The 144,179-nt window shown below is 43.6% G+C and overlaps 1 protein-coding gene and 1 long non-coding RNA gene across 3 annotated transcripts; both read right to left on the bottom strand.

Moving 5' to 3' along the window:
* Positions 1-28,393: 28,393 nt before the first annotated feature.
* Positions 28,394-34,814, bottom strand: LOC131812763 (uncharacterized). Its single transcript, XR_009346472.1, has 2 exons — positions 29,512-34,814; positions 28,394-29,290 (listed from the first exon to the last, which is right to left on the bottom strand). It is a non-coding gene; the product is annotated as an uncharacterized LOC131812763 (long non-coding RNA).
* Positions 34,815-36,235: 1,421 nt separating this feature from the next.
* On the bottom strand, positions 36,236-126,605 carry CEMIP2 (cell migration inducing hyaluronidase 2). Of its 2 annotated transcripts, none has more exons than XM_059143196.1 (24): positions 126,507-126,605; positions 106,206-106,548; positions 101,353-101,493; positions 99,961-100,522; positions 94,962-95,131; positions 89,854-90,042; positions 87,710-87,879; positions 85,707-85,916; positions 85,186-85,391; positions 84,970-85,039; positions 81,888-82,016; positions 79,225-79,313; positions 74,387-74,518; positions 73,037-73,072; positions 71,740-71,895; positions 68,971-69,148; positions 66,285-66,500; positions 62,869-63,077; positions 59,387-59,569; positions 56,834-57,053; positions 46,112-46,210; positions 41,736-41,890; positions 38,640-38,743; positions 36,236-38,309 (listed from the first exon to the last, which is right to left on the bottom strand). In XM_059143196.1, exons 2-24 carry the CDS (start codon positions 106,534-106,536, stop codon positions 38,113-38,115), a joined length of 4,152 nt encoding a protein of 1,383 aa, XP_058999179.1. In that variant the 5' UTR covers positions 106,537-106,548; positions 126,507-126,605; the 3' UTR covers positions 36,236-38,112. The 2 variants fall into 2 exon arrangements, with proteins under 2 accessions (XP_058999179.1, XP_058999180.1); XM_059143197.1 differs by lacking the exon at positions 126,507-126,605 and adding an exon at positions 125,411-125,552.
* Between the last annotated feature and the right edge of the window lie 17,574 nt (positions 126,606-144,179).

The following is a 144,179-nucleotide window of genomic DNA, read 5'->3' as shown; positions in this document are numbered from 1 at the left end:
TCTCCATCTCCTCCACACCCCCAATCTCCAGCTTCTACAGCTCTCAAGGACAGGGCCCAGGTCTTATGCTGGCACCCAGGCTGGTTTCTGGCACATCCTACCTGTCCCATCAATAAATGTCCATTCAACTAAACTGGAATCATGGGAGGAAAGGTATTCAATAAGAGGAAATAATCAACTTTATGAACTACTTCCAAGAAGCCAAGTCAAAACACTGAACTCACCCAGAGACCGTGAACTGACAATGCTCTTGGCAAGAGAAGTTAGTGAACTAAGGCAGAAACCAGACCACCATGGAAGTGGATGGAGACAGTGGAGAAAGCACCAGCAGCTTTCTCTTGTGAGGAATTTGATGGTGAAGGGTTGTGTCACTGCATGTAATAGCAGGTCAGAAAAGGATTTTCACCCTAATGGCTCTTCGTTTAGTGACAAAGTTTTCAGAAATCAGTTGTCAAAGGAGGAATAAATAGGTGTACTAGAAATGGGAAGTTCACAGAAAATCAAGGGGGATTTTTTTTTTTAAAGTTGGAAGATAGTGAAGCACAATTGTAGACCAAAGGGAAATGAAAACACATCAAGAGGGAATAAAGACACAGGAGCCGCAGCGCCTGGGTGGCTCAGTAGATTAAAGCTTCTGCCTTCAGCTCAGGTCATGATCCCAGGGTCCTGGGATCGAGCCCCGCATCGGGCTCTCTGCTTGGCCGGGAGCCAGCTTCCCTTCCTCTCTCTCTGCCGGTCTCTCTGCCTGCTTGTGACCTCTGTCTGTCAAATAAATAAATAAAATCTTTTAAAAAAAAAATTATTTAAGACACAGGAGCCAGAGGCACCATGGATAAACATATTCTGAAAAAGTAAAACGAGAGGAGATCCAGAACACAGGTCACTGAACAGATATAGAAGGCAGGCCACAGTTCTCACAGAAATGGAGGGGAATGAAAGGAATAAAGGCTTTGGATTCAGATCCATGGGTCAGGAAACAGAGCAGGAGCAGCTCAGGTGGGAATGTCTACTGACCTCCACTTTCCTGATTAAATGCCAGACGGTGCCCTCTGCTGAGTGTGGGGCATGGCCGGGGAGCGTCAGGAGACCGGGGAAGGTGTGTGTAGTTGTGGACAAACACGAAGGTGCTAAGTGGAAATGTGCAGGAAGGTTACTGTGCGGTGTGAAGAGACAGCCGGCTCGCTGCTAACAGCCTGCTGCTGCCCCTGCAGGCCCCCGAGGCAGGACTGCCACACGTTTGCACAGCATCTGTGTGAACCGAAGGCGAGAGCTGGGGCAGGAGGATGGAGAAGGACTGCTGGGAGGCATTGGTTTATAAGAATTATGTTTATGGAGGACGGAACACATTTTTCATATATTTTCATCATATTCTGTACATACAGCAGTGTTTTGAATGTTGAAATTGTTTATAGAAGTGTCAACAATTTGCTTTTTGCACTCTGCTTTTCATTTTTGGGATTTACCACATTAATACATGTAACTGGAAAATTAGATTTAGTGTTACAGTTTTAAGTGAATGTTAGAAAGAGTAATTAGGGACGCCTGGGTGGCTCAGTTGGTTGGACGACTGCCTTCGGCTCAGGTCATGATCCCAGAGTCCTGGGATCAAGTCCCGCTTCAGGCTCCCAGCTCCACGGGGAGTCTGCTTCTCCCTCTGACCTTCTCGCTCATGCTCTCTCTCACTCTCTCTCAAATAAATAAATAAAATCTTTAAAAAAAAAAAAAAAGACTAATTAATTTTACTTCAAAAAAATCCTTTTGCAGACAGCAAGGTTTCAATTATGCTTTCTTAATTTTTTTTTAAGATGTTATTTATTTTGAGAGAGAGAGCGAGAACATGAGGGTAAGGGCAGAGACACAAACAGAGGGAGAGAGAGAATCTCAGATGCCACACTGAGCACGGAGCCTGACATGGGGCTCAATCCCAGGACCCTGAGATCATGACCTGAGCTGAAATCAAGAGTCGGACACTGAACTGACTGAGCTACCCTGGTGCCCCTACGCTTTCTTAATTTTAATGAACTTTTTAAAATATACTTGTTGTACTAAGTGAAACAAGAACAGAATAACACTTTATTTCTTTAAATAAAAAATACACTTATCTATTATAAATTCTCTGACAAATGTAAAATAAACAGACATTGTTTCAAGTTCACAAGTCAACCCTCTTTGGACAAGAACTATTAAACAAACTTCTGCACACATTATACAAAGTTCTTTGTTCTGTTTAATAAACAAACTTAGAGATAATTTTATGATAACATATAAAAAGAAGCATAGATTAATTTTAAAATTGTCGTTACTGGAATGGAAATCTTCTCTAACTTTCTGCATTATCTTTCTAATCTAAACAAACAGTGGCTAACCCAGCGTTTTGGGTTCACAAAAGCCCTTATGCCAAAGACTTCATGGAAATTTCTTATTTATCACTGAAATCTCAAACTACATTTTTTTTTAAAGATTTATTTATTTGACAAAGAGAGAGGGAATACAAGCAGGGGGAGTGGGAGAGGGAGAAGCAGGTTTCCCACTGAGCAGAGAACCCGTCTCGATCCCAGGACCCTGGGATCATGACCTGAGCCAAAGGCAGACGCTTAACAACTGAGCCACCCAGGCACCCCACAAACTACATGTTTTGATGATAATTTTAGCTAAGGCTATTTCCAAATAGTTGGGGTCAATAATGTTGTCTAGTAAATAACATTAAGGAACTTACAGATAGAATTTATCTCCACATGCTACCAATTCATTTTAATTATTTGAGTTCCATTTTATGGAGATCTGACATTTTTATCCACTTGCTGGTGAAAGAGTTAGGTTATTTTCAGTTCTTCATTATCACAAGCAATGCCGCAAGAACATTCACACCCACACCTCTGTGTATACATGCAAGAGTTCTAAAAGAATCCTAGAAAGCAGAATTGCTGGATCCCAGAGAATATGCATATTTAGTTGGCTATGACATTAGTTGGCTATGGCATGAGGACCATATCCTTACGAGGTTGTATCAGATTGTTCACAAAGGAATCATACCAGTGCATCCACTCACCAGCTGGGTGGGAGACTTCTGTCTTGTTTCTCCACATTCCCACTCACATTTATTATTACAATTATCAGGCTTTTAAGTGTTCACGGATCTGCTGGGTAACAACCCATGTTTTTTTTTTTTTTTTTTTTTTTTTTTATAAACATATATTTTTTATATACATATATTTTTATCCCCAGGTCTGTGAATCACCAGGTTTACACACTTCACAGCACTCACCAAATCACATACCCTCCCCAATGTCCATAATCCCACCCCCTTCTCCCCAACCCCCTCCCCCCGGCAACCCTCAGTTTGTTTTGTGAGATTAAGAGTCACTTATGGTTTGTCTCCCTCCCAATCCCATCTTGTTTCATTTATTCTTCTACCCACTTAAGCCTCCATGTTGCATCACCACTTCCTCATATCAGGGAGATCATATGATAGTTGTCTTTCTCTGCTTGACTTATTTCGCTAAGCATGATACGCTCTAGTTCCATCCATGTTGTTGCAAATGGCAAGATTTCATTTCTTTTGATGGCTGCATAGTATTCCATTGTGTATATATACCACATCTTCTTGATCCATTCATCTGTTGATGGACATCTAGGTTCTTTCCATAGTTTGGCTATTGTGGACATTGCTGCTATAAACATTCGGGTGCATGTGTCCCTTTGGATCACTACATTTGTATCTTTAGGGTAAATACCCAATAGTGCAATTGCTGGGTCATAGGGCAGTTCTATTTTCAACATTTTGAGGAACCTCCATGCTGTTTTCCAGAGTGGCTGCACCAGCTTGCATTCCCACCAACAGTGTAGGAGGGTTCCCCTTTCTCCGCATCCTCGCCAGCATCTGTCATTTCCTGACTTGTTGATTTTAGCCATTCTGACTGGTGTGAGGTGATATCTCATTGTGGTTTTGATTTGTATTTCCCTGATGCCGAGTGATATGGAGCACTTTTTCATGTGTCTGTTGGCCATCTGGATGTCTTCTTTGCAGAAATGTCTGTTCATGTCTTCTGCCCATTTCTTGATTGGATTATTTGTTCTTTGGGTGTTGAGTTTGCTAAGTTCTTTATAGATTCTGGACACTAGTCCTTTATCTGATATGTCGTTTGCAAATATCTTCTCCCATTCTGTCAGTTGTCTTTTGATTTTGTTAACTGTTTCCTTTGCTGTGCAAAAGCTTTTGATCTTGATGAAATCCCAGTAGTTCATTTTTTCCCTTGCTTCCCTTGCCTTTTGCGTTGTTCCTAGGAAGATGTTGCTGCGGCAGAGGTCGAAGAGGTTGCTGCCCGTGTTCTCCTCAAGGATTTTGATGGATTCCTTTCGTACATTGAGGTCCTTCATCCATTTTGAGTCTATTTTTGTGTGTGGTGTAAGGAAATGGTCCAATTTCATTTTTCTGCATGTGGCTGTCCAATTTTCCCAGCACCATTTATTGAAAAGGCTGGTTTTTTTCCATTGGACATTCTTTCCTGCTTTGTCGAAGATTAGTTGACCATAGAGTTGAGGGTCTATTTCTGGGCTCTCTATTCTGTTCCATTGATCTATGTGTCTGTTTTTGTGCCAGTACCATGCTGTCTTGATGATGACAGCTTTGTAATAGAGCTTGAAGTCCGGAATTGTGATGCCACCAACGTTGGCTTTCTTTTTCAATATCCCTTTGGCTATTCGAGGTCTTTTCTGGTTCCATATAAATTTTAGAATTATTTGTTCCATTTCTTTGAAAAAGATGGATGGTACTTTGATAGGAATTGCATTAAATGTGTAGATTGCTTTAGGTAGCATAGACATTTTCACAATATTTATTCTTCCAATCCAGGAGCATGGAACATTTTTCCATTTCTTTGTGTCTTCCTCAATTTCTTTCATGAGTACTTTATAGTTTTCTGAGTATAGATTCTGTGTCTCTTTGGTTAGGTTTATTCCTAGGTATCTTATGGTTTTGGATGCAATTGTAAATGGGATTGACTCCTTAATATCTCTTTCTTCTGTCTTGCTGTTGGTGTAGAGAAATGCAACTGATTTCTGTGCATTGATTTTATATCCTGACACTTTACTGAATTCCTGTATAAGTTCTAGCAGTTTTGGAGTGGAGTCTTTTGGGTTTTCCACATATAGTATCCTATCATCTGCGAAGAGTGATAATTTGACTTCTTCTTTGCCGATTTGGATGCCTTTAATTTCCTTTTGTTGTCTGATTGCTGAGGCTAGGACCTCTAGTACGATGTTGAATAGCAGTGGTGATAATGGACATCCCTGCCGTGTTCCTGACCTTAGTGGAAAAGCTTTCAGTTTTTCTCCATTGAGAATGATATTTGCGGTGGGTTTTTCATAGATGGCTTTGATGATATTGAGGTATGTGCCCTCTATCCCTACACTTTGAAGAGTTTTGATCAGGAAGGGATGTTGTACTTTGTCAAATGCTTTTTCAGCATCTATTGAGAGTATCATATGGTTCTTGTTCTTACTTTTATTGATGTGTTGTATCACATTGACTGATTTGCGGATGTTGAACCAACCTTGCAGCCCTGGAATAAATCCCACTTGGTCGTGGTGAATAATCTTTTTAATGTACTGTTGAATCCGATTGGCTAGTATTTTGTTGAGTATTTTCGCATCTGTGTTCATCAAGGATATCGGTCTATAGCTCTCTTTTTTGGTGGGATCCTTGTCTGGTTTTGGGATCAAGGTGATGCTGGCCTCATAAAATGAGTTTGGAAGTTTTCCTTCCATTTCTATTTTTTGGAACAGTTTCAGGAGAATAGGAATTAGTTCTTCTTTAAATGTTTGGTAGAATTCCCCCGGGAAGCCGTCTGGCCCTGGGCTTTTGTTTGTTTGGAGATTTTTAATGACTGTTTCAATCTCCTTACTGGTTATGGGTCTGTTCAGGCTTTCTATTTCTTCATGGTTCAGTTGTGGTAGTTTATATGTTTCTAGGAATGCATCCATTTCTTCCAGATTGTCAAATTTATTGCCGTAGAGTTGCTCATAGTATGTTCTTATAATAGTTTGTATTTCCTTGGTGTTAGTTGTGATCTCTCCTCTTTCATTCATGATTTTATTTATTTGGGTCCTTTCTCTTTTCTTTTTGATAAGTCGGGCCAGGGGTTTATCAATTTTATTAATTCTTTCAAAGAACCAGCTCCTAGTTTCGTTGATTTGTTCTATTGTTTTTTTGGTTTCTATTTCATTGATTTCTGCTCTGATCTTTATGATTTCTCTTCTCCTGCTGGGCTTAGGGTTTCTTTCTTGTTCCTTCTCCAGCTCCTTTAGGTGTAGGGTTAGGTTGTGTACCTGAGACCTTTCTTGTTTCTTGAGAAAGGCTTGTACCGCTATATATTTTCCTCTCAGGACTGCCTTTGTTGTGTCCCACAGATTTTGAACCGTTGTATTTTCATTATCATTTGTTTCCATGATTTTTTTCAATTCTTCTTTAATTTCCCGGTTGACCCATTCATTCTTTAGAAGGATACTGTTTAGTCTCCATGTATTTGGGTTCTTTCCAAACTTCCTTTTGTGGTTGAGTTCTAGCTTTAGAGCATTGTGGTCTGAAAATATGCAGGGAATGATCCCAATCTTTTGATACCGGTTGAGTCCTGATTTAGGACCGAGGATGTGATCTATTCTGGAGAATGTACCATGTGCACTAGAGAAGAATGTGTATTCTGTTGCTTTGGGATGAAATATTCTGAATATATCTGTGATGTCCATCTGGTCCAGTGTGTCATTTAAGGCCTTTATTTCCTTGCTGATCTTTTGCTTGGATGACCTGTCCATTTCAGTGAGGGGAATATTAAAGTCCCCTACTATTATTGTATTGTTGTTTATGTGTTTCTTTGATTTTGTTATTAATTGGTTTATATAGTTGGCTGCTCCCACGTTGGGGGCATAGATATTTAAAATTGTTAAATCTTCTTGTTGGACAGACCCTTTGAGTATGATATAGTGTCCTTCCTCATCTCTTATTACAGTCTTTGGCTTAAAATCTAATTGATCTGATATAAGGATTGCCACTCCTGCTTTCTTCTGATGTCCATTAGCATGGTAAATTCTTTTCCACCCCCTCACTTTAAATCTGGAGGTGTCTTCGGGCTTAAAATGTGTTTCTTGGAGGCAACATATAGATGGGTTTTGTTTTTTTATCCATTCTGATACCCTGTGTCTTTTGACAGGGGCATTTAGCCCATTCACATTCAGGGTAACTATTGAGAGATATGAATTTAGTGCCATTGTATTGCCTGTAAGGTGACTGTTACTGTATATGGTCTCTGTTCCTTTCTGATCTACCACTTGTAGGCTCTCTCTTTGCTTAGAGGACCCCTTTCAATATTTCCTGTAGAGCTGGTTTGGTATTTGCAAATTCTTTCAGTTGTTGTTTGTCCTGGAAGCTTTTAATCTCTCCTTCTATTTTCAATGATAGCCTAGCTGGATATAGTATTCTTGGCTGCATGTTTTTCTCGTTTAGTGCTCTGAAAATATCATGCCAGCTCTTTCTGGCCTGCCAGGTCTCTGTGGATAAGTCAGCTGCCAATCTAATATTTTTACCATTGTATGTTACAGACTTCTTTTCCCGGGCTGCTTTCAGGATTTTCTCTTTGTCATTGAGACTTGTAAATTTTACTATTATGTGACGGGGTGTGGGCCTATTCTTATTTATTTTGAGGGGCATTCTCTGAACCTCCTGAATTTTGATGCTTGTTCCCTTTGCCATATTGGGGAAATTCTCCCCAATAATTCTCTCCAGTATACCTTCTGCTCCCCTCTCACTTTCTTCTTCTTCTGGAATCCCAATTATTCTAATGTTGTTTCGTCTTATGGTGTCACTTATTTCTCGAATTCTCCCCTCGTGGTCCAGTAGCTGTTTGTCCCTCTTTTGATCAGCTTCTTTATTCTCTGTCATTTGGTCTTCTATATCACTAATTCTTTCTTCTGCCTCATTTATCCTAGCAGTGAGAGCCTCCATTTTTGATTGCACCTCATTAATAGCTTTTTTGATTTCAACTTGGTTAGATTTTAGTTCTTTTATTTCTCCAGAAAGGGCTTTTATATCTCTCGAGAGGGTTTCTCTAATATCTTCCATGCCTTTTTCGAGCCCGGCTAGAACCTTGAGAATTGTCATTCTGAACTCTAGATCTGACATATTACCGATGTCTGTATTGATTAGGTCCCTAGCCTTCGGTACTGCCTCTTGTTCTTTTTTTTGTGGTGAATTTTTACGTCTTGTCATTTTGTCCAGATAAGAGTAAATGAAGGGGCAAGTAAAATACTAAAAGGGTGGCAACAACCCCAGGAAAATATGCTTTAGCCAAATTAGAAGAGATCCAAAATCGTGAGTGGGGAGAAAGGGGATAAAAAGAGGTTCAAAAAGGAAGAAAGAAAAAAGAAAAAAAAAAAAAAAAAAAAAAAAAAAAAAAGAATTTTTTTTTAAAAAAGAAAACACCTAAGAAAAATGTAAAAAAATATATATATATATTAGATAAACTAGTAAAAAATCGTTAAAAAAGAAAAAGGTAACAGTTAAAAAAAAAAAAAAATTTTACCCGAAGGCGAGAAAAAAAAAAAAAAAAATGAAAAAGAAAAAATTAAATTAACTGCAAGACTAAAAAAAATCACAGGAAAAAAGCCATGAGTTCCGTGCTTGGCTTTCTCCTCCTCTGGAATTCTGCTGCTCTCCTTGGTATTGAAACCGCACTCCTTGGTAGGTGAGCTTGGTCTCGGCTGGATTTCTTGTTGATCTTCTGGGGGAGGGGCCTGTTGTAGTGATTTTCAAGTGTCTTTGCCCCAGGCGGAATTACACCGCCCTTACCCGGGGCCGGGGTGAGTAATCCGCTCGGGTTTGCTTTCAGGAGCTTTTGTTCCCTGAGCGCTTTCCGTAGAGTTCCAGAGGACGGGACGGCCCGGAGGAGCCGAGAGCCCAGGGCCCCACTCCTCAGTGCGCCCTCAGAGAACAGCGCCCAGTTACTCCCGTCTGCCTGACCTCCGGCCGCGCTCCGAGCTCACCGAGCCTGCGACCGGTTCAAGGTAACACGGAGCTGCGAGCTTACTGTCGGCTCTGTCTCTGTAGCCGGCTTTCCCGTTCCAATACCCGCAAGCTCTGCGACACTCAGACACCCCCGATCCTTCTGTGACCCTGCGGGACCTGAGGCCACGCTGACCCCGCGTGGGCTTCGCCCCGGTTTAGCCTCTGGAGCGATGTCCCTCCGCGGAACAGACTTTTAAAAGTCCTGATTTTGTGCGCGGTTGCTCCGCCGCTTGCCGGGAGCCGGCCCCTCCCCCCGGGGTCTATCTTCCCGTCGCTTTGGATTCACTTCTCCGCCGGTCCTACCTTTCAGAAAGTGGTTGTTTTTCTGTTTCCAGAATTGCTGTTCTTCTTCTCTTCGATCTGCCGATGGATTTTCAGGTGTTTGCAATCTTTAGATAAGCTATCTAGCTGATCTCCGGCTAGCTGAAGCAGTCTCAGCTTGCTACTTCTCCGCCATCTTGACTCCTCCCCCCAACAACCCATGTTTTAATTTGCATCTCTTTGGTCGCTAATGAGACAAAACACTTTCCTGGGCTTGTTGGTCATGCCAGTTTCATTTTATGTGAATTGCTTAATTATAGCATTTGCAATTTTTCTCAAGGTTTTGGCCTTTCTTTACAGTTTGGCAAGGGTTCTTAATACATTCTACACACAAATAACTTCTCAGTTTGATGTGTTGCGAAAATTGTCTTCCAGTCTATAGATTGTCTCCATTTTCTTCCTCATTATGTTTTCTTCTTTCTTGCCTTCTGTTGTACTTATAACATTTTTATATACATTTTTTTCCCCTCCTTTGTGGTTTTAAAGCTATACATTATTTCTATGCTTTCCAAGGTTACTCAGTTTTGCTAACCTACAGAGTTAGCTACAATATATTTCTCCTGAAGTCTGGAGGAGTGGTTCTCAAAGTATAGACCCAGACCAGTAGTATCAGTATCACCTGGTAATTGTTAGAAATGCAAGTTCTCAGGTCCCACCACAGACCTGAGGAATGGGAAACTCCAGGTGGGGCCCACAACCTGTGTGTACCAAGTGATTCTAAACAACCAAAGTCCTCTTTTCCTACCCAATCAAAGACCTCAACCCCCATTTCCACCTATCCTGCTTCCTTGGTATTCTTATGTAGAATTTTGAGTGTGCATGTCTGTGTGAATAGTGTCAATCGTTAATTAAAATAATAACGTATTATTTTCTGGTTTTCTGTACCCCAATTCTTAGATATCTGTTAATAGCTCTTTCACTGAGAATGTTAAGCAGCAAGTTTTCCTAATGCTTTTTGAAACTGTATGGTCCTCATTTTTGAGTCGTACTTTATTTGGATTTAGAATTCAATTTTTGCACTTGCTATCAGCAAACTGAAAGTGATACTTTGTTATAATCTGGCATTGGCTATAGGTAAGAAGTCTGTTGTTCATCTAATAGGTATTTATTAGCAGGTATTCTTCTCTCTCAGTTTTTAAGACTTCTCTCTCCATGCCTGGAGTTCCACCATATTACTGTTTTGTATCTACGTCTACATCTATTTTCATTTAACCACTTCATCATCCTTTGTCTTCATTTACATGTGAGGGTTTGTGACTTTAACTCTGAAAAATCCTCAATTTGAATAGTGCTTCTCACCTTCCTTTCCTTTCTTCTGAACTTCCTGTTGGATGTAGGCTTCTCAGTCAATCTCCCATGCCCTTCCCCTATTTCTCCATATGTTTTTTTCCTCTTCTCTGTGTACTGCATTCTTGGCAAAGTTCTGACACAATTATCGAGAGCACAGTATCTTCCTTCATGTGTCAGCCTAATGCTGATGCCACATACCTTGTGCTTTATCTCAGTCTCTGTTTTTCATGCACAAGATACCTAAGTGGCTCTCTTTCATATATGCTTCTTAATTTCATTTCTGCTTACCTTTGGTTAATTCTTGCTCTTGTTATGGAAGTTCTTATTTCATTGACCACTCTGAAGATCCTCAAAACATGTATTTAAAGTCTTTTTCATATTTCTCTATTGTTTTCATTTACCTAAAGTTTGTCTCCAGTGGTTGGCAGTCATAGGCTAGATTTCTTCATATGTTCTGGAATTTGCACCTTAAATTCTCTTTGGTGAAATCTCTTTCCTTCCCCTCTAGCCAGCCTCCCACTTCTAGTGGTGGGTCTGTAACTGCCTCTGGCCCTCCATCCCCTTGATGGCACTGCAGATAAGGAGCTGCCACTGTTTGGGGCTTTCCTCATTTTGGGGTTGTGAACTTGTACAGTGTCCTTCTTTCCTGGACACCAAGTTTCATAGAAGTAGCAGCCCTAAGGAGAGTTCCAGTCTCCTTTCTTAACTAGGGGAGCCTCACTCCAGGCCCTAGTTTCCAGAAGCTCCTATCTACTTTCAGACATACAACCCAGCAGGTTCCAACCCCAGCTCCAACCATAGCTTTGTCTTTTGTTGTATTTCTGGTCTGGGAAAATGTTATTCTTTCTTGTTAATGTATTTATTACTTTCATCTTCTCTTTTTATATAGTTACACGTTTGGAGCAAAGATGGAGCTTCAAAAATTAATTTATAACGTCTCCTTGACACCCAAGGTCTGACAAAGAATCTGCTTTATTGTGTTTTTAGGACCCAGGAAGGTGTACAGAATGCTGTAGATTTCCAGTTTCCAGTCTGGCATGTGAAGAGCTGGGAAGCTATCATTCCCTCCTAACAATGAGTTAAAAGCCAAATAAACTGAAAATCAATGACTTAAAATAGAGAATCCCAGCTTACCAGAGCAGAAACCTCCATTGCAACCAATACCAGGGGAGGAAACCTCAAAGTAATTGACAAACTACTGGAGGCTCAATGCAGACAAGTAGACAGTGATGGAGAAAAATCCTCTCAAGCTTCCAGCAGGGGAAAATCATCCATTTTGAAATACACTAAAGAATTCCCTTCTTCTTGGTAGTAAGACCTGCTCTCAAGAGGGCCTAACCCATTTCTGAGAAGGGAACTATCCAACTAGAGCCCATTCCTCTCCTACCGCACCTAAGTGGGAAGGGCAGGGGAGGCAGAAGCCCGTGTGAACTTGCCAGCGTGGAGGCACGGGCTCACCAAAAGACCGAGACCTAATCTCAGGACTATCAAACACTTCCCCATGCCCCACATCTCACCTCACCATCATATTACTAAGGTCTATTTACTAGAGGGTTTTGGAGTTTGTTTGTTTTTTATGCACTAAATCATGTCTGGCTTTTAACAAAAAATCACAGAACATGCTAAAGCAAAAAAAGTTTGAAGAGACACAACAACCATCAGAACCAGACTCAGATATGCCAGGAATGAGAACTATTATTAGGTCTATTATTACAAGATGGGAATTTGAAACCACTGTGATTAATATGCCCGGGGCTCTCATGGAAAAAACTAAGAACATACAAGAACAGATGGGTAATCAGAGAGATGGAAATTCTAAAAAAGAATAAAAAAGAAATGCTAGCCACTGTAACAGAAATGAAAAACGCCTTCATTATTTGACAGAGAGAGAGAGAGATCATAAGTAAGCAGAGAGGCAGGCTGAGAGAGAGGGGGAAGCAGTCTCCCTGCTGAGCAGAGAGCCCGATGTGGGGCTCGATCCCAGGACTCTGAGATAATGACCTGAGCTGAAGGCAGAGGCTTAACCCCCTGAGCCACCCAGGTGCCCCTGAAAAACGCCTTCAAAGCTTGTCTGTACACCAGATACGACTGAGGAAAGAATCTCTAGGTCTGTGCAAATGTCAATAGGAACTACAAAATCTGAAAAACAAAAAGAACAAGGACTGAAAAAAACAAACAGAATATTGAAGGGCTGTGAAACAATGATAAAAAGTGTCACATAAGTGTGATGGGAATACCAGACACAGAATAATGTAATCAAGTTTTCTTCTGTATGACCAATTAAATTTCATCTTCCAAGCAGTTCTCCTGTAAGATAAGACAAGAACTCTCCCTTTAACTCGCTGCGAATTTCCTCATCACTAGATCATAAGCCACACAAGAAAAGCATCTGAAGTAGTATTTCAGGCAGAGCAGGGGTAGGTGTAGAAACCATACAGGCCATCAGCATAATGTAGTTTGAGTAAGGTCTAAACCAGTGCTGGCAAATGCTGGCACAGATATATGGCTGATCTAGGGAAGGAGTTGCTGTTTTCCTCCCACAGTCCCTTGGCAGTACCTCATGACCCTTCTCAATGCAACACATTGGAGTCGCCTCCAATTTACCGGAGCTAGCATACAAAATCAATTCTGTTATCCATATTTCCTAAGCTGTGCCTGAGGCAGCTTCCTCCTATAAAACATTAACTGGTAAAAATAATAATAATTATTATTATATCAAATGAATTTGAAAATACTGAATCAAAACTACACACTTGGGTTTTGTTTTTTTTTTTAAAGATTTTATTCACTTATGTGACAGAGAGAGAGGCAGCAAGAGAGGGAACACAAGCAGGGGGATTAGGGGAGGGAGAAGCAGGCTTCCCGCTATGTTGGGAGCCCGATGCATGGCTTGATCCCAAGACCCAAGCCAAAGGCAGATGCTTAACTGACTGAGCACCCAGACACCCGTATACAGTTGTTTTCGACTGCCAAACTGCACAAAGTATATTATTCGTTTATATTTTCTGAACTTCCTAAACCAGGAAGGAGTAGCTCATAGAATGAGTGTTCCCTGGAACAGACTTTGACACAATTGGTTCTAGAAGCATTCATGAATCCATCATTTAGGGGAAAATAGAGAAGTCTGGGGGCACCTGGGTGGCTCAATGGGTTAAAGCCTCTGCCTTCAGCTCAGGTCATGATCCCAAGGTCCTGGGATCGAGCCCTGCATTGGGCTCTCTGCTCAGCAGGGAGCCTGCTTCCCTTCCTGTCTCTGCCTGCCTCTCTGCCTACTTGTGATCTGTCAAGTAAATAAATAAATCTTTAAAAAAAAAAAAAAAATAGAGAAGTCTGGAGGTAGAGCAGCAGTTAGCAAATTTTCTCCATAAAAGGCCAGTTAGTCAATATGTGGGGTTTTACAGGCCAGAAGGTCTCTGTCACAACTACTAACTTCTGCTATAGTAGCAAAAAGCAGCCATAGTCAACATTGGATATAGCTATGTTCCAATAAAACTTTATTTAGGAAAAGAGGTCTGTGAACTATAGTCGGCCAGCTTGCTATAGAGCATGATGATACTTTGACACAAAAAAAATTCTGTTATTCAACAATGCTGAGCACCTACCATGTGTGTTCTGGTTCCACACAGATGAATCCATGTGTTGGGGGAGACCATAGTATTTCGGGAACAGACCCATACAAAGCCACAAGAACATCATAGTTTACATTTACAGGCAGTTTTTCACTTGGCTTGTTTTGAAACTGGTATTTTTAGGGGTGCCTCAGTGGCTCAGTAGCTTAAGAATCTGCCTTCAGCTCAGGTCATGATCCTAGGGCACTGGGATCAAGCCCCACATCGGGCTCCCTACTCAGTGGGGAGTCTGCTTCTCCCTCTCCCTCTGCCCATCCTACCATCCCCACCCCAACTCATGCTCTCTCACTCTCAAATAATAAAATCTTTTAAAAAAATAATAAAATTGGTATTTTTTTTACCATCATTTCACAAAAATTGTCACCGAGATGCAAACTTCATCTGCTGACTTTGCTGGCAAAGGCAGCTAGAAATGGAAGGTAGATGGCCACACCTCTACTATGGCATTTATAGGTCACGTCCACTTTCTTTGTCAACTTAACAGTGCCTCCAATTTATATTCAACCACAATAAAAACACTGGGAAAAATCAACTAATTAGTTTTCCCCTTAAGCAATGGAAATAAATCCAAGCCAGGGTGTCCTGTTCCAGGCGGAATCGAGTCTGCATCTCATCCAACAAACTAGTCCTCTCATGGAACTCAAAACCTGGCCTGTGGGAAGGAAAGATAGAGAAACCCTCTGTTCTTTTTCAATATTTTGTTTTGAAATCCTGATGGAACAGTTTTATTTAAGTCCAACTAGCCTTTATCCTACAAAACTTTCCAAACAAAGACTCCACAATTTGGTTATTTTCCAGGTTCTTTTGATTCTGGTAAATCAAGCTAACCCCAGGCATGTTTGGGCTTTGTTCAAATCACCACCGGCCTCCGTTTACATGCCTGTTCCGGGTGCCAGCTGTTTAGACCACGAGATTCAGATATCTGCTGCCCGCAGTTACACCACGTCCTTCCCTAGGAAAAGAGAACTCCCCGTCGATTCAAGCATTTGGCATCTCCCAACTACAGAAACAGGGAAGAGGAAGCGACTTATAATGAAAGGGGATATTGGTGCCCACGATTACTTTCTCAAGCTCTGTTCCCATATCCTTTCTAATTGTAACCTTTCTGAATAAGCACTAGGAGTTAGCCTGTTTCAGACAAAAGAAAACCACTGAAGTCCCCGTAACACTATATACCAAGTGACTATTGTGAAACAATTAGCATTGCGGCCAGACATAGGGCTCTGATTTTAAAAGTGCTGCGTTTCCTTGAAATTCCGTAGGCTTGGCTGCCCTGCTGGCCACAGACAGAGCCACTGGAATGTTTCATACACCAAATGTTGCTTTCAGCCCAAGTCATTTGTTTCTCTTTCTAGAATTCCTATGGAAAATTTCCTATGAAACAGACGTGAGAGGCAGAGTGAATAAAGAGCTTTCCTTTGAACAACTGTCTTTCACTCCTCCTCCCCCCCAAACCACATGAAAGAATTTAAAAAAAAAAAAAAAATTGCTCTCAGACTGCACAAGACAATTTGGGCCTCATAAGAGCTTATAAAAGCTAAAGAAAGTGGGGGCCATTCTTCAATGTGTTTAAATGAATGGTCCACATGAAAGCAAATTCCTGAAATTCTCCTTCGCCTGGCATCATTCAAGATAGCTCATTCCCAAACAAAAGTCTTAGGCCTACATCTGCCAGCGGGGGACTGTCACCACTCATAAACAGCTGTAGATTGCACTCACCCCAGAGCTCTAAAGAAGGGGAATCGGGCATTTGTCATTTCTTCAGAACAAACCAAACTTGATTCAACAGGGCACAAAAACAAACCAGAGCAAAATGAAATGACAAGAAGTAGGTTATGATGGTTGGAAGGCAGAACACAGAGACAGGGGACAGAGGAGAGGGTTTGAGCTTGGGAATGTGCAACAGAGAGTCAAAAAGACCTGAGCAGCACTGAGAACCCTGGCTTCCGTTAAATTAATCAACTAAGGAAGCCGTAGATTGAGGGGGCTCTAATGCCACAGCAGCTTACTGAAGCCAACCAAAATCTTGGCCTACACAGACCGTGCCTGACTTACTATTGTTTATGATTTTCCTACTTTAGGATGGTGCAAAAGCAACATATATTCAGCAGAAAATGTACTTCGAATTTCAAATCTGGGTCTTTTCCCAGCTTAGCAATAAGCAGTACCATTCCCTCTTCTGAGCTGGGCAGGGGCAGTGAGCCACAGCCCCTAGTTAGCCCCACAATCACCAGGGAACATGAGGAATGGGCTTATAGCCGTTCTCTGCCCACTTGGCCATTCTGGTTTTCATTTTCAGTGCAGTATTCAATACATTACATAAGATATTCAAAACTTGGCTATAAAATTGGCTTCGTGTGAGCGGATTTTGCCCAACTGGGAGCTGATGTGTTTCCAGCAGGCTAGGCTAAGCCACGGGGTTCCTTAGGTGAGGCGCACTAAATGCATTCTCAACTTAAGACGTTTTCAACTTACAGAGGGTTTATGGGGATGTCACCCCATCTGATGCGACAGACGCTCTGTCTCTCCCTCATGGTTACAAAACCGAAACGTCAATCAAAGCCACTAGGTTTTGGATGGTAGCCCATCAGTAATTTCCTTACTTTGTTTCCACCTTTTCTCCCGAAGAAACTCTCCCCACCTGCTGTGGGTACAGCGTTCCCAGCCACTCACAGGTCGTGGCTCAAATAAATTCTTAAAATTTTGCATGTGCCTCAGTTTATCTCTTGACAGTTCTGACGTCAGAGCAGGGAACTGAAGGAGACCCTCCCCCACCCTCTCCAAGCACAGCCCCCCCACTCCCCCATCCCCCCACCCACGCCACCACGTGTCCCGGGAGCAGAGAGCAAGCCGGCCACCCACCTGTCCAAGTCCTTCAGCTCCCTGCCGTCCCCGCTGGCTCTGGCGGTCGCCTTCCCAACCCAGCTTCACGGATCCTGCGAGGAGCTTTCGGAGCCCCCCTTCCCCTCCCCGAGCATTTCTTTTCCCAGGACTGAGTCTGGAAACGGGCCCGAGTCAGACTGGGTCCGACTTGCAAACGGGTCCGGGTCTGGGTCCGACTCGGAAACCGGCCCGGGTCTGGGTGGGGCTGAGTCCCGCGTGGAAACCAAACCCCGCCTGGGTCAGACTGGGGGGCAGCCGGCGGCGACTTGGGAATGGCCCCAAGGGTGAGGTCAGACTGGGTCCGACTTAGGAAAGGGACTCTGTCCGCCTGAGACACCCCGACTTTCTGGGTTCGATTTCCAACCTAGTTGAAGAGCTCCCTGATGTAAAGAAGCTCGTTGATAATGCGCTTGGGTGCGTGGGTCCACCTGGATATCATTCAAGCTGAAACCCTGTGGTTCTTTAATGTTTCGTTTTTCCAGACTTAAGGAAAGCTGCTTCTCTTTTCTCTAAGTTATCAGCAGTTTTGTAAAGTATGCTTTTGTGAACAGAACTCAAACATTTGCTTTTTTCTCTGCCTGAGCGCTCTGGTTCTAGAGGCCAGGTGTCCAAAATCAAGATGTCGTTTGTGTTCCTCAAGGCTCTGAGGAACAACACCTTCCCTACCTCTTCTCCGTTGTGTGCTGGCTGCGGGCAACCCTTCGCATTCCTTGATTTGGGAATACATGATTCTAGTCTCCGTCCCCAGCTCTGCATGACCTTTACTCTGAGTCTCTGTGCCAAGTCTTTCTCTCCTTCCTCCTAGAAGGATACCAGTCATGGTCATTGGAGCCCATCCTAAATCTAGGGCTATCTCCTCCCAAGATCCTTAACTTTATTATATCTGCAAAAATCTAGCTTCCAAATAAGGTCACATTCAAAAGCACTAGGGATTAAGATTTGAACAGATCTTTTGGAGAAAACTACACAGTCCTTTTGGAAGCATGAGATTCCACAACCCCCTCTTTCATTCCAGGAACTGAGCCAGGTACCAGAAACCCATAAATAAGTAAAATCGGTGAATCCTTATTCTCGGGCTCAGACTATCCTTCCCCTTCCCTCCTGCCAGTACCCAGTGGAAATGGTCTCCTCACTTTTCTCTTGGCTTCAAGTCTAACAAGTGTTACATCTGAAACCAAACCAAACAAAAAACCTATAATAGTCCAAACCAGCAAGGTTATGCTACAATAATAACCACCATGTCTCTGCATCTGAAAACAACGGTTTCTGTCTTGTTTGTGTCTGTGACAAACAAGCTGAGGATCTTCTCTATGTCATTCTCACTCGAGGACAAAGGCCCATACTTCCATAGTAATTCACGCAGGAAAAGGCTCTGACAAATCAGATAGCATCTCTTAGGGTTTCTGCCCAAAGTGGCACACATCATGTTCATTTATTAGCATTGGTCAATGTCAGGTCTGTGGCCATGCCTCACTTCAAGGCAGGCAGAGAAGTACAATCCTGATAGAGGCTGGAAGTAGGACATACTGGAAATACTCAGTGAACAGCTCTAACAGCTACCACAATCATTCCACTGTTTCAGTATCTTCCGTGGACCTATCCCACCTGCAGGGTAAAGTGAACACTCCTTAGCATGGCATCCCGGGCTCTGTGTAGTGACCCCACTCTCGATTTTCAGCTTCATTTTGTCCTGCTTCATTACCACACACACTCCAGCTACGCGAAATGTGACTACTCAAAATTCCCCGCCAGGCCCGGCTCTCTCAGTAGCCTCAGGACATTTGCTCACGCTGTTCCCTTTACCCCAGCAACCTTTGCCCTTAATCTTTCTCCTAGATTCTTCTTAAAGGGCACTTCCTCCCCATCCGCGATCCCCTTTTCTTCTTGCCTATCTCATTTCTGCATTGACGGAAGCACTCTGTGTGCGGAGCACGGTGTTGCAATAGGGAAAAGGGCCCAGCCCCAGGGCTCCAACGCTTGTGTCACTTGTGTCATGGGGGAGAGATCTGGGTAGAGAACAAAGGGTGTATGAAGCCCAGAGATGAGAAAACACGTGCTGGTTTGGAGAACTGAAAATATGTACTTAGGAAATACGGGGGAAATATGTGGGCTTCACTATAAAGCAAACTGAACCACGGCTCTTGAATTGGAGAACAAGAGAGTGCCTATTTCCTACTTTCATGATTCGCCAGGGTGACTCCTTAATTGGGCCTCCTTGTTCTGTCAGTCTCTAAGAGGGATATTCCTCTTTTTTTTTTTTTTTTTTTGGTTTAAGTTTAAGTAAACTCCGCCCCCAATGTGGAGATTGAACTCACGACCCCAAAAGCAAGCATCCTGTGCTCTACCCTCTGAACAAGCCAGAGCCCCCCTCCTCTTGGTCTCTCAATGCCACTGCCTAGCATTATGTGCTTTCTTTGTGTCTACACAATTTCTTGCTTAATAGCCTATTAGAATTCCCATAATATTTTTCAATATTGTTATATCAAATTTCTCAGTATACGATTTTCTCTCTTTTTGTTTTGATCACTCCAAATCCTTTTGTTTAAGGTATATCTATAAATAGCGTGTAATTACTATGTTTTTTTTAAATTGAGGTATAATTGCCATATAACCTTATATTAGTTCCAAATGTATAACAGAATGACTCAATGTTTGTGTTTACCGCAGAATGACTGCCACAAGTCTAGTTAATAAGTCACCATACATATTTACACATTTTTTTCTTGCGAAGAGAACTTTTAAGATCTACCCTCTTACAAATTTCACTTTTTAATCCCAAACTGAGAGATTTTTGTATCCAATATTAGAAAAGTGAGTATAATCTGCATTTGTGCATTATAGTTATTGATGTATTTGGATTAATTTCTACCATCTTTATACATATATATATATATATATATATATATATATTTGCAATTCATCCTGTTTTTCTTCTTTATGCTTTCATTAAATAGATCGATTTTTTAAACTTCTTTCTTTTCACTTTCCAGTTTAGAAGTTACGCTTTTTGTTTATTTTCAGCACACATTCTTACACTTAAAATATGCTGACAAAGTCAAAGTTAATCAGTATCTCTTTTCTCTATGAAAAAGACAGGGCCTTGGCACACAGTCACTTCCTCTGCCTCCTGATGAGGCCGGACACTTGGCTCCCGGACCTGTTTTGAAAGCGTAAGCAGAACTGAAGTTGTGTTAGTTGTGCTATTAACCTAGCCCCACATTCTGTTTTGTTCCCTACTCAAGTGTGTTTTATGCACTTCTTAACCTCATGCACAGTCAGTCCTTGACTTGGCCTTCTTACCCCCACTCTCTGTTTACACACTGATTGTAGAAACCTAATGGGGACTGGACGGTAACATTTGTCTTGAAATTATCTGACCTACCTGATAGAACGGGGTCTGACAGGTGCCTCCTTGCTCAGAAGAACGAACAGCTCTAGGTTGTTTCAAACCCCACCCCCTTAAAGGTTTCAAGAAACCCCTCACTCTGCTCTCACATACCCACCTCCTTCTCCAGGCATATAGAAGCTGGCCCTGGGCTCAGCAGGGCAACACAGCTTCGAGAATGATCCCTTGCCTTCCTTTTGGGCTGCCCTGATAATGAAGCTCTCTCTGCTTCAAAACCAGGGTCTCAGACACTGGCTTACGGCACTTCGGGTGCATGAACAAGTTGGGTTCAGAACAGTAATTCCAAGTTATTATGAAGTATTTTATTTCCAGCTTGCTTCCAAACACAAACCCAAAAACTGTTATACTTGTTGTTTTCCGGGAAGTACTTTTTAAAACCATGTCCCACGTGTTACTGCTCTCTTTACTCACCATTGTTTTCCAGACCCCACAGCATCACCCTGCCAACATTTTTCTTCATCCTCAGGAGCGCTCCCATGGCTGTTTCCAGCACCACCCTCAGACCTGAGTATCCAGGATGGGGCGTAAGACTCAGCATTTAGAGGGTTTCTCTTGCCCCCTGACCCCTGATCCACATTGCCCATCTTTAAGAACCAAGGAATCCAGGAGCCCAAGAAGACACACCCCTCTGGGCATGCACCTCTCGTCCTCTTCCGGACTATGTTTCAAAGATCCAGGACTCTAGACTCTCCTGCGTGGATGGCCCTTGTTGGGGGCTGGCCTTCAGTATAAGTCCCTAGTCCCAGTGAAGCTTTAGCTCCTGCTCTTTAAACTGGTTCCTTCCAAGTTTCCAACATGTATACATTTTCCTTTATTCACCTTGAGTTCAGCTATGCATGTGTGGGGGCAGGGTGAACTTGAAAAAAATACATTATCTAATAATTCTCTATGTTTTGAGTAGAAAGGTTGTTGAGGACGAGGGGAAGCTAGATTTCATATGTACTAAATCCACTGCCTGAACCTTAATTTTACATGTAAACTGAACTGAAATCTAAGTAAAATAAAATTTGTTGAATCACATTGATTAGTTTTAAAATAAAACTACTAGGGACACCTGGGTGGCTCAGTCTGCTGAACATCTGCCTTCGGCTCAGGTCATGATCCCAGGGTCCTGGATGGAGTCCCACATCAGGCTCCTTCTGCCAACACTCCCCCTGCTTGTGCACCTGCTCTCGCTCTCTCTCTTACTCTCGCTCTCGCTCTCTTTCTCTGGCAAATAAACAAATAAAACCTTCAACAGAAAGAAAAAAGAACAACTACTATCCATTAAGTAATCCTCTTACTGTGACCCTGATCATACCTCAGTCTAAGTATGATTAATGCTATGGCCTAGGGCAAATTACTTCATCATTCTGAGCTATAATTTCTCTCTTTTCTTTTTAAGATTTTATTTATTTATTTGAGAGACAAAGAAAACATGAGCTGAGGGAGGAGCAGAGGTAGAGAGAGAAGCGAGCTCCCCACTGAGCAGGGAGCCCAACATGGGGCTCAATCCCAGGACCCTGGGGTCATGACCTGAGCCAAAGTCAGACACTTAACCAACTAAGCCACCCAGGTGCCCTCACAATTTCCCTTTCTAAAAAAGGAGAACAGTGCAGGCTGCACATAACGACTTCCTTCCAAAGAACACAGCACAGAAAAAGGAGAAAACAAAGTAACTTTACAGATGAGAAATCTGGCAAACAGTATCTTTGCCAGAGGATCAAGTTTACCACCAAAGATGGTAAGTCATGCTAACAATATGTACACTTGATACAATGTGATGAGAATGGTACTTCATTTCTGTGGTGTTCTTATCCAATGTAATTCCAACGTAATTATGAGAAAAATATCAGACAGATTCCAGTGAAGAGCATCCTATGAATCACCTGACCATTACAGCTCAAAACGGGCACAGCCATGAAAAACAACAAAAAAGGGAAAAGTCTGAGAAACTACCATAACTGAAAGGAGCCCAAGGAGACATGACAAAAACATTTACATTGTATCCTAGATGGCATTCTGGAACCCATAAGGTACATTAGCTAAAAATTAACACAGACTGAATAAAACATAAACTCTATTTAGTTCGTTAATTGTAGCAAACGTATCAACTACTGTAAGATGTTAATTATATGGAAAACTAGGTGTGGGGATATATGGGAACTCTCTGTACTATACAACCTTCACAATTTTTCTATCCATCTAAAACTATTCTATAGTTAAAAGTTCATTTAAGAAGATCTTTCTTAAAAAGTAAAAAATTGGATGAGATGAGTTTTAAGAGTTTTTAACCTCAACATTCTGATTTCTGAATATAATATAATCAGTCTATAAGGTTAGCAAGAGTAGAAGGAAACTGGATCATGCAGCTTTAACAATATGTTTGCAACTATAAATATGTCACCAATGCTTACAGATTCGTATGTACCTTCTCTATGTAAGGGCCAAGGGCAGGTCACCCCAAGATGGGCCACTTTGGCAGGAATATTATTTTCAGTTAAAAGCAATCAAAACCTAACAGATTCCAGAAAAGCTGTTCATCTCCACCCTCAACTACCTGGTTACACCAGGAAGAAAGCTATTTAACAGAGATTCCTCTGTGCCTAAGAAACTTACCTACATAAGAGGGAAAACTTTGCTCTCCAAACATCTCCTCTCCCCTTCCTGTTAATGGTCTTTTTCCCCTTTGTATCCTCAGACCCCGACCGCTTTTTTTTTTTTTAAGATTTTATTTGTTTATTTGACAGAGAGAGAGCACGAGAGGGGAGAAGGTCAGAGGGAGAAGCAGACTCCTTGCTAAGCAGGGAGCCTGATGCAGGACTCGATCCCAGGACTCCAGGATCATGACCTGAGCCAAAGGCAGTCACTTAACCAACGGAGCCACCCAGGAACCCCCGACCGCTCTCTTTAGCTCACACAAGCATCATGTTTGCCTCACTGTCTTTGGAATTTCCATGTCTGTGGATTGCCTGCACATACATGATTAAATTTGATTCTCTCCTGTTTATCTATCTCATGGCCATTCGATTCCTAGCCCAGCTAGAAGGACGTTGAAGAGAAGAGGAAATTCTTCCTCCCCAACAACTGACGTCGTTGGCAGGATACTTGAACTCACTGGACACTGCTTGCTCTGGACACCGCTGCATCTGAGACGTCCTTGGGAAACCTGACAAACAGCCAACACAAGTTCACATTTCTTGCCACGACAGCTTCCTGACATCTCTCTATCTGTGGTGTCAGATGAAGGGAGCGTAATGAGAATCCTTTTTCTCTCTTTGCGAATCTAGATTAGCAGGAGAAAATACTTGCCGAGCCAGTTCCTTGGGCCTAGTTTGGTAGCGTACTCTCTGATGACTGATGCATTTCTTCCCAGAGGAGGTCTTTGTTTTCTTTTGTCCATGTCATTTGATGTGCACAGGAGGTAAAAAGCTGTTGCTAAAGAACATCCTGGAAGCCAAAGCCACAAAACCACTAGCAGTTAAAAGCTTTTAGAGTGCTCACACCTCAAGACACTGCCCATGGTGGGATAAGTTGGTCCCAGAATGGGTCACATTGACACTGGGTCATCTGCTAACCTCAAGAAAACTTCCATGCAATGAGGTACACTATAAAACCACACACAGTCACCAACCCCATGGCATATACCTCTTGGGTATTAATATGCCTCCAAAGATCAAAAGCTCAGCTAACACAATTAATGTACATGTATTTTCCTTCTGTCTTGCTTTATGTCCTAAGACCATTGGCTTTATGACCAATGAGAACATTCTTTTTGGTCTCCACCATCCCGATGGTGCACGTATAAGAGGTGAACTTGGGACTTCAAACAAACCAGGGATCCAAGTCTCTCTCGCTCTCCCTTTCTCTCTTTCTGTTTGGCCATGCCAGCTCTCAGGGGTGTCTGCTATGAGAGGTTCCAAACCACAGGAACCTTTGTCACACTAACCTTTGTTCCTTAGTAGTGTGCAAAGTTCCATCCCAATATCGCTAGCCCAGTGTCGCAGATTAGCAGGTCTGTGGCTAGAGGCATCTCACGTTTGGGGGGTATTATTTAGATGCTGTTTGCATTACACCATCATTACCACCTGTGCAACACACATCTTTGCCTTCTCCAGCTAATTCTGAGAGTGAACTTTTGGATCATGGGGCTACATCATCTATGTCCCCTTTGGACACCTCCTGCATCTTTGGTTAAGCCATTAAGGCATATTGGTTTGAGTCACTATTCAGAGATCCTACTCACAAATGGACAGATGATGGATCCTTTAAATTGCCTGTATTTAAAAGAAAAATGTTCTGTCTTTGGAATTTCCATGCCCATGTAGATTTCCCATATATATGCTATTAAATTTTATTTTTCTCCTATTAATCTGTCTCATGTTAATTTGATTCTTAGTCCAGCTAGAAAGGCTTTGAAAAAAAGAGGAAATTCTTCCTCCCCAACACCTACCAATATTACCTTTTCTAGATATATTTATATTGATACACAACATAATTCATTCATTTTAACTGGAATATAGTAGTGGAATCTATGAATACACTATATTTATATGACCACTCAATAACAAACATCCATGTTCTGTCCAATGTTTTACTCACATAAACCCAGCCATAAATATCCCCACATATTTCTTTGCACAAATGAACAGAATATTCACAGAAATATATAGTTAGGGTAGCTTATATACAAAGCTATTAGATACTACCAATTTTTTTTAATTTTCTTTAATGATTTTATTTATTTATTTGAGAGAGAGAGAGCACATGAGAGGAGGGGGGTCAGCAGGAGAAGCAGACTCCCTGCAGAGCCGGGAGCCTGATGTGGGACTCAATCCCAGGACTCCAGGATCATGACCTGAGCCGAAGGCAGTCGCTTAACCAACTGAGCCACCCAGGCGCCCCAATACTACCAATTTGATCTCCAAAGTGTTTGTACTCACTTTCTAGCCAACAATGTATCCAAAAGTTTCATTTCCTCTACATATTCATGAAACCTTTGAACGATATATCACTTTTTTTTTTTTTTTTTTTTTTTTACAATTTACTTATTTATTTTAGAGACCACACATAGTGGGGCAGGGCAGAGAGAGTCGTAAGCAGACTCTTGGGCTGAGCATGGAGCCCAACATGGAGCTGTCTCACAACCCTAAGATCAAGACCTGAGCTGAAACCAAGAGCTGGCCCCTTAACCGACTGAGCCATCCAGGCACCCCAATATCTCACTTTTTAATTGCATTATCCCTAAACACTAATATAGTTAGACATCTTTTTCATATATGTGTTTACCTTTCAGGTTTCCTGTTCTGAGCTGGATGTGATCGACATTTGCCCTTTTTTCCCTTGGTTTGCTTTTATTTTTGTTAATGATTTAGAGAAGTTCTTTTTATGTTTTTGCTACGAATTCTTTTTTTGGTTATATTCGTTAACAAATACCTCATCCAAGTTTATGCTGTGTCTCTTGGCTTTAAGATATCTTTTGTCATACAAAATGATTACATTGTGATCTAGTAAATTTTTTAAATGATTTTTTAATTTTTTAAGATTTATTTATTTAAGAGAGAGAGAGTGAGGCAGGAGGGGCAGAGGGAGAGAGAAAACTTCAGCAACTCTGAACTCCGCACAAAGCCCCATATAGGGCTCAATCCCTGAGATCACCTGAGCCGAAACCAAGGGTCAGATGCTTAACCAACTGCACCACCCAGGTGCCCCCTGTGTTTTTTATGTATTTAACATCTATTTCTCCCTTCCAATGTCAAAATTATATTATTCTGTATTTTCTCTAAAATTTTATAGTTTGGGGTACCTGGGTGGCTCAGTTGTTAAGCGTCTGCTTTCGGCTCAGGTCATGATCCCTGAGTCTGGATCGAGCCCCGCATCGGGCTCCCTGCCCTGTGGGGACCCTGCTTCCTCTCTCACTCCGCCTGCTCGTGTTCACTCTCTTACTGTGTCTCTGTCAAATAAATAAATAGACTCTTTAAAAGAAATAATAAAATAAATGTTTTACAGTTCTACATTTCACACTTAAACATTTAATTCATAGTGAGTTTGTTTTTCTTCATGGTGTTTGGTAGGGCTCCAACTGCATCTTTTTCCATAGAAAACCATTTATTCTCACTCTATTTATTGAATAGTTTATCCCTTGCCCACTGATTGTAATGCCATCTTTGTTACAGGTCTATTTCTGGGTGCTGTGATTCATTCCACTGTTTAGGCTGCTTATTTAAATGCAGATTTGGGGGTTTCAACCAAAGATTCTAACTCAAACTATTTAGAATGGAATCCATGAATCTGCAGTTTAAGAGTAAACTCCGCGGTTCTGATAGAACAGCCCATAGACCTCACCGTTTTTTTTTTTTAAATTAATTAATTTATTTATTTGACAGAGAGAGATCACAGTAGACAGAGAGGCAGGCAGAGAGAGAGAGAGGGAAGCGGGCTCCCTGCTCGGGAGCCCGATGCAGGACTCGATCCCAGGACCCTGAGATCATGACCTGAGCCGAAGGCAGCGGCTTAACCCACTGAGCCATCCAGGTGCTCCTAAACCTCACTTTTATAAAAAGATAATTCCAGGAGCACCTGGATGGTTCCGTGGGATAAGCCTCTGCCATTGGCTCAAGTCATGATCTCGGGGTCCTGGGATCAAGCCCTGTACTCTGCCTGCCTCACTGCCTACTTGTGATCTCTGTCTGTCAAATAAATAAATAAAATCTTTTAATAAATAAATAAATAAATAAAATTATAAGATAATTTTGAGCTTTGGAAAACAATCAAGAATGTAAAACCCAGAGGGTAATATTTCATAACAGCGATGTCCCTCCTTCAAAACTATCTTTTTTCCATGTAGAACCTGAAACCTTAATATTCAACATTACAGCCCATTTCGAGGCGATCTCACAGAAGTCTAATCAGAGAGAAAAGCTAAACGTTCTTTCTCTCTAAACTTAGAAACTCATACCAAGCAGATTGGTACATCTAAGTAGCTAACTTCCCCCCATGGTCATTAACAGTAGTTGTGACTTCACCCACAAAGCAATATTCTACTTAACCACTGATGAAGATGATCTCCATGACCAAAATGAGCCAGGCTCCTCTGGGCCCTTCTTCTGACTAGGCCCCTGACCTTGGGTTCTTGGGACCTTTTGGCCCATTTAATCCAGTTTTAACAGGAATCCTGCTGCCTCAGTTTAGGGAAAATTCCCCACCCTTGGTATTTTAATCACCCTGTCAAAAACCCTGTAAAGCTGGAATCCCCCTGCTGGAGAAGTTTCCTCTTAGTAATTTCCCATCACCCAATCTCCACTCTGCTCCTTGACTATGAAAGTCCACTTGTCCTTGTCGTATCCCGAACTGAGCTCCATCCACTCTCCTGGTACAAAACCCCACCGTAATAACCCCTTGAATAAAGTCCACCTCACCATCCTTTACAAGAGTACTGAGTATTTTTTTTTTCTTTAACACCGTACACACCAGTAAAATATTCTCTATGTAGCCCTCAGCAAGACAAACTTCTTTAACAGGGTTGGAACCAATTTTTGTTTTTAAAATTTGAGTTTCTGGGGCACCTGGATGGCTCAGTGGGTTAAGCCTCTGCCTTTGGCTCAGGTGATGATCTCAGGGTCCTGGGATAGAGCCCTGCATTGGGCTCTCTGCTAGTGGGGAGCCTGCTTCCCCCTTTCTCTCTGCCTGCTTCTATGCCTACTTGCAGTCTCTCTCTCTTTGTCAAATAAATAAATACAATCTTTTCCAAAAAATAAATAAATAAAATAAAATGTGAGTTTCTGACATGGTCTCATTCCAAAATTATTAATTCTATCATTACCAAAAAGATGAGGTTTCAAAGAAATATATGTAATATAAAGTTCATGTCACTTATCACCAAGTTAGACAGTCAAGTATATTAAGGATAAATAAAACAGAGGCAGTATTTACAAATTTAGATTACATGAAACACTGTGAAGAATATATACTTTTTGACACACTAAAATGATAGATCTGTTCACAATGTGATAAAGGTCATAATGTTGAAGATTAAATTAAATTCAAGGTTGTCATATTGAGGGCTTTTAATTAAATTCAAGTGAAATAGCATTGAAAACTGAATTCAAGGTGAAGGTCAAGTGATAAAGACTTAATTTCATGGTTGTAGTGATGATATCAGCATAACAAACTCTCAGGCATATTAGACACACACACACACACACACACAGTTACAAGGAGGGCAGGATTTCTTTAAAATGAGCACTGGGTATTATATAAGACTGATGAATCACAGATCTGTACCCCTGAAACAAATAATACACGATATGCTAATTAATTTAATTTAATTTTTTTAAAAAGTTCATTGACTTCTTTAAAAAAAATAGGAAATTTAGGAATTTAGTAATGAGATTCCACCGGCTCTGTCCTTAACTTAAGCATAGAAATAGTTAATGGAAGGGCACCTGGGTGGCTCAGGCGAGAAGCAAGAAGAGAGAGAAGCGAGAAGAGAAGCCTCTGCCTTCGGCTCAGGTCATGATCCCAGAGTCCTGGGATCGAGCCGCATCGGGCTCTCTGCTCAGCAAGGAACCTGCTTCTCCCCCTCTCTCTCTGCCTGCCTCTCTGTCTACTTGTGATCTCTGTCTGTCAAATAAACAAATAAAATCTTTAAAAAAATAGATAAGTCTTTCACTGGGTACCTTATTGCTTCATAATAATCACTTGTCTTCTGTGAACAAGATAAAGAACCTGAATAAGGGGCGCCTGGGTGGCTCAGTGGGTTGAGCCACTGCCTTCGGCTCAGGTCATGATCTCAGGGTCCTGGGATCGAGTCCCACGTCGGGCTCTCTGCTTGGCGGGGAGCCTGCTTCCTCCTCTCTCTCTCTGCCTGCCTCTGTGCCTCTATGCCTACTTGTGATCTCTGTCAAATAAATAAATAAAATCTTTAAAAAAAAAAAAAAAAAAAGAACCTGAATAAAGTGAAAAGAACCTATCCTACTAATTCAAGTATGTAGCAAGGACATAGGCATTAAGTTGATAATTTCAAAGTTGACTATCCAAAATATCCCATCATTATACTTGTCAATAGATTCTGAATCCAATTATTTTAGATAATACCACATTAAAAATTCACAACTAAAATTTTTTTAAAAATCATCCCATTTCAAGGAATTGGAAACAAGAGCCAGAAAATATAGATCATCAATATAATAAAATCACCCTGCCTTTACCCCTCAAAATAATAATTTTGTATTTGTAATTAACCTTCTTCCTCTGGATGAAAGTGCACAGGAAACTCCTAATCCTTGTGATCTCTAATTTTGTTTATATATCATCTATCTATCCACTTGGATCCTCATTTAACCTTGGGGGCATGTGTTTTCAATATAAAGCTGTAACAAAGGAAAGCTGTAATTACCCAATCTCTTCCTTTAAGCTACTGAGATAAGGCGATTTACAGAAATGCAAGACAACTATAAACAAAGGGATTTTCCAGTGCTCAGAGAGCACAGCTTCCTGGAAGAGACTGGGATAAATACTCTTTCTTGTGGCCAAGTCCCAGAGCCTGGAATCCAAATGGATTACAGGTTTCTGAGCCAGGTAGGGTTCTCATCCAGTTCTCATCTAGCCTGTGTTCTGAGAACATTGCTTAAGCAGGAGGAAAATTGGGGTGCCTGGGTGGCTCAGTGGGTTAAGCCTCTCCCTTCGGCTCAGGTCATGATCTCAGGGTCCGGGGATGGAGCCCCAATGGGGTTCTCTGCTCAGCAGGGAGCCTGCTCCCCACCCCCATCTCTCTGCCTTCTTGAGATTTCTCTCTGTCAAATAATTAAAATCTTAAAAAAAAAAAAAAAGGGCAGGAGGAAAATCATCATATTATCCATAACCTTCTAAAAGATGATCAGAAGGGATTCCATTCAAATACAAATGCTGATATGCCGTCTGATGGTATTGATCCCATAACCCAGTGACTGATTACCTGGTTTGTGGATTTTCCAGATTTGCAACTTCCCCTAGGCTTTGATAGCATCAGCTTCATTTGTAGGTGAAGTATGCAGGAGAGCAAAATTACCTCAAACCGGGTACACAAAACTTCTAGCAACACATTACCAGGAGCATTATAAGCACTGTGGGCTGATATTAAAACGGCATCATTGCCTCAGAGGAAACTAGTTTTAGACATGAGGACTAATCTGACTTTGAATTTGTTTAGCAAGGGCTCAGGCTCCTGAAGGCTGGACATGGAAGGTGTGAGTCGGGGTGTGAGAGGTACAGAGAGGTCCGGGAATGTGGTCTTGGCCCCTCGGACCAGACCAGACCGCAGCAGTGGACCCTGGGGCAGTCAGGAGGAGGAAGAAATGGGGTGCAGAAAAATGCGGGAAATTTCCCTGCCAAAGAGACTCATTCTCCAAACCTGCCTCTCAGCTTCGGCTTGCCGGATCAGCCTAAGTGTTGAACCATTTCACTGTATGTTAGCATCTGTCTTGCTTCATGAGAAGCAAAAGTGAACGGACGCCTGGATGGCTCCGTGGGTTAAGTGTCTGCCTTTGGCTTGGGTCATGATCCCGGGGTCCTGGGATGGAGTCCCACATGAGGCTCCCTGCTCAATGGGGAGCCTGCTTCTCCCTCTCCCTCTGCCTGCTGCTTCCTCTCTCTGACAAAAGTAAAAACGTGGGTGGTTGAAGGATGGAGTAATAATTAGAAATAAGTTGTTTCTAGCCCATGTTGAGTTTAGGACAAGAGGGATTGGAAGAGCAAACTCTTAGCTGCACCGCACTTTTTCCCTCCCAGGAAGGGAGAGCAGAAAGCCGTATACAGCAGCCGAGGAACGGGGTGCAGACGCAGGGTCTCCCCCACAGCTGTCTTCCACAGCTCCTAGCGCTGGCCCACACACAGCTGACCTGCTGAGGTTCACAGCTAGCACAACAAAGAGCACAAAAGCAGAGTCCATGAGGATGCTCACACCGAGTCACTGAACACGTACTGTCTGGCCCAAAGTCCTGTTTCCCAGATACCAACAACTGAGTACAGAGAGCGTGTTAGAACTAGACCACGGGCTTTCACAGGCACTTTTCAGGGTTTCCCGAATCTGGCATCATCTCCAAAGTCGGCTTTAAACCAAACAGATTCCCTAATCCTTCGCCCTGAAACTACTAAATTAGAATTCACAGGGGTCTGAAAGTCTAAGTTTTGTTTTTTATTTTGTTTTGTAAGCAAAACGACCCAGGCATGGTTATTGTTGATAATGAACCTTGTTTGGGAACCATGATTGTTCTCATTCAATCCTCTTTGTAATTTTACCCCAGTATCGCTAGCCCCATTGTAGAGACGAGAGAGCTGAAAATCAGGACTAAGGGATGCACCCGAAGTCACAAGTCTAGTAAAGAGCCCCGAATGACATCAGACCTAGTCTGGTAGCCAGAACATGCACCAGACCTACAGCAATGAACCAGATCAGGCACTTCACGGTCTCAAATCCACTAACTACTCACGAAGAATCACTTCCCTTAGAAGACTGCTCAAGCGCACGTTTTGGGAGGCAACAAGTTTTGGATGGCTTTTGTCTCCCAGGATCAGAACTCTCTTCTTCCTTGACACATTGGAAACTAAGGATGCCCCTTGCTCCCTGAGATCTGTAAGATCCTACATTGGCTCCCATGGGCAACCCATCTGATCTAAGCCTTCCGCTCTCAGGAACTGGGTGTTTCAGACCAACATGGGCTGGTGAGAGGAGGTGGATGAAGGGAGCCCTGCCACAGTCTCCCACAGAGTGTCCCAACCTCTGTCGGCAAAGACCAATTTCATAATCTCCCAAGCTCATCCAACCGCCTCCCACCGCCTTCATAAAGTTTATGTGTTAAAAGGCTTTCACTTACAAATCAAACTGCCGGTATGAAGTCACTCACTCTAACCTTAAAAAAAAAAAAAGAGAACGCAATTGACAATTAGTGCTTCCAGGAATGTGAAATCACCAGAGTTGGATATACAGTTCCATCCCAAAGCAAAGAAATGACACTTTTGTTATTCCGTGTGGCTTGATTGTGGCTTAATGTATATTTTCCTTTAAACTCCTAAAACTAACAAGAACTTGCAGGAAACAAAGGATGGCTGGCCCTCCAGAGTGGGAACACCCAAGCCAAAGGAATCATCTACTAATGAGAATTTCAGATGATGGAGAGAGGGTTTTATCACAGGCTCCAAACTTCTGCCCCAGGAACAGTGACAGACTGTGCTGTGCACATCAGATCTGCCCTGCATCTGTCACAGAAAGTTCTGGGGAAGATCACGGAGATCAGGGTTCAAAAACACAACATTACGACTTGTTCAGATGTGTTCTCTGCTGAAGGAAAGGAGCGAAAGAGGTAACAGGAGCTCACTAAACCTTATGGGGTCTCAGAAAAATTCTCAGATTTTTCTTTAGAAGAAATACCTGGAGAGCTTGTTATAACATTATATTCCCGGCGCCAACCCCCAGAGATGCCAATTCTCCGGTCTGAGTTGGGGCTGGAGATTCTCCATGTCCATCAAGCACCTCAGGTGATTCTCAGGCTGGTTTTTTCTGTTAACTTTCTAGTTTAAAAATTCTCAAGTCTTCTATAAGTCCCAAGAAGAGGATAATGAACACCAGTAGACCCTTCACCAAGAGCAAGGGTCAGCAAACACCCTCAGTAAAGGAACAGAGTGAACCTTTTCAGCTCTGAAGTCACGCAAACTCTGTGCCCAGCTAGCACCTCAAGTCTGCCCCTTCTGCCCCTGGGACATGTAGCCCACGTGTGAGCAGACGGATGTGGCTGTCTTCCAGTAAGATTTCACTTATCATCACTGAACTTCAATTTTCACATCACAAAATCATTCTCTTCTTTTGACTTTTTCCAAGGTGTCACCTTTAAAGATACAAACATCATTCTTGGCTCAGAACTGGTACAAAACCAATCAGGGGTCAAATCTGGCCTCTATGTCACTTCACCAACCACTGAGGAATTCAATTGTGCTCCTAAGGTCTAAGTTCTTCTGAGGATGAGCTTGAAACTGATGACTTTTAAAATATATATTATTTTTTTATTTATTTGACACAGAGAGAGAGAAGGAAAAGCAGGCTCTCCACAGAGCAGGGAGCGCAACACGGGGCTTGACCCCAAGACCCTGGGATCACAACCTGAGCCAAAGGCCGACTTTCAACCGACTGAGCCACTCAGGCACCCGAAATCGATGACTTCTCTTATCCAGACTAATCACACTGTCCATCTTAGGAAAATTGAAAACCTGAATCTATGAGATTGTTTTCTGACAGACTCTCTGATGTATTTTCAGATAGAACATTTCACACCTTCTCACAGCTGATATTTTTGGATGCCCTGTAGGGCACAGTTCCTCATTTAGAAATGTTCATAGTTCAGTCAGTCATTCCCTAATTTTACCACATAAAATAAAGTCTGTATGTGCCCTTCCCCACAACACAAGTGCCTGATTAGCATCTTTTCAGCTTCTCTCTTTTTAAAAAATATTTATTTATTTATTTACTCATGAGAGAAAGAGAGAGAGAGAGAGAGAGAGAGAAGCAGGCTACCTACTGAACAGGGAGCCCGACAGGGATCAATGCCAGGACCCTGGGATCATGACTCGAGCCAAAGTCAGACTCTTAACTGACTGAGCCACCCAGATATCCCCAGCTTTCTCTTATTTTGAGGACAAATGGATAAAAAACAACAACAACAAAAAAACCCTCTGCCTTCCAGATGACTCCAATGGCCCAACAAGATGTGAATAGCATTTGGTTCCTTGTGAACAAGGTACTGGGGATGGCTTTCCTTGATTTTTTTCCTCCCTGACTTTTGGTTGAAAATCAGCTCTTGGGGCGCCTGGGTGGCTCAGTTGTTAAATGCCTGCCTTCAGCTCAGGTCATGATCCCAGGGTCCTGGGATGGAGCCCCGCATGGGGCTCCCTGCTCAGCGGGGAGCCTGCTTCTCCCTCTTCTACTCCCCCTGCTTGTGTTCCCTCGCTCACTGTATCTGTCAAATAAATAAAATCTTTAAATAAAAAAAAAAAAGAAAGAAAGAAAAAGAAAATCCACTCCCACCCAGAGTCTCTGCTTACATTTCCAGCAGACTGGATTGTTGCCAAGTTAAGACAACAGTGATGATACAAATCTGTTACCCAATTACTCCCATTCAGTCTTCACCTTTAGGGGATCTTCTCTGGTTATTAAACATGGTTTCCTAAGTATCTGAAAGCCAAACGAGAATTCTGGAAGGTCAGGTCCAACTCTATCACAGAATCAACAAAGACGGTCGTGATGAGATCTGTACACTTACCAATAAGGACCAAGCTGGGGGGGGAGGAAACCCACTTGAATTCACGAAGTGCATTCCTGTTTATTAAAATGCCTTCCACCGGCCTTATCCGAACATGACCTCATCTCCAAGGGAAGGAACACCTCGTTATCTGAAGCCTTCAAGGGTCTGTCACCTCATGGCCTGCCCTTCCTCACTACGAAGTTACCCACTTAATGGCATGAGGATGCGTTTGCTCTCTTCTCACAAAGATGCAGAACAGGGAAGTCCTAAAACCCCCTCCGCCATCCCCGCATCTGAATGTCAGCTGAGCGGCCACTTGCAGTCACATCCCGAAACCAGACACCCACCGTTCATGTTCCTGCAAGCTCCCCTCCAGCTTCAGAAGAGACTATGTGGCACGCCAGGCTCAGGTGCAGAGGCAGGAACTCAGCAAAGACTTAAAACCCACGTCTGTGGACATACGAGAAGGCCTTGTGTTTCTCATCAGCCGGCTGATTTGTGGACGGCCACATTTCTGGAGCTCTGCCAACTGCCTCACCTGGTGGAAAATGCTCATGAACTTGTAAATCACCCTTGAATCCATTTTCCCCATAGAAATAAAACCCATTGCTGGCTCCCCCCCCTTGCCGGAAATGTATTTAAAAACTTAGTTGACCAACTTAACAATGTGAGGTGATTAAGGACTGAAAACCATATTTAAAACTCTGTTAAAAGAAGACAATAATGAAGCGCTGTTTAGGGCTGGGAGTTTGGGAATGTAAAAATAATAGATACATGTGATTTTGTTCGAGTCACAAAAAATTACAGACTCGAGTTAAACAGTGTACCTCTTATATGGGTGCAATGGTTTTTAAACCTGGCTGCGTTCTGGAATCACCCAGGGAGCTTTAAAAAAATTCCAATACCCAAGCTGCATCCTACCCCAATTAAATCTGAGTGTCAGGGTTGGGGGTGGGTCCCAGGCCCTGTTTTGTTTTGGTTTTTGTTTTTTGTTTTTAAAGATTTTATTTATTTATTTGACAGACAGAGATCACAAGTAGGCAGAGAGGCAGGCAGAGAGAGAGAGAGAGAGAGGGAAGCAGGCTTCCTGCAGAGCAGGGAGCCCGATGCGGGGCTCGATCCCAGGACCCTGAGATCATGACCCGAGCCAAAGGCAGCAGCCCAAACCACTGAGCCACCCAGGCGCCCCTGTTTTTTGTTTTAAAGCTCCCAGGCAATTCCAGTGCACAGGCTCGGTGGAAAAGGTCTGCACTGCAGAAGAGGGTCCTTGCCCTTCTGAAGCTTAGCATCTCCCAATCTCCCTGGAGGAGAGTTTCTCTTCCTCATCCCTGCCAAGAACTTCTCCACGGCTGGAAGCTGAAATGAAAAACGGCTGATCGATTGACTGAGTCACACGCATATATAAAAAATACATGCACACATATTTTTATTTATTTAACTTAGGCCCTGACAATTAGCATACAAATCAGAAACAATGAGTGCCTCCGAACTTACATAGCCTCTCCAAATCTTTAAAGAACCAAACTCTAAAAAACACACATCAAAGATATTTAAGTCATAAAACACACACCCACACACACCCACACACACCCACACAAACTTGAATCACCTTCAGGAACCATGACCCAATAATATATTTCATAGGTAAGATCTTGTTCATCAATATACAAAAGAAAACAACAGCAACAACCCTCCACTTTAAGACACATGCCCTTACCAAGAGCACTTAGGAGTGAGAATGGTTTATCGGTAGCATTTTGAGGTAGCATATTTTGTAAAGTAACAGAAGTTTCAGACCTGCTCTGCAGCCTGTCTGGGATGCCGAGGGACAGACCCTCACTCAGCCTTTGCTCTTGGTGCAGGAGAGTGAATCTGTCCGTGTTCACTGCCAAATCAGCCTGAACTCACTTCCTACCGTCTCGCCATGGCCATGTCTATCAAACCCTCCTTGTACTGCAGGTTTGGGAAAAGGCGAAGGCGTTTTTTTGATCCTTCTCTCCCCTCGGTGTGGTGTTCTCTCTGGCTGTGGAGTTCAACTTTCTGCTACATGCAAGTCTCACGGGCTGGACACGCATGCACCCAGGGGGAAGGGAAATTGCTCACTGCAGCACTTCCTTTTTTTAACTGGCTCTAACAATTTAATTAATTAAGAGTGACCAATTCCTCTAATGCTCTGCAGAGTATTGTTACTGAATATCCCCCCCCTCCATGATTCTGGCCCTTCAAAGGCTCTCCATTTTTCCTCCCCCTGAGTACAATATTTTGGGGTATCGGTGAGCTTTCTGTAAATTTTTCTGGCAGGATGGTGAGCAAAAAAGCTTAAAAAAAAAAAAAAAAAAACCACTCACAAAAACAACAACAAAACCCGGGTACAGGAGCAACCCCGAGAACAGACTTCTCTTGTGCCCTTTGAAATGACCCACGTGTACAGTTCAGGAACACGGCCTTCTTCTTTTTAAAAAAAATGTAAATATTCAGCTCAGCTCTGCATGTTAAACACAAATATACAGTCGAAACAGGCTAAGGACTAAAACTGCAAATATGGTCCCAGCAACTTCAGACCTCGGTGGCACTGATCAAATTTTTTGCCCCGGAGGTGCAAGTTTTAAGGGATGTCCAATCCCGAAAGCCCTTTCAACCCAGTATGCTTTCTGTCTGAAAATTCAACCCTTGGAAGGAATCAATGTACAAATGGATAAAAATAGCACATGCCCCAGGCAAAAAAAAAGGGGGGGGGGCATGAGCTGGGCCTGAGTTGCCACTTAAGACTCTGTCATCGAGTATCCTATACAATCTGCAAAGGCTATGGGCCCCGATCCAGCGCCCGGGGCCTCCTGGAACACGTCCGCCACCAGAGTCAACTGCTGACCCAAAGCCAATGACACAACCGGGCATCAGACTACAAGTATCCTAGGTGCTACAAAAGGACTCGGGCTGACCCTCAGAGGTCCCCACCTCCCCCCCCACGGCAACCTGTCACACAGAAGGTGAAGCTACTTAACAGTCACTAAGACACACGAAGTGGCGGGTGAGGGTCAGGAGAAATGCTCTCCGAATACACCAGCCTAACCAACCCAAATAAATTCTTCAACACTTTGTACAACTAGAAGGTGCGCGAGCTGGTATTCAAGCCATCATGTTAAATCCTTTTGTCCTCTCTCTGATCGGACAGGAAAATGGTTCCATTGGGTTAACAGTGTCATTGTTAAAATGCCATAAATTAAATAAGTTAGTTCACATTTTTTTTTCTTCCCCCAGCACTTAAGTTACAGTGAGTCCCTAATGTGCTTTTGCCGTCTGCATGAACAGCTCCAGATCCCTCCGGCGGACAACGCTGGCTCGAGGACAACCATATTCATCCAGCTGCAAAGGTAGGAACTGTTCGAGCAGCCCGAGGCCCTGGCCAGCAGGACTGGTAAACAGCTTAGCCCAGGATGGTTTAAAGTTTCCGCTGAATCCCACAAATATGGTACTCCCTTTAAAAAAAAAAAAAAAAAAGCACCATTTGTCCATCTAATTGTTCCAGGCAAGACCATGCAGGAGGTTGAGTCGGAGGTGAGCAAAACAAAGACAGCTATGAAACAGAAAAGCTACACTTCCTTGCGTCAGCCGATGAACTCTGACTACCCACCTCTTGCCCCAAATAATAAACCACATCCCCAAACACTTCCTCTAATGTCTCCTTGTTTAAAAATTATCTTAATGATACCCACTCCAGCAAACTAAGCTCTTGCAGCTTTTCCCACCCAAAGAAAGTTTCTATGGCTGGACTCGTAAGAACTTCAAGGAAAAATACAAATACAAACCTTTGTTATAAAGATGAGCTGGTTTGGCTAATCCCAGAGGTACTAAGGAATCGGAAATATTTAAATGCTTTATTTCTCCTCTTGTGCTCAACAGAACAATTGACCTGTACATAAAAGTCAGAAAATTGGAGGGAATTTCAAAAAATCAGCATGTATTAATTGAGTGCCTTTCTGAACTGAATACAGCAGAGAAATACTAGATAAGAGCAGAGCTAAAAACAAACAGGAAACAAAACAACAAAACAAAACCCAGATGCTTTTCACATCCCGGCTGTTCCAAGTTCAGGCTCCACACCACCCCCAGAACCCACCCAGGACCCACACTGCTCCTGTAAGGTGTCTCCAAGTGTTGGGAAAGCCAAGGTCATTGAGGTCAGTTAACCCAGTGAGTAAACTGGGACTCACTTCTTTTATATATATATATATTTTTTAAAGATTTTATTTATTTATCAGAGAGAGAGAGGGGAGAGAGCGAGCACAGGCAGACAGAATGGCAGGCAGAGGCAGAGGGAGAAGCAGGTTTCCCGCCGAGCAAGGAGCCCGATGTGGGACTCGATCCCAGGACGCTGGGATCATGACCTGAGCCGAAGGCAGCTGCCCAACCAACTGAGCCACCCAGGCGTCCCTCACTTCTTTTATATTAATAAGGGAAGCTATTTTGTTTCAGATGCTCTATCTGTTCATGTCCTATTATCTATTTATAAAATAAATGAATAAACGCCAGTTCTACAAAGAGATAAAGTCTGTGCCCCATGGTTTGGTTTAAATTCCCTGTTTATTATGCAGTGTATCAACACATATACTTAAATCCGTTTGCAGATTTTCTCTTCTCCAGATCTCTCTCAACTCTGCCAGGGTCACATGGGCTTAATTACTATGGCCTCATGATTTATTTTAATATGTTATAAAACAGGCCCCTTGCATTATTTTAAGTTGTTTACAAATATTTTATTACTCTCCCACAGTTACTCTTCCACTATTCTTTTCTTCAACTTTTATATAACCATTAGTATTCATTTTCTTTTTTTTTTTTTTTTAAGATTTTATTTATTTATTTGACAGAGATCACAAGCAGGCAGAGAGAGAGTGAGAGGAGGAAGCAGGCTCCCCGCGGAGCAGAGAGCCCAATGTGGGGCTCGATCCCAGGACCCTGGAATCGTGACCTGAGCTGAAGGCAGAGGCTTTAACCCACTGAGCCACCCAGGCGCCCCCAGTATTCATTTTCTTAATGTGGGTCTTGATATGTTGATGTCATCCTATAGCAGGGGAGACCACTCAGCGTCAGGACAGAGGTTTGACCACAGCAAACCTACAGGCCTGACCCTCTTCCTCAGGCTCGTCCCATGAGATCACTTACAGATCCCCAGGGACCCGCTCACCCCAGTGTGTGCCTAGTTTTCTAGAAGACACTGGTAGCTGCTCATAACTTCTGAAGACTTTGTTAAGATACAACACACAGGTCCTCCTGGGTGGCTCAGTCGGTTAAGCGTCTGCCTAGGCTCAGGTCGTGACCCCAGGGTGCAGGGATCTAGACCATATGTTGGGTTTCTTATTCAGTGAGGAGTCTGCTTCCCTCTTTCCCTCTATGCTTACACTCTCTCTCTCTCAAATAAATAAATAAAATCATAAGGGGGGGGAAATACAATATACATACAGAAAAGTATCATTAAGTATATAGCATTTTGAATTTCTGCACATGATGTACTTACGTAACCAGCCTAGATGAAGAAACAGAGCGCTACCCACATCTTAAAAGTCTTCCTTCAGTACCCTTTCCAGAAACAACCTAGTGACTTTTTAATAAGCTGGTTTTAACTCTTAAATCTATAGGGTACCTTACAGGACTGCCATGTTATCCTAAAAGTTTTTGGTGAGCAGTATGCCCTGGAGGGGTTCAGGTGAACTGAGTAACATATCCACCCTCAGCAAAAATCTTTAAATCCTTAAAGAAAATTGAGGCCTTGGAAAGGAATTCCCTAAAAGTATCTCAAAGCAGAAAGTAGAGCAGTAATATTCAGCACACTGAATATTACATTCAAATAATCCAGTGACTTTATTTGTAATTTGGTCCTGTCAGGGTGCCTGGGTGGCTCAGTGGGTTAAGCCTCTGCCTTCAGCTTGGGTCATGAACCCAAGGTCCTGGGATGGAGCCCCACATCAAGCTCTCTGCTCAACGGGGAGCCTGCTTCTCCCACAACTCTCTCTGCCTGCCTCTCTGCCTCTCAAATGAATAAGTAAAATCTTAAAAAACAAACAAACAAAAAAAACTTGTTTGGTCTTGTCATATGTAAAGAGTGTAAGTCATCAGATGATGGAAGATGCATTCAAAAACCAGACAGGACCTTACTCCCCAGGAAGCTTATGCTTCCCTTAGCTCCCTCACTGAACAAAGGTCTGCATGTAAGTTAGCGTCTGCCGCACAGCCAGGCAGCAGAGAGGAGCCTGAATTCATCTCCTTGCCTCCAGGCAGGGTCTAACCATCCCCCCCAAAAGAAAGGTTTTGCTCATGTGCATTCTTCTTCAGAGACCAACGAAACAAGACCCATCGGGCCAGGGCTTTTAAAAGAGAGACCAGATACTATTCCACTTAAAACTGAATTGACTCCTTTCCAGTCACTTCCACCTGCGCTAGGTGGGGAATTCACAGCACAATGCCATCTGAGAACTTATCAGTACCATGGATGGCCACGAAGGTCAAACTGTCTATAAAATTGCTTTAAACTGGAAATGAACCTTCCTGAGTAAGTTAAGTGCAATATAATCAACCAAACATTAAAAAGTGGGAAAATATTATTTAGTATTTCAAAATACTGAACTTTCAAAATATTGAAATTCTGAACTTTCAAAATATTGAATCCAACGTGAAGAGTCTTCACACCATTTGCAAACTCCACTCACATCTGGGCTTTCACCAAGCAATGCTATGCAGCGTAGACCATGGGCACTAATCTGAGACAAGGAAGAAATGACCCCCTTTCAATCAGCCCTAAAAGCCCACACCATAAAAGGCTGGAAAGACAAACCAAAGCTCAAGAGTTAACCAGGTGTCACCTGTTGCGATGGCCCGTCCCCTCTTGCAGAACAAGCGTCACCTACCTTGGAGGGATGCCTGTTCTCAAATACTCTTCCATGCGACTGACGTCAGCAGGAGAGAAAATCTTTTTTTCCATTAACCGGAAGGGCACGCTACAGGCATCCAGAATAAGGAGGAGAACACCTGCGTTCTGGATGGTAAAGTCGGTGCCGTTGACCTAGGAACAGAGAAACATCTGCTGTCATCACCTCGTTCCTACCTCCAAGAAGAATCTTTCTAGCCTTTCCCTCGGTCTTCTAAACCCATGAATCAAATTCTATTTCCAGGATTCAAACTGCATAACCCAGTGACTCTTTCTCTACCAACATCTGAAACCCTGCCAGTGTTCTCTCGCAGACAGTGCCTTTGATGGGTCTTTACGGGTTGGTTTGAAATCTCCGAGCAAAGCCTGGAGGTCCCCACTCAGCTGAGTAGCGGGACTCTCACTGCAGGTTGGAGAACTCCATGCCTATTCCACTCTCTCACTGGGGTCAAAGCTCCAACCCGCAGAGATCAGGTGTCAGCCTCAGTACCACTGTTCCCGCCGCTCACTTACTGCCACACTGGTTCAGAAAAAAATATCATGCCTTCCCCGACACAGAAACCCCCCATCAGAGTTTAGGTTTGGAACACTAATGGAGCCACATAGCCTCATCTACCCATAGCTCTACCCATTGCTCTCCCTTAAAATCAAAACGAAATGGGGGTAATTTCACCAGGATGTAAGCCACAAGGTATTAATAAATTTTGTTCATAATTTATTGTGAGCTGAAATTTCCAGTAGTCCCTTCTAAATTAAATTAGTGGTTTGAGACCTCTTCAAGAAAAAGGAACTCCAGACACATCCAAATATCATTAACTCGTCAGCCAGAAAAGAAGGGAAAAAAAAACTCGCTGGACTAAAAAATGACTGAACACTAATTTAAGCCATAGGCGCTGTTTCTATTTTAGATATGTAAAATTGGGGCGCTTGGCTGGCTCAGTCGGAGGAGAGTGTGGCTTTTGATCTTGGGGTCCTGAGTTGAAGCCCTGCACTAATATAGAGATTACTTAAAGAAATAAAAACTAAAAAGAAAAAGAAAAGTTTTTTTCTTGGGGGAAAATGTGTAAAATCAGAAACTATGCTAAAAGCTAATAACACTTGTTCATGTTTGGGGAAATAGCACTTAAATCTTATTTATTTATTTATTTATTTATTTATTTTTAAAGATTTTATTTATTTATTTGACAGAGAGAGATCACAAATAGGCAGAGAGGCAGGTAGAGAGACAGAGAGGAGGAAGCAGGCTCCCTGCCAAGCAGAGAGCCCGATGCGGGACTCAATCCCAGGACCCCGAGATCATGACCCAAGCCGAAGGCAGTGGCCTAACCCACCAAGCCACCCAGGCGCCCCTTATTTATTTTTTTTAAGAATTTATTTATTTGAGAGGAAGAGCGGGGGTGGGGTCAGAAAGACAAGCAGATTCCGAACTAAGCACAGAGCCCAACACGGGACTCGATCCTAGAACCCCCAGATCATAGGCCCGAGCCAAAGTCAGATGCCCAATTGACTGAGCCACCCAGGTGCCCCTAAATTTTATTTCTAATCACTCCTTGTCTCACAGGAGTCAGATGACTTTGTTGGCTACGTTTATATTGTTCTAATCCAGGGAACAATTCTGAAAATCCTTGAGATCGAGTACCACTTCATTCTTGGGAAGATGGGAAGTGATTCTCTTATTTTAAAAAAAAAATCTGAATACCTAAAACTGAGATACATTTGAGAAAAAATACATAATGATCCTCTACACACTTAAACTGTCCTCTTGAAAAGAACCCCCTAAAAACCTATTGCTTAAAGAAATCACAAAAGACTAAAGCGACACCATGTCTTAGCAAAGACTTCAGGCAATGCTTGGGTAAACCACTGGAGGTAAATATGACAGAACACAATGTTGTGGGACTTTTCTGGGGTCCTGAGCACCCAGTGTGCAGCAAAGGAGTTTAAAATGTGTCTTCAGACACTCTGCTGGAGCAGAGCCTGCCTGAGATTTATTGGGCGAGCCAAACATTATCTTCTCAAAGTGTTTAGTGAAGTTAGTAGAGCAGAGAGACTAGGCACCCACTCGCTTCCCTTCTGCAATGGATTGCCACGCCAACAAGGCTGGGGTCAGGTTCTCCACGCTGCCTACTGCCCTGAGATGCCGAGCTAACAAGTTTTATGCCAGAAAAAACCTACATCATGGGGGCACCTGGGTGGCAGTGGGTTAAGCCTCTGCCTTCGGCTCCGGTCATGATCTCAGGGTCCTGGGATCGAGCCCCGAATCAGGCTCTCTGCTCAGCAGGGAGCCTGCTTCCTCCTCTCTCTGCCTGCCTCTCTGCCTACTTGTGATCTCTGTCTGTCAAATAATAAATAAAATTAAAACAAAACAAAACAAAACAAAAAAAAAAACGCTACATCATGAACATACTACAAAATGAACTGCTGTTAACAAAGGGCAACAGGCATAAATATATAGTCAGAAAATCTTTGAGCTCCATTTAAATAGGGATAGTCTCTATTTATTTAAATTTTGTGTATGTGAAGTCACGAGATCCATCCACTTAACCAATTTTAACTGTACGATACAGAATTACAGACTACAGGGACAAGGGGATACAGCAGACCTGGAGACCTTATTCATCTTACTCACCTGAAACTACATGCCTGTTGATGAGTAACACACCATTTCACCCTCCCCTCCCCCCACGCAGGGATATTCTTAATTCAGGGTTGTTAAGAAGTTCCTGATTCAGAGCTCAGTCCTGGAGACGGATGATGGTGATGCTTGCACACCATCTGAATGTACTTCACACCACTGAACTATACAACTTAAAAATGGGTAAGACAGGGGCGCCTGGGTGGCTCAGTGGGTTAAGCCACTGCCTTCAGTTCAGGTCATGATCTCAGGGTCCTGGGAACAAGTCCCGGGCTCTCTGCTCAGCAGGGAGCCTGCTTCCTCCTCTCTCTCTCTCTCTCTGCCTGCCTCTCTGCCTATTTGGGATCTCTCTCTGTCAAATAAATAAATAAAATCTTAAAAAAAAAATGAGTAAGATAATGAATTCGATGTTATGTATATTTTAACACAATAAAAGAAACTGGGAAAGGAAACAAAACGAGTAAGATGCAATTTTGTCCGCATACATATGGATTTGTGGCTGTTTTGCCCACCACTTTAAAAAACTGAGCTCCTGTGGTTAGAGGATGGGTCAAACGGGTATAGGATTAAGAGGTAAAGACTTGGGGCACCTGGGTGGCTCAGTGGGTTAAGCCTCTGCCTTCAGCTCAGGTCATGATCTCAGGGTCCTGGGATCGAGCCCTGCATCGGGCTCTCTGCTCAGTAGGGAGCCTGCTTCCCCCTCTCTCTCTGCCTGCCTCTCTACCTGCTTGTGATCTCTCTCCCACTGTCAAATAAATAAATAAAATCTTTAAAAAAAAAAAAAAAGAGGTAGACTTTTCCAGTTATAAAATATGTAAGTCACAGGAAGGAAAAGTACAGCATAGGGAAGAGAGTCAATAGTATTGTAGTAACTTTGTGTGGTGACAGGTGGTAACTACACTTACCACCGTGAGCATTTCATAACATACACAGATGTCAAATCGCTATGTGGAACGCCTGAAACTAATGTCATACTGTAGGTCAGTTATACCTCAGTTACCAAAAAAAAGAAAAAATGAGCTCTTTAGAGAGACCACATGAGGAGCGCCTGGGTGGTTCAGTGGATTAAGCCTCTGCCTTCGGCTCAGGTCATGACCCCAGAGTCCTGGGATTAGCCCCGCATCGGGGTCCCTGCTTCTTTCTCCCTCTCGCCCTCTGTCACTCCACCTGCTTGTGCTCTCTCCCCCCACTCTTAAATAAATAAATAAAATCTTTTAAAAAATTAAAATTAAAATTAAATTTTAAAATAAGTAAATAAATCAAGACACCACATGAGACTGGGATCAGGCCCTGCTAGATAGCTGTTAGGTGGTTAGATACCTGCCCTGCCGAGAACTCCTTAGACAGTGGCACTCGGGTCAACCTGATTTGGAACAGACTTCATGCCAAGAGCGGGTCACCCCTGGCTAGCCGGGCTCTTCGCCCACATTCTACGTGTTGCCAAGGAGCCTCAGGCCTACACTTTCATAAACCCACCTAGAAGAGAGGACTAACACTCTGTGAACCACTTTCAACATTCACTTGAAGTCATCCATAAACACAATCTAGAGAGAAAAAAGACTTGATACATTTAACGTGTGTAAAAATGCAAACATTTAGGAGGTATTTGTAGCTCGACCACATTGCTCGCCACCCAGTGCCTGTTGCCAGAAAGAATTCATGTCACCTGATGAAATACAACAGTGAGAAGCTGAGGCAGGGGATGTGCCAACCGTACTTACAGAGATAATAGTCAAGTCTCCACGCTGGGTCTCTGCTTTACTGGGTGAATGGAACTGCACGGGGAGGTAGCTTTTATGAGGATCACTGGTAAACACCACCTAAACAGGGAAGAAATTCCATATTTCCGTCAACCACATCTTCCTTCAAAGGGGCCTCAAAATCAACTCAATTGTATGAAACCCAACGGTGCTGGGGTTTTTTCCCCCCCCCAGTGAACTTTTTGTACAGACTGAATGGCCTGGAATTCCCTCTTTGGATCCGGATTTAATTCAAGAAGGGTATGTTCCTCATTTTCTGGAATAATCCCAGTCTCAAATAATTGAAATCTTGTTCAGGAAATCAATTCTGCAAGTGACTATGTAAATGTGCTTCGCACTTAGATCTTTGTCCTTTTCAGACCAGTTATCTTAAACTGGGACCCAGTCACTCCAGAACCAAGAAAAGTAAAGGTGACAAGGATTATACTTCAAAACCTTTCAGCCGGTGGTGCATCACCAAGCTAACGTCCTGACCTGACTTGCACTGTGTCCCGTAAATCAAGCTACCTGCTACATCCGGGCCCCTAATCCCGCTGTTCTATCGCCTTCTGCAGGCACCAGAGCAACCTCGCTTTCCCACATGTGCTTTATCTCCTTTCCCGCCACTTGGCCTTTGCAGATGCTGTTCCCTCCCCCCAGAATGCCCTTCCTTGTTTCCCTCCACTCCTTGAAATCACTCCCAGCCTCCAAATCCCACTTTGCACCTCCTCCCTAAAAGCCTTCCTTTCTTTTTTTTTTTTTTTTTTAATTATTAATTTTTTTATTTTTTATAAACATATATTTTTTATATACATATATTTTTATCCCCAGGTCTGTGAATCACCAGGTTTACACACTTCACAGCACTCACCAAATCACATACCCTCCCCAATGTCCATAATCCCACCCCCTTCTCCCCAACCCCCTCCCCCCGGCAACCCTCAGTTTGTTTTGTGAGATTAAGAGTCACTTATGGTTTGTCTCCCTCCCAATCCCATCTTGTTTCATTTATTCTTCTACCCACTTAAGCCTCCATGTTGCATCACCACTTCCTCATATCAGGGAGATCATATGATAGTTGTCTTTCTCTGCTTGACTTATTTCGCTAAGCATGATACGCTCTAGTTCCATCCATGTTGTTGCAAATGGCAAGATTTCATTTCTTTTGATGGCTGCATAGTATTCCATTGTGTATATATACCACATCTTCTTGATCCATTCATCTGTTGATGGACATCTAGGTTCTTTCCATAGTTTGGCTATTGTGGACATTGCTGCTATAAACATTCGGGTGCATGTGTCCCTTTGGATCACTACATTTGTATCTTTAGGGTAAATACCCAATAGTGCAATTGCTGGGTCATAGGGCAGTTCTATTTTCAACATTTTGAGGAACCTCCATGCTGTTTTCCAGAGTGGCTGCACCAGCTTGCATTCCCACCAACAGTGTAGGAGGGTTCCCCTTTCTCCGCATCCTCGCCAGCATCTGTCATTTCCTGACTTGTTGATTTTAGCCATTCTGACTGGTGTGAGGTGATATCTCATTGTGGTTTTGATTTGTATTTCCCTGATGCCGAGTGATATGGAGCACTTTTTCATGTGTCTGTTCGCCATCTGGATGTCTTCTTTGCAGAAATGTCTGTTCATGTCTTCTGCCCATTTCTTGATTGGATTATTTGTTCTTTGGGTGTTGAGTTTGCTAAGTTCTTTATAGATTCTGGACACTAGTCCTTTATCTGATATGTCGTTTGCAAATATCTTCTCCCATTCTGTCAGTTGTCTTTTGATTTTGTTAACTGTTTCCTTTGCTGTGCAAAAGCTTTTGATCTTGATGAAATCCCAGTAGTTCATTTTTTCCCTTGCTTCCCTTGCCTTTTGCGTTGTTCCTAGGAAGATGTTGCTGCGGCAGAGGTCGAAGAGGTTGCTGCCCGTGTTCTCCTCAAGGATTTTGATGGATTCCTTTCGTACATTGAGGTCCTTCATCCATTTTGAGTCTATTTTTGTGTGTGGTGTAAGGAAATGGTCCAATTTCATTTTTCTGCATGTGGCTGTCCAATTTTCCCAGCACCATTTATTGAAAAGGCTGTCTTTTTTCCATTGGACATTCTTTCCTGCTTTGTCGAAGATTAGTTGACCATAGAGTTGAGGGTCTATTTCTGGGCTCTCTATTCTGTTCCATTGATCTATGTGTCTGTTTTTGTGCCAGTACCATGCTGTCTTGATGATGACAGCTTTGTAATAGAGCTTGAAGTCCGGAATTGTGATGCCACCAACGTTGGCTTTCTTTTTCAATATCCCTTTGGCTATTCGAGGTCTTTTCTGGTTCCATATAAATTTTAGAATTATTTGTTCCATTTCTTTGAAAAAGATGGATGGTACTTTGATAGGAATTGCATTAAATGTGTAGATTGCTTTAGGTAGCATAGACATTTTCACAATATTTATTCTTCCAATCCAGGAGCATGGAACATTTTTCCATTTCTTTGTGTCTTCCTCAATTTCTTTCATGAGTACTTTATAGTTCTCTGAGTATAGATTCTGTGTCTCTTTGGTTAGGTTTATTCCTAGGTATCTTATGGTTTTGGATGCAATTGTAAATGGGATTGACTCCTTAATATCTCTTTCTTCTGTCTTGCTGTTGGTGTAGAGAAATGCAACTGATTTCTGTGCATTGATTTTATATCCTGACACTTTACTGAATTCCTGTATAAGTTCTAGCAGTTTTGGAGTGGAGTCTTTTGGGTTTTCCACATATAGTATCCTATCATCTGCGAAGAGTGATAATTTGACTTCTTCTTTGCCGATTTGGATGCCTTTAATTTCCTTTTGTTGTCTGATTGCTGAGGCTAGGACCTCTAGTACGATGTTGAATAGCAGTGGTGATAATGGACATCCCTGCCGTGTTCCTGACCTTAGCGGAAAAGCTTTCAGTTTTTCTCCATTGAGAATGATATTTGCGGTGGGTTTTTCATAGATGGCTTTGATGATATTGAGGTATGTGCCCTCTATCCCTACACTTTGAAGAGTTTTGATCAGGAAGGGATGTTGTACTTTGTCAAATGCTTTTTCAGCATCTATTGAGAGTATCATATGGTTCTTGTTCTTACTTTTATTGATGTGTTGTATCACATTGACTGATTTGCGGATGTTGAACCAACCTTGCAGCCCTGGAATAAATCCCACTTGGTCGTGGTGAATAATCTTTTTAATGTACTGTTGAATCCGATTGGCTAGTATTTTGTTGAGTATTTTCGCATCTGTGTTCATCAAGGATATCGGTCTATAGCTCTCTTTTTTGGTGGGATCCTTGTCTGGTTTTGGGATCAAGGTGATGCTGGCCTCATAAAATGAGTTTGGAAGTTTTCCTTCCATTTCTATTTTTTGGAACAGTTTCAGGAGAATAGGAATTAGTTCTTCTTTAAATGTTTGGTAGAATTCCCCCGGGAAGCCGTCTGGCCCTGGGCTTTTGTTTGTTTGGAGATTTTTAATGACTGTTTCAATCTCCTTACTGGTTATGGGTCTGTTCAGGCTTTCTATTTCTTCATGGTTCAGTTGTGGTAGTTTATATGTTTCTAGGAATGCATCCATTTCTTCCAGATTGTCAAATTTATTGCCGTAGAGTTGCTCATAGTATGTTCTTATAATAGTTTGTATTTCCTTGGTGTTAGTTGTGATCTCTCCTCTTTCATTCATGATTTTATTTATTTGGGTCCTTTCTCTTTTCTTTTTGATAAGTCGGGCCAGGGGTTTATCAATTTTATTAATTCTTTCAAAGAACCAGCTCCTAGTTTCGTTGATTTGTTCTATTGTTTTTTTGGTTTCTATTTCATTGATTTCTGCTCTGATCTTTATGATTTCTCTTCTCCTGCTGGGCTTAGGGTTTCTTTCTTGTTCTTTCTCCAGCTCCTTTAGGTGTAGGGTTAGGTTGTGTACCTGAGACCTTTCTTGTTTCTTGAGAAAGGCTTGTACCGCTATATATTTTCCTCTCAGGACTGCCTTTGTTGTGTCCCACAGATTTTGAACCGTTGTATTTTCATTATCATTTGTTTCCATGATTTTTTTCAATTCTTCTTTAATTTCCCGGTTGACCCATTCATTCTTTAGAAGGATACTGTTTAGTCTCCATGTATTTGGGTTCTTTCCAAACTTCCTTTTGTGGTTGAGTTCTAGCTTTAGAGCATTGTGGTCTGAAAATATGCAGGGAATGATCCCAATCTTTTGATACCGGTTGAGTCCTGATTTAGGACCGAGGATGTGATCTATTCTGGAGAATGTTCCATGTGCACTAGAGAAGAATGTGTATTCTGTTGCTTTGGGATGAAATATTCTGAATATATCTGTGATGTCCATCTGGTCCAGTGTGTCATTTAAGGCCTTTATTTCCTTGCTGATCTTTTGCTTGGATGATCTGTCCATTTCAGTGAGGGGAATATTAAAGTCCCCTACTATTATTGTATTGTTGTTTATGTGTTTCTTTGATTTTGTTATTAATTGGTTTATATAGTTGGCTGCTCCCACGTTGGGGGCATAGATATTTAAAATTGTTAAATCTTCTTGTTGGACAGACCCTTTGAGTATGATATAGTGTCCTTCCTCATCTCTTATTACAGTCTTTGGCTTAAAATCTAATTGATCTGATATAAGGATTGCCACTCCTGCTTTCTTCTGATGTCCATTAGCATGGTAAATTCTTTTCCACCCCCTCACTTTAAATCTGGAGGTGTCTTCGGGCTTAAAATGTGTTTCTTGGAGGCAACATATAGATGGGTTTTGTTTTTTTATCCATTCTGATACCCTGTGTCTTTTGACAGGGGCATTTAGCCCATTCACATTCAGGGTAACTATTGAGAGATATGAATTTAGTGCCATTGTATTGCCTGTAAGGTGACTGTTACTGTATATGGTCTCTGTTCCTTTCTGATCTACCACTTGTAGGCTCTCTCTTTGCTTAGAGGACCCCTTTCAATATTTCCTGTAGAGCTGGTTTGGTATTTGCAAATTCTTTCAGTTGTTGTTTGTCCTGGAAGCTTTTAATCTCTCCTTCTATTTTCAATGATAGCCTAGCTGGATATAGTATTCTTGGCTGCATGTTTTTCTCGTTTAGTGCTCTGAAAATATCATGCCAGCTCTTTCTGGCCTGCCAGGTCTCTGTGGATAAGTCAGCTGCCAATCTAATATTTTTACCATTGTATGTTACAGACTTCTTTTCCCGGGCTGCTTTCAGGATTTTCTCTTTGTCATTGAGACTTGTAAATTTTACTATTATGTGACGGGGTGTGGGCCTATTCTTATTTATTTTGAGGGGCATTCTCTGAACCTCCTGAATTTTGATGCTTGTTCCCTTTGCCATATTGGGGAAATTCTCCCCAATAATTCTCTCCAGTATACCTTCTGCTCCCCTCTCACTTTCTTCTTCTTCTGGAATCCCAATTATTCTAATGTTGTTTCGTCTTATGGTGTCACTTATTTCTCGAATTCTCCCCTCATGGTCCAGTAGCTGTTTGTCCCTCTTTTGATCAGCTTCTTTATTCTCTGTCATTTGGTCTTCTATATCACTAATTCTTTCTTCTGCCTCATTTATCCTAGCAGTGAGAGCCTCCATTTTTGATTGCACCTCATTAATAGCTTTTTTGATTTCAACTTGGTTAGATTTTAGTTCTTTTATTTCTCCAGAAAGGGCTTTTATATCTCTCGAGAGGGTTTCTCTAATATCTTCCATGCCTTTTTCGAGCCCGGCTAGAACCTTGAGAATTGTCATTCTGAACTCTAGATCTGACATATTACCGATGTCTGTATTGATTAGGTCCCTAGCCTTCGGTACTGCCTCTTGTTCTTTTTTTTGTGGTGAATTTTTACGTCTTGTCATTTTGTCCAGATAAGAGTAAATGAAGGGGCAAGTAAAATACTAAAAGGGTGGCAACAACCCCAGGAAAATATGCTTTAGCCAAATTAGAAGAGATCCAAAATCGTGAGTGGGGAGAAAGGGGATAAAAAGAGGTTCAAAAAGGAAGAAAGAAAAAAGAAAAAAAAAAAGAAAAGAATTTTTTTTAAAAAAGAAAACACCTAAGAAAAATGTAAAAAAATATATATATATATTAGATAAACTAGTAAAAAATCGTTAAAAAAGAAAAAGGTAACAGTTAAAAAAAAAAAAATTTTACCCGAAGGCGAGAAAAAAAAAAAAAAAAATGAAAAAGAAAAAATTAAATTAACTGCAAGACTAAAAAAAATCACAGGAAAAAAGCCATGAGTTCCGTGCTTGGCTTTCTCCTCCTCTGGAATTCTGCTGCTCTCCTTGGTATTGAAACCGCACTCCTTGGTAGGTGAGCTTGGTCTCGGCTGGATTTCTTGTTGATCTTCTGGGGGAGGGGCCTGTTGTAGTGATTCTCAAGTGTCTTTGCCCCAGGCGGAATTACACCGCCCTTACCCGGGGCCGGGGTGAGTAATCCGCTCGGGTTTGCTTTCAGGAGCTTTTGTTCCCTGAGCGCTTTCCGTAGAGTTCCAGAGGACGGGAATACAAATGGCGGCCTCCTGGTCTCCGGCCCGGAGGAGCCGAGAGCCCAGGGCCCCACTCCTCAGTGTGCCCTCAGAGAACAGCGCCCAGTTACTCCCGTCTGCCTGACCTCCGGCCGCGCTCCGAGCTCACCGAGCCTGCGACCGGTTCAAGGTAACACGGAGCTGCGAGCTTACTGTCGGCTCTGTCTCTGTAGCCGGCTTTCCCGTTCCAATACCCGCAAGCTCTGCGACACTCAGACACCCCCGATCCTTCTGTGACCCTGCGGGACCTGAGGCCACGCTGACCCCGCGTGGGCTTCGCCCCGGTTTAGCCTCTGGAGCGATGTCCCTCCGCGGAACAGACTTTTAAAAGTCCTGATTTTGTGCGCGGTTGCTCCGCCGCTTGCCGGGAGCCGGCCCCTCCCCCCGGGGTCTATCTTCCCGTCGCTTTGGATTCACTTCTCCGCCGGTCCTACCTTTCAGAAAGTGGTTGTTTTTCTGTTTCCAGAATTGCTGTTCTTCTTCTCTTCGATCTGCCGATGGATTTTCAGGTGTTTGCAATCTTTAGATAAGCTATCTAGCTGATCTCCGGCTAGCTGAAGCAGTCTCAGCTTGCTACTTCTCCGCCATCTTGACTCCTCCCCCAAAGCCTTCCTTTCAATTAAAAGCAGGCCGAACTCTCACACAGTTTAGCACTTCAAGTATATATTCTTTATGAATGCGTGTAGACAACTTCATTCCAAGGGCAAACAATCGTCATGATACTCAAAGTTTAGAAGCTCAGGTTTAGAGGGGCGCCTGGGTGGCTCAGCAGGTTAAAAGCCTCTGCCTTCAGCTCAGGTCATGATCTCAGGGTCCTGGGATAGAGCCCCGCATCAGGCTCTCTGCTCAGTGGGGAGCCTGCTTCCCCCTACCTCTCTCTCTCTCTCTCTGCCTGCCTCTCTGCCTCTTGTATCTCTGTCTGTCAAATAAAAAAATAAAATCTTTTTGGGCGCCTGGGTGACTCAGTGGGTTAAGCCGCTGCCTTTGGCTCGGGTCGTGGTCCCAGGGTCCTGGGATCGAGTCCCATATCTGGCTCTCTGCTCAGCAGGGAGCCTGCTTCCCTCTCTCTCTCTCTGCCTGCCTCTCTGTCTACTTGTGATCTCTGTCTGTCAAATAAATAAAATCTTTAATAAATAAATAAATAAATAAATAAAATAAAATCTTTTTTAAAAAAAAGAAGCTCAGGTTTAGAGTCAAAAGTCTGCATGAATTTTCCTACTTACTCCTCATGAACATGTGTTTCTTTTTGATATTTGATTTAATATTGATATGCAAAACAAATTAATCCCTTCAAATTTCCAAGTAAAAGTGAGGTTTCCAAATGCTTCAAGTAATTTGCAATTGCACCAAGTCAGTAATCGATACATTTTTAAAAAATAAATTCTAGGGGTGCCTGGGTGGCTCAGTGAGTTAAGCCTCTGCCTTTGGCTCGGGTCATGATATCAGGGTCCTGGAATTGAGCCCCACATCGGGCTTTCTGCTCAGCAGGGAGCCTGCTTCCTCCTCTTTCTGCCTGCGTCTCGGCCTACTTGTGATCTCTGTCAAATAAATAAATAAAGTCTTTAAAAAAAATAAAACATAAAAAATAAATTCTAAACAATGTTTTAAGCACACACACACAAAAAACTAGGATTGCTAAACATTAATGTATGGAACCATTTAGATAGGCTTAGGATATTTCCAATGATAATTATTTTTATAAATTACCATGTTGTGATTGCTTTAATAAATTATATAATCTTTTCTGTAGTGAAGGACTTTTAACAAATTCAGCTTGAGAATTAGGCTGAAGAATTTACTTCCCCACTAAGATTATCTAAAAGTATCACTTTAGGGGCACCTGGGTGGCTAAGTCAGTTAAGCGTCTGACTCTTGATTGCAGCTCAGGTCATAATCTCAAGGGTTGTGAGACTGAGCCCTGTGTCAGGCTCCATGCTCAGGAGGTAGTCTGCTTGAGATTCTTCTCTCTCTTCCTCTCCCTCCATCCCTACCCCCAAGAAAATAAAAATGAAAATAAAATAAAAAATAAATAAAACGTGGGACGCCTGGGTGGCTCAGTTGGTTAAGCAGCTGCCTTCAGCTCAGGTCATGATCCCAGCGCCCTGGGATCGAGTCCCGCATCAGGCTCCTTGCTCAGCAGGGAGCCTGCTTCTCCCTCTGCCTCTGCCTGCCTCTCTGTCTGCCTGTGCTCGCTCTCTCCCCCTCTCTCTCTGATAAATAAATAAAATCTTTTAAAAAAATAAAAAAATAAATAAATAAATAAATAAAACGTCACTTTGACAGTCAACATATTACATGGGACGAGCTAGGATCTATAGAAACTTCTTCATGTACGTGGCTGGCTTGGTTGGTGGGTGGGTTGGTGAGTTGGTTGGCTAGCTGGTTGGTTGGTAGGTGGCCTGGTTGGTGGGTGGGTTGGTGAGTTGGTTGGCTAGCTGGTTGGTTGGTAGGTGGCCTGGTTGGTGGGTGGGTTGGTGAGTTGGTTGGCTAGCTGGTTGGTTGGTAGGTGGCCTGGTTGGTGAGTTGGTTGAGGAGTTGGTTGGCTGGCTGCTTGGTTGGTGGGTGGGTTGATGGGCTGGTTTTTTTTTGTTTTTTTTTTTAAAGATTTTATTTATTTATTTGACAGAGAGAGATCACAGTGGGAGAGAGGAAGGGAAGAGATCACAGAGAGAGAGGAAGGGAAGCAGGCCCCTTGCTGAGCAGAGAGCCCGATGTGGGACTCGATCCCAGGACCCTGAGATCATGACCTAAGCCGAAGGCAGCGGATTAACCCACTGAGCCACCCAGGCGCCCTGATGGGCTGGTTTTATTTGAGGTGGAGAATAGAAGTGGGACAACAATATGAAAGATTGAAACTGTGGATAGTGAGTTGCCACTGAAAAAATATTCATATATGATAACAGGAAGAATAAATCCATGTTCCTCTTTCTGCTTCTTACCATCACCCACAGGCAAAAACAAAGGAAAAACATTTCTGATTCAGCGGGACTAGGGCAGGACCAAGGATTCTAATCTTATAAGTTCCCAGGTGATGCTGATGTGGTTGATCTGGGACTACACTTTGAGAACCATTTTCCGTAACCTGTATTTGTTGAGCAAAACTTAAATATTAATTAGAGCAATATCAACTCTATACTTCTTTTTTACTTGGAGCTGGTGTGACCTCCTCTGAAAACCCATGCCCAGTCTGACCTCATTATTTTGGCTTTACTTTCATTGCCACATGTTCTTAAGATCCAGAGGGAAGCCTTGTAATTAAGAAGGAAAAGAATTTTGCTTCTAGCCAAAGTTAGTTTGTAATTTTAATTACAGGTAAATGTAATAGCAAATGCTTCAAAATTAACAGTAGCTTTCCACCTTAAGCGGGGGCAATTTTCAATAGGAGTTGCATTTTTTTTTTTTGAAGATTTTATTTATTTATTTGTCAGAAGAGAGCGAGCACAGGCAAACAGAGTGGCAGAGGGAGAAGCAGGCTCCCCGCGGAACACAGAGCCCGATGTGGGACTCGATCCCAGGACGCTGGGATCATGACCTGAGCCGAAGGCAGCTGCTTAACCAACTGAGCCACCCAGGCATCCCCATTTTTTAAAGATTTATTTATTTTGGTGGGGGAAGGGCAGAGGCAGAGGGAGAGAGAATCTCAAGCTGGTTCCCTGCTTAGCGCAGAGCCCAACATGGGGCTGGATCTCACAGCCCTGAGATCAGGACCTCAGCCAAAATCAGAAGTCAGACCCTCAACCGACTGAGCCACCCAGGTGCCCCATACAGCAGCTGCATTTTTGGAAGAGACATTTTATAGTTCTCAATAAAAGAAAGTACTCTTCTACATCACGGACATGGAAACCCAAGAGCAATATTTTAACAGAATCACACCTGAGGGGAAAGAAAACAAGGGCCAGAAAATCCAGAGCCATCCCCAGTAAACTGCTGTATCTCAGGCGTCAGATATGTCTATTACAAATTTGGACTAGTTTACTTCTTAGGCTTACTGCATTCTAGAATGGTCCAAAATTCAGGAGAAATCCCGCAGTACTTATAACTTGGCAAGACACATGTTCCCAAGAAAAACGTGCCTATTGCCAAAATAAAGAAACAAACAAAAACCAAAACAGAACACTGCTGTCGGTTCTTCCTCCCACCCACAGCCCAGTCTTCTCCCTGATCTACCTGGCGGGTCCCGCAGTCTTGACAGAGCCTGGTGAGCATGGAAGGCATACGCTTGAGGGCCGACGGCTTCCTGGAATACTGGGGATACGCTCTGGCCATGCAGTTACTGGTATCTTTTGAGTCCGTCGCTGCCTGGATCTTGACTCGTTCACATCCCTGAGATGAACAGTAACTGTGGCCATCCCTGTGGCTTTTGGCTTTGAGATACAAAAACAGCAACCTGAGAACACAAACCGGTCCACGGGATGTTAGCCGGCCTCTCACAAACTCACGGAAATGCCTCCCACTGGCTCATGGCCCAGAAGGCTGTTCCTCTAATAAAGTAACTTTTCCTTAAAAGAAAATAAATTACAAAACTAATAAAGTCGATTCTCCTTCCTTTCTATCCTTCCAGGGCCCTAAGTCAAATGCAAAATGCAACACTACTTTCAGGAGATATTTTGATAACCCGATTCAGTCATTCTGGAACATACCAAAGTTCATTCCTGCAGTGAATTACTTCAACAGGTAATTTAGGAGGATGGACTTTGGTTTGGTTCAAACTTCCTTGGAAAATTTTAGACTTATATTGAGTTTATGATTTTGTAAATTAGTGTGTGGGGTTTTCTTGGGGGGGGGGTAGTTTATTAATCATTTCAGTTTAAGGCATAAATTCGAAATAAATAAAAATAGCAACTGCGACATGCTTGCTACGGTCTCCCATCAATTCCTGTGATGTTTACCAAAAGCAGATGGGCCTGAGGTCCTTCTGTCTGTACTTCGGCCAAAATCAAGGGAAAGGAACCGTCCCCGCCCACTTGGAATTATCCTCCTGCTGCCAAGATGGATGGAAAAGTAACTTCCAGGCAACAGTCCAACATCTGTCAGCAAACCTAGTCTTTCTGAACCAAAGGAAGTCAAGACTGTAAAGCATCTGATACAATGTGATTGATTACTGGAGATCACGAATTCATATTTTAATACGAAGTCAGTGAACAACGAAAAGATGCAGTTCCGAGGTAAAAAAATCAGCCATTGTCCTAACATCAACACTTTTAACATAAATCTGTCAGGAATGAAAGGGACCTAATTAGGCTTGGGCCTTTTGACACACAATTAAAAAAAAATTTTTTTTAATTTAAAATTTAAAAAAATGAATACACTTAAAAATCAACAAAAGGAATAGAATTAAAAAGAATTAGAACCTCGAAGGCTGAGGGATTCTAAAAATACCAGAATGGAAAAAAAAAATATTTCCCAGTTAATCATTCATCATTTGTGATCTCCAGACCATCCTCACAAATTGGGGTGTTCCATTTATTTCTGTGGAAAACCAACAGGGACTGTGGAAGTTCTGTCATCTGCTGTATAAAAGTCCCAGTAGGTTGTCTTAAGTCTTAAGTCTTACTAAGAACTGAAAATCAGCGACAATTATGATAAGAAAAGCAGGTCACAAGGGCTGCTTGGGAGAGCCCTGGAGGGCAAATGAGGGGCATCTTCTTCAAAAACTAACAAGCCACTTAACAGAACCCCCACCTCACGCCCCCGTCTCCCCATTCTGAACTTTCATCTTTCCCCCAAACATGCCATGCTGCGTTCTTCCATGCCTCCATGCACCTCTCCGCGCTGCTCCGGGGGTCACCTGAACCCTCTCTTTTTCCATCTCCTCCTACTCATTCCTCAGGAGTTAGCCCCAGTGTCATCCTTTTGGGATGTCACTGGGCATCCCAGGCTGAGCTTTTGGGTGACCTCAGAAAGCACCCTGAAAACCCCACTACAGAAATCGCAGCATTTAAACCTCTAGTTCGCTAAGGACTTGCTTTACAAGCCCACATCCTTGATTTAGCGGACAGCGAATTTGCCTAAGAAATGGCTCTTCGTCACATGAGTATCTTTATGGCACCCAGACGATGGCATACGTGATGGGAATGTCAGCTTCAGGGATGGACGCTGAAGGAGCATGCTACTTGCTGGATGAGTACAGGAGATCGAGCCTACCAGAACCCAAAGGCTGAGAGACTGTAACTGGATAAAGGCAGACAAAGCCAACAGGACCCCGGGTGAACAGGATTAGAATTAAAAAGTGGAAAGACGCAGCCTAGAGAAAATTGAAAGCAAACATGCTATGGTTACACAGTGGTTTGGTGTTGGTTGTTTTTTTAAACTCAAGGTCAACTTGAGAGATCACCTTAAAGGAAGAAAAAAACGAGCTCTCCCTGAAATATGAACTCTAGCCCACGTAAGTAATCATCTTAAGAGTTGCCATAGAAAAAAAAATTATTTTAATTTTCAATTGGGCCTCCTGGTTCTTTATTGACAAGGGTAATTTTCCTCTCCAAATTGCCTTAATAGGTATACGGCAAACATCTTCATCCGATTCCTGCTGCCAACTGTAATTACGAGTCATTCTACGTCTCTAAACCTCTAATAGTGATGAGCGGAGAATTACCCACATCGGCTGCGTTTCTAAACAGCCGTCCTATCCCAACCTATTCTTAGTTAGGCTGAAGACTAGTAATTTCACCATTAAAGAAAAATAGCAATAATTCTCTTTCACTGGTTGCGCCCAATTACCCTGTGTTGGAGTCAAAATAGAATTTCCGCTCCGACTGCTTCCGCTGCAGCTCTTCCAGCGAGTGCACGGGCTCGTACTCCTCCATTCTGGATAACGAGCCGTTATGGCGCTGTAAAAAGCCGAAGGTGACCTGAAAACTTGTGTTTGATGGATAGCAGAGGCCAACTCGAATCCAGTCATTCCTATAAAGGAGAGACAATAAAACAACGAATCCACACTTGAGTCTGCGTATTTTGAGTACTATAGCATTTGTAAATTTCAGCCGTGATTCTTCTCTGCCTTAAATTTCTGCTGTGGGGACGCCTGGGTGGATCAGTGGGCTAAAGCCTCTGCCTTCCACTCAGGTCGTGATCCCGGGGTCCTGGGATCGAGTCCCGCATCGGGCTCTCTGCTCAGCAGGGAGTCTGCTTCCCTTTCTCTCTGTCTGCCTCTGCCTACTTGTGATCTCCGAGCCAAAGGCAGAGACTTTAACCCACTGAGCCACCCAGGCGCCCCAATTTTTATTTATTTTATTTATTTATAAGTAATCCCTACACCCAAAGTGGGGCTCAAACTCACAATCCTGAGATCAGGAGTTGCACGCTCCAACCTTCTGAGCCAGCCAGATGCCCCTCCAAAGAATTTTTTTGTTCATAAATATTTTTTTTTCTTTTATGATTGCATTAGGATAAATACTTAGTGGTAAAACTTTTGGCTATAAAGGCATATGTGCTTTTAAACCTTTCGATGCATATTACCAAATTGCTGTGGGGTTTTTTTTTTCCTTAGGTAATATCCTATTCTTAGATATAAAATCAACACTTTCTGGAAACCATTAAATCATTTGCTGTTTGAGGGCATTTTGTAAGTTGTGGTAAAATGTACATAACCAAAAATTTATCTTTTTATCCATTTTTAACTCCACAGTTCAGTGGCATTAAGTACATTCACAGGGTTCTACAATTACCACTACTCTTCCAACGAATTTTTAAAAATAATATGTAACGAGGCCTTAAAATTATTCGTACAGGTTTTACCAGTAATCCCATTAAAGAATAATTAGGAACATAGACCAGGAAAGATGCTCTATGCTGTATCATTTATAATAGCATAAAGGATGTGTCGAGGGGCTGGCAGAAGAAAAAGAAGGTACATGCTCATGGAGAAAGAGAGCAGTCAAGTAAATTCTGGTATATTTATATGCTCCAAAAACACAAGGGTGGACGGGTGCCTGAGTGGCTCCGTGGGTTAAAGCTTCTGCCTTCGGCTCAGGTCATGGTCTTAGGGTCCTGGGATCGAGCCCCGCATCGGGCTCTCTGCTCAGCAGGGAGCCCACTTCGCCCTCTCTCTCTGCCTGCCTCTCTGCCTACTTGTGATCTCTGTCTGTCAAATAAAGGAATAAAATCTTAAAAAAAAAAAGGTGGAGAGAGGGGAGAATACTACATTTATAACGCCTCACTCTGATTAGAAGAATTATAGGTTATTTCCATTTTCTTTATATTTTTCTCTATCTTCCTTATTTTGTTTAGTGAATAAGCACAGCTCTTACCATTTTTAAAGTATTATTCGTAGACATGGCACTATGACAAAACCTATGACTGTTCTATCATCACATCAAATTTGGGGGAAAAAACTGTCCATCTCTTCCTCCTGCCTCTGCCCACGATGTAATTTTTATACACTTTGAGCTACTTAGGCTAGGAAAGTCTGACTGAACTTCAAAAGCCCATGCAGATTTTTGAAACTTCTGGGTTCGGCCTTGTTTCACTTTAAAAGATTTTTACTCTAAAAGATCTTTTCCTGCTCGGTGCTTGTTCAGAAGTTACACGGGATCCCCACAGAACCCTGCGTATCCTTTGGTTGTAATCTCTCACATCAAATTCACACGCTGCCAGATACCAGTCTTCCCATTCCTGGTCACTCTGACTTTCCCCGTGGTCCCCTCTGACTGTTGCTGTTTCTTTCACTGCCTTCTGCGCAGCTCACTCCGGAGACTGGCCACACAGGATTGGCTTTTAGAGACCTCACCCTGGACACAGTGTGAACTAAGGACTGGAGGCGGGGAGATCACGTAGGATCCAGGCGAGAGACGATAATGGTCTGAACTCAGCCGCAAGCAGTGTGGGCGGAAGTGGAGAGACTCGCACAGCACTAAGGAGATGCGACCAACAGGCTCTGGTCACTGATGGGTTGGGACGAAGAAAAGAAGCGTCAGTGATGAGTCCTGGGATTTTTGCCTGGGGCTGACTCCGTAGGCAGGGGTGCAATTCTCCAGCAAAGGCACAGAGAAACAGCAGCAAGTGTTAGGGGGAAGCAGTCATGGTCTGCTTTAGAGCAGGTGCTGGGGCCCTAACATCTCAGAAGTAGGGCATCCGCTGGTATGTCACAGACCCCTGGAAGTGACCTACACAGAGCTGAAGTCCTACACATTAGAGGCCCACCTCTGTTCATTTCAAATGGGTGTTTTTTGGTTTTGTTTTGTTTTCTTTTTTTTTTTTTTTCAAGTGGATGTTTTAAGATAGGCCATTTCAATTTTTCCAACACCTATCCAAGTCGTCTCCCGGGGTCACCATCACACGCAACTAGACTGGTCACCTCTGCCTCTCAAAATAGTCCCATGCCTCCTTGCCAGGGTCATCTGTCACTTGCCCGACACACCCCATGCTCCCATCGCACTGAATCCATCCGTCCCTGAGCAGAGCCAGCCCGTTCTCAACGGCACTGCTTTTCTACCAAGACTGAGCCCTCAGTATCACTTCCTCTGGGCAGCCGGGCCGGGCCCCGGTGGGCCCCGGTAGGCAGCATTTCTGCTCTATCCCGTGTCCACTAAAAATAGCACTGGGTTGTCAACGCACTTAAAATTTCTTCTACCTGGACAACAGGAGCTCCTGAAAGGCAAGAACTTTTCTCGCTCATCTTTGGGTCAGCGGGCACACAGAAAACACTTGCATACGTTAATGGAAAAACAGAGCCTTTGATTGGAAGTAATATTATTAGGACGGACAACTGAAATCCAGAAGGGACAAGAAAGATGCCTTCCGGCAGGGGTGGTGGGCGCCTGGGATTCACGTCCAGCTCTTTCCCCTCTGCCTGTAGCTGATGTTAGTTGTCAGTCACGCCTCTCTCTTCTGTCAGGTCTAAAGTGGGCCTCAAACATCTTTGCACTTTCTAGATAACCAAGAGCTCCACTGGAACGTCCAACACAACTTCGGCCCCTCCCAGGACGGGGAATTAGAGCGTTCGGCAGGCTGTAGTAAAACCTCTTGTGAGGCTGCCCACAACAGCTCAACCACAGACAAAAGAGAAATGTTTTTAACATGATTGGGTCCTGTCAATCTGTGAAACTGCTTCATTGTGTCACCAAGACAGATACAGCCTCTACCTAAGAATGAAGTACATGAAAACTGGCATTTTTGCCCTGCTCCGAGAGCAAACGGTCTGGTTTGTCCCCAGGAAATGACGCCTGGCTCCACTATGGGAAGTCACAGTAATGGAGACGTACTTGTTGAAGTTTATGAGGTAGAGAAAAGCAGTCCTCGGCGCCGGCCCGTTCCAGTGGATGGTGTAGCCCTTCTCCAGCATGATCACCGGCTGGTACTGAGGAAAGGCAGCCTTCTGGTTAATGCCCCGGAGCACCATAGGGTAGGAGGGGTACTCATCTCGCGCGATGGTCATAGTCAGATTCTGGGTGCTCCACGTCTGCACGTAAACCTTCGGAAAGCAATCAAGAAGTAAAGGGGAGAAGACTCTTAACCACAGAGAACGTGCTGGTAGTCCCCAGAGGGGAGGTGGGGGGCAGGGCGAGCTGGGCGAAATAGGGACTGGGGATTCAGGAGCACAGTGAACCATGATGAGCACTGAGCCACGTGTGGAATTGTTGAATCACTACCTCACACACCTAAGACTAACTGAACACCCTATGTTAACTAAACTGGAATTAAAATTAAAAACTTAAGGGGCGCCTGGGTGGCTCGGGTCACGGTCTCGGGGTCCAGGGATCCAGTCCCATGTAGGGCTCCCTGCTCAGTGGGGAGCCTGCTTCTCCCTCTCCCTCTCCCCCTCCCCCCACACTCATGCTCTCTTTCAAATAAATAAAAATCTTGAAAAAAAATTAAAACTTAATGAATTTTTTAAAAAAAGAATTAAAGAGCAGAGGATGAAAGCTCAGATAACCTAAACAAACATTTTCCAGCACAAAGTTCAGAGTCCTTCCTTCCAGAACAGAGGTTCTGTGACCTAAGCCAGACTCAATGAATAGTAGCCAACTTCATCCTAAGTTATACTTAAAACGAAGCCGACTTAAGCGGCAATGGTAAAAACAGACCAAGCATTCCGCTAGCCAAGACCTTCATCATCCGTTCCTCCGCCACAGGCCGGCTTATTCATCAGAATATAAAACCTCTGTGGCTTACACAGCTTGTCAAAGAAATACCTCAGTCTGAAGAACACACATACAAAGAATCCGTAAATTAATGTGAAAACTGATACCCACCAGTCAATCTGAAAGCCTTTCCTCTAAAACAAGAGATGGAAAACTGAAATATCTTAGAGCTTTGGCTTTCAATTTTCCATGACCTACATCAGCCCAAGAAGTCATTTTTCACCCATTCAAAAATAAATAAATAAAATAAAAGCTATAAAGCACTTTGCAAAAACTGGAAAAAAATACATTCAACAGAGACAAATTTAAAAATCCTGAATTCATTCCAGTGGCTGTGCCCCTCGCTGGGCCAAAACGAAACCTTCTCCAAAGACATCCTCCAAAGAACACACCTCAGAACGATTTCCTAAAACAAATCACTATCCCATAACGGAACTCTCCAGGAGGATTAAAACGTTTGCTGGAAACAGAATTTAATCCACAAGAGTTCTCTATTTTTCTTCCTGTCAGTTCTATGGTTCTGTCCATATTAATTCCTCATGCATACAACCTGTGAGCCAGAAACGCTCCCAAATCTCAGTCATGTCTGACTAGTTCAGTATAGTAACACTCTTCTTTACAACACCCCTTGAAGATTTAAAATAACGATAGGAATTGAGACTACCAATGGTCTTCATTTACACATATTTATTTAGTATATGTTGACTTAGTATTTTATACTTATTTAGTATGTATTGTAAAAATTATAATAGTATCTATAAAAATCATATTATAAAAATCATAATATATTATTAAAATAAAAAGTATAAAAATTTGTTATAAAAATATTTATATTTATTTAGTATATATTTATTTAGTGTTTATTTATGTACTATATATTATATTATAGTTACTACACAAACATAATATACTTATTTTTAAAAATGTTTATATTTAACCTATACTTATTATATAGATTATACAAATATAGAATGTATAATTTCAAATATACGTTAAAATAACAGTATCATTTTAGAACTAGGTTATAACATTTAAAAAAAGATTATATACAATAGGATATATGTAATAGACATATCATAATCAATCTCCTGCCTTCTTCCAAATCCAGGAAGGACGGGAAGTGACACATGTAACTTTTTTTTTTTTCCCAAGATTTTATTTATTTATTTGAGAGAGAGAGGGAGGAAGAGAGCAGAAACAAGGGGAGCAGCAGAGGCAAAGGGAGAAGCAGACTCCCCACTGAGCAGGAAATCCGGTAACGGGACTCGATCCCAGGACCCTGGGACACTGAACCGACGGAGTCACCCAGGCGCCCCTCTAACTTAAATGCGCCTTACGTTTTCACCTTTCTTCCTGAGCCCCTTGAACCCTTGCGTTAGCAAAGAGCTAAAATATATTCACAAATAGCCGAACAATTATTATTCCGTCTTGAGATCCAGGTGCTTCTACCTTTTTGCCTAAAAACATACAGTCTTATTTTGTTTCTACCTTTTACCGAAAAACATACAGTCTAAACATTATCTAAGTAACAGCAAATGGCTGGAGATATGGGCTCCCAGCCCAAATCTCAAATTCTCAGGAGAAAATTTCTGACTTGTGGTCCTACCATTCCTAGAACCTCCTAGGAAGCATTAGATGACTTACTTCTTTCTTCGTCCTCCAATAAAAATTGAATTACTACTCTGCCTTGTAAGACAGGAGGATTAGATTCACATTCTCGAATACATTTGAAATCCAAAGGGTTGACGGGCACATTTATAATAATTTTCTATTTCACTGGTGAGTACATACCACTCTCAGACACACACCCATGAAATTCAACTAAACTGTAGCTACAGAAAAGAGCTAAAAGCTTTTTGGTTTTGTTTTATGTTAATTCTAGAATTTTTACAGCATCCGAGGTTAACTTAGTTTTAGCAGGCAATTCTGATTAAGAGTAAGAGGAAAGGAAAAAGAAACTACATTTCAAACTACATTCTTTTCTTCTCTATTATAGTTAATTCTCCATTTTTTCCCTTGTTTTCCCCAGAACTTAGGCAAGAATAACATATTTTTTTTTCTTATGGGAATAAAAAATCCCACAACAAAGAAGCTAATACTCCTTTAAAATTAAGCCAGAAAACTTCCTCCAATCTTTATCCCCCTGCCTAATTCTCTAATTTAGCAGAGATAATGACCCTCAAAGCCAAGAATAAATCCCCCTTTCAGTGAGCACAGCGGCAGCATGGCAAGAAAACCCAGCCTAAGACTTAGGAAGTATAGGTTCTCACCCCAACTGTATCCCAAGCATATTTAACCAAAGGCAAATCATCCTACCACTCTTGGACCCACTTGTTGAATTGCTCTGAAGGAGGAGGACTTGAAATAAAATTATATGAGTCCCTGATCCCTTGTGAATTTTTTTTTCTTTTTTCCTAAAGAAAAATCATCCTTTGGAAAGGATCAATGACACTGCAGAGCAAGAGAGCCCTCCTCCCAGAAGAGATGCTGTCGGCAGCGGGGTCGGAGTTCAGGCATCACAGTGCACAATGGCTCACCTGGGCGTAGTTCCCGCTGCAGACCACCGCGTTCCATTTGGTAATGTTCACGCAGCTTGGGTGGCGGATCAGGTAGTTGTCCATTCTTCCCACATAAGCATCCTTGTAGCCTGTCACGGAGCCATCGATGTCGTGGAATATGGAGTTCTTGTCACCATCCAGCTCACAGTCTTCAAACCAGGGGCCAGGCTTTCCAAAGAAGACGTTCAGAGAGACCTGCCGGCAGTGAAAAACCAGGACATCACCATGGGAAGGCTTCTACCGTCCTGGTCGGCATCCCCTGCCTGCACCCAAAGGCATATCCATTTCAACTGCTTCAAGGTTAGAGCAGCCGAGAGCCCCAGTTCACAGATGTCAACGATGGCACCCAATCAATCAAAGTGTTCAGTTAATTATGACATGGTTGGGCAAAAAAAAAAAAGAAAAAAGAAAAAAGTCACAGAGCCTTGTGGAGGTCACGTAGCTAATGTTGGTCTTTTCCATTTTTTCCATTTAAAAAGAATTACCTGCTCTCCAGACAAAACTAACCTGGGTAAGAGAATCAGAACAGTCGTGGGAAGGGGGAAACACGCAGTCACGCATATTTGTTAAGAATTACTCTGGGTGGCTCAGTGGCTTAAAGCCCCTGCCTTCGACTCAGGTCATGATCCCAGGGTCCTGGGATCGAGCCCCGCATCAGGCTCTCTGCTCAGCAGGGAGCCTGCTTCCTCCTCTCTCTCCCTGCCTGCCTCTCTGACTACCTGTGATCTCTGTCAAATAAATAAAAATCTTTGAAAAAAAAAAAAAGAATTATAAACTTCACACTTAAGGTGTGTGCATTTCCCTGCCTGCTAATTATACCTCAATTAAATAAAAATCTATTATAAATTCCAGCTTCTGAGCTAGCTCATCATTTTATTTTTACATTCTCTCCAACATCAACCAAACCCAGCTCAGTCATTTTCATGCCAGGTAGAGTTAATTTAAGGCTTTTATTAAACACACAGTACACAGCTGCAAAGCAGGCTGCAGGTGACAAGTTTTATAGTCTTTAGCTACTTCTTATTAGTGGTAAATTATTCCCACTATGCAAGCCTCGCAGATATACCTCAAAAATGCTTTTATGTACTCATCACCCTCAGACGTTGTAAAATCAACCGAACATCTAAGTAATAGGCAACTCAATGAAAAATCAGTGATGTTTGGGACAAGTGGCTCTAAATTCTTACTTGTAGGACCTTTTTCCATTTCCCTTGGTCCTTCTGTGGTTAAATCTAGGAGACGTTTAGGACACATTTCCCACCTCTTCAGGGAGAATAAAATTGGCACTGTTCCCTTTGCAAACTGTTCCCTGGGCACCAGCACCATCAGACCCCCAGGCTGATGACCACTACCTTGAAGAGCAGGGATGTGAGAACTTGGGAACTCCACAGCCAATGTAACACCCAGTGAGCTATTTTTCAGAACGAGTGTGTCAGAGGTCACTAGAAGTCTGTGTGTGGAAAGGTCTGTGTGGGTAGTAAGTGAACATCCCACCTCCTCCCTAGCTGTTCTAAGGACTGCCCTACTTATTTATGTGGGAAATGATCTGCTAGTGTAGCCTTACCTCTTCCCCTAGAGTCATAGGGCCTAAGAGAGAGCCAGCCAACAAAGCTGGCATCCCAATTTGGACCTGGGCTCCTGTTTCATGCCTCAGCCATTCTGGAAAACTAGATACAGACTCCGGTCAAACTATCCCATGTTCTTTTTTTTTTTTCCCCCAAAGATTTTATTTATTAGTTTGACAGAGATCACAAGTAGGCAGAGAGGCAGGCAGAAAGAGAAAGGGGGAAGCAGGCTCCCCACTGAGTAGAGCGCCTGATGTCAGGCTCGATCCTAGGACCCTGAGATCATGACCTGAGTCGAACGCAGAGGCTTAACCCTGAACCACCCAGGCGCCCCTCCCGTGTTCTATTTTAAGCTAGGCAACTGCAGAGTCTGCCTGTGAACAAAAGTGAGAGAAAAATGAGCCACTTCCCAGTTACAGCCATTTGTGGGAGCAGTGAGTGAGGAGAGACTCTCATCCCCCCAGTACCACAGCCATCTTGGAACAGGCAAGATGGCGGAGGGCAAGGTATATAATCAGACTGTCCTGTGTGCTCAGGCTCCAGAGGGCACGGATGAAAGTACGAAGAAAACAATTTCTGTGGGCTACTGTACTGTAAAAAATTATTTCTCAGTCTTCTTTGCAGTCTTCATAAAAACCTCCCAAGAGTTCATACCTGTATCTGTCTTATACCATCCCAGTACTCCTCTTCTTTCCCATCCTTCTATCCTCTGGTTCTCCAGAAGAACAAGCCCCAGACAAGTAAAATACCAGGCACAACTCAGTTCTCCTCATAGATGATCACAATGAACCTCCCCAAATCCTAGATCCTGATGCTCCTCTGACACTCTCCCATCCCCCCATGCCGTGTCATCACTTTAAGCCGTGGTCCCTTCCGAGGTATTACGTGAAGGTCAAAAATACCTCAGGTCACATGGGACTTCTGTTCTCACCTTGAACCCGATGGAACAGTGTGCATGGAATTAGAGTCTCTCCTGCATCTACTTCTCCTCCTAGTTGTAAAGACTCATCATGAATACTTGGTGTTTTTTGTCTTTGGGAATTATCTATCCCCCACCCTCCCGCATGGTCACTACACAGATACCGTAAGGACATACTTACATGTGGACCAAACTTCACGAGGGAGATGTTATTCCTGGGGGTTATCTGCCAGGGATTCTTCATAAGGAAGCCAATAGCGCTGGTGTACCTATCTGGCGTGGGCACGTATTTTTTGAAGGTACACCTGGTTAGATGAATGGGCCCGTCATAAATCTGAAAACCTCTGATGGGGAACGTCCTGTTGAAACATAAGATTTTGTTTAATGCACATGGGCCCCTCCCTTCACTCACACGTTTGTTTGTTTTTAAAAGATTTTATTTATTTATTTGACAGAGATCACAAGTAGACAGAGCAGCAGGCAGAGAGAGAGGGGGAAGCAGGCTCCCCACTGAGCAGAGAGCCCGATGCGGGACTCGATCCCAGGACCCTGGGATCATGATCTGAGCTGAAGGCAGAAGCTTTAACCCACTGAGCCACCCAGGCGCCCATTCACATGTTTGTTTTATAAACACTGTTCAATCTCCTGGACACGCTAAGTACAATTCTAGAATCCAGTGGAACCAAGAGACGATCCCTGCTCGAATGAAACGCATACTGCAACGGAAGAGGCAAAGAGAAAAACAAAAGGTAATTTCAGATAGTAAGTGTTGTGGGGGCAGTGACACACAGTACTACAACAGATTGGGGTGAGAGACGTGCTGTTTGGGACAGAATGGAGGCCTCTCTGAATGTGACATTTCCCGCTTCAATCAACCCAGTTAAGACCTTTTATTTGGGAACTCATATACTTCCCCTTTGGTTCCAAAATCTCTGGCAAGAGAACAAAAGACAAATCTGTAGCTTTCACAGAGAGAACCTCCTTTCAAGCCACTAAATGACAGTAATAAAATGAAATGATATGCTTGAAAGTATAAACGTGTAAATTCTTAAGGCTTACTATGTCAGAGGGGCTGGCTGGAGTGAGAAATTCGGTTTATTCATTTTCCTCCCTTCTCTTCAAACACAAGCCCCTTAACCTACTCATCATATATCATTAATCATAATTAAGGTACAAAACCCATAATATTCTGGATCCCTTAGGTGTCTACTCTGTTAAAGTTCTTTAATGGCACTGCCGAGGATTTCTACAGCAACTCTAGTTTACAACTTGGCAGTGTTTTACAGCAAAAGCCTACATGCTAGCAAGGAAACGAAATCACCTGGTTAAAAAAACTATGCATCTCGATGCATTTCTGAGGAGAGATCCCCAAATGGTTCTCTCACATAGAAAAAGTTGTCAAGACACAATAAAACAAAGGCTGGGTCCAGGGACCAAGGAGGAGTCTTTGTTTTGTTTTGGAAAAGCCTCCTTCACAAGGAAGCAGTGAGCATTTTGAAATGAAACTGGGGGCCACATAAAATATATATGATTCTTTTTTTTTTTTTTTACATATATATATGATTCTTGAGTCAGTATTTTGCACACCTGAAACGTACTACTTTAAGTCGACTATACTTCAGTTAGAAACAGAGAGAGAGACAAGAAAAAGAAGAAGAAACTGAAGGCTTCATAAAATAAAAGAAGGACGGAGCTGGCCACCCTCATACTGCCACCAAAAACCAACAGCCATTTTTGGTGACACGTCAGAAGAGACAGGTACAGCTTAGAACACTCCGACAGGCATGGACCGTGCGGAAGGCCGAGTCACGGGACCCAAATCCCACCCAGCCACGTTCAGTAAGCTCCTCATTTATAAAGCAGGATTAACGACAGGACCTACCTCACTGGGCTTTGCAAGGATTAAGCAGAGAATGGAGTACTTAGAGCGGGACCTGACACATCATCAGCATTTAATAAATGTTAGCTCTTAAATATCCATGAAGTTTCTTTCCCAGTGGCTTCCACACAGTCTGGCCAACAGGAGTGCTACACAGAGCGAAGCTTATAATGGCATTCAAAACTTCCCAACGACCAGCACAGGGGAAGTGGAAGCAAGCTCACTCTTTGCCAGAAGCTAGTAAAGTCCATTTGGCCCTCAAAGCCAAGCCCTTTGGGCCCATCCCCCTGTCCTAGCCCAATGACCACCTATGGTGCACAACTTTAAGGGGACTGCTGCTTGATAAATTCTGACAGTAGCTCTAATGTGAGACCTTTAGAACATGAGTTTTTCTCTATTTTTCTTACAAGGACAATTCCAAACTGTGTCTCAGAACCAAGGTATGGATTAATTAGTTAGTAGCTCCCCTAAAAGCTCCAAAGAATCATTCTGGGGTAAGTACTATTTTAATGACTCTGTGATTATTTTGACAGAAAACATGCCAAGAGTCTCCTCCACGCAGCTGAAACACTCGTAATTATATGGGCCGTGGTCAGGGCTTGAGTCAGCTTTGGCAACTGCCCACTCTTATTTTCTAGGACTCTTTGCAATAGGTTATTTCCTTTTTCCAGTGGCTATTTCTGCAAACCAACCTCACAGATTGAGGCAAAAGTGACCTCATGTCATAGTTTACAGCTTGGCCAACTTTCTGTGGCTCAAGAAAGAAGAAAACAAAAAAATCAGCAGCTTTTATCAGGCCATGCAAGGAATGAAAAATGAGATCGCTTCCTTGGTTTAAACAATTGATAATGAAATCTGTAAAGCGTTCGATCGTTAATGCTCCAGAATTCCAGAAGATACTATACACAACTGTAATAGCAATAACACCAAAAATAGTAGTGGTAATTAGATAAGGTGGGAAGAGCGGCACGGTGGGAACCAGTCCACCCAGGATTACTACAGAAGCTTCCATAAGAGTTGGGTTTTATTTGTTGTTCAGATATAACCGTACGCTGATCAAGCAATGCTTACCTGTTCCGAGGCAGGGTCCGGGGCTTCTGGTCTATCCCTCCAATGCCCACATACTTGTTCTGACCACCCTGGAAGCCGTAATTCCTGCTCTCCCCAACAAAGAGAGACTCGGATACCTCCTGGCTAGAGCCTTCATCACTTGGGAAGCTTCCATCGCTGTGAAAATGAGCATAAACATTACCCTCCCCCTTCCAGGAGATTTAAATTGACGCTCAGATAAATAGCGGGGGATGCCTGGGTGGCTCAGTCGGTTAGGCGTCTGCCTTCAGCTCAGATAATGACCCCAGGGTTCTGGGATCAAGTCCCTGTGTCAGGCTCCCTGCTCAATGGGGAGCCTGCTTCTCCTCTCTCTGCTTGCTACTCTCACACAAGTGGTCTCTCTCCTTGAGAAAAATAAATAAATAAAATCATTAAAAAAAAAAAAGGCAAGTTACAGCTAAAAAAGCTAGTTTTCAAAGCAGCCAGGAGCTTTTTCAAATACCTATTATCAAGTCATCAAAAAGTCCTTCCAAACTGTGAGCATACCTCATAGAAATCAATTCGTGGTTTGTGGAGTAAACAAACAAACGGAATTGCATTTCACAGCAACGATGGGTGAGTTTAGTCTCAAGGTACAGCATTGCACATGGGAGAATGAACCTGCCATGAATGTAACAGTTCGAGGGCAAGCATGTTCACGACAGCAGCCGAAATAACGGTCCCATAAAAAGTTCAGGTCTTAGAGATCACTGCAAAGTTAGACTGGCTTCAAAGAAAGAGGTTATTTAATATGATCCCAACTGTTATTTCCTTCTTCTCAAGTGATTTCTTCTCCTTGTTGTTTTTTTAAAAAGATTTCATTTATTTATTTGACAAAGAGAGAACACAAAAAGGGGGAATGGCAGGCAGAGGGAGAGGCAGACTCCCTGCTGAGTAGAGAGCCTGATGTGGGACTCGATCCTAGGACCCTGGGATCATGACCTGAGCCAAAGGCAGATGCTTAACTGACTTGAGCCACCCAGGCACCCCTCAAGTGTTTTCTTCCAAACAAAAGATATGACGGGCCTACCTTTCTATCGAATTCCAGCTATATTAACCTCCAACTTTGGTACAAATTCTATTAATTAAGAAAAATGTGTTTTTGGCCCTCTAGTGGTATCAGGAAGTGGGATGTTGTTTTGTTGTGGTTGTTTTCTTTAGTGCTAATATAATAATAGTACACTCCTATTCCGATCAAGTAAAAACAAAAACAAATACCCAGGCTATTGTACCTTGTAGCTTTAAAATAATCGAAAGTATTTCCAAAGTGATTACCAACCTGGCAAAGGTCAGCCCTATTCCATTATCTGCAAATCTGTAAGACAAGAGAATAAAAGAACATTTAATTTACCATCTCATGTAACAAGAGATCATTTCTCTCAGTATTCAAGTTTTAGGAAATCCAGAAGCTTCCAATACTGCTTACTCTCCAAGATCACAGAAAGCATCTCGCTTCCCAGCAGCTAAACGCACAGACTCCACAGAGAAGGTACCCAGTTCAAATCCCAGCTTTGCCAATTACTGGCTGCGGGAACCTGCATGACCTTGCATGACCTTGGGCAAATGACTCGGCCTGACTCTCCCTCAGTTTGCTCACCTACAAGTTGAAGCAATAACATAACCCTGCTCATCAGAGTTGATGAGGGCATTAAACATCCTAATTAATTCTACCCCTTTAGAACAGTGCCTGGCACAGAGGAAGCAGCCTGTCCGTGTGCGCTGTCACTGTTATTTTCATAATTCTTTTTTAAACAATTAGATCATAACATTCTCTTCAAATTTTTCAACACTAATACCTAAGCTACCTCTACAGACTTCATACAAAATTAATTTTTTTTGCACCATGAAAGTCAGAGGTGACGGTAAAATGCCAAGGAGCTAATATGAGTGCCAGCCAGAAAAAACATGTTTTTCTAGACTCTCGAACACCAACTCTTAGCTCAACGTACATCAAGACTTCTCCTAAAATTATAAAAATGGGAAAAAAGCAAGATGCTTACTGCCTCAAGTCATGTTAAGACATAAGTCAACAGACTTATTAAGGTGGAATTCACAAGTTCTGTTTTGAATGGCAGTGAAAGAGCATCAGGCAAACTTCTGAGTTTCCAAAAGCAAAGGAAAGAAATCCAGGTAGTTTCAAAATCTTTATTTAGCTCTCTGACATAGACCATGGTTGTTCTATCAAGTTAAAGCCCCAGTTTCTGTTCAATCTCATCAAAAAACTCTCGTGTCACCAGACAGGTTCAGTTCCAATAAAAGCAGCGGAATGAGACGATTCCAAACATTCACAGTCTGCGAGCGTGAGCTTACGTCCTCAGAGCTCACCCGGTCTATTAGGAACAATAATATAATTCCAGGGGCGCCTCACTGGCCCAGGCAGAAGAGTATGCAATGCTTGATCTCAGGATTGTGAGTTCGAGCCCCATATCGAGGGTAGAGATTACTAAAAACAAACATACTTTAAAAATAATAGTACTAATATTAAAAGTCCAGAAAGTCTCACTGTACTTTCAGTACTGTGGGTTTTTTTTTTTTTTATAGACTTGAAAATAAATACCCTGGAAAATAAATAATTAAATTCGTGCATACATCAGTGTTATCAGACAATGACTTTGCAGAGAATACCTACGCTGAATTCTGAACGACAATGTCTCCCCCTCTGACCCAAGCTCCGTTGTCATTATTTTTAAAAGAAATGAGCCTGTCAATTAAAGCAGCGACACGTGGCTTTTCAGGGTCCGCATCCTGATGAGGCCTAAACCTTGGGGTTTAAAAAAAAAAAAAAAGGAAGTTTTTTTAAAAAGCATTGGAAACCAACTATTTACAATTGTAAGCTTAAGTGTCAAAAGGCAGGATTTATATTTGACCAAAACAAACAAACAAAATCTTAAGGCACAACTTACAAACTCATTATTGGTATTTTAGATACTGAAAAAAAATTTTGTTTACTTACATAAGATTCAAGAGAACTACTTTCATAACTTCTTATTTTTATTTTTAAATCAACTTATATTATAGACTGGGATACTGCAGAACATTCTAAACACTAAAACCATTTCCAAACAAACAAACTCTCAGACCGGGAAATCTGGTATGTTTTCACAAATTCTTAATCTACACGACACTAATATAAACATACTGAATAAATTCATCAGATATTTCCACATTCATATATGCGAACTGGAATATTATGTGAGTTGTGTGCTGGTGAAAATGTTTTAGACACAGAGATAAAACTAGTTCAAGACCTTAAACGTGCCTATATTTAAGACAGATTGTATTCAATTAACTTATTCATTACAGAGACTGAATTTTACCTCTTTAATTCTCTTCCTTCCAGAACACTTACAAGGACTTTTTTTTTCCTTAAGGATTTTATGTATTTGTCAGAGAGAGAGCCTAAGCACACAAGTAGGGGGAGTAGCAGGCAGAGGGAGAAACAGGCTCCCCACTAATCAAGGAGCCCAATGTGGGACTTGATTCCAGGACCCTGGGATCATGACCTGAGCCAAAGGCACACTTAACGGACTCAGCCACCTGCATGTCCCCACTTACAAGGACCTTAATAAAAAGGTCAAATAATTGGTGTAAAAAACTGTCCTTTATAACAAATTGAATAAATAATTCCATAAGGTCATCTATTTTTTTTTTTTTAAAGATCATTTCTATCTTTATCTGACAAAGCTTGGGGACAGGGTTGGGGGGGGACAACTAGATAGCTTTTCAAAAACCAATTCAGCAGTCCAAGATTTTTTTTAAAAAGATTTTATAGAGACAAGAGAGGGAACACAAGCAGGGGGAGTGGGAAAGGGAGAAGCTCGTTTCCCACCAAGCAGGGAGCCGGATGTGGTGCTTGATCTCAGGACCCTGGGATCATGACCTGAGCGGAAGGCAGATGCTCAACGACTGAGCCACCCAGGTGTCCCAGTTTGAGATTTTTAAACACACAGTCAGCAAGGTATTTGCTGATGGTATTTGCTGATATGCCACTACCTTGGTGGCTGTGATGGGAAAAGAAGCCAAAGGTCCTTAGGCATGGCTGAGCTTGGCACATTCAGAGAACAAGCAAGTTGACTGGAAAGTAAACCCCATGGAGCAGGGGCTCCTGGGTGGCTTAGTCACTTAAACATCTACCTTCGGCTCAGGTCATGATCCCAGGGGGAACCTGGGATGGAGCCCCGCAGGGAGCCCCCTTCTCCCTCTGCCTGCTGCTCCCCCTGCTTGTGTTCTCTCTCTCTCTCTCAAATAAATAAATAAAATCTTAAAAAAAAAAAGAAAGAAAGAAAGAAAAGAAAAGAAAAACAAAAAGCATGGGGCAGAGGATAGAGAGCTAAGCATGTGCCCAGCAAGGATGCGGTTCTTTATTCTAAACGCACTGGGAAAAGCAGACCAGAGAATAATGGCTGTGAGGGCAGGGAGGAGCAGGATACAGGCAGGTGAGGGCCAAAGGGCACAAAGTTTTAGTTCTGCAAGATAAATTCTCATTTCTTTTTTAGAGTAAGCATGTGTGCATGTGCCAAGACTCAGAAGGGCAGAGGGAGAGGAAGAGAATTTCAAGCTCGCTCAGCAAGACCCCACACAAGGCTTGATTTCGTGACCCTGAGATCATGACCTGAGCCAAAATCAAGTCAGACATTTAACCAACTGAGCCAGTCAGATGCCCCTGTGCAAAATAAATAAATTCTAAGGCTCTACCATACAGCATCATGCCCACAGCTAATAAACCTCTATTGTGCACTTAACATTTGCTAAGAGACTAAGATCTTAGGGTAAATTCTTGTACTACATATACATAAAAAATATTCTTAGATTTTTAAAATCATAAAGGAGGTCTGAAAAGACTTTGGGAGGCGATAGCTAGGTCTATGACCCTGATGGTGGTGATGGTTTCTTGGGTGGACACCTATCCCCAAACTCCCTGACTTGTATACATTAAGTAGGCTCAGTTACATGCTAAATAAATAAATAAAGTAGGTGGATAAACAGAAAGACAGACAGACAGACAGATAGACAGATGGACATGATGGAAAGTCTTCAGAAGCCGGGAAGCAAGGAAGTGATACAACTAGATTTCACTTTCTCTTAAAAACTGGTTGCTCGCTGTGACATGGCGAAAGGACTAGACAATGGAACCCAGGAGACCAGTCTGGCAAGCGCTGTATCCGTGTATATGACCTCCTACGCTAAATAGCTCTGACCTCAGGACTGAAAAGTCTGACTCTAGGCTATCGTCTATTCTCTGGCCTTGTGCTTGCTGGCACCAGCTTCACAGTCTTGACATAATATCAAGCAGATGGAAGAGTTCTGGAAAGAAAACTATACAACGTTCTAAAATCACCCCAAAAAAAAAAGTATCGGAAAGCAACACTGCTACCGCCATCTTGTCCTTTCGCAAACTCCTATCCATAGAACTCAATCATTGACCACTTGCTTGGACACTCTTTATTTTTAACCTCTTTCCCACTTGAGGTGGAGATGATAGTTAACATTCCCAATTCCAACCTCCCTTAATTGCCCTTGGCTTTAAAGACTAGTTGGTTTTCATGCTTTTTCATTCCTTTGGATGAAATGTCCCAATCTCAAACCAAGAGTTCTCCTGGGTTACACTTTCCCAACTTCGGATGCCTGTCATTTCACATCTTGAAGACACAAGGAAAGGCTCATCTGATCAACTGTTGAGTCAACTTCCCTTTGATGAACAGACTAAGTATCTTCTGGATCCCATGAGCCAGAGATTAATTCATGGCTGGCTTACTACTCGTTGTTTTAGAGGATTATCATTTTTACTCATGTCTGGACTGCATGAATACGTGTGGGCATAGCCTACACATCAGTCTGTACAAAATTAAATGTATACACCAGCTGCCAGATGCCTCATTACTCATCTTCTAAAATCAGTTCTTTTCTATAACAACTTCCAAATGGAGTCTAATTCCCAATATGTATGCACTTATAAACTGGCAAGAGAAATAATGAAGAGCAGAGAAAAAACTACCATCATCGTAATATCATACACACATACCCACTGTGTTATCCCGGCCATTGTGGGTAAATTGTTTTATTGTCAAGTCTAATGAATTCTGAACTGATTCAGAATTCTAATGAATTCTAAAAAATATACTTTCATCCATCCATCATACACACACACATCATTTTTGGGAGGCAGGGAAGAGAGTCAACTCTGTTGTGTTAAGGATCTTTCTGTTAATACTAAGCAAACCACACACTATTCGTTCTACCAGTTAAAATAAACTCTTAAAAAGCAGGAGCGTACGGCCAGCAAAGATTTCTTTGTTTTGCCAGTTAATATTATCTTCTTGGTTCACCGTCGGTTCTCATCTCTATGCTTCTTTTTCTCTTTTAAGTTCATCTCCTCTTTCCCTTTTTCATTTCTTACTCATCTACTAGACGTCCAGAGACTTGTGTTTTACTTAAATAATGTCCATAGTTTCTTGGCTTCTCACATGCCATCTGATCGTTGCCTGAAGATATTTCAGGCTCAACTTGACCTTTAAAGAATCCTGATGAGTAATTTTACTAACTGTACTTTGCCCAGTTTTCTCCTGACCTCATGCCTTATTACTGTGTTGCAAGAATCCTGCCTCGCACTTAAACGCACTCACGGAGCTACAGTGTGGCTCTTATCTTACTCCCTCCTGAACAAGAGGGCCTGGCATTTTTTTTTCTTAAATGTCTATCAACAGAGCCTATTAAATCTAGCACTCTTCCAAAACCGGACATGGGTCTTTCAACTTGAAGTATCAGAAAATAACACATACACAGTTTCTCCTGAATAGGACTTTAAGTTGCTATCTCTTTTCCAGAAACTCTTATTTCCATTGGAGACACATTATTTATTTTGGCTCTCATATAGCACATAAGAGAACTTTGTTGAAATGTTCTCCCGATTCCAACCACATTCTGTGGTTATAAAGGAGAGCAATACAGAGCCCAGTGATGATGGGACTCTGAGCCTACAGACAAATGAACCAAACTAGCTTGCTCATCAAGTTCAAGACCTTTCCCTGTGAAATACATTCAATGCAATGTTCCCTTCTGACCACTAACCATAAATTCTCCATGCCTTGGTTTTCAGGAATGACACTAAAACATCTTAGCTCGTTTTTGCAGTGACTCATGTTCTACTTTATGCCAAACGTAGCCCCTGTTTTCAGCATCTCTCTCTCCTTTCTCTTTCTCGTTCCGCGCCTCTCTTTCCCATCAATTTACAACTATGAAAAGCTGGAGAAAGTACTGACTTCTCTGGCATCTCAGTAAGATTTTAAAACAAACAAGCCAGCCACAGGGCTTAGAACAGCAGAAAGAAATGTTTTCCCAAAGCTCTCCTGCAAACATTGAAAGCTTCAGTTTAAATGTGTTGGTGGAGAAGGGAGCACAATGGCTTAACTCAGGAAGTTTTGCTTTGCCAAGATATGGCTAGAGCGTGAGGTCAAAGGATGACTCTACCTTGCACTGTTATCCAAACAGAGGTACTCCCTTGGGTCTGCCGAACTGGCGTTGGTTGTTTTGACACCTTTGTCAATAAATAAGCCAGCCTGCAAAACAACAAGGGACCAAAATGAATATGAATCCTAAGTTAGAGCTACACGTTACATAAAGATTCATGAAAATTAGTTGTAGTTTCCCACCAAAAGGAGGGGAAAGGAACAAAGAGCAACTTTACCAGATATTTTACTTGATCTAATTATACTCAGTCATTCAACAAATATTTATTTAGTGCCTGCCTTCTGGGAGGCACTGAGCATTGTACATTAACAAGAAAGCCATGGTCTTTGCTATTGCTGGCACATAAACTGGCAGGGAGACATGCCTTTAAGTAAACAGCCACAATCCAGCATGGTAAGCATATGATGAAGAAGTAGACGATGCTTGAAGGGAGCCCAACGGCGGGGCTCAATCCCAGAACCTTGAAATCATGACCTGAGCCGAAGGCAGAGGCTTAACCCACTGAGCCACCCAGGCGCCCCTCAATGAGATTTTTAATGAGGGCAATGCAAGGAACCGCACGTTAGGAAGGAATGCTCTCGCCAGCAGGACAGATGAATGGATTACAAGGAGACAGAAATGGGGTAACTGGGTGATGGGTATTAAGGAAGGCACTTGATGAAACGAGCACTGACTGTTATACGCAGCTGATGAATCATTAAATTCTACCTTTGAAACGAATAATATCCTTTGGTACTTGAATTTCAATTAATTAAATTAATTAATTAATTAATTTTTTTAAAAAGGGACAAAAAGGGAGATAAGAGACGAGGTAGGACACAACCCCAATAATCCAGAAGAAAAACTAAGGGGACCTAGACTTGTGGGAGTTGTTAACGGGGGAAAAGGGATAGGGCAAGGCTTCTTTAAGAGGTACGATATGCTTTAGTATGAAAGAAAATGTCTAAGGGTGAAGGAAAGGGAGCAATCAAGATTCCTGTTCTAAGTTTGGGCAATCGGGTGGCCAGTGGTTGCATTCAGTGAGACAGAGAGAGGCGAATGGGTATGAGGATGAAAAGAAGGATTTTTAGTGAGGACCCTCGGCAGAAGGGTCGGGGACGCTATTCTTTGTGACTGATCCAAAGATCACCGGTTCCTCTAGGAGGGTTCCCAGGGTTCCGTTTCCCTTGGCTACAAAGTATTATTCTGGACAGTCAACCCCAAATTAAACAAGTTAAAACCTAACCATTATTAGATTATTATTTAGATCTACTATTCTTAGAGCTAACAGATCACTACATGTCCTCATGGCATAGGATATTAAAAATTTAATTAGAATGAGATTTTTTTATACCACTGTAATTAGAAAATTTTGAGGATTTCCAGTTTGAAATGGTACGCTTAACAATGATTAGCCTCAATCAGGTCCTCAGCTCACAAAAAAACATAATTCTGACTGAGGTTTTTTGCTCTCTCAAGTCTTCAAGTGATTCCACTCTTCAAATTATACCACACTTAGGTTTTTAAAGGGTCCTCTCCGTATCGGAAATGGGAAGCATTAATTCAATTTTTTTTTTTTTTAAATTTATTTGACAGACAAAGGTCACAGGTAGGCAGAGAGGCAGGCAGAGAGAGAGGAAGGGAAGCAGGCTCCCTGCTGAGCAGAGAGCCCGATGCGGGACTCGATCCTAGAACCCTGGGATCATGACCTGAGCCGAAAGCAGAGGCTTTAACCCACTGAGCCACCCAGGCGCCCCACATTAACTGAATTTTGATGCGGCTCATATCAGGGTAAAGAATCTGGGCATTGTATCGCATAAATGAAAATATCAAAGTGCCTTAGGTGGGGAGTTTAGGGGGTAGGGAAGGAAAAAATGAAACAAGATGGGATCAGGAGGGAGTCAAACCTTAAGAGAGACTCTTAATCTCACAAAACAAACTGAGGGTTACGGGGGCAGGGGGTGGGGAAGGGGGGAGATGGGGGAGGGAGAGGGTGGTGGGGTTATGGACATTGGGGAGGGTATGTGCTATAGTGAGTGCTGTGAAGTGTGTAAGCCTGACGATTCACAGACCTGTACCTCTGGGGCAAATAATACACTATATGTTAATAAAAAAAATTTTTTTTTAAAAATCGAAGTGCCTTGTGAGCACAAAATGAGGCAAATATAGTTATACTCCAGGGTGGGGATGAATATCAAGGAACCTGGACTTCCTAAGTGGCCTTTTATTGACTTGATCTGCATCATTTCAAGTCAGGTCAAATACCGTAAGTAATATTTTACTACGTAATTAGCATTAAATGCCCAAAAGGAACCTCTACCAACACTGTGAACTGGGAGCAGAGAGAACAGATGCTTCTTATCTAATGTGTACATCCCTAAAACGTGATATTTACGACTGGAAAGAAGGGGGGGGGGATGAGCGAGGGGACGTGGATACAGGGAAGAGCCCATCATTCCCAGTACTCAGTTTGAATGCACATGCGTTCTGCTGGTGCTGTGCCTGCGGACACTGTACATAATTCTCAACGTGGAAGGGTTATAGGTCTGCTTATTTAATCCCAAATTACCTTTTCTGATGACAAGTTTTACTGAAAACTATCATTTCTCACCTGCATTTCTCAGCATTCCATCCTTCACCTTGGGAATCACATGAAATGATTTTGTTAAGACCTAGGAACCTACCTTAAAACTGGAATGGACTCTGTTGTTATAAAATATACCCAATGGAGTGAGTTCTGGTTTTGCTAAGAGCTGCAATCCACTAGATTCCCCCGTAGGTTCCTTGTGGAATAAATACCATATTCCAGCATCCTGTCAGTAAAAGGGCAAGATCGTTAAAAGCCTTACTTTATAAAGCCACTTTAGGAAACATGTTCAAAAAACCGAGTGCTTCATAAGCAAACTGAATCTTCTCAACACTAATTTTTCATTGTTTCAGGCTCAGAATGGACTACGAAAGTTGTGCACGGATCTAGCACCCTCCCAAGTCATCATAATCATGCTTTAAAAAAAAAAATTTTTTAATTCTACTTGCAGTCCTGGATAGAAGTGAGTGGCTGATATCAAAACTCACTTCAAAATATACCTCTTCCAGCATTATCTACTTTCAAAAGTTATGCCGTATTAGAACCAAACAAGCCTTCCTTCCTTCCAGGTGACCAGGAGAGCACAGCCTTTTAGCCATGTGAGTGTTTTTCTGTCCACCTCCAAACCTGATAAATAAATGAGTCATACTCATACTCGTTAAACAACTATCCGCCAACTCGCAGAGCTCACTGACTTCTTTCAAACAACTCCAATGCCCTTCCTGTCCCGAGGCAAACTTTTGCCAAAGAAAAAAAAACCACCACGCGCATGAATCAGGATGCTGTCTCAGTCTAGATCCTGTCTGTTCACTTTTGGTATTACTGGCCTGAACAGGAGAAGCGGGGCAGTTTTCACAATTTTTGGCACTCAAAATGAGATATAAAAATCAAAATTAGTGTCTTAATCCCCACGACAAGTGTTTTATTTCACGGTTTAACGAAAAACCAGCCCAACGCGAAGGACAAGTCCAAGCGGTAGAACTTTGAATAGGTTGTTCATAGTCTAACATAGAGTCCAAAAGTATGCTATAGAGAGAAAAACACATTTGGCAAACATTCCTTTAGCGCTTCCCTGTGCCAAGCGTGGAGTAAGCCTAGTCTCAAAGAATTCACAGTCTGATGGGAAATAGGGAGCTAAAATATATGTATTAGGTATTACATTCATTGTAAGAAATAAGGTCTTTTAGAAGCATAGAGATATGAACAGTGGAAAGCATATATACTTACCCACCAAAATGAAAGCAATATTTAACATTTTTCCATGATAAAGGTTTAGAGATGGATCTTAATAAAACTAACTACCCTGAAAAAACTTCTGTGCTTCCTCTACTCTTTGGGGCAAAACAGCATAGAAGACGACCTGGAGGCTCCACACCACAGCCCTAGAAGCTTAGGGTGGCACGAACCCTCCCAGGACGCAATGGAGTCTGGGCAGGGGGCTGGCGGGGGGCGGGGGGCATCCAGGGGGTAGCAGCTGTTTCCTGTTCAACACTGTGGTGTCCAAACAGGTAAAGGGAGCTTTGTAAAAGGCAGTGGAAACGTACAAGAAGAAAGAGTTTGATTTATTTGGAGAGGTAAACCCTTGCCAAAACATGAGTTTTACTGGAACGGTTTTTCTAGAAAGAAAAGAAAGAACTCACAGAATGAAAAGGAAAAAGGACAAATATAAGATGGGAAATGAGAGACGGGCTTTCTTCGTGTCTCACATGAGCTCCAGGAAGGGCTTGTGGCAACCTCCCCTGAAATTGTTTCATGAACCATTTGCAATTTGCTTTCATCTTCAACCCACCACTTCTGAAACAAGCTGAAAGGAACCTTTGCTCTGTTCATTTGAAATGTAACACAAATCAGAAGATGATCCCAGCCAGGGTGAGGCTGTGTATCAAGCCTGTGGCCATCTTGGCCCCAAAACCTATCCTCTAATTATAAACTCTTGGCACAGATCTGATAGATGTTCAGCAAACATGTGACGAAAAATGAATGGACGGAAACCTGAAATGATTAAATGTCCAGGTCTCTGCCCTGGTAACTAAGAATTTTATGTTTTATGTTTTTAAGGAAAATCACAGAAGTGAATACCACCATCACCCAGAGATGTCCATATTCTTGTTATCTGGAAGAAATACTCCTTTCCCCTAATCTTTTACTCAGTCCTGGAAATAATGCTAGGTATCTCTTTCCTTTTAAAAATTTAATAGATTATATATATATATTATATATGTGTATATAATATTTAATATTTGTATATAATGTATATAAACATGTGTATATAAGATATACACAAATGTGTGTATATAATATATAAATATGTGTATATATTTTATCATATAAATATTATATTTATATCATATATATAAATATTATTATTTATACATATAAATATATAAATACGAATATGCAGGTGTTGCTGTAAAGCTCCTATTTCTGTACTACAGTACACAGCATGGACATAATCATAATAGAATAATGTCCTCAAGACTCACGTTTCCATTATAAATTAACAGTTTCAAATCACACTCAATTATAAATGTAAATCTCTCCCAAGTTTCTCCAAGAGACATTTCTGCCATCCCAAAATGGCTTATTTATTCTCTTAAGTTATTCTTATGTGTCTGCATGTCTCTGAAATGATTCAAGGCACACAGTTAATTGAAGGCACAGAATTTAGCTGCTTTACCAAGGAGATGAAGGCCCTACGTGTGTATGATCCCTGCACTGAAACAGAAGAATGTCCACCTTGACCGGAATGACTGCTGCCATAAGATTCTACGGAACAATCCATTCCCATAGAGAAAAGCTAAGGCTTTCCTCATTCATTAAAATTAAAAACTGAAATGATCAGGCATTCAGCCATGCGCAACTTGAATATGAGAAGCTAGAAAGATGGCACGTGACCCAGCGAAAATGCACCTGGAAGGTCCGATAACCCCAAACATCAGCCCAACTCTTTTCCTCCATCTGGCATCCGTCTTACCACACCCATAGGTACTAACTGGCAGGAATGATGCAGAAGGAACAAAAGGACCCTCTCAACATATCCCGCTTTCAGTGAAACGAGCAGTACCAGAACACAGCACCGTGCCTGAGCTAGACTGTCCCCCATGACGTCACAACCCCACAAACCAGAACACTTCTCAACACAAAGACCACACAACCAGAAAGCATTTAACATTACTTACCTGTGAGCCCGCAGCTGCATTACTAATCAGGTTATTGTTGGGATGAGAGATCCAGAAAGTTGAAACGGCCCTGCAAGGCATTTTTTTAGAATGACTTCAACACTAGTCATGGAAAAATCCTGCCTACTAGAAAACTTCCCCCAAAACATCTTCCCCCCCAAAGTTAAAGGCCTTGAGCATCATACACGAGTCTCTCTCTCTCCTCCTGTCACTCACATGCAGTCTGTGGCGGGCACAGGCACGTAATTTCCAAACACTTTGTCTCGCATGGTGGTACACATGGAATTATTCCTATCGGTGGGGAGGAGGGTGCCGGGTTTGGTGAGGAGGCCCAGATTGTGGAACAAAGTATTTCTCTGTTCCACACCGTCTTCCAAAAAGAAACAATGACCCAGCGTGTCAAATCCGATTGTGTCTTTAATCTGTAGAAACACAAGTGTGCAATGTCATCGACAACATGATCAACTGAGGGTTAAGGGACAAGTGACACTGTGATGAGTGACAAGTGACATCTACGTAGCGCACTTGCTACAGATGCAAAGAGAAGTTTTCATCTTAACTGGAGAGGCAAAGCCAAATGCGCGCTGTTACTGATCTCCTGATAGAGGAAAACACCAGAATTCTCAGTGCGAGGAGGACAGAGGAACGCAGGCGCTACAAGAGCGAACTTAATCAGAGGGAGAGGCTGCGAGAGAGAAGGAGAGTTACTGTGCGTCAGTGTCGTGCGCGCTACGTACCAGCAGACCATTTGTCCCGTGCACAGTGATGCACCGGGAGAAGCTGTGGTGAATAGATAAGCCGTCCACAAAGGTCGCGTGTCTGTACCCGCCCTTGTAATCCACATCGCCACACAGGTGGAAGTGAACAGGATACCGCCCCAGCTGCTGCTGACCCATGTGTTTCAATTCCACGTAAGAAAGATGGACGGATGTGAAATTCTTTCTTATCTGTAAGACAAGATAACCGAAATCAAAGCGATGCACTTTGGAATCTTCGAGAAGCAAAAAAAAAATACGGCTCTACTAGAAAATGTCTAAAGGTGAATGTGTATTAAAATATTTTGGGGGGCACCTGGATGGCTCAGTGGGTTAAGCCTCTGCCTTCAGCTCAGGTCATGATCTCAGGGTCCTGGGACTGGGACCCATGTCGAGCTCTCTGCTCAGCAGGGAGCCTGCTTCCCTTCTCCTCTCTCCGCCTGCCTCTCAGCCTGCTTGTGACCTCTCTCTCTCTCTCTTTTCAAATAAATAAATAAAATCTATTAAAAATATATAGATATAGATATAGATACTCCCCCCCTCCCTTTGGCACCCTGCTTTCCTGTATCTCCAGTTCCTAATTTAGCAAATGCTTCTTTTTTGCTTCTTTTTTTTTTTTTCTTCTTCTTCTAAGTAATCCCTATGCCCAATGTGGGACTCAAACTCATGACCCTGAGAACAAGAGTCACATGCTCTACTGACTGAGCCAGCCAGCCAGAAGCCAGCCAGCTTCTTAACACAAGTGAATACTTTAAAGAGCCATAAAAATAGCCTCTACTTAGGAATAAAAGGAAATGCAACCAGGAAAGCTACAGAAATGATTTCTATATACGTAATGTGTTTTGATTTGTTCAAATATTTTGGTCATCTCCAGTCTTATCTCGTTCTTTCATTTCTGTAAATACCATCACAGTTTGATAAATAGTTATTTGTTAATCTTCCCACATAATATTATTTACTTCAGTTCTTTTTAAATATTTCTCTGTGATCCACAATTTCAGCATTCTATTTTTAAACACCGGATTTTTATTCATACTAGTAACAACAAAGGAATAACACCGACCACAATTTCAGTAAACAGTGTAACAGAAATGTTAACAACCATAACCTACTCGGTGCACAAAAACTGTTTTGAAAACACAGGCAGCCCAAAATGCAGCCCAGAAGTCACAGCAGATAGTATGCAGTGCAAGGCTTACCACACAGTAAGTGCTCAATACTTTTATAGAATAAAAATCTGCGTACAAAAAATATTCTTACAGAAAGATATTTTGTATGTATATATCACTACTGCTTCCCCTTTCATATCAAGTTCTAAGAAGAATCATTTGATCCTTTCAGAGACTGCATGCAAGAGACAAAATGGTTTAACTACAGGTCGAGATCAACTAAATGAAGATAGAATTTTCTATTTTATTTTTATTTTTTTTTTTTTAAAGATTTTATTTATTTACTCGACAGAGAGAGATCACAAGTAGACAGAGAGGCAGGCAGAGAGAGAGAGAGGGAAGCAGGCTCCCCGCTGAGCAGAGAGCCCGATGCGGGCCTCGATCCCAGGACCCTGAGATCATGATCCGAGCCGAAGGCAGCGGCTTAACCCACTGAGCCACCCAGGCGCCCAGAATTTTCTATTTTAATTATGCAAAATCTCTTCATTGCTCCTGAGTAGAAAAATAAAATGGGATTTCTTTTTCATATCCATACAGATCCCACCGCAAATTTGGGAGCTCCTGGGTGGCTCAGTGGATTAAGCATCTGCATTTGGCTCAGGTCATGATCCTGGAGGTCCAGGGATCCAGCCCCACATCGGGCTCCCTGTTCATCGGGGAGCCTGCTTCTCCCTCTCCCTCTGCTCCTCCCCGCCCTGCTCATTCTCCCTCCCATCCGCCCCCCCCTCTCTCATAAACATATAAATTTTTAAAAATCTTTAAAAACACCTTGAAAGTATTTAACAACCAAGGAACTCATTAAATCTTTTTGCCTACCATGACATGCCCCCCATATGTGTCATAGTCAAAGAACTGGCACTGGTTCCCAGCGTAGCATGAGTCCTCCATTTCTCCTCGGATGACAACGTTCCGCGTGAGAATTCCAACCTCCGCTCTCATGTCTACACCATCGGTGATCTCACCCATGTGCAGGAACTGAGGGGCTTCTGGTTCACATGGGCAAGAGACAAAAAATATTTTTAGCAAAGAACACATGAAACATATCGAAAAGATAGTCCTCTTTATTGTGCAACTCCAAGACATTACCCAAATGGATAGTGTCCTACCATTCCTGAATAGCTCAGCATCACAGAATCTAAGGAAGCAATTTTAAGGATTATTTATTATTAATTAATATTATTTAATTAAGATTATTTTACAATTATAATCATTATTACTATTTAATTAAGATTATTTCTTTAAGATTATTTATTATTAATTTAAAAGACTATTTATTATTAACTTAAAAGATTATTTCCTCTAGCCATTTACTCAATCTCAAAACCAAACACAGACAGGGGGCTTAATCCTCTCCTGAATGGCACCAACATTCTGGAATGTACCTAAGTACCTTCCCTCTCTTTCTCTCTCTATCTTGCTCTCTCAGTTTCCTTCCAAACGCTCTTGTTCTAATCCCCTGAGGGCACATGAAGAACCAAATGCACAGCAAATCCAGAAAAAGGAATGGTTTTGCAGATATTGATAACGGAGTATTGAGTTATTTTTGCTTTCACTTCAAATCTAAAGTAACATGCACGGAAACATTAGCATTACAAACATGGCCGTCTTTCCTACTTCTTATTTTAATATGAGCACGCCTTCTTCTAAATTTCCACCTTTCTGGAAGTCTAGAAACACTTTCATAATGAGCTTTTCTCTGACGTTTTTATCACATAAAGTCGGGAAGGAAAAACACAAATAAATCAAGCAGCTGAGATCATGGGAGATTCATTATCAGATAGACTTGTTAACAAGAGTGGGAATTTCCAAACAAAATTAATGCCAGATAGTAATGGTTTTTTGGGGGGTTTTGTTTTCTGCTTACACTCTATATCATCAAGAAGGAAAAGTACAACATGGAATAAAGCACAGAAAGTGCCAAGGGAACCAGTTGTCCTATTTTTTTTTTTTTTAAGCAAAAACACTTTGCCTTGAACTACTTAGCGCTCTAAATTACCCATACCTGTGTGCTCATTAATTAGTTACCATAAACTCTTTGGTTTTATACCATGAATGTATATATAATCTTGAGTACAGAAGGAAGGGAGACAATGTAGTAACATCCACAAGTGAAGCAACACATAAACGAGCTTTGCCTATTACAGTCTCAGGCTAAGTACCTGGTAGAAGTCAGCTGTTTTTCCTAAACACAGCTTACAGTACGGGTCTCACTGCATATTGCTTTCCTTCAAAGAACTCAAGCTTATGATAAAAAAATATAGTCTATGAAAATGCCTTTCCAGTTCTATTTTAAATATTAGATCTGGCTTTTTTGCCAAGGAAGTAGGTGCTCAAAAAGAATGAGATTTTTTTTTTATTTAAGAAGAAAAAAGACTTCTATTTAAGTATGAATCCGTTGATAATTGGATTATTATTTGATAGCAAAAAATGAAAAGAGGGGCGCCTGAGTGGCTCAGTGGGTTAAAGCCTCTGCTTTCAGCTCAGGTCATGATCCCAGGGTCCTGGGATCAAGCTCCACATCAGGCTCTCTGCTCAGCAGGGAGCCTGCTTCCCTTCCTCTCTCTCTGCCTGCCTCTGCCTACTTGTGATCTCTCTCTGTCAAATAAATAAAATCTTAAAAAAAAAAAATGAAAAGACATTGGATAGGATCTTGGGGGGAGATCAATCCGTGTAGCTGCATCTTTTTTTGTTTGTTTGTTTTAAACAAAGATCAGTACAAAAGACCCTGATTTGCCTGCTACACATCATTAACAACAACACTATTGCTCCCTAAATACTCTTAGCTAACATCCTCTGGGATCTGGTGTTCAAAGCACCCCACCGCTAAGATCTTTAATATCCAGATGACAATGGTGGTGGTGGTGACGGCGATGAGGAGGGCCCTGGCTTTGGGCTGGGGTGGCGGGAAGGGGGATGCTACAGGAATCAAATGCCAAGAAACATTCTGAGCAGTCCAGTACCTTTGACTTTGACCTGGAAGCGGTTGCACTCAGGGCAGGGGAGGAGAGTGAACTCCTCTGCCTGGTACATAGAATAGTCTGTGCTTGCAACCACGATCTGGTCTCCAGGTTTCCAACTACTAACGTCGTCCAGCAGGTGAAGCTTCACTCCATCCACAACCTCCACCCGGAAACCTGAAAGAGAAACACCTAAACCGAAAAGTAGGAAAGAAAATGATGTGTTAGTAGGCATTTCCGCCTCCTCATTGACTCACAAATCAAAAGCTGAGTTAGACACGAGTCAGTACATTTTTACCAGCGCTGACCGTGTGCCTGTCGTTCTGCAGACACTGAGAAGATGGAAATGGACAGCCTGACCTCCAGGGTAGAGCACTCCCTGTTCCCCGAACCACAACGGGACAGGAATTGTCCAACTATTCTTTTTGATCCCCAAATCTCTCTCTGTACTTGCACTCAGTGCTAAAACTATCTAATAAGGCTTCCTAGCAGTCCTAAAAGGTAGTAAGAACATATCACACATAAGGAGACACTGCCAAACACGGAATACGTCTGTAGTAAATACTCAGTGTTTCCTTTTTTTTTTTTTTAAGATTTTATTTATTTATTTGACAGACAGAGACCACAAGTAGGCAGAGAGGCAAGGAGAGAGGGGGAAGCAGGCTCCCTGCTGAGCAGAGAGCCTGATGCAGGGCTTGATTCCAGGAACCTGAGATCATGACCTGAGCCGAAGGCAGAGGCTTAATCCACTGAGCTACCCAGGCACCCCAATACTCAGTGTTTCAATGTGATCCAGACACAGGATGAGAGAGAGAACATACATTATCTTAAGAGTACAAATTTGCTTAGGCAATCTCTCGTCCCTGGGCCTTTGTTCATGCTTTGTTCCTTAGCTACAATGTCCTTCCACTCTTAATACACCAACCAAGATACTACCCCATCTTATAAAGGTAGAGTTTGAACTCACAACCCTAGGATCAAGAGCCACATGCTCTACCAACTGGGCCAGCCACGTGCCCCAAGATCAGGCACATCTTTAAGGAATTCCCCGACATCCTTGCTGGAAGCAACCTCCTTCTCCAGTATTCTCATTCTACTGTTCCTTTTGGTGTTATTCACACCTGTCCAAGGGGAGAATAGCCACTTCCTTGGAGGGTACATTCATGAAGGCAGCAGAGTACGTCCACCTGTGTATCTGTTCCTCTGTTTCATCGTGCAAACTCACAGATGTCCACTGAAGAGACCAGCATTCCCACTAGGATCTACAGTGTCACCCAGAGGCCGCAAGATAGTGTCCCTGTCCAACTCCACTCCTTCCCTGTAATAATGTCAACTCTGCCGTCCATGTGACCCAGGGACTAATCTCTGATCTCTCCCAATGCATCCTTTCGAAACTCGAAGTCGGTTCCCCATTAGCTGGCCAAAACTGAAAAGTTGATCCATTTCCTTCACTTACTCTTTCACATGCAACCAAGTGTACCAGCATTTCCTGCTTCTAAAATACCCGTGATAGAATCTGTCACAAACCAAAGGCTGACTTAATGCAAATGTATACGCAACAGATACAAGCCACGTCATAACGTCATGGAGAAAGGAAAGCACCGCATCTCAAAGCTGTCTGTTTCCTTGTATCTGTGCTTACAACCATCCTTCCAATTAACCGGCACACTCTTCTGGGGTGACTTTAAGACACCGACCCTAAGGGTCCATGGCAGGAGTGAAGAAACACACTGACTCAAGTTAGGGAACTCAGAAAGAGGGAAATTCGGGCAAGGCACAAGGAATACTACAGACACCTTGACAGTCCTGAGCCCACTCTCCTGAGAAAACCTGAGCAAGTCACGGATTCTATTCCTTGAGATGTCAACCTACCGGGTGTTTGTTTACACAAAGGACCAAAAGAAAAGTACTAAAAAAAAAAGGCAAAGTAGCTTTCTTGTTTATGTATTTCTTTTATCCAGATACTAAAGCCTATGATGGGATTTGGTCTAAATAATAATATTAACAGTAATGACTCCAATGACAACAGCTAATAGTTGCTGGGACTTTACATGCATAATAAATTAACTTTCCAGGGTGCCTGGGTGGTCGGTTAAGTGTCTGCCTTCAGCTCAGGTCATGATCCCAGGGTCCTGGGACCAAGTCCCTCATTGGGCTCCTTGCTCAGCGGGGAGTCTGCTTCTCCCTCTTCCTCTGCCTGCCTCTCTGTCTGCCTGTGCTCACTCTCCCTCTATCCCTGACAAATAAATAAATAAAATCTTTAAAAAAAAAAAAAAAAGACTTTAAAAAAAAATTAAAAACAACAACAGGGAGAGAAAGAAAGAAACTGCTACGAACACTAGGGATGAAGAAACCAGAAGTCAGAGAGTTTGAAGAACAGCTGGAAAATGTAGACCCCAAAGCTAAATGCTAACTGAACTCCAGAGCCCAGTCTTCTAACTTCTTTATTATTTTGCCTGCCCAAGAATCAGAATGGGCAGGATAAGCACAAAGATGAGCAAGAACCTCAGGAGCAAGGATAATCGCTGCCCAAATTTTCAGATTTCACACACACACACAAATTATATATATATATAATAATTAAGTATATATATACTTAATTACTGAGCCACCAGGCACCCCACTTAGTTATATGCCTGATGGCTCAGTCATTAAGTGTCTGCCTTCAGCTCAAGTCATTATTCCAAGGTCCTGGGATTGGGCCCTGCATCAGGCTCCAGTCCTACATCGGGCTCCAGCCCTGCTCTGGGCTCCCCGCTCAGCGGGAAGCCAGCTTCTCCCACTCCCTCTGCTTGTGTTCCCTCCGCTGCGGTGTCTCTATCTGTCAAATGAATGGGTAAAAGCTTTATAAATAAATAAATAAATAAATAAGAAACAATTTTTTTCATATAATTTTTTTTTTAACTGCTTTTTAAAGAAGAGGGTTGCTCGATACATCAGGTTCAACTTCAAAGACCATGAGGATTTGTTGCTGTTTAAAGAAGTCATAAGGTTAGATTGGGAAGATCTGTGTTATTCACTACTGCCTCACTTTTTCGTAGCATCAGAAGAAAATCCTGCCTAAGATTTCCTCCCATTAACACTAGTGAATTGGAAATATGAAAGGAAATAAGCTCACCCCCTCCCTTGCTTCCTGGAGAGATTTTTCTACCTCTTCCAGAAAAGAAGAGTCATTGAGAAAACGGGACCCAATATCCTACGACAGCTAAACGGACCCTCTTCCAGAAATGAGTAGTCACTGCTAATGTGGAAATAAAAACAAAATTTTCCACAGAGGAAATGTTGATTTGAGGTTTGTCAGTAATTATCCTCTGCATGAACTCTTACTGGAAGCCCTTCCACTAAGCTCTTCATGCAGGACCAAATTCTTGCTAAGAAGTATTTCCATCCGCTTTTTGCCAGGGGCAACCATGACGGGGTAGAAAGCAGTGGTTTTGGAGGCAAAAAGCTGAGCTTCCTTGACCGTAGTAGGTACCATCTCCTTGGCCCAAACCCAGAAGGCTGTTTAGAAGGAACATGTGAAAGTCTCTATTACATACAGGGAACTCTATTTACCTGCTTATTTTAAAGCAAAAGACTTTCTCTGTTTAATTACAAGGGTACAGGTGCCTTGTTAACGCAGTAGGAACGCGTCAGTCTCATAATTACAAGGGTACAAAATGCACAATTACAACCCAAGTCATGTTTGGATCCTCATTAAAATAGCTAACACCAGGGGCGCCTGGGTGGCTCAGTGGTTAAAGCCTCTGCCTTCGGCTCAGGTCATGATCCCAGGGTCTTGGGATCGAGCCTCGCATCGGGCTCTCTGCTCCGCAGGGAGCCTGCTTCCTCCTCTCTCTCTGCCTGCTTGTGGTCTGTCTGTCAAATAAATAAAAATCTTAAAAAAAAAAAAAAAAAAAAGAACTACTTTAAAAAAATAGCTAACACCAAGTGCTTCCTAGGCACATGTATGAAAAACTTCATATTCTTCCCCTCAGACACCCACAGCAGCCCTATGTGGCCGTTTCTCTGACTGTGCCCATTTTTCAGATGAGGAAACTGAGAGCTAGGAAGTTCAAGTCACGTGCCCACCATCACATAGGAAGTGAAAGAGGGGGGCTCTCTGTCTCCAGAAATCCATCTTAGTAAGCACACTGGCTCCCTGCTGCTGAAAACTGAGGTATAAGCCCTAAAATCAACCTTTCTGGATAACAAGGCACCTCTCGATTACTCGTTTCACAATAATTTGGGGATAATTTTTGCTTGCAAAAGAAAGGTAGTGGGCAAGCACAGACAGGAGCCTGCTAATCCATAACTTGAACCAAGAAACCTGGCAGCAAAGCAGGAGAGGAAACATCCTTAAAGAAACAAGTCAGAGGTGCCCTGAACACCCAGTGCCAGGCATTATTTGAACTAATTATGGTTCTTCTGAAAGGTGAATGAGAATAAAAATTATGCAGAAGAAAATGTTAAAGACCTAAGGTAACTGTATAAAATGTCATTTCAAGCAAGTAAACAGGTTAAAACAAAATGGACATGAGTGGAGGAAAACATACATAAGAGAAAAATAACTAGATTATTTGCACAAAAACAATTCTCTCTTAATGATAGGGTTAGAACTTAATTTTTACTTTGTATGTTCCTGTGTCTTCCAACTCGTTTAGAAGATCAAGGATCTTATAATGGATCAAGGAAAAATAGCCAAGAAAATGAGTGTTCTTTATATAGCATGTGTGCAAAGGTACGATTTGCTACATGTCTGCATACAGAAAAGATTCAAAGTACAAAAGCATATTCACCGTCTCAGGTCATAACCGAAGGCAGCTCACCCTATCACATCTAGACTGGTTCCAGTGGTATCAAATCCGTCTCTAATAGTTAACCACACTTTATGACTCCAGAATCAAGAACAAAGCCAGCTGGGAGGGACCAGGCTTCAACAGAGCATTCTCCAACCCAGCAAGAACTCTTTTGAGTCAAAAGGATGGACTATAGTGGGAAACCATAGGTTTCATCTTCAACCAGTTGGGAAACCTAATCAGACTGTCCCTTGGATACAATTCCACCTAAAGAAACCAGTCTTTCACAATACTCACCAATGTCTTAGAAGAGTCTAAACCATTCTTGCTTACCTTCAATCCACTCACTGTAAGCTGTCACGGCGAACTTCTGACCATCCACGGTATAAAATTCTCTTTGGGCAAGAGCCTTGCCTCCACTACTATGGTTTTCATAGATTCTCACGGACTCGTTGCAAGAAGTACTTCCTCCATCAATGACCCCAACCAAAGCCCACGCTTGCCTGGAGGGGAAAAGAGCATGTGCCTTATTTGTCAGGGTCCCAACCCAGATCCTTGACACAGATGTTATGTCGGGTGCTGCGTAGCTCTTAACTTTCATTTTTATCAAACTCTCTATCTCTTTTAACATGTGGCTGCAAGTCCAAATCTTGACTGAAGTAACAGACATCACAGAAGGAAATGTATCTAGGTTTTTTAAAAAAAATCCTTGTTTGGCCTTGTAACAGGTAGAACACCGAAGGCTGGGACTAAAATGAATCACTGTCTTCCTTCCCCAATACACACCCCTATTATTCATCTGTCATTCTGGCCACAAACCCAATTATTTCCCTTCTTTTAAAATGAGTACGGCACGCACCCTGATATTTATAGCAGCAGTTATCTACGATAGTCAAATATGGAAAGAGCCCAGAATCCACTGACTGATGAATGGATAAAGAAGAGGTGATGTGTATACAGAGACACACAGACACACAGACACAGGAATATTAGTCATTAAAAAAAAGAGGGAAGCAAACCAGAAGAGACTCTTAACTACAGTGAACAATAGGGACTCTTAACTACCAGAGGGGAGGTGGGCTTGGGGGGGGGGGGGCATCGAGGGGAATGGCTGAAACATATGATAGGGATTAAGGAATGCACCTGTCGTGATGAGCACTGGGTACTGCATGCAGGTGTTCGATCTCTATATTGTACATCTGAAACTAATACTACATTGTATATTAACTAACTGGAAATCTAAACAAAAACTTTAAAGAGAAAAGAGGGCACCTGAGTGGCTCAGTGGATTAAAGCCTCTGCCTTCGGCTCAGGTCATGATCCCAGGATCCTGGGATCGAGTCGTGCATCGGGCTCTCTGCTCAGCAGGGAGCCTGCTTCCTCCTCTCTCTGCCTGCCTCTCTGCCTCCTTGTAATCTCTGTCAAATAAATAATCTGTCAAATAAAATCCTTAAAAAATTTTTAAAAATAATGAGAAAAGAAAAATAAATAAAAATAAAGTGAGTACTACCTACTCTCTTTTGAACTCTGGCTGCGTGATAGAATGACCTAATAGAACGAGCTTGAGGAAGCCACCCACACTCAGACCCAGCCCGGACTGATGCCATCATCCTCTCTGCAGGTGGGGCATGGCATTGGTAGGTTTTCAAAGTTCCCCAGACGATGTGAATGTGCAGTCACAGTTGAGAACCACTGAGTCAGAGAGTGGTTCTCACACTTGAGTGTGCATCAGAACACCTGGAGGGCTTGTCAGATCAGATTCCCAGGCCCCGCCCGCTAACTGCCGGAGGTGGGGACAAAGCAGGCACATTGCTAACAAGCCCCTCCCCGTGCCCCCCTGTGATGCTGATGTTACTGGTCTGCGGACCACACTGAGAACCCCTGAGTTCCAGGTCAGAGGTTAGAGCAGTAGTGATCAGACGCGATTGCGCATCAAACACCTGGGGGTCCTACCCATCAGATTCTTCTGTAAAAATCTCTAGGGGGCCTTGGGCATGCGATTTTTTAAAAATCTCAGGAGTGCATAACTGAAAACCACTGGGTTACTGGTTTCTTAATAATCTTAAATCAAAATTGTGTAAACACTATCTGAGAGATTTAAAATTTTACATGCCATATATCTATTCGTTGACAGCAACTGTATTTGAAAATGCCCTTTAATTTCATTTCACTTTTGTAAATAAACATCCCAGGAACTTGCTCAAACTTGTGGCCAAAATAAAAAAAGAACAAAGACAAAAAGCCAAAAAAAAAAAAAAATCTGCCTTAAGATTCCTGGTTTAAACCCCGGAAGGAAAAATGTCAATTTCCTACTCTAGAGGGATGGGGTGTGGAGGAGGGGAACGCGGTGTGTGCTTGTGCGTGTGTGTGTGTGTGTGTCTGCCTTAATATTCCTGGTTTAAAATCCGGAAAGAAAAATGTCAGTTTCCTACTCTAGAGGGATGGGGTGTGTGTGTGTGTGCGTGTGTGTGTGTGTGTGTGTGTGAGAGAGAGAGAGAGAGAGAGAGACAGAGAGAGAAATCTATGCCAGACAGATGGCTGGATAGTCACAGATAAAAGTTAACCAAAGCATGCCTGTATCCTTATAAATTCCACACCTGCCCCTGCGTGGATTAGCTACTCTCCGCTGACCATGCTTTACAGCTCTATTTATACTCCTTGGTACCGTACAAAGAATCAAATGCCAAATGTTTCAATTCATTATCTCCTATGTGAGAAGAAAGAAGAAATATCAGAGGCTTCCTTTATTTACCAAAGCTGCCTCAGCAACTCTAAAACAATATTCTATTCTCCTGACATTATCTCCAAAACACTCCTACTTCCCTCCTCCACTTGAGGAAAATTTCGTGGCACCAGAACAGTATCTTCAAAGGCGTGTGTTTGTGTACATTGGAGATAATGTCAAAGCAATGGAACACTGGCACACTGGCAAAGGATCACAACTCAAATTCCTCTGTCAAATCAGCAGCACTATTTGAAAGGGAATTCAGAAACCAGGAGGAAAGGAACCCAAAAATGTCAAACAACATATTCACAGCTAATGATCACACAAACCCAGAAGAATAATGGAGTAAAGACACAAAAGCTGTCATCCTGGCATTACTGGATAATGAAACGAAGTAGGTATCTAACTTTGAAAAGATCGTGTTTCCACGCCTAGGTCTATAAATTACAGAATTATGGATATATGGGTTTTAGAAGATGGATAAAAGAACATTTGGAGAAACCCTTTTTATTTACTTTTTTAGGACTTTTTATTTATTTATCTGACAGAGAGAAGCGACAGCGAGAGACGACGGAACACAAGCGGAGGGGGAGGGAGGTGGCGAGGAGTGAGAAGCAGGCTTCCTGCTGAGCAAGGAGCCTGACGTGGGGCTCCATCCCAGGACCCTGGGGTTATGACCTGAGCCCAAGGCAGACGCTTAATGACTGAGCCACCCAGGCACCCCAAGGAGAAGCCCTTTTTACAACAGAGGTCTGAACTGTTAGAAATGCCCAGCAGTGAATACATGGGGGTAGACTCCTACAACAGAAAATGAACAGCAATGAAAACCAATCAGCACCACACGCACCAAAATACGTAACCCTCGGTTAACAGAGTTGAACAAAGAAGCCAGATACAAAACGGGGTATATTGTCTGCTCACATTTATATGAAGTCCAGAAATAGGCAAACCTAAACTTTCATGTTCTCCACAAATTCCAGTGAGTGGTTATCTTTGGTGAGCCGAGAGAGGGTTCAGTGAAACAGAGGGGACAGCCAGGGGGCCTCTGGGCCATGGGCAATGATCAGTGCTTTGACCTGCATGGTGGCTATCCAGGAGTCATGTTGTGATAAGTCATTAAACTCTGCATTCTTGGGGCACCTGGGTGGCTCAGTGGGTTAAAGCCTCTGCCTTCGACTCGGGCCACGATCCCAAGATTCTGGGATCGAGTCCCGCATCGGGCTCTCTGCTCAGCAGGGAGCCTGCTTCCTTCTCTATCTCTCTGCCTGCCTCTCTGTCTACTTGTGATCTCTATCTGTCAAATAAATAAATTAAATTTTTTAAAAACCCTGCATTCTTATTTTTAGCAGTTTTCTGTGTTTGTCTTACATTTAATCCTAATTTTTTAAGAACCCACCTCCAAGGTCTGGCACCTGCTACTCCCGGTCTAGAAAGCTCTCCATCTCCAACTGCCCACAGAGCATGCTTCTAGACTCCCCACCCCCACCCCCCGGTTTCTCACCTTTGGGAAGCCTCCACAGGTTCCCCAGGTCGATTTGAGGGCTCCCACTATTTGCACTCCCATGACAGCCTAGAAGCGAGGGTCTCACTGCACACTCCTGTCTACCGAGGTGTGTTTATCCACTGGATTAAACAAGGGCCCTTTCATCTCAGCACCCAGGGGTACCAGCACTCAGCACCTCCTCAAAATCCCCACAGTGAAGAAAAGGCATTTTAAGAACCATTAGAGACCTTTTTTTTTTTTTTTTCATTAATTTTGTCTGCTTCACCTTCTCTAGAATTTCCACAGCTACCGCTCCATTCCAACAACCAACGGAAGGAAACTAACAACAAGATCCACCAACCATCCTAGTCAAAAATAACTAGAGCCTGTCCATATGTGAGTTTTCAAGTCCTCTTTCTTGTCACAGCAGACTCACTCCCCAGCTTTACGAAGAAGAACAGTAAGCAGATTTAAAACTTCTCTTTTCTGAATTACATGTTGAGCCAGCGACTTCCCCCAGCCTCAGGGCTGGATTGGGAAATCCTGGTGCGCTAGACTCCGAGCGCCCAGAAGTCCCGTAAGCCCACAGTGACTCCTACTGTGTGCGGGAAGGTACCCGCCCTCCAGTCCCTGCCTTCCTCCGCCTCAGCCGAGGCTCCAGGGACCTGCACCAACCCCACAGGCAGATGCAAATCAGCAGGCAGAGGGCTCCACAGAAGGCAAAGAGTGCCCCGCCCCCCGGCTTTCCTGGGGGAACTTCTACACCTTCTCGCAGAATCAAGTAACCTGCGTTTCAGACGGTTTGCCCAAGGTGGTTTGCCCAAGGTCGAAAGAGGGAAGTAAACTGCCTCGGCGCTGCCTGGCTGTTTCTCAGCAGCCCACGGCTGTCCTTCACTTTCCAAAACCTGCCGTTCTGCTTCACAAAGTGCTTGGCCAACCGATGCCAAGAAAAGAGCGTCTTGGAACCAGCACCCTCTGACCCCCAGGCCCGTGTTTGAAAGCGAGAGTGGCCATTCTGCCACCCGAAGTCAGGCTATGGTGTGTTCTGTCCCTTTCTGCAGCCCCTGACACACAGACACAGGCTCTAACATGGCTCTGGGGAGGAAGGTTAAAGGTCTGCCCACCTGTAGCCCAGCCCTTGGATCAGCTTACTGCCCAGCCGGTCCTGGATCATTTGTATGGTTCCTTGTAAGAGGCTCTTGGCAGCGGAATCCCCCACGGCTATGGCGACGATCCGGCCTGGATCCTGCACTCTCAGAAACTCCTGCAGCCGTCTACTCTCATTGTGGTATTCGTGGGTATCAAACCTGGCACTTTCCAAAATTTTGGCCGTGTCCTGGTCAATGATCCTCACGTTGAGGCCCCTAGAAAAGTCCTTTTCAAAGGCGTAGGACCCAAAGGTCAAGCCTGAGGAAGGCAGAGTTCTCGCCAACAATGTCCACGAGACCTTCTGGGCCCCGTGTATCTCCAGTGTCCCACCAGCTTCCACACCAATAAATTTTTTGTCAAATATTGGCATACTTTCACCTTCATCTGACTTGCCATACAAGGCAATGGTCGCTTTGGACTTATAGCGGCATTTTTCTGCTCCAATATGAAGCGCCCCACCATCCTTGATCAGGATGTAACGAGTCCTCAAAGTAATATTTCTGGATCCATCCTTATCATCCCCAAATACAAGCAATCCTGCAAGGAACAAAACAAGTATCAGCCAACTCCTGAATCACCTCTCCGGGATACAGAGAAAAAGAGTTTACCTTGATGGGGGTGGGGAAGAAAAGACCCTCCTGCAGTTAAGTTGGGGGAAAAAACTGTTAAGAGGTTGCTTAGGAAATTAAGCCTGTTTTCAAAATAGTAAAGGTAGAAATGGAGAGTTCATGTCTCAACATGCCATAAATGCCAAGGGGCATGAATTTCAATCCATTCACTTAAGAATAATTTTTTTTTTTTTAAGAAAAATATCTAGGGGGGTGGGCACCTGGGTGGCTCAGCGGGTTAAAGCCTCTGCCTTTGGCTCAGGCCGTGATCCCAGAGTCCTGGGATCGAGCCCTGAATTGGGCTCTCTGCTCAGCAGGGAGCCTGCTTCCTCCTCTCTCTCTGCCTGCCTCTCTGCCTACTTGTGATCTCTGTCTGTCAAATAAATTAATAAAATCTTTAAAAAAAAAAAAAAGAAAGAAAAGAAAAATATCTAGGAGCCTACAAACTATTGTTTCATATGTTAACCCATGTCAATTCCCTCATCACGCTCCATAGCTGTAAGAAAGATCGAGCTAGGAGAGAGCACCTTCTGAAACTGTTTCCTTCCCTATCAATCAGAGGTCTTGAATTGAATGATTTAAGGGAATTTTAGCTCTTGAATTCTATGGTGCTACCTAAGGAACTTCTCATGCCCCATAGATAGACCATCACCACATTCTAAAGGCTAAGAATAGCTTTCTACATACAGAATATCAAATCCCCCCCCCCCAGAGGAACGAGCAACCTTGCCACCCCCATAGGCAGTGACCATTCCTCACCTCCATCCTGAATGACTACAGAATTCACGGTGGCATCCGAGGTCAGACGGAACATATCCCCCTCCTTGATAACAACGTGCTCTGCAGAATCTTGTCCTGGATCCCAGTTCCTGAGACGTGGATTTTGATCTGGGCAATTCTCTATTAAAAAAATGCAACACCAGCATCCATCAGTGCAACAAAATGCAAGAATTTCTTGAGCCACATCCAAGTGCTACCATCACTGACTGCAATCTGCAGGTGATGGACTCACTGTAAGTTCCTGCCAGCAGGATGCAAATTCCATCCCAATCCACCCAGCAGATACATCTATTCCTTTACTTCAACACATAAAAAAGGTTGCTCTATGAAACCAAGCTGCCACCATCTAGTCCGGGTCAGACTCCACAAGGTAAACACGGAGTTCCCCTGAATCGTCTACTCTGGAAATAAATTGACAGCAAGAGGCAAAACTGTGAATTGTCTCTGGATCCACACTAAGAAGCGGTTTTAGAAAACAAAACTTATGGGGTGCCTGGGCAGCTCAATGGGTGAAAGACTCTGCCTTTGGCTCAGGTCATGATCCCAGGGTCCTGGGATCAAGCCCCGCATCAGGCTCTCTGCTCAGCAGGGAGCCTGCTTCCCCCTCTCTCTATCTCTGCCTGCCTCTCTGCCTACTTGTGATCTCTGTCAAATAAATAAATAAATCTTAAAAAATTTAAAAAAAAAAAAAGGGAACTACTAAGTAATAGGTATGTCAGGTTTTCCCAGGTTCCTTCCTGTGCACAGTGAATCATAAAGTAGGCGACAGAAGCCCCCCTCATTCCACAGACCATAGCTGATAAATACCAGCTATCTGCAGACGTGCACGCTTTCCCCGTGAAACTGCAAGAAGCAAACGGCCAAAGGCATGACTTCTCATTTTCAGACATGAGGAAACTACAGATCAGAGAAGCCAAGTCCAAGATTACTCAGCAAGTTGAGTGATACTCAAGTTCCCCCTTAAGAAATGAGGTTTGCTGGACGTGTTGTGTTCCTTTACTAGAATGAGAACGTGCCCCTTGAACAGATGATGATGGCAACATGAAAGTATTCTGCATTGCCACAGCTGTTTAATGCATGAGACTTAAAAAAAAAAAAATGCATGAGACCTTTAGTTGCTGCTATATACGGGGGTGCAGGGGGGGGCAGGGCAGGAACCACACTGGTTTGGAACAATTCATGACCCAAGTATTTACGGAGGATCCATTTGCTCACTTTGTCCTAGATACTGTAGAATTTATAAAGCACGGAAGGAACTCACAGCCTGCGGAGCTTATACTTTAGCTTTGGAGAAAAGCCAGCAGGTAGGAAAATTAAAATGTGGTAGTTGGGTGATGTGCAAATGAGCTCAGAGAGAGGAGGAGTGGGTGGGAGCACCTGAGGCAGGTTTAACAGGACATTAGACCTAGACCCTCAAAGGATGCACAGTCCTTAAATAAGAGGAGCATGGGGTGCCCGTGTAGCTCAGCAAGTTAAACATCTGACTCTTGATTTAGGCTCAGGTCATAATCTCAGGGCCCTGAGATAGAGCCCTGTCCAAGTTCCATGGCTTAAGATTCTCTCTCTCTTACTCTCTCCCTCTCCCTCTGCCCCTTCCCCGGTTCCCTCTTCAAAAAAAGAAAAAAAGAAAAAAAAAAAAAAAAGAAGAGGAGCATGAAGGTGAGAGATGCAAGTGCCCCTCGCTACCCAAGTTCATTGGTTGCTCAGTTAGAAGGGCAAGGTGGGTGCCGCCCATATTTAAATTCAGCTAAGGTAAGGACACGCAGGGTGTGCTTGGGAATCGTAAGAAGGTGGAAGGTACATGTTGGGAAATCAGAGGAGGAAAAGTGGAGAGGCTGAGTGCAACACAAAGATATTAATTTTTCTGTAAAGGAAATTCTGACTCCTCATTTTGAATTACATAAGCATTAATGCAAACATCTCATTTCTAAGCACTCCTGGTGCCCTTTGCTTGTGCTTTCTCTGAGGGGACAGTAACCTCTGCAGTAACAATCCGCCTCCCTGGGGAAGTCCTTGGCAATTATCTCATCGAATTTTTCCCAAAGCAGTTTCATAATCACCGATATTTAATTCAGGTAAGTCAACGATCATCACTATTAGAAGAGAAATAATCCTTAATGTTTCTTTCCACTGAAGAAACAAGAAATCTCTTGAATGTGTTCTGACTTAACACTAAGGATTACTTACACTTCTCTTCAACCTCCCTCCCTCCCCATAAACATGGAGCTGGAACTCTCCGTGATGTTACATCACAAGCAAATGTGGCCCCATGTAACAAGCTCTCTATACCCAGCTACTGAGAAGGAAATCCAGTATTCTGACATGTAGAGCCTACCAAATGGTTATATAATTTCTCTTGGTTTTTGTTTTATTGTTGTTGTTTTGTGTGTTTTTTGTGTTTTTTAATTTTTTTTTAATTTTTTTTAAGATTTTATTTATTTATTTGACAGACACAGATCACAAGTATGCAGAGAGACAGGCAGAGAGAGAGGGGGAAGCAGGCTCCCCAAGGAACAGAGAGCCCGATTCAGGGCTCGATCCCAGGACCCTGGGATCATGACCTGAGCCGAAGGCAGAGGCTTAACCCACTGAGCCACCCAGGCGACCCTTTGTTGTTTTTTAAAGAGGAAGAGAGACAATCTTAAGCAAGCTCCATGCCCAGTACAGAGCCCCATGCAGGGCTCGATCTCACAACTCTGAGATCATGATCTGAGCAGAAATCAAGAGTTAAGACGCTTAATTGACTGAGCCGCCCGGGTGCCCCAATTCCTCTTGCTTTTAATTTTTTCCTAGGAGAGTGTGCTTCCTTAGGAAACATTACCAAAAACTCCAGTCTACTGCCTTCCTGTAAAGCACACTTAGTGAGAAAACACACGGTCTGCAGAGAGCACCGTCAAATAGTTCCAGAGCCCCCACCTTCCCGGCTGCCCACTGTTGAGCTGAGGGTTCATTATCAAGATTATATAACAGCAATAACCACAGCGAGGCTGACCCTCAACCATGTCAGCACACCACATATTTCCACCGAAGTTCTACATGTATACAGCCCAAATGTGAAACTAAAGAATGTTGACTCAAAGAAACCACATCAGTGAATCACTGTCTTAGATGGGAAAAAGAAAACATCAGTTAAAGGCACAGATTTCGGCTCTGATCTCCCCCCCCACACCCGATCTGGCATCTCTTTACTGCAAATGACTTGGGAAGAACGAATCAACAGCAGTGAACTTGGTTATTTTGCTGGAGAAAAGGGAAGAGAAAAATCAATGCCAGGAGCCAACAGAAAGCAATGGGACAAAATTATCCTGTGCTCTACTGGCCTGGTCAACAAAGACGTTGATACGAACATCTCTCTCTCTTCAGGTCTATTCCCTTAGAAGCATGGACACAAGTCACTTTATAGACTTTAAAGTCTATAAAACCCCAAAAGCACCCATGGAAACTAGACAAAATAGTATTTGTAAGTCTTATAAATGATAACATGCTTCTCAGATGTTATATCCATTTAAGAAGGCATCTAATTTGACAAAAATCTATTGTACAGAGTAAAAGACTAAAAATGCAGACAAAAATGATGCCCAGTCCAAGGTGTTATGGTCTGCCTCTCCTTCGACAGCCCTGAGCCCTCTGATTTTCAGACCGGTGGATGGAACTCTATCCTGATACCCTAGCCATGATGTCGTATTGAGGCTGACTGACAATGAATTTCTTCAAAACCATTCGAACTATTCCTATATTACCAACTTGCAAAGCAAAAGCCATTTAAGAAATGAAAACCTGCCTACATGATATTTAACTATGAAGTAATAAGTGACTTTTAGATAAATGTATGAGATGTAACAAATGTAACAAATAATAGATATAATAGATGTAACAAAATGTAACAGATGTAATAAATGTAACAAAAAATGTAACAGATAAATGTATCTTTCCTTCAAAGATATAAATTGTTTCCTCAAAATACTTGAAGCTTCTCTTTTAGAACTGTTCCCCAGCTGATTTCAAGCAACGGAAGAGATATCTTAGCACTTTCCCTCATTAAAAAAACAAAAAAAAATCGGGCACCTGGGTGGCTCAGTCAGTTAAGGGTCTGCCTTCTGCTGAGGTCATGACTCCAGATCCTGGGATCCAGTCCTGCATCAGGCTCCCCGGTTAGTGGAGAGTCTGCTTCTCCCTCTCCCTCTGCCCTTTTCCCCTACTCACACTCATGTTCTTTCCCTCTCAAATAATCTATAAAAATAAATAAATAAAATTTTTACAAAATCAAATGTAGCTTTGTCACCACATTTAGTAATTTTTTTACTGTATTTTTAAAAAACTTTTTTTTTTAAGATTTTATTTAAACTTTTATTTTAAGTAGGCTCCACACCCAACATGGGGCTCGAACTCACAACCAGGACATAAGAGTCACACACACTATGGACTGAGCCAGGTGCCCCTATATTCAGTCATTTTTATCGCTAAAATTCCGAGCAGTCAGAAAATCATACCTACCACAAAGGATGAAATTGCGCTCCTGCAAGAATTCACTAAAGACTCTTAAAATGAACATTTTACAAAAAAAATGCTCGAAGAACGTCTTGAGCACTGGGACAAAGCAGCAAAATGGAAAGGAAGAGCAATCCTTCAACTGTATCATTTCCAATGGATTCCTTTAACAATTGCTTTAATAAGTTATGTCTCCGTTTCTCTATCTATGAATTAGCCAGAGCCAAGTCAAGATAACGCGAGTTTTTTTTAATTTTATCCTCCCATTTTCCTCCCCCGTTCTTCTCCTAGAACACGTGCTCTGTACACGTGCGTGCCCACGACGTGCATACGTGCACCCTTACCATCTGGAGCGTATTTCGAGGAGATCCCTAGAATGACCGCAAGTGCAACAAAAAATGAGAAACTAGTGATAGCAAAGCAAATGAAAGTATTTTTGTGCCTCTTCTGCTTTCGGCTTTCTCTCTGGGCTTGCTGCTCTTCGGTGGAGAAAGCAAAGGTGGCCCGGGCTTCCTGTCTGATGGAGGTCAGTTTGGCTGAAGCTTGGCTCTTTGGAGGAGGAGGGGGCCGCAGGGGCACAACCTTCCCTGGAACGTAGCCAGACGAGCGATGGCTGCTTCCATTCTGCGGTTGCAGGAAAGCAGGGGAGTGTCCCCTGGAATCAGTGGCATGCATGATACACTGTCGCTGCGAAAAGAAAAAAAAAAATTAAGGTCCAGACAGGTGAGAGTTGTAATGGCTTTCTTTTTTTAAGATTTAATTATTTGAGGGGTGCCTTGGTGGCTCAGTGGGTTAAGCCTCTGCCTTCTGCTCCTGATCCCAGTGTCCTGGGATTGAGCCCTGCCTCCGGCTCTCTGCTCAGTAGGGAGCCTGCTTCCCCCTGCCCCGCCTCTCTGCTTACTTGTGATCTCTGTCAAATAAATAGATCTTTAAAAAAAAAGATTTATTTATTTGAGAGAGTGTGTGTGCAATCGAGCGGGGGGAGGGAGAGGGAGAGACTCCTCAGGCAGAGCCTGCTGAGTGCAGAGCCTGAAAGGAGTCTCGATCCCAGGACTCTGAGATCATGACCTGAGCCAAGACCAAGAGTTGGCAGCTCAATGGACCAACACCCCCCAGGCACCCCAGTAATGGCTTTATTAAGTGTTTTTTATGATGATCAAATCACGTCACATAAAACTCATCACTTCAACCATTGTAAAGTGCGCAGTCTGGTGGCCTTTAGTTCCTTCAGTTTTGCACAACCGTCCCCACCAACCATCTCCAGGACATTTCCACCAGCCCCAAGAGAAGTCGGTAGCCATGATACAAGAATTCCCCGCCCCTCCCTTCCCCCCAGCGCCTGGTAACCACTTCAACGACTCTTTGAAAATACCAGGTCAGCTCACACACCGGATAGAACCAGGAACTGTCCTCTAATGTCACTGCTTCTTGCCCCTGGCTGCACATCGGAGTCATCCACTAACATCACCGCTCCGTGCTGTACCCCAAACAACAAAGTCAGGACCCAAGCACCCCCATCTTTTTCATGCCCCCAAAGGGATCTGAATGAGCACCTTGGTTGACAGCCACTCTCCTAAGGTGACCGTTCTCAGTGCTCATCGTGCCTGTGAGTCCCCAGTGCTATTTGATAAAAATGTCGATTCCTGGGCTCTCCACCCCAGGGACTGTGGCTCAGCTGGTACCAGAAGGGCCGTGGATTTTATATCTTAAACATAAACCTGATGAGACACGGAAGCAAGAGGTCAAACTTCTAGAGTACCAGGACTCTAAGCTCCTCACACTGAAGTTAAAGTCCACACATGCTAGGAAGATCACACGTTGGCCCCAATATGTTCCCACAGACAAGCTTTCCCATTTGGGTGTTCGATATCCCCACTAGGTTTATCTTTCAGTGAAGCAACTTAAGCAATTCTACCTGCGTTATCCCTTAGCCACAGACTAGGAATTCATTTAGTCAGGACACCGAAAGTCTACATTCTCTGGTTTAAAAAAGAGGCAACATGGGGCGCCTGGGTGGCTCAGTGGGTTAAAGCCTCTGTCTTCGGCTCAGGTCATGATCCCAGGGTCCTGGGCTCAAGCCCCACATCAGCTTAGCAGAGAGCCTGCTTCCTCCTCTCTCTGCCTGCCTCTCTGCCTACTTGTAATCTCTATCTGTCAAATAAATAAATAAAATCTTAAAAAAAAAAAAAAAAAAAAAAAGAGGCAACAGGCCCAAAATGTGCTAAGGCCACATCACCACAACAAGACTTGACACCCAACCTAACGGCGGTTTCAGGCTCCCTCAGGAATGTAACCTTCGACCAGTCTGGAATTACCTGGTCGGCCCTAGTAAGATCATCAGCCTGACGGACCCCCGCCTTCCCCCAAAGGAAGATGACTGCACCTGAAACAACCCACTCTTCACTAGAAACTTCTTTCTCTGCCTCCTCTGCCTTCCATTGTTGACAGCTCTTTGGAGCCCCTTTCTTTCTGCTAACATGAGATGCTGCTTGATTCCCGAATCATTAAGTAAAGCCAATTAGGTCTTCCAACTCACGCAACTGAATACTGTTTTTAAGAATTTCTTTGAGTCCTCACATTTTGTTTAAAAGCACGGGCATTCAGGGACACCTGGGTGGCTCAGTCGGTTAGGTCATCTGCCTTCGGCTTGGGTCATATTCTCAGGGCCCTAGGATCAAGTCCCACATTGGGATCCCTGCTGGGCAGGAACCTGCTTCTCTCTCTCCCTCTGCCTGCTGCTCCCCTGGCTTATGCTCTCCTGCTCTCTGTCAAATGAATAAAATCCTTAAATATATATATATATATAATAGGCTTTCAAATATTATGGTTAGAATAATTTTTTTTTAAATCTAACTCACAGTCCTGACTGCCAGGCACTGTTTTAAACCTCTCACATATATTACTCATCTAACACCTTTAACATGACAAATCTCAGTAGCTCCCATGGTCTCCATCATACACATGAGAAAAGCGGAGGCCTAGAATTGTTCATTAGCTAGTATAGGAGAAAACCAGGACTCAAACCCAGGGTGCTAGAGTTCAGGCTCTTAACCTTATACTAATGTGTCTTTCAAAACAACCAAGAGGCAATAATGTCAAAGAAATCAGTTTTCTGATTTGCAAGGGTGTAGCTAGAATAAGCTGAGTCTGAAAGAGCATATTAATATTTTCAAGAATTCTTCATGCAGGTGGCTCAGTGGGTTAAAGCTTCTGCCTTCGGCTCAGGTCATAATCCCAGCGTCCTGGGCTCTCTGCTCGGCGGGAAGCCTGCTTCCTCCTCTCTCTCTCTGCCTGCCTCTCTGCCTACTTGTGGTCTCTGTCTGTCAAATAAATAAATAAAATCTTTTTTTTTTTTAAGTATATAAAAAAAAGAATTCTTCAGGCAGAAGTTCACTACCAATGAGTCTAAGAGAAGCTGACACACAAAACAAGGTCAGTCCTTTTTATTCTTTAGAGTAAGCACTTGGAAGTTTCTGAATGAAAGAGGAAGTTTGGAATGCAACGCTATTCTGTTACTTTGCAAAGTCAAAGAAAGAATGCAAGGAAGCAAGAAATGCTATGCTTCTATCATGTCATTCTTGCAAGGACCATGGCTAAACGTGTCCCATGGCTTTGGAAACACGATGTTCAACCTATTCCGTTACTTCCCTTCGTAGTAACTAGAGAATCACAGTGTCACCTGATTTCATTCAGTACCTCGTAATTAATCCCCTCATCTTCTGCCAAAACAATGGATAAGATCCCAGTCACAAGGGTACCCCCAAATTGCTCTAAACTACAGCAAATCCATGAAACACAAAATGTGGTCATTAGAAAAGCCATCAATAAGCCTTCCCAGGACCCAAACGACCTGGAAATTAATGAGGACAGAAAGGGAATCTAATCAGGAATTGATGCCGATTTTACACGGGGCAAAGAACATTCTCAGAGTCAGTGTGTCTGTCAAAACACTTGGTGAGTGGAGTTTGATTTCTGAACAGAAGTAATTATTTAGATGAAGCTTAAGCTTCGTGACAAAGGAAGAGAACACGATTCAAGGTACCTACATTGAAGAAACTGCCGCATGTGCCAAACAACAGAAAGAAATCATGGAGACATCCTCCTGGACCAAATGAGAGAGTGTAACAAAGACCCCTTTATGATCCCCTATTAACAAAGAAAGGACTAAACTAGATACTCTTGAGTGCCAGGCTCACCAGGGTGGGAGGGAATCATGACGATAATCTGCTCTGAAAGGGAGTGGGAAGCTTTTGTTCGAAGCTGCAATCATCTGATACTTCATTGTTTCGGGGTGAGAAAGGTTGTTATTACTTACCAGGCTGGAGGGCTCTTTTGTGGGAGATGATGTGTCTCCAGATGTACCCACAATATAATCACAGGCAGTAAGAGGCTAGATGAAGCCACCAACCCACTGGGAATAATTTGTGTCTTCACATTCACAAAACGATATCCTAACATGGAAAACTCAGATGGTGTTGGCCATAAATTAAATTTATCAATAAAGGAAAAATATTTGTGGCTGTGTTCTCCCCATAACTCTTTTGTAAACCTCAGTATATTTTTTTAAATTTTTATCATTTTTTAAGTAAACTCTGCACCCAGCATGAGGCTTGAACTCATGACCCCCCCTCCCCGAGACCAAGAGTTGCTTGCTCTACCAACTAAGCCAGCCAGGTGCCCCAAAACTAAATATATTTATGTTCATATAGTTTGAGCCCATAAGCTTCACTCTACTGGAAAACATGTAAATGCATAAGCAACAAATACAATCATTCTTTTCCTAAGAAGTAAACACACTGTTGAGACCATCTTAAAATTACAACCAGGGACATCTGGTTGGCTCAGATGTCCAGGGACATCAGTTGACTCAGACCCCTGACCTCGGGGTCATGAGTTCAAGCCCCATGTTGGGGGTAGAGATTACTTAAATAAATAAATAAGCATTTAAAACATTACAACTAAAAAAATCACTTTATGCAAACTGCTCTTTCCATTTATCATCATTTTTAAAGATACAAGATACAAATATACTGCTTTAGAATTTCACTTGACATTTACGAGTTTACTTTAGGAGGAGTATTATGAATCAATTACCTAAAAATATAGTGATTGCTAGTTAAAGATTCAAGTTATTTGTGGGAAGAATTGACATTTCGCTCATTCAGTCAGCAACTGTGAGCTCTCGAGGTCACTAAAGAACTGTGGTAAGCACTATGGGGGATAGACAAAAGATGTGCAGCATCCCTAAAACGTACAATTCCTAGGTTCAATTTTTCTTTTCCTCAATTCAATTTGAATCACTTCCTTGAAGGCAGAGGGGCACTGACCAAGGCAGTTGACCCCTGAACTGGGGAGCGGATCCCCGCCTCCCCTCAACAAGCAGTCAGTCATAAATCCATGTATAACTTTTGACTCTCCAAAAACTTAACTAATAACAGCTTATTGTTGGCCAGAAGCCTTACGGAGGACATAAACGTTGATGACCGCACATTCTGTATGTCGTATGTACCGTATACTGTATTCTTACAATAAAGGAAGCTAGAGAACAGAAAATGCTATTAAAAAAACCACAGGAAGAGAATATTCATGTCCAGCGCTGGATTAGTGTGAGTTTGGGGTTCCAAGAACAAAGAGGCACTTAACAGAAGAAGGCATGAAGAGTTCCCTCCAGCTTTCAAGACTTTGAGGGGAGTCTGAGCTGTCATTTTAAACTTTTTATGACAGACCAGTGTTTTTACTCAATACACTAATAATCTGTTCATATTACATGTCATTTTTAAGAGGGCCATCTTCCTAGTGTAAAGAACACAGTACTCTATGGAAGGAACATGTTAGCATTTTATGATGTATTTGAAGAGCAAGTACAGACTGAGTTAAATCCCTAAACACAGACAGAGAATTCAAAATGGGGGGGGAGGGGGCGCAACTCATTGGCTTTGAGTTTGGAAATGCACTCCATGAAGATTTCAAAGCGTTAACTTCTGGCATTCCAAAGAATTACCTCATATTTCTTTACCGGATGGTAAAAAGTAGCAGCCCGAACGGCTTAGTAATAATTAATTAACTAAAAAGTAAAATCATTAAGTAAATAAATAAACAAATATCACTTGTCATATTTCATGCTATCATATACATAAATAAATACCATGCCATTAGAGATCTTCACAGGGAATTTAGGCAAAGATTTAAAGGACGTAATACAGGAAACGACTAAGAATATGAAACCAGGGACGCCTGGGTGGCTCAGTTGGTTAAGCAGCTGCCTTCGGCTCAGGTCATGATCCCAGCGTCCTGGGATCGAGTCCCACATCGGGCTCCTTTCTCCGCAGGGAGCCTGCTTCTCCCTCTGACTCTGCCTGCCACTCTGTCTGCCTGTGCTCACTCTCGCTCGCTCTCTCTCTCTGACAAATAAATAAATAAAACCTTTAAAAAAATAAAAATAAAAATAAAAATAAAGAATATGAAACCATATCAACTTGAAAGATATCAATGCAAATGCTGGAAAAGGGTAAACATTCAAAACCTACTACTTTTGTCAAAAAAAACTCACAAAAGAACACTTTAAAACTTGCTATTATTTTAAATAAAATTCTTCTGTTGGATAGAAAAGAGCATCACGCCTCAAACAGTAACTCAAGGTGGGAGAGGTCTGCGCATTGTTAAGGGCACTCAATTACAAGAAGTAATCACAGAAAATAATTTCTTTTCCTTAGGAATTTCAATAATGATAAAGGAGCTCAGGTTGGTGAGTTTCTTGGCCTATAAAAAAGAGCATGATTTTAAGAAAACAGATATGGAGCGCCTGGGCGGCTCAGTGGGTTAAAGTCTCTGCCTTCAGCTCAGGTCATGATCTCAGGGTCCTGGGATCGAGTCCTGCATCGGGCTCTCTGCTTAGCGGGGAGCCTGCTTCCTCCTCTCTCTGTGCCTGCCTCTCTGCCTACTTGTGACCTCTGTCAAACAAATAAAATAAAATCCTTAAAGAAAGAGTGGAGAACAATTTAAAAAAATAAAAAGAAAGAAAACAGATACATTCTCATTTAAAGTCATCAAACACCACGCTATGCTCTCCAGGAGGCCCTGTCATCTCAGCATTCTACAGGTTCCCTGGCTGTTCTTCCCTGCACTCTGCCTAGAACTCTTATTGGGGGGCTCCTGTCCTGGCTCGCTCAGTTCACAGAGCCTGTAACTCTTGACTTAAAGTTCAAGCCCCACGTTGAGTATAGAGATTACTAACAACAACAACAAAAAAATTTAAATAAAACTCTAGTTGATCATCTTGCTTTCTGCCTCATGTTTGTTAACGTGTGGACTTGTCTACCCATCCCCTGTGGCTGACTTAAGTTTCTTGAGAACAGGCACTAGTCTTACTTATCTTAGTATTCGCACCTTCCACCCAGTAGGTCCTCACAAGGCGCTTGCTGAACTTAGATCACACTCTACCTCTACAGTCCACACACACACACACACACACACACGCACACGCACACACAGACACGAATGTCCCACTCAATCTTTCCTCAACATACTTGAGGTTCTGGGAAATTTTGTCTCATCGATCTGGATCCGTGGCCTTGATTTGGGAAAAACGGAGAACATCTACTACTTCAAGCAAGAAAGCCAAAGCATTAATTTTTACAAAATGCAACCCTAGTGTGCAATCTAGCTGGTGACTAAAGGTATTATTACCAACAGCAAATAGGAATTCTAAAGATAAAGAGCGGCAAACTAGACAAGCTCAGCCTTTCATAATATTTTGTAATCCTGGTAGCACAACAGGAGGAAATGCAGCAAGTGCTCCATTCCAGTTTGCACTGTTACGCTGAAAGCCAGAAAGTGCTATGAGCTGGGTACCGGGGCTGGCTCAGCCAGTAGAGCATTTGACTCCTGATCAGCAGCTTGTGAGTTCGAGCCCCACAGTGCGCACAGAGCTTACTTTGAAAACAGTCCTGTGATCAAAGGGAAAGTCTTCTCAATACAGACACAGCAATATTTCAAAGCCAGTAAGTGCTCTTTAAAGGGCTGAGTTTTCACATCTTTCTATTGCCACAAACCACCTACTATCCCTGCTTATCACTGGCCCTGGAAGCTGTATATTCAGACCCCCAAAATCACTCAGCATCTCCAACCCAGTGCAGAGGGGATCTCATATGTCATGCGTATCGACCCCATCACATGGAACACCTAATGAAAATGCTCTGCGTTTGATTCGTTTAAGGTCTTTGAAATCCCACCTACACTTGTTATGAGAACTTAGTTTTGAATGGAAAATTCAGGCTGTAGTTAGAGGAGCAGTCAAGAAGCTGGTCTGATCTCAGGCTGACTCTTCTTTGATCAAGCACATAATTTTTGAAAGGTCAGTTCTGCCAAGTTACAGTCGAGTTTGGGAACAAATGGCCAAAATCTGGCTGAGGAAACTTGATTAAGATCTTGGTAGGTCGGGCGCCTGGGTGGCTCAGTGGGTTGAGCCGCTGCCTTCGGCTCAGGTCATGATCTCAGGGTCCTGGGATCGAGGCCCGCATCGGGCTCTCTGCTCAGCAGGGAGCCTGCTTCCCTCTCTCTCTCTCTGCCTGCCTCTCCATCTACTTGTGATTTCTCTCTGTCAAATAAATAAATAAAATCTAAAAAAAAAAAAAAAAAAAAAAAAAAATCTTGGTAGGTCATAAATGTAGTGATCCAAAGGGTCACGTGCACCCAAATATTTACAGCAGCAACGTCCACAATAGCCAAACTATGGAAAGAGCCTAGACGTCCATCCACAGATACAGGTGGTGTATATATACAATGGATACTAAGCAGCCATCAAAAGGAATCAAATCTTGCCATTTGCAGCAACGTGGATGGAACTAGAGGGTATTAAGCTGAGTGAAATAAGTCAATCAGGGAAAGACAACCATCATATGATCTCCCTGACATGAGGAATTTGAGTGGCAACATGGAGGGTTTGGGGGTTAAGAAAAGAATAAATGAAACAAGATGGGATCGGGAGGGAGACAAACCCTGAGAGACTCTTAATCTCACAAAACAAACTGAGGGTTGCCGGGGGGATGGGGGTAGGAGAGGGTGGTGGGGTTATGGACATTGGGGAGGGTATGTGCTATAGTGAGTGCTGTGAAGTATGTAAGCCTGATGATTCACAGACTGTACCCCTGGGCCTAATAATACATAATTTTTTTAAAAAAAGATTTGGTAGGTCTTTATCACACACCCACTGGTATGCTCTTGGTCACAATAAAAAGTTAACACATGCCAGGAACAAGAGGTGTTCATGAATTACCTTGAAAACAAATGATAGATATTTATAATTATTAGTAATTATAACCTAATTAAAATTTTAACCAGCTCTTAATGGCCTTGAACCTACCAATTAATGTTTCCAACTTCCAATATCCCATTTCTTAGGAAAAAGACAACATCAAGGAATCAGGTTTAGGGTGTTTCTTTCATTTTGTTGTAGATTCAGACTCTGTCTATAGTTGATAAACAATGACCTCAACACATTAATCATATAAAGCTGTTCTGTAAGAAATAAGCTTAGCAAAACTGACTTTAAGGCGCTTTAGTTTCTCAAAATGTGAAATAAATACTTAAGTGTGAGCAATATTTTCATGAAAATTATATATTTAAATACATATTATAAAGATTTTTCAAAAACAATGGTTGAAAAGTTTCTGGGGGACATCCTTCTATACAAAGCTTAGAGGAATATATTTGGATGCATATCCTATTCCCAGAGCATACAGGATAAAATACATTTTTTTTTTAAGATTTTATTTATTTGACAGAGATCACAAGTAGTCAGAGAGACAGGTGGGTGGGGGGAGCAGGCTCCTTGCTGAGCAGAGAGCCCAACGCGGGGTTCGATCTCAGGACCCTGACATCACGACCTGAGCCGAAGGCAGAGGCTTTACTCACTGAGCCACCCAGGCACCCCTAAAATACATTTCAACATAAATGCTAGGTCTGTACTTAGAGCTATTTGGGAGAAAACAGACAGATGGTGGAGGAAAGTTCAGTTCAGTTTCACTCAGAGATCAGCTTGGTTTGTCCAAGCATACCCCAAAGACTCCAGCACCCTGAGACCTCCAAACACAACAGCGCTCTCAGACGAGACATATTCTCCACCATGACATTGCACAGGCAGGCCTTTGTCTTTTCTTTCGAGTCTCCAAACCAAGATGAGTCATTATCACCTGCAATTGCCTGTCATGTTCCCAAGAAATAAGACACTTGGCATGGTTAGTTTATGTACTTCAACTCTGGTTTACTTTTACTAAGCTGATCATGCCCAGGGCAATATTCAGAGGCACAGGGGAAACACCAATCCTGGGTTAAGAACCTCTCCCTGGGGGCACCTGGGTGGCTCAGTTGGTTAAGCATCTGCCTTCGACTCAGGTCATGATCCTGGAGCCCTGAGAGTCCTGCAAGAGGGCAGAGGGGTGCGGGGTGGATTGTCTGGGCTCAGCAGGGAGTCTGCATCTTGTGCCCACGCTCTCTCTGTCTCTCAAATGGAAACAAAAACAAAAACTTCTCCCTATGCAGGGAAAAAATAAGGGGCTGAGAAATCTTCATTTTTACCCCTACCTTCTTTTTCCACCTGGTCAATTTAGACACATATGATGCATGACACTTCCCAAAGCTGAGCTACTATTACGTAAAAAAAACACCAGTACCCCCAGACTTCTAGCCCAGCACCAGGCATCACTATTCACACCACCCCCTCCCCTCAAGAGGAAACCACACTCCCAGTACATACTAACTCTGTTAAAATATAATACAGAGAAATGACAAGGGATTTTTCAAACCTATCATCTCCTAAAAAGACTAAATTGACTAAAAATTATTTTTTGTCACTAAGCATTTGAGTCAGAATAAGTATTAGTGAAAGCCAGAAGACATTTGTTTTTTCCTCCTTAGAAATTTGCTTTTTGTTAAGCTCTCCTATGAAGCTCGTTGCCAGAAAGCCATTGTTAGGAAGTAACAAATCCCTGGAAAACAAAAATTAACTAAAAATACTAAGAGTCAGATTATGTTGCAAACAACGAAGCAACAAATGCCGGGTTTATGGGTCTGCCGTGAAGGAATTCAGATTAGCAAACCGCCTACAATTTCACTAAAGTGGATATATCCCTGAAAATTATGTCGGAATCTCCTGTTAGATATGGATCCCTCGGAACAAAGAGTCTTTATTTATAATATCTAATGCCCAAAGCAAACCAAGTGAACTCTTTCCCATCTTAAAGTTAGATAGGCAACCTTTGAGAAATATTTTTGGTTCCTCCTTATAGTCTTCTCACGTAAGCAAGGCACCGGAGGCAGATGTCTGACTTTCCCGACACCAAGGATACTCATTAATCCTGTCTTTTTCAAATCTGTTAAGCATCTCCATGAAAAGCAGTGCTTGAACCCAAAGCCAAGATGGCTGACAGAGCAAAGGCTAAAGAACATTACCATGGGCAACAAAAGGGAAGCAAAAGAAAAAAGGAAACAGACCCACAGGCCAACGGTGGCGGGGGAGAACGGCTGACAATGAAGAATGTCTAACATTCCTTACCCGAAGTTAAACTGAAAAAGCCAAGGGGGTAGGCCCCTGGGTGGAAGGAAAGAACTATGGATAAACCCAACTGAAGGCAGAACAACCTCCAACTTGGGAGCCTGGAGAAAGGAGAGGCTGCGTCATTTTACCTACCAGTCCTCTGCTCTTCCCTCCTGTTCCCTTTTCCTGGGTATTATTCCTCAGGTTCCTTTTTCTCTTTAATTCTTTCCACTGAGAAGCTGCCCTCTCTTCTCCCCTCTCTTCTAACGCTGCTTCCACCCTCCCCCACAGCTTGGGCGGACACAGGCTCCCAACCTGCTGACAGTGACGGATGGCTGCCACAGAGGCACACAATGGCAGACCCAGGCGTGTCATCAGCCTTGCAGCTGGCCTTGGAAAGAAAGAACCAGAGCCAACGTCTGACCTGGGGGAGGCTGATTTAATTAAGGTTACGGCAAAGGGCAGAGCCGCCTGCGGGCTGCATTCTCCGCCGAGCGCCAGGGACAAAGCCCGAAAATACTTCTCAAGAAGAAAGAGCCAAGAAAGTTATGTTGGTTAAAATGTCGAAAAGTAGGAAAAAAGAAAAGGCGACGGAGATTTGTTTGATAAAGAAGCAGAGATGCACCAAGAGTCCACGATCTCCAGATAGAGACATCAAAACGCAATGACAGTAGAAAGCGGGTGACGAGGATGGATGTTCGGGCATGACTTTCAAGATAGGAAATACTCCAGATGAATAATGAGATGCCCAGATTGAAGAGATCTGGGGCCACATGATCCAGCATCAAGGCAGAGTTTCTATTAATGGCAGGGCCAGGATTACAGTCCAAATGCACTGCTTCTTTTACCTACAGCACAGAGCCTATTTTTTTTTTTTTTAATTTATTTAACAGACAGAGATCACAAGCAGGCGGAGAGGCAGGCAGAGAGAGAGGGGGAAGCAAGCTCCCTGCTCAGCAGAGAGCCCAAGGTGGGGCTCGATCCCAGGACCCTGGGACCATGACCCGAGCCGAAGGCAGAGGCTTAACCCACTGAGCCATCCAGGCTCAGAACCTATTTTTAATACAATGTTCACCCCTGAAAGTAAAGGTTTGCACAAAAGGGAACGCATTTAGGCTTGAACATCTCTTATGGGACAAGGACTCTGCTAGATGATGGGGACCCAACGGCGCACAATCTCTACCTTCAAGGAGCTCAGAGCTCAGTGCTCGGGAGAAGGAGAGGGGTGAGGAGAGGTCCCAAGGAAACAAGTACCATGCATGTCCAGGCAAAGACACTGGGCTGGTGGGCTGAAGAGGTGATCGCCTGAGTTTATTAGATCTCTATAAATGCAAAAGAGTTCATTTTTAAAAGCCCTGGCAAGCTGACTTACCCAAATGCAAGCCACCAGGCCACTACTAATAGCTTCCTTTGCATGTATAAACCAAAATCTCCCACGGAACTCAGCCACTAACATGACAACATGTTGTCCAATGATGACCAATATGGGAGGAAACAACAGAAGTCTCTTGTATTTTCTGGAAGGCTGCAGATGCGTCCCTGGCCAAAATAAAAACGGTCACAGTGCCTGACCTCCGGGGGCGTCTGAAAGCTAGGCTTAGGGAAGGGACCCTATTACACCTCCTCCAGCCTCCAAGTTCATCACAAGTCAACAGTGCTTGAGAGTCAGCAGGGAGGACCAACGAATCAGCAAGAACTCAGCACTAGACGGTGCTTGGAATTTGCAGAGCTGAGCAGGGGCAGATTCCAGGCAGCGGCTGTGGGACAGGCAAACAGGGGCTTTGTGATGACCTCAAGGGCCTGAAGCACGAACAGGGAACAAGAAGAAATACCTGAAGGTTAGCGCCAAGCTCAGACCACATGGTAACCCGGCGGCAGGGGTGGGGGTGGAGGTGGGGGGTTATCCCGGAGCTGACCATACACTGTGAGGCGCGACCATATGGAGAGGACAGGCACAAGCACTTGGGAAAGCAGCTATTAACATTCATCAAAAGACATCATTAACCGTGCTGAGAAGACGATTCATCTCCCATTTGGCTTTTTCCACTCTATCTCCATACCCAGCCCACTCGCTACCAAACTGCTAGCTTCTCCATATTACCAGCACCTCGCTTCTATCTGAGCATGTCCTAGGGTGACTGGCGAGGGGCTGTCATCAAGTACCCCTTGCACAACTAAAGCCACATCTTTGGCATTAAGCAACGAGAATTTTCGAGATCCTCATCTGAAGTGGATTTTATAGAGGTGGCATTGGTCCTAGTAAAAACCCAATCTGGTTTTTTTACCACAATAAAAAAAGACGACTCGGGGCACCTGGGTGGCTCAGTGGGTTAAGCCTCTGCCTTCGGCTCAGGTCATGATCCCGGGGTCCTGGGATCGAGCCCCACGTCGGGCTCTCTGCTCTGCAGGGAGCCTGCTTCCTCCTCTCTCTGCCTGCCTCTCTGCCTACTTATGATCTCTGTCAGATAAATAAAGAAAAAATCTTTAAAAAAAAAAAAAGACGACTCATTTTTCTCATTTCTTTCTGAAACAGGAATCAGGCAATTGTCCTTGTGCTCAACTTAATCTTTCCGCTCCCTAAAATATTAATAATTAATTTTCCAACCTCATTGTATGCAAAAAAAAAAAAAAAAACACCTATTTATTCTTCAAGGAAGTGAGTCACCATCCGCGAGGACCATGGTGAGAACAGGAGATGGGTGGTGTCCAAGTACGAGGCAATAATTAGGTAGGAGCCCCCAAATCAGTAACAAATTCACTTTGGAGAGCATTCGTCATTAGATACGACCCAAGACATCTGGCTTGTGGTGGATATTCCTATGTTTTAAGATACTTAATCTCAAACTCAGAGTCAATGAGACCATTCAGTGGCTCAACCTGGATAGTCTGAAATTGCAATCCTTTCAGGCAACAATGTTGCAATCACACTCCTATGCGGTCTTAACACCATTTAAAAAATTATATGAAAGCTAAGACTGCTATGAGCCTTCTCAGGCAAACTTTTCAAAATATAAAGTCTCCAGGGGCACCTGGGTGGCTCAGTGGGTTAAAGCCTCTGCCTTCGGCGCAGGTCATGATCCCAGAGTCCTGGGATCAAGCCCCACATTGGGCTCTTTGCTCAGCGGGGAGCCTGCTTCCCTCTCTCCCTCTGCCCATCTCTCCGCCTACTCGTGATCTCTGTCAAATAAATAAATAAAATCTTTAAAAAAAATAAAAATAAAGTCTCCAAATGCTGTCAATTTTTTACTTATTGTCCAAACTAAGATGAAACCCTGATAACATAAATATCAAAGGTTGAGCACATGTGACCACATAACGAAAATAAATGTCACATTACAACTCTGGCCACAAGGTTAGACTACTAATTACAATTTCAAGGCAGATTTGCCTAATCGATCAAAGGACGGATTCCATGGGAGATAGCAATTCTGTGTTTTAAGTCATAGACAGAGTCCCGGTCTATGCCATTTTTTTTAAAAGAGGCATTTTTTAATAAAGACCCTATGTTTCATTCATCTTGGTACTGCTCACAGCCCAGAGCCTTGCACATCTTAGGAATGCAATAAAATATTTGCTGAACATAGTTCCTGACAACCAACATTAATGGCTTCCCAAAGCAAGCACAGGGGAAACAAAAGACCATGCCAACATATTTCTAATACACTTACATCCTCTGAATCACAACACAAATCTGAATGTTTCCAGGAACTTGTTTTTCAAAAAAAAATGTGCACTTCTATAATATTTTACATTCGTGTGCTATTTATGAAAAATGCAAGTAAAGCTAACATTATTTTTACACTTAGTTCCCTATTTGCCAGAAATTTCTTACAAGAAGTATCACCCCACTTTGTGTACATCTTATAATGTATAAATCCTACGAAATGAAAAAAGGTGGAGTGTATGCTTTAAACTTGGGTGCAAGGAGTTTCTAAGCCCAAATGCAAATTATTTCCCCATTAAAACACTAAAACAACTAAATTGCTAACAAAACCAAACAGGTACAAATTAGATTATATTAGTGGGGGGAAAATGCTGACTGGAAATGAGGACAAAGGGGTTCTTGTCCCTGCTCAGCCATTAATTTACTATATGACCTTACCTAATTAGTTAGCCTCTCTGGGTCTCAACTTCCTCATTTTAATATTGTTTAAAGCCCTTTCAAACTACATGCTAAGATTCAACATGTCCTGAAAACTGATGGACATGCGGACTGCGCCCCCCTCCCCGCCTCCCAAATCACACTGAACGTGATAGTTTTAAATATGTGACTAGGATTTCTATCAAAGTCAACTTATTAAAATGTGAGATGAGCTTAAGACCATTTCACATGGAGAATAAGGCAACTAGATTAAAACAAACAGTGCTTCTAGATTCAAGTTTCACCCAGATAGCAACTGTTCTTCCTGGGGGAACAGCCCTTTCTTTTCATAGCACCCTTGAAAATTCCATCTCTTTACAAATGGAGAAATCGAGTCAAGGTCATTGTCAGGGTCTCAAAAATGCAGATGCATGGCTTTTCCTTCCTTTTCCCCTTTCCACATTCACCTTGTTACAGGAGAGGAAAGCTGAAGGGCTAGATTGGCTTGGGACTCGGGGAAGAATGTGGCAGTTACGCTACAGACCAAGACAAGCCCCTCTCAATCGAGGCACTGTAGGAGCCAGCGCATCCTTGTAATTACTGCTCACACCCCAAACGCAATGAAAAGATTTCCTGTGGCCGAGATGGGAAGATGCCTGGACACGCTGAGGAATGCTCTGCGGCAATAACCACCACAACCATCTGAAAAACTGCACTCAAGCTGAGATTCACAACACTCCGGAAAGCGGAAAGCGTCAAGAAATCAGAACTTGGTCACGGAGACCGTTTAGACTCGGTTATGATCTGAAGCGAAAAAGCTCTCAAAAGAACATGTTTTGAAAGTACCGTTTGATACCCAAGTATTTTTTTAACTTTTTTTTTAAAGATTTTATTTATTTGACAGAGACAGAGATCACAAGTAAGCAGAGATACAGGCAGAGAGAGAGGGGGAAGCGGGCTCCCTGCTGAGCAGAGAGCCCGATGTGGAGCTCGATCCCAGGACCCTGGGACCATGACCTGAGCCGAAGGCAGAGGCTTTAACCCACTGAGCCACCCAGGCGCCCCTAGAACTTGATAAAGTATTCTTAAACGAATTTTACAGGTGAACCAACAACATGGGAAGAAATGGGGGAATTGTCCAGCAGCAAACATCAGAGCCTCATTTTAAACTCCATTCTGACTTCAAATACTCCAAACTTTATGTTTCAAAATGGTACCGCTGACCCCAGTGTTCAGTCCCTACTATTTTTGTGTGATTTCAAAAATTTTATTTCTCACGAAATTGCTTTCTCCCCCCCCCCACCCCGCACTCCCAATCTGGTCCTCCTCTGGAGGATTCTTTTTTTTTTTTTTTTTTTTAAGATTTTATTTCTTTATTTGACAGAGAGAGATCACAAGTAGGCAGAGAGGCAGGCAGAGAGAGAGAGGAGGAAACAGGCTCCCTGCTGAGCAGAGAGCCCGATGTGGGACTCGATCCCAGGATCCTGAGATCATGACCCGAGCCGAAGGCAGCGGCCTAACCCACTGAGCCACCCAGGCGCCCCTCTGGAGGATTCTTAAAGCACTCTATGTACAATGCTCCAAACACTCACACACACTTACTGCGCCTTCTCTAATTGCTCATTTCCTTTTCTCCCAGCCTAGGCTCATTCCTTTCAACAGCAAGAGACCATCTCCTCTTTCCTTACAGACAGAAGCCACCACACAGATGATCTTGGCTCCCTGTGACTTCCAAGCTTGACCCACTCCAACCAGCTCCGTCTCCCTACAGACAAGAACACGGTGTGGGCATTCAGACTGCTTCCCAAGCGCCCAACACACAACAGGTGAACAAAAACTGTTAGTTTAATGCACGGGGGGGGGGGGGGGGGGGGTGGCTGGATGATCCAAGACTTGTATTTTATAGAATTTTATAAAGTACACCTTTACATCCAGTATCCCATAGGAGTCTAAAACTGTACTTAATAATATCTTCTCAATGATCTCCTTCTGCACTGTGGCTCAGCATATCATTCTGAAATTCAGAACCCGGGCCCAGAGGCGCGGAGCTGGTAAGTAGCAGCCTGTCAACTCTACTCTCTAGACTGTCTTCCCGCCGTTCCCAAGGTAGCCTGGGAACAGGCAAGATTAGGTTCATTAGAACACGAAGGAGGTGTTGTCCCATTCAGGTTTCCTGTTGTGAAATTGGAGACTTCTGGAAATCTGCAGGTTGCTGGTTAGATCAACAAAGGAGCTTGGACTCCAACAAATTCGCTGGGACCACGAAAACCTGAAAAAGCACAGGGGAAGAGTGTACTATCTGAACTCCGTGCCCACACATGCCTCAGCCTCGTCCGCAGGCCGTTAAAGCAGAACAGGTAAGTGAGGACCCAAAATTCACTTCTAACCTTACTGTTGTAAGCCAAAGCACACACACATCCATCAGATCAAACAGCATCAGGTGGAATGAAATGAAAGCCAGAAGCAGATATCCAGCTCCATCTGCATCCACTCAGACCCTGGAGTGCAGGTACGCAGAAAGAGAAGGAGTGACTTTCAGGTAAAGGACACAACACCAGAAGGTTCTACCCAGTGTCTGCTAAGCACAAGTACTTTGTTCTGCTTTGCCCAGAAATGCAAACCCAAAAGAGCCCTTTGAATAGCTCACCAAAGGCACACAACCAGAGCGTGATGCCCAGACCAATTTTGAAAACAGCAAGCTTCCTTCAAGGGTCAAAGATTAAGAGCTCCTTTTTGCCCACCAAAGAACCCTAAGGCTAACCACTTGAAACGCATTCCTAACACAGAGCCACTTCCAACAGGTATGTCTGGCTGCCCTGAGGGCTGAGGCCTCCCTCAGGTCAGGTGAAATCTCCCTCCATCCCAGTGCCTCTAAATTCTCATTTTGTCCATGTAAGGGCTCGGGAAAGCAACATCCGCCTACCCTCAACACATGCACTTATGCCACAAGGCATCACATTGTCACACTGAAACCAGGAGAGTGGACACAAGCCAGTGAGTGGCTCCCGTGTGGAATGCAAGTTCTTAAAATTATTAAGCACTCCATCCTTAACCCGACTGTTGATGAAAGGAGATGTATATCAAAGTCTGTTTTCCTAACCTTAGCCAGAGAATTTAAGTGAGCGGTTTCCGCTCCCCAGAGAGGTCTGGTGATAAGCCTCAGCAGAGAGCAACATCGGGACCTTGCTCTGATTGCAAAGGATGTAGCAACTGGCATTAACCACTGAACTCTGGGATCCTCGCGGCGCCGGACCCCCCTCCTTTGCCAAGACCTCCCAACTCTGCAGAGTAAAGCTGGGAGTGGGGTCCAGTGCCAAGGCTACCCCAGCTGTAAAGAAAGCTGCGAGTGATTTTAAAGCCCCCCTCGTTACTTTTACTAACACAAAGCGGGTAAGGGCTGAAGGGTTGCTTCACCAACCCAGTGAAACAGTAGAGACAAAGGTCACCCCCAAACGCGCCCGCGCGCGCACCGAAGCCCAGACTGTGCAGCGCACGTTCCACCAACCTTCCACTGTGGTCGCTTCCTGTGGGGTTTATCCCCCCCACCCCAACCCTCTCCGGAAAGTTTGAGGCTGTTCACACCGACTTTCAAAGGTCCATTGTTTCCTTCCCCGTAAACGCAATGAAAAGAGAGACGGAGAGAAAGAAACCGAGGCGCCGTTCCCCAGACCCTTTCTTACGGAGAGGATTTACTCCGGGGGAGCCCAGGGTCTCCGGACCCAGCCAGGAGACCGGGAACCGCGGAGTGCGGGGGGGAGGGCGGGAGGGGGTTTCGGGGGGCGGGAGGATGTTTTCCGTCTCAGCAGAAACGCCTCAATGCCTGAGCGCCGGCAGCCGGGAGCTGGGACCGTGCTCGGGGCCGCGGGCGGCGACCTCGCAGTGGCCCCGGCGGGCAGCGGGGGAGGCGGGGCGGGGGGAACCCCTCCGCGGCTTACCTTCCCCTCCCCCACTTAGCGTCGGCTACTTCAGGTGCCTACACCGCGGTCCAAAGAGACGGAGCCGAGCTCCCAGCGTCCCGGTGTCCGGATCTTCTCTCCATGGCCAGAGAGCCCCTGGAGCCCCGCGCCCGCCGCCGCCGCCGCCTCCGCTTTTCTGCAACTGGCAGCCGCAGCCTCTGCCCGGAGGTGCAACGCTCTCCTCCCGGGAATGACGCGCACTTCCCTCCGCCTCCGCCTCCTCCTCCTCCAGCCCCGAGCCTCGGGGGCAGGGGCCTCGGCTCGCTCGCTCCCGGAGCCGCCGCTCGGCTTTCTCCGCTCCTTCCCCCCCCCCGGAGGAAGAGAGCCTCGGCCCCGGCGGCGCGCGCCCCAGCGTCCCCGCAGCGATGGGAGGCGGCGGCCGCGCGGGGCAGAGCGGGGTCCCGGGAGTCGCGCTGGTCCCTGGTCGGCCGGCGCCGCGGCTCGCGAGGGTTGCGCTCAGCCTCCGCCGGCCAGACAAGCGGCCCGGCTCTGCAGGGCCGAGGGCTGCCGATTGGGCCGGCGGGCGGGCGGGCGGACGAGACGGAGGAGGCGGGGGGAGAGGAGGAGCCTGCGGCCGGAGGGGGCGGTGGCCACGCCGGGCTCCTCCCGCCGCCCGGCTCCGCGGGAGCTCCGGACCCGGGCGCTCGGCGCCTCCCGCTGCGGCCACCGAGAACCGCGCCCCCCGCTGCGGCTGCAAACTCCCACCGCGCGGATCTGAACCTGAGCCGGGGCCCCCAGCACCTCGCGGCCGAGTCGGACAATGAGCCCCCATCAGCCCCGGCTGAACCTGACAATGAGCCCCATCACCCCTCCGGTGGAGCCTGCTCCCCCGCGGATCCTGTCCTGGCTGAGCCTGACACTGCGCCCCCCTCGCTCCACGGCGGAACTGGACACTGCACCCCTATCGCCTCCCGGGTGAGCCCGACTGCGCCCCAACACCCCGCCGCTGAGCTGGACACTGCGCCTTCATCGCTCCCGCCTGAGCCAGACTCCGAGCCGCATCATCCCCAAAGGGACTTCCATAATTCCCGAAAATGCTCTGTGCGTCGGGCCAGCGCACCACGGCCGCCCCCACCTGGCCGACCGCGGGCGCTGGGTTCTTAGCCCTCTCCGCGGAACGAGCCCGCTCTCCGACCCGGGACAGCTCCTCCGGCGGCGCAGAGCGGCCCCGGCCCCCGGCTCCCCAGCCAGAATAAATAGAACTACGCTTCCCCACGCCCCCTGCCCGCGTCACTCTGGAGTGGCCGCCGCTGGCAGGAGGGGCGCGGAGCGAGCCCGCCCACCCCAGCGCCTCCCGACCTCTCTACCGACTCCCGCACCCGGGCTGGAGCAGCCCAGCCGCCCCCACCCCGCCCCTTGCTGGAGCGGCTCTCACCCTGATAGGGGCTTGGCTCCCGCCGACGGCGCGGCCGGGGCCGGATCAGTCAGACCCGCGAGGTCCCCATCTAGGGACAGCCGCAGGTCTGCCAAATCCAGGCAGTCGTCATCCTCTGTTTAATTCGGGATTGGAAATTGTCCCGAAAGGGAACTCTTTCAGTAAATACTGTACAGACAGGAGTGTTCATTTTTCAGGGCTGCTCTTCCTCCCTCCCCGCCCCCCACACCCTTTTAATAAAACCTTAGTCATGTAACCATGACACACCCAGCAGGCGGGAAAGGGAATTCCCTACTTCCACGAGTTTGGTACAGTTTGTAGAAATCAAAAGGTTGCCGGATCTTGGCTGATGATAAGACTGCCCTGGGGAACTTTGAAAAATTCGGATTCCCAAAGTTCACACGACCTAATGACTCACAGAGGCCTGGAATGTGTAAGTTTGAGAACCAGATGGAGCACCATCCTCAACCTAATTAAAACCTTGGAAAGTTGCCTCCACTATAGCAACATGGTCCGGTGCTCAGACCTTAACGAAACTACCAAACTTTGGGAGCCACTGTCCCTCTGGGAGAGGGAGGAAGTTTCTTGAAATAAGGCAGATGCAGATGGGGGGAGGGGTGCTCAGGGGTGAAGCATCTTCTGCCTTCCTCTGGACTCACGATCTCAGGTTCCTGTGATCCAGCCCCGTAGGGGGCTCCCCACTCAGTGGGGAGTCTGCTTCCCCCTCTTCCTCTGCCCCTCCTATCTGCTCCTTCTCTCTCTCAAATAAAATCTTCAAAAAAAAAAAAAAAAAGCAGATGGTTTTGAATGACAAACTAGAAGGGACAAAGGACTTCTTTAGTGGCCAAAGATGATATGTTTAGGATAGGAAATGTGTCCCCCAGTGTGGTAAACTGTGGTAAGCAAAGAGTTCAGATCCTAATCACTAGAACCCGGAAGTGTTTCTTTATATGGAAACAGGGTCTTTGCAGGTGGGATTACCTTAGAGATCGGGAGTTGGGGAGATGATCCGGGGTTATCAGGGTGGACCTTGAGTGCGATCACAGGTCACCTTAGAAAAGGGAGGTGAGAAGATGATTGGAGCGCGCCGGCAGATGCAGCCTGGGTAAAGGAGCGTCAGCAGCCCCAGAAGCTGGAAGCTTCGAGGAAGGGCAGGTCCCTAGAGCCTCCAGAGGGAAGGAGTCCTGCCTCCTAGAAGAGTTCAGACTTCCAGACTCTACGAGCATGAAAGTATACATTTCTGCTGTTTTAAGTCACCAAGTTAGTGGTAACGTCTTATGAGAGCCATGGAAAACACACACATCATATGGCCTGTGTCGTGCCCTTTACGTTAAAATGCCCATTTTCAGGACGTCTGGGTGGCACCGTTGGGTTAAGCATCTGCCTTTAACTTGGTCATGATACCGGGGTCCTGGGATTCAGTCGGGCTCAGAGGGGAGCCTGCTTCTCGCTCTGCCTGCTGCTACCCCCACTTGTGCTCAATCTCTCTCTCTTTCTCTGACAGATAAATAAAATCTTCAAAAAACAAAAAAATGCCCATTTTCTGAATCTTTATTAAGTGCCAGGCATTTTGCTTGGAGTTTGAATATGTTATTTAATTTAATCCTCCCCAAAATTGTTACTCCGATTGTAGACATGAGGACCCTGGGACTGAGAAAGTCTAGGGAGCCTGCCACATAGCAAGAGCCTGTTGGGATCAAACATTAAAAGTGACTATTAAAAAATCATGTAAACTATTTTAATGAAAGTTTTGGTTTTAAAGAGGTCTTATTTCCATAACCTATACCTATTGCCAAAATCAAAGGAAATGGACATGGGTATCTGGGGCCACTGTGCCTAGAGTGTAGGGTGGGCAGGGGGTGTAGGAGACTCATACCTTCTGCTCAATATTCTTGTGAACTTAAAACTGCTCTAAATAAAGCCTGTTGCGGGGGGCACCTGGGTGGCTCAGAGGGTTAAGCCTCTGCCTTCGGCTCAGGTCATGATCTCGGGGTCCTGGGATCGAACCCAGCATAGGGCTCTCTGCTCAGCGGGGAGCCTGCTTCCTCCTCTCTCTCTGCCTGCCCCTCTGCCTACTTGTGATCTCTGTCAAATAAATAAATAAAATCTTTTTTAAAAAGGATTTTTAAAAAGCCTATTGGGGGGGTCGCCTGGATGGCTCAGTCGGTAGAGAGTGTGAATCAGTAGAGTATGTGACTCTTGACCTCAAGATTGTAAGTTCAAGCCCCATGTTGGATATAGGGATTACTTAAAAATAAAGTCTTTTCAGAAAATTTTAAATAAAAAAATAAAGTCTATCAACACAAAAGAGGGCATTGAATCCTTGTGTGGCTGACCTTTGAGAATTTTATAAACTTATGTTCTTGGGTATTTATCAGAAAACATAAAAAAAAATCAAAGTTTCTTAAAATAAGGGAGATGGTTTTGAAACTACAGTCTCCAACTTCCAATGCTTTGACTTAATTGTTCAACTTTATGAGGGGGCAAATGTGAAATGCATTCAAACACTACTTCAAATTTCGAATTAGGATCTTTTCCTGGTCCACCCACACTCTTTCATGATGCCAGGCAGCGACAGGGAGCCAAGGCTCCGGTCACCCAGTGATCACGAGAGTCAACAACCAATCCTCTCACCATTCTGCACCCAGACAACCATTCTGTCTTTCATTTTCAGCACAGTATTCAATACATTACATGAGATATTCAATGCTTTATTATAAAACGGGCTTTGTGTTAGATGATTTGGCCCAACTGTAGGGTAATGTGGGTGTGCTGAGCCCATTTAAGCTGGGCTGGGCTAAGTGATGATGTTCAGTAGGTTAGGTCTACTAAATGCATTTTGGACTTATATTCTCAATTTATCATGGGCTTATCCAGATATAACTCCGTCATGAGCTGAGGCAGATCTGTAATGTGAATGGAGTTATACTGGACACAAAGTGAGAGGTCACAGACTTCTCTGGTCAAGAACTGATGTTGTCCCAAATCGGGTTCCCAGGGAAGCAGGCTGAGACACAGTGGCAAGATGTTCATTAAAAAACGTCCATGAGGTCAACACCTTTTGAGGGAGGGACAGGAAGCAGGATAGGACAGAGGGAAAAGTTGAGCTACCGCGTGAACCCAGCCACGGACGCAGCCAAGCTCCCTGGGAGGCTCTGGACCAGCATGACCCTTCTGAATTACTGCTGCTACATGCCTTTACATAGCCTCCTGACTCAGTCACCGGATATGGTGCATCCTGGGGAGTGGCATGACCTTGGGTAAGGCAGCTCGGCAGCCCAGGAGAGGTTTGGCTCTGGACAACCCTTGGAGCTGGGCAGCACGTCCTCTCTAGAAGGCGGATCTGGTAGTCTAGTACCGACCAGTAGGCAGTCACCTACCTACTCCCTCACTGTTCTGTCCTTTTCACATGAGGAGGGAAAGCCTCATATGAGCATAGGATGCCTTTTTTTGTTGTTGTCCCAGTGCTGGCAGTGCTCAGAGTCTTGAGGCAGGACAGCACACTGGCTGACAGTGGAGGTCCCTCAGGCACTTGGCCTGGGTTAGAACCACAGTCCATAGCTCCCTGCAGGACAACTTCAGACAAGATGCCCAGCCTCTCTGTGCCTGTGTCTTCACTTAGAAATGGGAATAAGGGGGGCACCTGGGTGGCTCAGTGGCTTAAAGCCTCTGCCTTCGGCTCAGGTCATGATCCCGGGGTCCTGGGATTGAGCCCCGCATCGGGCTCTCTGCTCGGTGGGGAGCCTGCTTCCTCCCCTCTCTTTGCCTGCCTCTCTGCCTACTTGTGATCTCTGTCTGTCGAATAAATAAATAAATAAATCTTTAAAAAAAAAAAAAGGAAATGGGAATAGGGGGACGCCTGGGTGGCTCAGTTGGTTGAGCGGCTGCCTTCAGCTCAGATCATGATCTCAGCGTCCTGGGATTGAGTCCCACATCAGGCTCCTTGCTTGGTGGGAAGCCTGCTTCTCCCTCTGCCTCTGCCTGTGAGCTCTCTCTCTCTCTCTCACAATAAATAAATAAATAAATAAATAAATCTATCTTAAAAAAAAAAAAAAAGAAAAGAAAGAAAGAAAGAAAGAAAGAAATGGGACTAGGGTCAGGGCTCCTGGCTGGCTCAGCCGGTGAAGTGTCTGCCTTCACCTCTGGTCATGATCTCAGGGTCCTGTGATCAAGTCCTGCATCAGGCTCCCGGCTCGGTGGGGAGTCTGGTTTTCCTTCCACTTCCCCTCTGCTACTCCCCCACTCGTACGCTGACTCTCTCTCTCTCAAATAAAATCTTTTTTTAAAAATGGGAATGGGGGGGCGCCTGGGTGGCTCAGTGCGTTAAGCCGCTGCCTTCGGCTCAGGTCATGATCTCAGGGTCCTGGGATCGAGTTCCGCATCGGGCTCTCTGCTCAGCAGGGAGCCTGCTTCCTCCTCTCTCTCTCTCTCTCTCTCTCTCTCTGCCTGCCTCTCTGCCTACTTGTGATCGCTGACTGTCAAATAAATAAATAAAATCTTTTGAAAAATAAAATGGAAATAGGGTCACCTCCCTGGCTCAGTGAATAGAGCGTGTGACTTTTGAAATAGGGGTTGTAAGTCTTGGCCCCACATTTGGCATAGAGCTTACTCTGAATGGATGAATGAATGAAGGAATGAATGAAGTTCCTAGTCCATGCCGTTATCATGAGGATTAACTGATAACGATGTAAGGGGCTTAGCCACACACTTCGTAAGTGCTCAGTGTCGTTAAGGTCTCTGGCCCTCTTCTGTAGCCTTCCATGTCTGGCTAATTTAGAATCCTAGGGTGCCTGGATGGCTCAGTCGGTTAAGCAACTGCCTTCAGCTCAGGTCATGATCCTAGAATCCCAGGATCAAGTCCTACATCAGGCTTCCCACTCAGAGGAGAGTCTGCTTCTCCTTCTGACCTCTTCCCTTTCATGATTTCTGTCTCAAATAAATAAATAAATCTTTTAAAAATAATTAATTAATTAATTAATTAATTAGAATCCTGTATCAGGTTACACTCACAAGGACTTTTTTGGTGGGGATTTGCAACTGAGTGCTGAAGATGAAGGCTCCAGACTGGAGGTGAAGGCCATGAGAAACATTCAAGGATCATGGTCTAAACAAAGCAGGTGAGAACGGTGAGCAGCAAGAGCCACACTCCAACCACGCCTTATTCTTACAGCCTCTCGGGCTCTGTATGCCTGTCCCTTTCCATCTCTCTGAAATGCCAGTTCTCCTAATGCATACCCTGGCTGGCCCGTCCCTTACCCCACTCACCACTGTGCCTTTACCTCATGAGATCAAAGGTGGATCAAAGGTGACCCTCTATATGAACATTCTAGACTCCGTCAGGGCCTCCCTTCGGGTCCATCTGTTACACCCCTCCCAGCACCGCGCCAGGATGCTTAAGTATGTCCTACTCCCAGCCACCCCCCTCCTGCTGGTGGACTGGACACCTGAAGAATCAGATTCAAGATGGAACCTCATATTGTGGATGGCAAAGGAGTCCACAGAGCCCTTCAGGAGAGGGGGAAAGTATCAAACACCATGATCTGGAAAGAGCTTGGACACCTCTGCGTTCAGCTTTTTAGTGTCGCTGCTTGCTTTATATGTTCCGGCTCCAAACCCTTTGAAGGCAGAACCTCCCTTGACTTCCACCACTCTTCCCCTCTCTGTTTCCCCCCACGACCACCGCCAGGCTGTTAGAAATTAATCCCTACAGACCGTGTTTCATTCTATGAGGGTCTGAACAGATCGCTTTCTTTTTTTTTTTTTTTTAAAGATTTTTTTTTTTTTTTTTTTTATTTACTTGAGAGAGAGACAGTGAGAGAGAGCATGAACGAGGAGAAGGTCAGAGAGAGAAGCAGACTCCCCATGGAGCTGGGAGTCCGATGCGGGACTCGATCCCGGGACTCCAGGATCATGACCTGAGCCGAAGGCAGTCGTCCAACCAACTGAGCCACCCAGGCGTCCCTGAACAGATCGTTTTCAAATCTCATTTTTCTGTTCATACTTGTTCCCAGCTACATTTAATGTCTGGATGGAAATGATTCTCCAGGTGACTAATGCTTCTCCAGGAAGGTGTTGATATGCTGTTTGTATCCTCTCCTTAATTAAAAGTCTTAAAAGAATTTTCCCCCATTGACCGAATGCAATAACATTACGGAATGTTTGTGTGACCTTTCTCCACTGGGGTAGACCCGAGTGTCTACAAAACCATCTTTTCTAGCTTTATGTCCCTGTATCCAACTAACCTCATTCTCACACTTCATCAGCTTGTCATGAAGACTGCATGTTTCCAGTTAAACTCTCTGGATCCTTGCTTTAAAGTATGACGTAAGCGGGCGCCTGGGTGGCTCAGTGGGTTAAGCCGCTGCCTTTGGCTCAGGTCATGATCTCAGGGTCCTGGGATCGAGTCCCACATCGGGCTCTCTGCTCAGCAGGGAGCCTGCTTCCTCCTCTCTCTCTCTGCCTGCCTCTCTGCCTACTTATAATCTCTCTCTGTCAAATAAATAAATAAAATATTAAAAAAAAAAAAAAAGTATGACGTAAGCAATTCTGATATAGCTAAAACTCTGACACAGTCTTTTCAGAGAGAGGAGAAACATTTATTTATTTGTTTGTTTGTTTGTTTATTTATCAGCCTCCAAAATCTGTTGGGTAAGTAGGAATGAAACCTCTTTTCTTTTTTTTTTTTTTTTTTTTAAGATTTATTTATTTGACAGAGAGAAATCACAAGTAGACAGAGAGGCAGCCAGAGAGAGAGAGAGGGAAGCAGGCTCCCCGCTGAGCAGAGAGCCCGATGCGGGACTCGATCCCAGGACCCTGAGATCATGACCCGAGCCGAAGGCGGCGGCTTAATCCACTGAGCCACTCAGGCGCCCCTGAAACCTCTTTTCTATTTGTCATTTGAAAACACAGCCTTGGGGCGCCTGGGTGGCTCAGTGGGTTAAGCCTCTGCCTTTAGCTCAGGTCATGATCTCAGGGTCCTGGGATCGAGCCCCGCATCGGGCTCTCTGCTCAGCAGGGAGACTGCTTCCCTTCCTCTCTCTCTGCCTGCCTCTCCGTCTACTTGTGATTTCTCTCTGTCAAATAAATAAATAAAATCTTAAAAAAAAAAAAAAAAAAAAAAAAAAAAGAAAACACAGCCTTCAGGGTGCCTGGGTGGCTCAGTGGGTTAAAGCCTCTGCCTTCAGCACAGGTCATGATCCCAATGTCCTGGGATCGAGCCCCACATCGGGCTGTCTGCTTGGCAGGGAGCCTGCTTCCTCTTCTCTGCCTGCCTCTCTGCCTACTTGTGATCACTGTCTGTAAAATAAATAAATAAAATCTTTTTTAAAAAAATGTCAAAAAAAGAAAACACAGCCTTCTACTTAGAAAAGAGATACTACATCCTGATTCCTAAGCAATATATTCAAAATAGGTACCAAATCATTTTAAGTTACACACTATCTCTGTATAAGTGGTTTTGCTTTGTCATTGGCACCCTGAACCAGTATCTAGAAGGTCTTCACAACTGAAGACACCATCCCTGGGAAGGGAAATAAGTTGCCTGAGGTCACTCAGCTAGAGTAAAGTTGCTACTGTAACATATTTTGTATTAAAAATTTCTTTTAGGGGTGCCTGGGTGGCTCAGTGGGTTAAAGCCTCTGCCTTCAGTTCAGGTCATGATCTCGGGGTCCTGGGATCGAGCCCCACATCGGGCTCTCTGCTCAGCAGGGACCCTGCTTCCCTTCCTCTCTCTCTGCCTGCCTCTCTGCCTACTTGTGATCTCTCTCTGTCAAATGGATAAATAAAATCTTAAAAAAAATAAAAAATAAATAAAAATTTCTTTTACCATTTCTAAGGTATATGCAGTATTGATTGCCCCCATTGTCTTATGGGTTTGCTGTATGAGGATGAGAAGATATATGTAAACTCAAGAAATACACATGAGAAATGTACCACCTTTGTGTCATATTCACAAACGGATGTGTACCGAAAGATTTTAAATAGTGAATTAGCATAAGAACTGAGAAAGCTGATGATGCATAAAGTACATAATTTAAAATAATACCGGGCGCCTGGGTGGCTCAGTGGGTTAAGCCGCTGCCTTCGGCTCAGGTCATGATCTCGGGGTCCTGGGATCAAGTCCCGCATGGGGCTCTCTGCTCAGCAGGGAGCCTGTTTCCTCCTCTCTTTCTCTCTGCCTGCCTCTCTGCCTACTTGTGATCTCTCTCTGTCAAATAAATAAATAAAATCTTTAAAAAAAAAATAAAAAATAAAATAATACCAATATCCTGGAGCATGTGACCCGCTCACTGGGTAGAGCACATGATTCTCAATCTAAGGGTTGTGAGTTAAAACCCCATGTTGGGCACAGCACCTACTAAAAAAATGTTTTTTAAATTTTTTAAAATAAAATAAATAAATAATACCAACATCCTGAAATCATGCATCATCTCCTGAGTTTTATCCCTTCCTTCCTGTACCTCCCTTCCAGGCTACCAGTAAAGAAGCATAAGACCACTGTTCCCTGAAAGATTAAGAATCCTCGGTACTCGTCCAAGAAGCAGAATTAGAAAAGAGAAGCAAGATCAGGAGCATCGGACCTGCATCAATTCACAGCTGCCAAATTCCCCTAAGTATACTGTATAAAAGCTCTCTGCATACAGACAAAAGGCTGATATCCAGGATCTATAATGAACTCCTCAAACTCAACACACACGAAACAGGCAAACATATCAAAAAATGGGCAGAAGATGTGAACAGACACTTCTCCAATCAAGACATACAAATGGCTATCAGACACATGAAAAAATGTTCATCATCACTAGCCCTCAGGGAAATTCAAATTAAAACCACATTGAGATATCACCTTACACCAGTTAGAATGGCCAAAATTAACAAAACAGGAAACAATATGTGTTGGAGAGGATGTGGAGAAAGGGGAACCCTCTTACACTGTTGGTGGGAATGCAAGTTGGTGCAGCCTCTTGGGAGAACAGTGTGGAGATTCCTCAAGAAATTAAAAATAGAACTTCCCTATGACCCTGCAATTGCACTCCTGGGTATTTACCCCCAAAGATACAGATGTCGTGAAGAGAAGGGCCAACTGTACCCCAATGTTTATAGCAGCAATGGCCACAGTCACCAAACTATGGAAAGAACCAAGATGCCCTTCAACGGACGAATGGATAAGGAAGATGTGGTCCAAGTATACTATGGAGTATTATGCCGCCATCAGAAAGGATGAATACACAACTTTTGTAGCAACATGGACGGGACTGGAAGAGATTATGTTGAGTAAAATAAGTCAAGCAGAGAGAGTCAATTATCATATGGTTTCACTTATTTGTGGAGTATAACAAATACCATGGAGGACAAGGGGTGTTAGAGAGGAGAAGGGAGTTGGGGTAAATTGGAAGGGGAGGTGAATCATGAGAGACTATGGACTCTGAAAAACAATCTGAGGGGTTTGAAGGGGCGGGGGGGGGGGGGTGGGAGGTTGGGGTACCAGGTGGTGGGTATTATAGAGGGCACAGATTGCATGGAGCACTGGGTGTGGTGAAAAAATAATGAATACTGTTTTTCTGAAAATAAATAAATCAATTTAATTAAAAAAAAAAAAAAAAACTCTCTGCAGTGCCTCAGTGGCTCAGACAGTTAAGTGTCCAGCTCTGGATCTCAGCTCAAGTCTTGATCTCAAGGCCAGGCGTTCAGATCCCAGATTGGACTCCATGCCCAGCAGGGAATCTACTTTAAAAAACAAAACAAGGTGGGGCGCCTGGGTGGCTCAGTGGATTAAGCCGCTGCCTTCGGCTCAGGTCATGATCTCAGTGTCCTGGGATCGAGCCCCGCATCGGGCTCTTTGCTCAGCGGGAGCCTGCTTCCTCCTCTCTCTCTGCCTGACTCTCCGCCTACTTGTGATCTTTCTCTCTGTCAAATAAATTAATAAAATCTTTAAAAAAAAAAAAAAAAAAAACAAGGGACGCCTGGGTGACTCAGTTTGTTAAGCAGCTGCTTTAGGCTCAGGTCGGGATCCTAGGGTCCTGGGATCAAATCCCACATCCGGCTCCTGGCTCAGCAGAGAGCTTGCTTCTCCCTCCCACTGCCTGCTGCTCTCCCTGCTTTGTACTCTCCCTCTCTGTTAAATGAATAAATAAAACCTTTTTAAAAAATCTGTTAAAAAAATAAAAAACAAAACTCTCTGAATTTTCCATGGTTACAATTAAAAACTAACATGCAAGAAAAAAAGAATAGCTCCCTACACTCTCAGGGCCACCTAGATGACAAAACAGCTCTTCAGGAAACTTGAAGTCACCCATGATTTGAAAAGCCTCAATGAACAACTTGTCAGAAGTTCCTCTCAGTCTGTGGAAATCTCTTTTGTGTGATACATCCACGTTCCTCTCTAAAGAAATGAACATGAAACTATTCTAAAAGATAGTCAAGATTACTTGAGATAAAGGACAAATACTGTATGATTCCACTTACAAGAGGTGCCTAGAGTAATCAAATTCATAAAGACAGAGAGTAGAATGGTGGTTACCAGGGGCTAAAGGAGGGGGCACTGTTACTGTTTAATGGATACGGAGTTTCAGTCTGAGCAGATGAAAAGGTTACAAAGATGATTAGTGGTGGTGGTTGCAGAATGTGAATATATATTTAATACCACTGAAACTTACCTTAAAAATGGCTAAAAGGGTAAACTTTATGTTGCCACGGAGAAAAGATTACATCTTGAAATATTATAAACTAAGAAAAGTCATAAATATTTCCCAAGTTTCTAAGAGTACAATGGAAAAATGACAAAAATAGAAAAATCTGGTGTTATGTTCCATTGGGATGTAAGAATTTACTGCGACTTTAAACGGAGGCAATTGTTTTCAGAAAACTACTGTTAAAATGCACTAGTAAGTGGGGGGGGGGGGTTGTCTGGCTGGCTTAGTCAGTAGAGCATGTAGATCTTGATCTCAGCGTCATGAGTTCAAGCCCCATATTGGGTGTAGAGATTACTCTAAAAATTAATACATCAATTAAGTAAATAAAAATGTACTACAAGGTGCTTAAAAATGGAGAAAGGAATTTCAGCCCTTTCCATGATCACATCAATTCAGCTCTCTTGTGTGGATGAGCTGAAGACAGCTTGGGAAACAGAGCTCAGTTAGTTATGCAGCAAATACTTACTGTGGGCCACTGTGCCAAACACTGACAGATTTTCATGGTAAGACAGCACAGCTAAAGCAATCCTGGTGGAGTTCCTCCCTCTCATTGAAGGAGATTGGCAAGTAAACCAGTAAGCAAATGATAATACAGATTGTGATAAACTCTCTGAAGGACATAATCAGAATTATGAATGATGCGTGGGATAGAAGACACTGATGGCCTCAACGGCCCACACTCTCAGGATTCATGCTCTTGTGAGGTTCCCTCCCACACTAGCTTTGAACTTGGCCATGTGACTTACGTTGGCCAATGCAACAATGGTGGAGTGATATAAACAGAGGCTTCAAAAGCATGTGCATGGGGTGCCTGGGTGGCTCAGTCAGTTAAGCATTTGACTTCAGCTGGGATCATGATCCAGGAGTCCAGGAGTCAAGCCCCCCATCAGGCTCCCTGCTTGGCAGGGAGTCCGCTTCTCCCTCTCTCTCTGTTCCTCCCCTGCTTGTGCTTACTCTCTCCTCTCTTGCTCACTTGCTGTCTCAAACAATTAAATTTTTTTAAAAACCTTTAAAAAAAAAAAAAAAGCATTTGCACAAGTTGCTGGGGTTGAGGTGGGGGAAGGGATATTTAAGATTACATGGTCAGAGAATACAAAGATAGTAGTAATTAACAACCTAAAGGATGTGAATCCTAAGAACAAAAATTAGAAAAGGAAAATATATTATAATGGCAAAAAAGGAGGCACCAAGGTAGGGGAATCCCTGAGGATGGGGAATCCAGGCTTGGAATACCATGGACCCAGGAGAGGCCAGCGGTGAACTTTTTTATAATTTCTGCTTGGACTGGCCTTATCTGGGTACTAAATAAATCATAAAAAGAAGCCATAAAGGTTCAAAAATTTCCTGGAAAGATTCTTTGCTTAATAGAGATATATTTTAAAAAATTGCTGGGTGCCTGGGTGGCTCAGTGGGTTAAACCGCTGCCTTCGGCTCAGGTCATGATCTCAGCATCCTGGGATCGAGTCCCGCATCTGACTCTCTGCTCAGCAGGGAGCCTCTCTCTCTCTGCCTCCCTCTCTGTCTACTTGTGATCTCTGTCAAATAAATAAATAAAATCTTTTTTTTTTTTAATGTTGCTTAGCTGAAAACAAGCAACAGTTTTTTAATTTTTTAATAAAAAAAGGTGCATATAGATATGTACCTGTTTTTGCCATAGGAAAAATACCATCACTCCGGCATCTATTTGGGTCATCATAATCATCACATAGACAAGAGTCAAGTGTAGTTCCTCTTCTGTGACTTGTCTATTCAGAACCTTTGCTCATTTTGCTGCTGGGCTGTTGTCTTTGTCATTGATTTGTAAAAGCTCTATATATGCTAAGGAAACTACCCCTTTGTGATTTGAGTTGAAAGTATGATTTCCCAGGTTAGCCTACTGATGTAGGGTGGTATAATGCTAGAAAGCAAACTATACCGAGACAATCACACTTGTATGAAAAAACTTCTTTGTAAGCTACAGCTTGAACCAGTGAAAGAAACTAACGAGGGGTGTGTTGAAGAAAGAAAACAAGTGTGTGCTGGTGAGAACCACACAATGAGGCATAGAGAGGCAGTGGGTAAGGGGCTAAAGAGAAGTGGCATCGTTGTCAGGGGAAAGGAAGCACCTTCTGAGGCTAGACTGTGAACCTGAAAGACTGAATTTCAAGCTGTAGGAAATTATTTAAAGTAGTGGATAATACTGCAGGTCAAAGATCAGACTCTACGTTCTGTCTGTAAGCTCCTGTTTACCTTCTGAACCATTCAAGTCTTGTTCCTCTCTCAGTCTTGCGGATATAAAAACAGCCACCAAGGAGAGACCCAGGGTAAGCGAGGGTTCTGGAGCCACACTGCTTCAGATCAAGTCTCAGCAATACCACCTATTAGCTGTGTGACTTTGGGCAACGTACTTCAGCTCTCTAGGCCTCCATTTCCTTATCTGTAAAATGGGACTAATCATAGCACACACCCCTATAGAGAGATTATGACAATAAATGAGTCAATAAATGTGAAGCATTTAAAAGAGTACCTGGTACACATATGCATATGGTTAAAGTTATTTAATATTATTGGAGCACCTGGGTGTCCCAGTCAGTTAAGCATCTGACTTGGTTTCCGCTCAGGTCCTGATCTCAGGGTTGCGGGATAGAGTCAGCCCTCGGGCTCCATGTTTAGTGGGGAGTCTGCTTCTCTCTCTCCCTCTGTTACTCCCCCACTCATGCTCTCTCTCTCTCTCTCTCAAATAAATAAATATCTTAAAAAATAATAATGAAGTGATTTAATGCACACACATATTTAGTCTATTTCAGACAAGTAACACAGTATCTCAGATTTCCAACCACTGTTGTGTACAATTATCCTCATTTCACGGTAAAGAAACTGAGGCTCAGGGAAAATAAGTAAGTCCCACTTTTTTCATCACTTTTGGGCCATCTCCCAATATTAAGGAAAGTAGGGGGTGCCTGGGTGGCTCAGTGGGTTAAGCTTCTGCCTTCAGCTCAGGTCATTATCTCAGGGTGCTGGGATCAAGCCCCGCATGGGTCTCTCCGCTCAGCAGGGAGTCTGCTTCCCTCTCTCTCTCTCTGCCTGCCTCTGTCTACTTGTGATCTCTCTCTGTCAGATAAATAAAATCGTAAAAAAATAAAAAGGTTAGAAAATTTTTTTAAATTGAAGTTTCTGTACTACAGGTGAAAGTACCTTCAAAGGGAACCCTCGTCAATGCTTCTTATGGTTTTTGTGGGACACAGGTGTCCAGAGGCAAGACCGCTCTACTGCTACTGTACACAGGTAAAACCAAGTAAAGGAAAAGAGCTGTAAGCAGCATGCCTCAGAAAGAAAAAAAAAGAAGAAGGAGGGGGAGGAGGAGGAAGGGGAAGGGATAGTTCAAAAGGACTTTGGCAGCATATAAAGTATTAATATAAATTAATTCCTACCATTGGAAGATTTATGATGCACCAACCACTGTGAGAAACTGAAGTCTCAATGGAAAAGTGACTTCTCTGCCAATTTTCAAAGACACTGGAGCCGGAGAGGACCAAGTTCAACTTCTGACTGGAACATGTAATCGTGGTTTGACTCTAGGCAAGCTCCCCCAACTCTCTGGTCTTCACAGTAATGTCACATGTAAATCAACACAAGTGGAGAGACAGAATTCCACACAGAACACACCACACGCAAAACATCTCCCCCAGGACCCAGTAAATGTTGGCACTGCCCCCAGTCTGTACAATGGGCTGCCTACGACGGCTGAGAGCCACCAAAGACCAAGCGGCTGGCTTGGCGAGCTCGGGAGGCCTCTATCTCTGAAGGTGTTTGTGCAGAGGCTACACATCTCCGTGCAAAGAGCAACACTAACATAATGCTTCCTACGTGCCAGGAGCTGCCGTGGGGGATTTAGAGATATATATGAACTCTGCAGACCCCCCAGCCCTATGAGGTAGATACCTCAGGTCTCCATGTTTTACAGATGAGGGAACTAAGGAGCAGCTAAGTGGTTGGGGGGGGGGGGGGATGACCACGAGCAGGTGCAGAAATTTCCACCCCGAAGTCCTTCTTTTAACCATTGCAATAAGTGCATGTAAGCAACCGTGTGAAGACATTTGCCTATTAGTTTGCTGGAGTCCATGACCTTGATGTTGCGTCGGGCACAGGGCGCCCACGGGCTCATACTTTCCGTCTAGCGTGAGCCGCTCAAGGGCTTCCACCAAGACAGGCAGAAGCGCTCGCTTTCGAAGGAGAAGCAGTAGATGCCGACGCCAGGGGCGGCGCCGGCGCAGCGCCGCCTCGCTGGGACAGGGTCGGCGGGCGCGGCTCACCGCGAGCACCAGGCGCCGCCAAGCGCCGGCGTTTCCCGGAGCCAGACCCTAGGTGTCACCAGCGTGCCAGCGCGGCCCATCCGTCCGTCGTCGGCTCGCGGCCGCCGCAGGAAACGACAGTGTCGGCGGCGCGGAGGGGGGCGCTGACAGCGGCGCGGAGGGGGGCGCTGACGCACGGAGGGCGGAAAGGGCGTGGGTGCGAGCGCCCCGGGCCCCGCTGTTTGTGCCCGCGGCGCCCTGCGGCCGGGAGCCGCGCTTGGCCGCCGCCCCTCGCTTCCTGGCCCCGCAGCGGCTGGGGGTGGGGGTGGGCGATGGAGGGGGAGGATGGAGGGGGATGGGGGGAATGGGGGGCGGGGCGTCGATGGGGGGCATGGGGGGAGGCGGGAACCCACCGCCCAGAGTTCACCCTTTAGTTTTAAGGGTTATTACTGCGGATTCAGGCTTGAGGTTTGGACTTTGAGGAGAAAGGGGAACAGAGACTTCACGGGTCCTAACAGAACTTGATTCTTCCTTTGCTTCCCTCGGCCTCGAACCGCATTTAGATTTAACATCTCCTGCGAGCTCAGTCTGCTGGAGGAAATGATAAAGCCGGGCTGACTTACCTGCGCATCAGGGAACAGAACGCTTTCCCGGACGCCGTCTCGTTCCGTCCTCCTAACACACCTGCGGGACAGACAGGACAAGCGCTAGTATTAACCCCATAGTACAGAGGAGAACAGTGAGGTTCAAGGACACAGTAAACAGGGCTCAAAATAGTATTCACTTTGTCTCCGAGGGATTAAAAAAAATCTCTGGTTTTTAAATTAGATACTATGTATAGTAAACCCATGTAATATAGAAGACGAGGCATTATTCAAACTCCTTTTTTTTTTTTAAAGATTTTATTTATTTATTTGACAGAGAGAGATCACAAGTAGGCAGAGAGGCAGGCAGAGAGAGAGGAGGAAGCAGGCTCCCTGCTGAGCAGAGAGCCCGATGCTGGGCTCGATCCCAGGACCCCGAGGCCATGACCTGAGATGAAGGCAGCGGCTTAACCCACTGAGCCACCCAGGCGCCCCTCAAACTCCTTCTTCATCATCTCTCTTCCCCGTCCCCATTACATTTGCTGGTTACAAGAGGAAAAAAGTTATAAACCACAGAAAGGAAAAAGACAGTTCTAGATGAAAAGAGACTTAAAATACACACTAAGTGCCCCCTGTGGTTCTTGACCCCACCCTCATTGGAATGAATCAATGAAAGGGGTATTGGGGAATCAAATGCAAAATTTTGAATATAGACTAGGAATTAGGTAACATGAAGGAATTATTGCTAATCTTGGCAGGGATGATGATGGTATTGTAGTTATAAAGAAAAATATTCTTCTTTTTAGAGCTTCCCCATGACATCTGTAAAATACGTTAGGGGGCACTTGGGTGCTCAGTGGGTTAAATGTCTGCCTTCAGCCCAGGTCATGATCCCAGGGTTTTGGGATCGTGTGAGTCCCACAAGGGGATTCTTGCCCAGCAGGAAGCCTGCTTCTCCCCCTGCCTGCTCCTCCCCCTGCTTGTGCTCTTTCTCTTACAGATAAATAAAATCTAAAAAAAAAAATAAAATAAAATATGCTAGAAAAAACCTAATACATAAATAATAAATAAAATGAAATATGTTAACAAAAAATAATTTTTAAGCATATGTGAGAATATACTGATGATTGTTTACTCTAGGTTATGGATATACATATAGGTGTTTATATTATTCTATTTTTCTTGATGTTTTTATTTTTCATAATGACTTTTAAAAATCTGTTGAGACAAACAGTGACTCATTCTTCCTTTTACAGTTAAGCATCTTTGTCTTTTTAATTTTTTTGTATTTTGACATTTTCCTTGCCTGCCTTTCAGTGCATAGAAAATTTGATGAGTGGGGCACCTGGGGGGCTCAGTTGAAGGAGCAAGTGAGTCTTGATCTCAAGGTCATAAGTTTGAGCCCCACATCAGGGGTAGAGATTACTTAAATAAATAAACAAAAAGAAAAGAAAATTTGGTGTGAAACATAAATGGAGTAAGAGGCCTCATCTATCTGACTGAAATTTTACACCTATAATTATCTTTGATCACACCCTGCAGATTACAAACAGGAGACCAATACATAGAATGTGAAAAATTCCTCATAAAAGAAAATGGCGCTCTGAAAGATTTTTTTTTCTTTTTTGCTTTTTGAAACCAACCAAATTTACAGAAGTTGCAAAAATAGTGTGAGGAGGTATACCTGGGTGGCTCAGTCATTAGGCATCTGCCTTTGGCTCAGGTCATGATCCTAGGGTCCTGGGATAGGGCCCCACATCGGGCTCCCTGCTTGACGGGAGGCCTGCTTCTCCCTCTCCCACTCCCCCTGCTTGTGTTCCCTCTCTT

This window comes from Mustela lutreola, chromosome 12 (genome assembly GCF_030435805.1).
Source record: "Mustela lutreola isolate mMusLut2 chromosome 12, mMusLut2.pri, whole genome shotgun sequence".
Lineage (NCBI taxonomy): Eukaryota > Metazoa > Chordata > Mammalia > Carnivora > Mustelidae > Mustela > Mustela lutreola.
Note: the sequence above shows the minus strand (reverse complement) of the source record. Positions and strands in the feature narration are given on the sequence as shown.

Bases quoted from the DNA above. Each gene is read 5' to 3' on its own strand.
- CEMIP2 (XM_059143196.1), bottom strand. From the start codon at position 106,536: ATGCATGCCACTGATTCCAGGGGACACTCCCCTGCTTTCCTGCAACCG. The intron at 82,017-84,969 runs GTAAGTAATGTT...TTTTACTGACAG, and splicing joins ATGCAGCTGCGGGCTCACAG to GATGCTGGAATATGGTATTT. The intron at 79,314-81,887 runs GTAGGTTCCTAG...GTTGTTTTGCAG, and splicing joins GAGTCCATTCCAGTTTTAAG to GCTGGCTTATTTATTGACAA.